Source organism: Oncorhynchus tshawytscha, linkage group LG01 (genome assembly GCF_018296145.1).
Source record: "Oncorhynchus tshawytscha isolate Ot180627B linkage group LG01, Otsh_v2.0, whole genome shotgun sequence".
NCBI lineage: Eukaryota > Metazoa > Chordata > Actinopteri > Salmoniformes > Salmonidae > Oncorhynchus > Oncorhynchus tshawytscha.
The window spans coordinates 21,010,581-21,154,759 of NC_056429.1; the positions used below are offsets into that span (position 1 = coordinate 21,010,581).

General features: G+C 44.1%; 2 protein-coding genes across 4 annotated transcripts; both read right to left on the bottom strand.

Moving 5' to 3' along the window:
* Nucleotides 1–18,172: 18,172 nt before the first annotated feature.
* LOC112240987 (metalloprotease TIKI2) lies at nucleotides 18,173–109,256 on the bottom strand. The gene is made up of 7 exons (XM_042309251.1): nucleotides 108,736–109,256; nucleotides 105,023–105,592; nucleotides 53,633–53,779; nucleotides 44,155–44,329; nucleotides 21,582–21,678; nucleotides 19,466–19,717; nucleotides 18,173–19,251 (listed from the first exon to the last, which is right to left on the bottom strand). The coding sequence occupies exons 1-7, from the start codon at nucleotides 108,841–108,843 to the stop codon at nucleotides 19,014–19,016; spliced, it is 1,587 nt and encodes a 528-aa protein (XP_042165185.1). The 5' UTR covers nucleotides 108,844–109,256; the 3' UTR covers nucleotides 18,173–19,013.
* Nucleotides 109,257–134,564: 25,308 nt separating this feature from the next.
* Nucleotides 134,565–142,413, bottom strand: LOC112241089 (leupaxin). Of its 3 annotated transcripts, none has more exons than XM_024409347.2 (9): nucleotides 138,086–138,192; nucleotides 137,618–137,709; nucleotides 137,444–137,514; nucleotides 137,177–137,279; nucleotides 136,465–136,746; nucleotides 136,148–136,321; nucleotides 135,930–136,011; nucleotides 135,646–135,794; nucleotides 134,565–135,446 (listed from the first exon to the last, which is right to left on the bottom strand). In XM_024409347.2, exons 4-9 carry the CDS (start codon nucleotides 137,261–137,263, stop codon nucleotides 135,180–135,182), a joined length of 1,041 nt encoding a protein of 346 aa, XP_024265115.1. In that variant the 5' UTR covers nucleotides 137,264–137,279; nucleotides 137,444–137,514; nucleotides 137,618–137,709; nucleotides 138,086–138,192; the 3' UTR covers nucleotides 134,565–135,179. The 3 variants fall into 3 exon arrangements, with proteins under 3 accessions (XP_024265115.1, XP_024265168.1, XP_024265061.1); XM_024409400.2 differs by having other exon boundaries at nucleotides 137,444–137,543; XM_024409293.2 differs by lacking the exon at nucleotides 138,086–138,192 and adding an exon at nucleotides 142,313–142,413 and having other exon boundaries at nucleotides 134,566–135,446.
* Between the last annotated feature and the right edge of the window lie 1,766 nt (nucleotides 142,414–144,179).

The following is a 144,179-nucleotide window of genomic DNA, read 5'->3' on the forward strand; positions in this document are numbered from 1 at the left end:
GGTCAAATGATGGTTCACGCTGCTTTGTAGGTCCCTAATAGAATAAAATATATATTTATGAAAAGGATAATTAATTACAGAGGGTATCTTTGGATAAAGTCATATTTGTTTTTATCCCTTTTTCCCCTGGTCTGTGTAGCATGGCTTTCATGTGTGTGTAATTACCATATTTCATTACTGTGTGGAGTGTCACTATTGGAGCATCAAAGCGATTGGCTCGCCTCATGTTCGGGCCACCGCTGCGAGAGAAGTACACTATTTTTTTTTGAAGAATAAATTGGCCCGCGCCTGTTTTTGAGTGCACTCTCCCCCTCAAGCTGCTGTCGATATCAAAGAGAAGCCATTCGGATGGTGAAGTGCCCCTTGTGCTGAATAATAAAGCAGTGCATCACCGCAAAAACCTGTGAAACACAACACTCTCACCTCCCTCTCTCTCTCTCTCTCTCTCTCTCTCTCTCTCTCTCTCTCTCTGTCTCTCGTACACACACTCTTCTTCACTCCCTCGCTCTCTCCTCCTCAAACACACACTCACCTCATGTCACAAAACACTGCCATGTTGTAGGGCCAACAGCCACTTTGATAGTACTCTGAGGTGTCATATTTATGCATAACATAAACGTATGGAAACAGTCAAAACAATAGGAACCACATATGATATATATGAGATATTATATATTTCTATTTTTCCCCAGTTTATTTCTCTATTTTGGCTTTAGGGTCTTTCATCTCACCTGTCTGACTCCATACACACAGAGCTCAGTCTTACTGCAACAGTAGCTTTTCAATCACAACAAGATCTCACAGTTTTACCAATTTGGCAACGGATTCTGACGTTTATCCATGTTTCTCCAAACATAAAGTTTTGATGTGTTTTTGACACCCTGGTTGCTCCAAAATTCAAATTTCGAAGTTAGGTTATGGTTTGGGATAGGGTTAAAACATTAAGTTTAGACATTCATTCAGAATGGCTAAGGATTATGGTTTGGGATAGGGTTAAAACATTAAGTTTAGACATTCATTCAGAATGACTAAGGATTATGGTTTGGGATAGGGTTAATAGAAAAACATTTAAAATGACTGTCTACAACTGGGATTGAACACACAACCTTCGGATCCTAACACTGGGATTAAACACGAGAACTTCGGATCCAGAGTCATGGGACACCCATTGGTCCGTTTCTCCAAATGTCAAATTTTGAAATAAAGGGTTAAGGTTTTGGATAGGGTTTAAACATTAAATCAGAAGAGTTAAATGAATAAATGACATTTTGGGATAGGGTTAAAACAAAAAAATAAAAAAGTACTGTCTACCACTGGGATTGAACACTCAACCTTTGGAGTCATGGGATTACACCCATCCACCACCCTGGGATTACATCCCTCACCACGCCCCTCACCACCCTCAACCACAGCCTACTTGATGGTAATAGCGCTCACTGTTGCACCTATTCGCTGGTTCTGAAGGCATTTCCCAATGACCTCAGGACATGGACAGACATCCAGTGTTCAATCAACCTAGTAGACTAGAGACAAGATGTCGAGTTTCTTATAATGTTCCAGTCACTAGAATAGAGCAGTCTTGTTTCCCCATCTGCAGCGTGCTTCAGCATTGTTTATCAAATGGATTACCAGTTAGAGGGCAGCGATCTATCTGAGAGAAAGTACACTTTGTTTTCCAAAGCTTTATTGCTGATGCCCGTTTGGTTTGGTGGACATTTCATTTGTCACTCACACAGTTTACAGCAGGTATAAAAGGTGTCGAGAAATGCTTATGCTCCCTCAACATTGTAGTACAATAATCAATATCCGTAATAAAGAGTCAGTTAATAAATAACAAGTAATAGAAGAAGTAGTAGCCAAAATGTACACAATGGGATATACAGTGTAGATAATGAATGTGTCAAGTATGACTCTATTTACAAATTGAAAGTGGGTAGTGTGTTGGTCGTGCAGTTGAACAAATTATATATAATAGAACAGAAGCATTGACTGTGTGTGTGTGAGTGTGTGTGTAATGTGTGTGTGAGTCTGTGTGCGTGTATGTGCTTGTGTGTGTTCTTCATGACTGGTTGTGTGGGTGTTCTTGTGTGTAAGGGTTGGATGTGTGGACAGTCAATGCAATTAGTCTCGAAAGATAAATTCACACACTATGGAGACAGAAGGTACGGAATGTAGCACAATGTTGCGATGTTGTCTTTTGTCACAAAAAAGGGCAGTTTTTTACTACCTGGAAATTGAAACCCCACCGTATAATTTCTTGCGAGGACTTGAGGGGCAGTATTGAGTGACATTTGCAACGGAAGTCCCGCCCTGTGTCTACATCACATCCCTTCAGGTAAAAACACAGAAGAGATGGACGTGCTGCTACATCCCTGCTCTTGCTGTTCTACCTTCAAGCATCTTTTTTTGTGTGTTTTTAATTCAACTTTTGCTATGCGCAATTATGTCTGTCCAGTTTTGAGGAGCGTCTGTGCAAGGAGGTGTGACCTCTACAATCCTTCGATGCAGTTGTAATCGGAGAAGACACAAAAGATTACAGCTGGAGGGAGATATCGCCAAAATTCGAACACCGATGCTGATATCAAAGAAAAATGGAGAACGATTCAGGAACGGTATGTTCGAAAAAGGTCAACGAAATGGTGTGCGGCTGCTGCCGATGCTCTGACAACCAGGTTGGCTTTGTGTTTACGTGAAACATCATCAGGCAGATACGCTGTACACTGAGAATACAAAACATTAAGAACCTCTGCTCTTTCCATGACATAGACTGACCAGGTGAATCCAGGTGAAAGCTATAATCCCCTATTGATATCACTTGTTAAATCCAGTGTAGATGATGGAGAGGAGACAGGTTAAAGAACGATTTTTAAGCCTTTGGATTAATTGAGACATGGATTGTGTATGTGTGCCACTCAGAGGGTGAATGGGCAAGACAAAATATTGAAGTGCCTTTGAACAGGGTATGGTAGTAGGTGCCAGGCGCACTGGTTTGTGTCAAGAACTGCAACGCTGCTGGGTTTTTCACACTCAACAGTTTCCTGTGTGTATCAAGAAGGGTCCACCACCCAAAGGACTTCCAGCCAACTTGATACAACTGTGGGAAGCATCGGAGTCAACATGGGCCAGCATCTCTGTGGAACACTTTCAATACTTTGTAGATTCCAAGCCCCGACGAATTGAGGCCGTTCTGAGGGCAACAGGGGGGGGGAAATAACTTAGGAAGTTATTTCTAATGTTTGGTATACTCAGTGTAGGTACTCTTGTCATGTAGCTGAATCCTTTTGTACAGTATCTGTGTGTGTTCATGATCTTATCTCAGCAGACCTAATTAGAACTTGTGAAATCAGCTCATTTCCAAATGGGAAAAATTGTAAGTGGGAAATATCCTGTGCCTGTGTTGTTATCTTAATGACCTGCCTAGTTAAATAAAGGTTAAATAAAAAGGGCTAGTTCAAACATCTGAAAACAGAGACAGAACTGAGCCCCGGCCTGGTTCATCGCGTCCCCGGCCTGGTTCATCGCGTCCCCAGCCTGGTTCATCGCGTCCCCAGCCTGGTTCATCGCGTCCCCAGCCTGGTTCATCGCGTCCCCGGCCTGGTTCATCGCGTCCCCAGCCTGGTTCATCGCGTCCCCGGCCTGGTTCATCGCGTCCCCGGAATGGTTCATCGCGTCCCCGGCCTGGTTCATCGCGTCCGGAATGGTTCATCGCGTCCCCGGCCCTGGTCCCCGGCCTGGTTCATCGCGTCCCCGGAATGGTTCATCGCGTCCCCGGCCTGGTTCATCGCGTCCCCGGCCTGGTTCATCGCGTCCCCGGCCCCTCTCACCAGTGGCCAACGCTCCGCCCAGATGCACCCTCGCTCTCTGCCCTGGCACTTCATCAACCTCCACTCCAACTCCCCGACCCAGCTCCAGTGTCTGGACGAGGAAGACAGCTGAGGATCCTTTGGACACTGACACTATACAGCGTATTGAGGAGATTAAGAAATATCGGCAGTGTCCAGCAGGGGCCATCTACAACATCCTCTAGGGATATTTCCTCTTGTGATCGTCACCTGGGAGAACATTTACATCTAGAAAATATTCTGCAAATATGACTCATTTCAGGAAACTAGATGTACTGTATGTCGCATGTCACTACTTCCCAGGAAGGGCATTTGAATGTAAACATGATTTTTAAAATTCAAAATGCGTTTTTTGGGCCGAAATGCCTTCTGGAACATGTGAACTTTCTTGTACCGTAATAACAAACTTGTTGACCATTTGTAAATACAAATACAATTGTTAAAATACAAGCCTAGTTGGTTTAGCCATGGAAAAAGACAGGAATCCTCCTGCTAACCATGATTGGAAGAGACAATGGATGGGGTGAACACGTTGAGAGATGAGTTCAGATTGGTCTGCCATGTAGTGTAGATAATGTAGTATGTGTAGATAATCCTTTCTACTGCAGCTTTTTTGAAAAATATCATGAACTGAAAAAGTGTTGCTACTGCTCTCCACATTCTGGAGGACGATCGTGCCATGCTGACTCTCTGAATCTGAAAATGAATCAGACGATGAGGAAACTCCTGATTTAGGTAAAAACATTTTCATTGAACCAGACATTGTAGCGTCTTCTGATGACAGTGATGGAGAAGAAACAGTGATCAACAGTGTTGTTGTCATGGAAGAAGTTGAAATCAGTGGAAGCGGAGTATGATAGTGTCGTGGAAATTACCACAAGGGACACTTGGAGTCAATCTTAAATGAATCTATCTTTATTAACAGCAAACTGGAGAGGTCACAGTCAAACTTGGATGCATAAAGTACCATTCTGAAGTGAGCTCCTCCGGGGCAGTCCTGTTAGTTCTCTTATATACTGCTTACACAGACAAGTTATATTTGCATGATTTAGTTTATTCATCATTCATAATTAATTAATCATTAACGTTTGGTTCATGCATGTAAATGACCAACACCTCACAAGGCTTCTTGTCTCCAAGCTGAGACCTTGAAACTGAGATATCCCTTTCGTTCTCCAAACAAGGTTCTGGGCATACTGCCAAATTGCCGATACTGATAGTGAGGATTCCTCCCAGGCACATTCAATCAGTTACTTGCATGAACACAGAAATTGGTTATTAGAACAGCAGAACAGCACAAACATTGAACACAGAAATGGTTATTAGAAAAGCACAAACATAACATTTTCCATCACAATAGCTAAGGAGATGGAGAAAATTCTGGCGTTTGATTGCAAATTGGCAGAGGGAGTTGAAAAGAGAACACAGAAGGTTATTGTATAAAACATCTGTTTCCAGATTACATCTTCAAACTAATGGCAACCATGGCATCTGTGACAGAGAGGGAGAAGCGTTCATCCATGTATTCGGATAAGAGTCTAGCTAGCTACATTTTCAGATATTATACATTTCTAATTTAGTCAGAAAGTTGTTTTCATTGCAAGTTAAAGCGTACTGTTAGCTGACTGGGTCGCTAGCTAACGTGACGTGTATGATCTGTTTAGTAATATTATTTGTAACTCAGAAAGCCATTTGTATTGCTAGTTATAGCGTAATGTTAGCTAGCAAGCTAACATTGAACCTATTTGGTTAGCTTTAGCTACCTGATTCAGGCATGGTGGCTAGCTATGAACATCGGTTGGGTATTTTCTATGGTGTTTTTCCATATTTCCAGTTGTTTTGAATGCACCGTTAGGTTAATTGTTTAGCTAGCTACGTGTTTAAACAAAAGACTGCACTTCACCAAATGATTACATTACCTGTCAAGTTAGCCAGATGTGTCTGGGGGTGGTTATCTTGTTATGGCTGCATTCCCACTAACGGGATCGATATGACAACTACCAGTGAAAATAGAGGGTGCCAAATTCAAACCACAGAAATCTCATAATTACAATTCCTAAAACATACATGTGTCTGGTATCATTTGAAAGGTAATCTTGTTGTTAATCCCACCAAAGTGTCCGATTTCAAATATGCTTTTCAGCAAAAGCACTACAAACGATTATGTTAGGTCTCCACCAAACCACAATAAGCACAGCCATTTTCCAGCGAAACATAGCATTCACAAAAAGCAGAAATAGAGATAAAATTAATCATTAACCTTGAATTATCTTCATCAGATGACACCCATCGGACTTCATGTTACACAATACATGCATGTTTTGTTTGATAAAGTTCATATTTACCTAAAAAATTTGAGTTTACATTGGCGTATTAGATTCACTAGTTCCAAAAACATCAAGTCGTTTCAACAGAAATACTCATCCTACATGTAGATGATAATATAAGTTATACACATGGAATTATAGATATACCTCTCCTTAATGCAACCGCTGTGTCAGATTTAAAAAAAAGTTTACGGTAAAAGCAACCCATGCAATAATCTGAGACAGAGCTCAGAACAGTAGCCAAATTAGCCGCCATATTGGAGTCAACAGAAACCAGAAAATACATGATAAATGTTTCCTTACCTTTGATGAACTTTATCAGAATGCAGTCCTAGGAATCCCAGGTGCACAATAAATGCTTGATTTGTTTGAAACTGTCCGTTATTTATGTCCAATTAGCTATTTTGATAAAAAAATCCAAAGTCACAAAGCGCGTCCACTATAACGTAACAAAATGTCCAAAAGTTCCGTAACAGTCAGTAGAAACATGTCAAACGATGTACTGAATCAATCTTTAGAATGTTGTTTACATATATCTTGAATGACATTCCAACCGGAGAATTAGAATGACTTCAGATGACCGGTGGAACGCAGGTCCTTCCCCTGTGAACACGCATGGTGAAAGCATGGTCAACTGGTGGCAGTGGTGACTATTTCCTGTCTCATTCGACCCCCCTTCACATTAGAGTCATCAGACAAAGTTCTATTGACTGTTGCCATCTAGTGGAAAGCGTAGGAAGTGAAAACTCACCCATATCTCCCTGTAATTTCAATGAGAGCTTGGTTGAAAATCTGCCACCCCCAGAAAAAATACAAACAGGAAGTGGAATTTCTCAGGTTTTTGCCTGCAGTATGAGTTCTGTTATACTCACAGACATAATTCAAACAGTTTTAGAAACTTCAGAGTGTTTTCTATCCAATACTAATAATAATATACATATATTAGCAACTGAGACTGAGGCGCTGGCCATTTACAATGGGCACCTTTTCATCCAAGCTACTCAAAACTGCCCCTGCAGCCATAAAAGGTATAGTTTTTCTTTCACATGACCCATCAATTTAGACTAATGTGTCTGGGTAATAATCATCTAATAATTATACAATATTTACCTGAACACTTTCTCTTTTGATATTGCTACTATGCAAATATGCAAGTAACCATTTCACTGTACTGTCTACACCTTCTGTATCCTGAGCATGTGACAAATAAACTTATTTGATATTTGAGTGTGTTTACCAGAGAAGATAATATGAAGAACAACATGATCTGCACCAAAGTCTAGGCTTAAGACAGTGTGAATGATGCTGAAACGGTGTAGACAAAGAAGAGCTCTCCAGTAGGTGTAACAAAATATCCAAAGGCCATTTTCTCAAAAGTGTGGTTACAAGTTAATCCACTTTCAAAGCAGAATTACTTTCCCATTGTTCCTCAACTGCAGTGTATGATATACCACTTTCTAGCTCCGAGTCTGTACTTTTAGTCAATGTAAAAAACACAATTTCAAATGTTGCTACACAGGACCGAATCTAGCCGGTCAGTCAAATATCTTTGTCTGGTTATTTGTACTTGTGGCAGAAAGTATTACTGTTCTGAAAGGTCCTGAACAGTGAAAATCATGTTTTCATCAAATTGGATGATATTTGGATGAAACCAGTTCAAAGTAGGGTGACTGTAGCTGGTACATTGATACAGTTGGATTATAAAGTTACTGGTGCCCGTGTCAAACACTTGGATTCAGGTGGTAGGCTTTAAGGCTTTAACCAAAGATTTACTTCTAGCTTTATGCAAAAAGATGGAAATGTTATACACCAATGGCAGTGTCTTATCATCTTATCATCCAGTGGTGACCCGTCATTCAGGCAGGGTCCCACCTGTTTTGAGCCAACACATTTTTATCTAGCCTGTTTTGAATGTTATTTTGGCATTAATACGTGTCACATATCAAATCGCAAACAATGTAAAAAAAAAAATATATAGTTGAGTTACTAAAGCCGCATACAAACATGGTCTCTTTTTTGTTTTCTTGAGTAAGGCAGCTCCAAAATGCAGGTGTTTCAGCCTAGCTCAGTGCTTTCTGTGGTGGTGCGGCAAGGCAGCAGAAAATACCGAGCGTCGAGCCATAATTGGCTCAGTGTTCTGCCAATCATGGGGACACTACGTCACCGTCGAGACTAAGGGTAGACTCAGAAAATTCTAGCCCCTTGGGTGCTGCCATAGAGTTACATTAGAAGTGCCCGTCCAAGAATGCTCAAGGCCTTTGGCCACAGATTAAATTATGTCAAATCACTTTATATCTACAGTAGCTTTGAATGGACAGTCAACATCATACTTTTGAAATTTTAGCGAGCAGTCATCATCATGAATCAAGTCGACAATCTGCTGGCAAATCATTTTTAATCCTTGTCATATGAAGAGAAATAATGAAGAGAAATTACAGATAAAACATTTCAGTGCTCATCGGCCATTGGACATTGTCACGTAGAGTAGGCCAGATGGCTAAACTGGATAACCTAACCTCTATAAAAATAAAAAGATGGCGGAACCGCAAAAGTTCTTCTGTGCAAAGGTGTTTATTTACAAGTGATTCCGGAACAGAAAATAACAGTACTGCCATCAACGTCTACCTTATGGGACAGCTTAACAACAATGCTGCCCCATCCACAGCTCAATCCAAAAAAAAATCCCCCTTAGAGACTGGAGAGAGGCTCCTTTTGTAGGGCTAGCCCCTCCCCTCAGAACAATTAACCCTAATTAATTAATCAATTAACAATACAAACCTACATTTTCCATGAACTAAACATACTAAAGGATATACATTGCAACACGGTTTTAAACAATATCACAACATAACATTTACAACATTACATCATTACTGACAATATCTTTCAATATGCCCATATGCATTAATGAGCCATTTGGGACAGGCACTATAAAGCCAACCCAATTCCCTTAGCTCGGGTCCTTTTCCAGCATACCCAGAAGCTACAGAGATGGAGAGAGAGGAACAGAACAAACAAACAATGCGCTCATCCACAACATTGATAAGTATAATAATTATTGTATCTCTCAAATATGAACATTGACAAGTGTGAAATGCATGCACCAAGACAGAAGTTAAATTGTGTGTCGACCCACATTGTTAACTTATGGTATAATGGCGCAGGGAGGAGTGATAAATATGTGTGTGCGTTAAAGAACCAAATGCTGCCCGCGGCCAGTGACGGACTTCTACGTCACAGACATAAACATTCCACAACATTGGAAATCCCAAATTCAACAATGAGTGGTTTGGAAGGAATCAGTGAAAGTCGCTATGTGGTCCCAAATCTGGGATTAAGTGGCTCTTTTCCAAGTTTAAAAAGATAAACATTCAACATTGGCCATAATGTCAATTAAGCATGGTTTGTGCCATGCTCAAAGCAACTGTTAACTCAGAACTGTGAAAACTTGACTCCAGTGATGTCATGACTTCTACCGAAGTTGAAGCCTCTCCTTGTTCGGGCGGTGCTTGGCGGTCGACGTCACCGGTCTTCTAGCCACCATTTAATCAATTTTTCATTTTCCATTGGTTTTGTCTTGTCTTCCTACACACCTGGTTTCAATCCCATTCATTACCTGTTGTGTATTTAACCCTCTGTTTCCCCTCATGTCTTTGTCAGAGATTGTTTGTTATTCAGTGTTGTGTTGGTTTTTTGTATTGGTGTGCGAGGGGTCCTCATACCCACTTTGTTTATTGTTACATTTAGTGTTTGGAGTATGTTTTGTTTATTTGTTATTAAATACTCCATTACACTCAGTTTGATTCTCCTGCTCCTGACTTCCCTGCCACATATACACACACGACTCTGACAAGTGAGTTCAAGACAACTGGGAAGTCGGGAATAAACGAGCTCTGACTGGGAAAATACATTTTGGACGGGCATCCAACTCGGAATTGTAAATCCGGCTTTCTAGAGCTACGACCTGAAGATCAATGACGTCATCATGAGTCTTGTTTTTTTTTCAGTGTTCCCAGTTGTTTTGAAAGCACAAATAAATCCAGACAATGCCAGACTTTGATGACAAAATTTGCACACGAAGGACCGCCGTGCCACCGTCCTTTTCAATTGAAAGCATCCTGTCGGGCTGTATCACCGCCTGGTACGGCACCTGCACCTCCCGCAACCGCAAGGCTCTCTAGAGGGTGGTGCGGTCTGCCCAACGCATTACCCGGGGCAAACTACCCACCCTCCAGAACACCTACAGCACCCGATGTCACAGGAAGGCCAAAAGAATCATCAAGGACATCAACTACCCGAGCCATTGCTTCTTCACCGCGCTATCATCCAGAAGGTGAGGTCAGTACAGGTGCATCAAAGCTGGGACCGAGAGACTGAAAAACAGCTTCTATCTCAAGGCCATCAGACTGTTAAACAGCCATCACTAGCACATTAGAGGCCTATAGGCATTGACTAGAATTCACTGGCCACTTTAATAAATGGAACACTAGTCCCTTTTATAATGTTGACATATCTGGCATTACTCATCGCATATGTATATACTGTTTTCTATACAATTCTACGGTATCTCACTTTGTATAGTTTTTTCAAGCATTCAGACGGGAAACAAGTGTTACAAATTGTACGAATCAATGGGTTTTGCACATTGTATTAGGCTCATGGCTCTAATTCTATATTTTTTATGTCAAATGATATCTCACCATTATTTCTCATCTTTATTTCTCTTGAGTGTTCATGTTGATCAATATGTCGGCTATGCTGGGCTATTGTAAAATATCAAATAAATGTATGATCAATATATACAATTCTGAACATATTGTCATTTACAGTGCATTCGGAAAGTATTCAGACCCCTTGACATTTTTTTATGGAACAGTCTTATTCTAGAATTTATTAAATCGTTTTTTCCCCCTACACCCAATACCCCATAATGACAAAGCAAAAACATGTTTTTAGAATTTTTTCAAATGTATAATAAAATGTAAAGTGAAATATCACATTTATCACAAGTATTCAGACCTTTTACTCAGTACTTTGTTGAAGCACCTTTGGCAGTGATTACAGCCTCTAGTGTTCTTGGGTATGAGACTACAAGCTTGCCACACCTGTATTTGGGGAGTTTCTCCAATTCTTCTCTGCAGATCCTCTCAAGCTCTGCCTGGTTGGACGGGGAGCATCGCTGCACAGCTATTTTCAGGTCTCTCCAGAAATGTTTGATCGAGTTCAAGCTCTGGTTGGGCCACTCAAGGACATTCAGAGCCTTCTCTTGAAGCCACTGCTGCATTGTCTTGGCTGTGTGCTTATGGTCGTTGTCCTGTTGGAAGGCGAACCTTCGCCCCAGTCTGAGGTCCTGAGCGCTCTGCAGCAGGTTTTCGTCAAGGATCTCTCTGTACTTTGCTCGGTTCATCTTTCCCTCGATCCTGACTAGTCTCCCAGTTCCTGCTGCTGAAAAACATCCCCCTCAGCATGATGCTGTCACCACCATGCTTCACTGTAGGATATGTGCCAGGTTTCCTCCAGACATGACACATGGCATTCAGGCCAAAGAGTTCAATCTTGGTTTCATCCAAGCAGGCTGTCATGTGCCTTTTACTGAGGAGTGGCTTCCATCTGGCCACTTTACCATAAAGGCCTGATTGGTGGAGTGCTGCAGAGGTGGTTGTCCTTCTGGAAGGAGTCTCCCATCTCCACAGAGGCACTCTTGAGCTCTTTCAGAGAGACAATCAGGTTCTTGGTCACCTCCCTGACCAAGGCCTTTCTCCCTTGACTGCTCAGTTTGGCCATGCGGCCAGCTCTAGGAAGAGTCTTGGTGGTTCCAAACTTCTTCCATTTAAGAATGATGGAGGCCACTGTGTTGTTGGGGACCTTCAATGTTGCTTAAAAATGTTGGTACCCTTTCCCAGATCTGTGCCTGGACACAATCCTGTCTCGGTGTGTGCCTTTCCAAATCATGTCCTCCAATGAATTGAATTTACCACAGGTGGACTCCAGGAAACATCTCAAAGATGATCAATGAAAACAGGATGCACCTGAGTTCGATTTCGAGTCTCATAGCAAAGGGTCTGAATACTTATATATAAGGTATCTCAATTTTTTTATAGATATTTCTAAACATTTCTAAACCTATTTTCGCTTTGTCACTATGGAGTATTTTGTGTAGATTGATGAGGGAAAATGTTTATTTAATACATTTCAGAATAAGACTATTACATACTGTAACAAAATGTGGAAAAAGTCAAGGGGCCTGAATACTTTCCGGATGCACTGTATAATGCAAATACAGAGGTACCAATAACTTGTCCATTACACTTATTGTATGCTGTTTTCATGTACATTTCCTTATGTCTAACCCTCTAAGGTGACTCTTTGGTGACGCTTTACTAATCATGATCTGCTGGATATCAGACAAACAGCAGCAACACACTATTGCATTTCTGTAGTTTTGTAACTATTGGACATCAGACAAACGGCAGCAACACACTTGCATTTCTGTAGTTTGTAACTAGTTACAAAATTATTCATGATGATGTCCAACAGTTCATGATTAGCTCTGTTGACCATGAGAGCATTTTGCACAGAAAAAACTAAACATTTTTCAAACGCAATTTTCTTGTCTGCTTGTTTTAGTCAATTACAAAACTACATTTAAGAAAAGTGACTTCAACTTTGCCTGCTCCCTAGCGTTCTCACTTGTGTAGCCAGTGTTGTAAAGTACTTAAAAGTACTACTTAAGTAGTTTTTTTTGAGTATCTGGACATTACTTTACTATTTATATTTTTGACAACTTTTTACTTTTAATTCACTACATTCCTGAAGAAAATGATGTACTTTTCACTCCATGCATTTTCCCTGACACCCAAAACTACTTTTTGAATGCTTTGCTTTGCTTTGCAGGACAGAAAAACAGTCATCCCTATAGTTTGTAAATGATGTCTGAGTGTTGGAGCGTGCCTATTGCTATCCATTAAAAATCAATAAAATTGTGCCATCTGGTTTGCTTATTATAGGAAATAATAAAGAGAAGAACCTACTTGGACACAGCGTCCCCACATTTCCCACTCTCCCACACCGAATTGCCTGAAGCCTCAGGGCTCTTCTCGCTGGCTCTATTTTCCCTATGTGGGAGAATTGTGAACCAATTCGGGTTTTTTGAACTGGCTACATGTACATTGAACAACACAGCAGCTTTTCGGCATGTTTTGTCATTTATGTACAACAAAAAATTGGCAATGAAGTTCCCTCTTTTACAATATGGTTCAATAGGAAAGAATGTTTTTTTTTTTATGGCCGTGGTCGAGGGGAATTTCTTATTATTTAGTGAATGTTGACTGGGACTATTGTTTACCTTGTTACCTGGCAATGACCACAAGGGCGTTTCAAAGAGCTGTCAATCAAGGTGAGCTCGGGAATATAAGCTCCCCGCCCACTCAGCCTGTTCTTTCAGTCTTCCTGATTGTTTGAGAAGAGAAAAGGTACAATTTCTTCAATTCTGAGCATTTCAATAGCGTAAAAAATGTTATGGGTTAGGTTTTGGTCATTAAAGGCTATTTTTACTTGGGAAATAGGATGAATGAGCGGGACCTTTAATCAGCCACTCTGTAAACCAATCTGGTCTCAGAGCATTTCGTATTATTCTGTACATAAATCCAAGACACTCCATGTAGTATATGTTACATTTCATATGGTTACATAAGACAGATGGTTACTTAAAGTGAAAGGAGGGTGGATTGGTTGGCGTATAACGTGACCGTCAGCAACCCGAATGTTGCGAGTTTGTATCTCATCAAAGATAAGTTTAACATGTTAGCTAATTAGCAACTTTTCAACTACTTACTACTTTTTAGCTACTTGGCAACTACTTAGCATGTTAGCTAACCCTTCCCCTAACCGTAAGCCTTTTAGCTATCCCTTCCCTTTAACCTAACTCCTAAACTTAACCCTGACCTTCACCCTAACCCCTAGCCTAGCTAACGCCAGCAAGCGAGAATTCGTAACATATATGTTTTGCAAATTCGTAACCATACGGTATTATAGGTTTCGTAAAAGGACAGACCCCCAAGACATTAACCTCACCTACATAGCTCATGTACAAAGCAATACAAGCTTACTCAACCTGCTCAGAGCATTTTGTATTGTTCTGCATGTAAATCTGAGACCATCCATTTGGTATGACATGTATTTATTTGTGGATGTCCATTCCCCATTTCGTATAATATGTTACATATTACAATGTATTATTTGTTCTGAATTTTTTAAATGTATATGTTATGAATTATAGCTAGGGGGCTAGGTGGCTAAAGTAAGCTAGACTAGGGGTTAGGGGTTAAGTTTAAGAGTTAGTCTAAAGGGTTATTGTCACGACTTCCGCCGAAGTTGGTGCCTCTCCTTGTTTGGGCGGCGTCACCGGCTTTCTAGCTGCCACCGATCTACGTTTCTTTTTCCATTTGTTTTGTCTTGATTGTACACACCTGGTTCGTTCCCATTATGATAATATTACTTCCCTATTTAACCCTCTGGTTCCCATGATGTTTTGTGTGTGATTGTTCCTTGTCTAGTGTTGTCAGTCTTCTGTGTTCTGGTGTGTTTTCCCTGCGTGGAATTTATGGTTGATTATTTTCTGAGTAAAGTACGTTATTTTACTCAGTTCTGTGTCCTGCACCTGACTCAGTACTCACCTCTGCATACTGATACATGACAGTTATTGTGTGGTGCGGCAAAACTGCACAATTTTTACAGTGGCCTTGTATTGTCCCCAGCACAAGGCGCACCTATGCAATGGCCATGCTGTTTAATCAGCTCCTTGATATGCCACAGCTGTCAGGTGGATATATTATCTTGGAAAAAGAGAAATGCTTCCTAACAGGGATATAAACAAATTTGTGCGCAAAATTTGAGAGAAATACACTTTTTCTGGGATTTTTTATTTCAGCTCATGAAACATGGGACCAACACTTTACATGTTGCTTTATATATTTGTTTGGTGTACAAGGGGATTCAATTTTAAATGAGAACATACAGTAATGGTTGTTTGTCTTTAATGTATTTCCCTTCCTTTCAATCCATATCCACAATTTACAAACCATAATGTTCATAGAAATCAATACCATTTTGCTTCTAAGGTCCTTGATGGAAGACCTTGGACTGGATAACAATCCCTTTCTTATCTCTCTTGTCCATCTTTCTGCTTTCAATGGTTTCCTAAGAGCACCTAAAGGCTCTCACAAGGCAAACATGCCACTAAGCTTTTCAGTTGTATTTTTTGAAATCCTTTTACAAGAGGTGATTTTTAACAACTTCCTTATCCCGCTCCAGTCAGGTCAACTCAGTCTGGTGCCTGATCCACTGCTGTCGACCTCGGCCCGGCACCGGCGAGCCTTAACCTTGGATCCCCCCCAACCCTCCAGGAGGCGTGTGGATAGGGGGAGTGGGGCTAAGGCCTGAGGTGTGTGGAGAAAGCAAGGACCTGCCACATTATATGCTTTAACATGACTGGCAAATCCACCGCGGTTAAACAAACTTAACCTTCATTTGTGAAACGGTGCAAATCAAAGGGCAAAAAAGGACTTGTGCTGGTAATTACCGCTGGGGGAGAGCAACAGGGGATTCAAGGATGGAGGAAGGAGAGAGGTGAGCGCCGGGAGATAGAGAGGGGAGAATACAAAAAGAAGGGGAATCATTTAAGGAGAAGACGCATTTGTAATGAGTTTGCCCAGAAATGGATTTTCCGCTGTAATCTTTTATTTATATGCAGGCTGGTCTCCCTCCCCGGCAGTGTGAGGGTCAGTCCTCTGTGAACCCTGTCAGGACCCCACTCCGTCAAACACCCAAAGACCAGGGAAAATGGTATTTTAGCAAAGGCAAACATTGTCCTGTCTTGGCTTAAGGGGCGAAATAGCTGTTTATTTTTAAAAACTTGTTCCCCTCTATCCATCATGCCAGAAATTCTGTCAGGAGGAAGGAAGACAGGAGCAAATTGAAATTGGAACTAAGTTTAGACAGTTATCATCATAATTATCCAATTAATATTAATGGAGTAGAGTGTCATTAGAGCATCTCAATTAGGCAGAGAGTATTTGGTTAGCAAGCAACCACCAGCAGAACAACTTGGAGGAATGGCTGTGTATGGTAGAATGCAGTACTACTTGTGAAGGAGTGGCTTTCACTAAACATTCACACTGTTTTACTTGATTTATATTATTACTATTGGCAATTGTAATTTAATGAGGGGGTTGTGATTGCGTTTTGTATATTTCATCTTCCGTAAAGTAATATCTTTTATAGGTGTCTCTGAGGAATGAGATGTTCAATCTTAAAGGGATTGTTTATATTAGGCTACATATTTTGATTGTCTCAGACGGAATGGAATAGATGGATCATACACAGGTCATAATTACTGAGCTCATTAAATGTGTTAGGTTTGTGTCCACCGTGGTGAGCCACTATTTCAGCCAGCCAATGTTCTTCTGTGCATTAAAATGATGAAATAGATTGCATACGCATATAAATAGATCACATATAGGTGATCCAATATCTAGCTATATTACTCAGTATCCTAACATAATAAACACATTCAACATCGAATGGCTTTTGTTGCTCTGACTTCTTCGGTTTATTTAGTGGGTCCATATTTCCAGTAGGTCTAAATACAGGACATGTAGGTCTGGCGTTTTTCTTCCATCCACTGCAAGGTTCTGTGTGTCCGGTTCATTAAACGCAGACAGTGTCCAGGACTAGAGGAACATCCAGCAACATGCATTAGTCATATCTGTCAATGTGGATTTTGGAAAGGAGTGAATGCGTGACAATAACTGAATGAAAATGAGAATTAACAAATGCATAAATAAATATTTTCCATATGAATATAAGATTTGCCTACATAAGGGTGTGTAACATTTTTACTATGCCATTAGAAGCAGAACTATCTTTGGTTCTGCTCACACAATTCACACAATTCATTCATCTCTCTTTAGGCTACTGTATGATGCTAGCTCACATTAGGCATCATTATTCAGAAACCTGTCAGATTTGATGTGAAGTGTTTACTTGAGAAATAATGACCCATTTTTATTATTCCGTGCATAAAAAGAAATGCAACGACTAAAGTCATTTAAATAGCTGTAGGCCTACTCTGATAGATTCATAATGGAATAGGCCTAGGATTACTAGGCTAAACACGGACAAGTTCTAGCCTTGTTTTGTCACCCGACCTGAAAACATTGCATTTCGTGATTTACATCAGGCCAACTGATGTATAGAGTAGACCTATATTTCGAATTTAGTACATATAAACTGTAGGCCAACATAAACCAAGTACATTTGACCACTGAAATTGTTTAGTTTTGTTTAACCAAATTACAGCAGTGTAAATATATAAAGCTATTGGTCTATAATTGGTATGAATTTAAGACACTGAATATGGGATTAAATACAATTATATGGCACAGGTGAAAATACCCCAATCATAGTTTCTAGTTTTCAAAGTAGATTATTCTATAAACTAAGCAGTCTATTTGAGTTCTTGGCATGGTAAAACCACTATCATCTCCCGCATGTTGTAGACTTGGCCTGCTGCAGAAAAGAAGCAACACATAGATGTTTGTGCTGAAAACTACGCTGGAGGAGATTATACATAACCAACCATTGTAGTATATGAAAGCCAACAAGAGCATTACTGAAAGAGATGGAAGTAGCAGAGGTGCCACAGTACCATGGGCTATTGTTTTGGTTTCATATTTGAGTTTGAGCTTTCATGTGATTTGTTTTCTTGTGTGAGCCACCATTGCCACCTGGTGGGGAAAGTAGCACCAGCGTAACTTGATGACCAAACCCCTGCATACCCATTGAAACCAGTAGAGGGCCGAGTGAATTCATTTAGAGAATTCCACCTCTAGATGTTCTGCACGTCTGACCTTTACATTATTGCACTCAATATGTTCGAAATAAAATACTAACTTGCATTCAAATGGATTAGTAGGCCGAGAGAAAAATGCAGCCCAAGAAATGTAAGGGAATTTCCAAAAGTTTATTTTTAAGTAATGATCAAATGCAATAAAATATACTCTTAGAGAAATAATAAATATACAATATTTTTTTTTATAAACAAAATGCACAATTTACAAAAACTTCCACTGTGTGCCTCGTCCTATGTCTATTAGATATTAGACCTTATTACAGTTATAGCTGTTAATATTGTCATTAGTATGTCTATCATCATTAATATCAATATTATTCATAATAATATTTAATTTAAGGTGGTTTGACACCTCTCTAGACTCCTCTGAGAGTTCCAGACCTTGTGCTATACTCATTATTCTATCATGTTTTTTTCTTGAGGTTTAAAGACTCAGCCTCTACAACTGACAACTTCATAATATAGATGCCATATAGTATCTTCCATTAGATGTCTGATAGACTGTTCATCCATTTTATCATGGGTAAAAGCTTATTCCACACAGTGTGAGTTTAAATAACTTTTCACAGACTGTTGCATCTCCCTTCACAGAAGCCTGAAGACGGACCGGTCTGTCTCAGAGGTCCCTGTCTGTCTGTCTGTCTGTCTGTCTGTCTGTCTGTCTGTCTGTCTGGGGTCGGGTCGGGTCGGGTCGGGTCGGGTCGGGTCTGGTGTCCCCAACCCTCATATCCATGTCCTGTGAATATGCAAATGTTCTAATGATCTGTGTAATGTATGTTCCATGCCCATAGCAGTTAATATCCACCTCCAGTTCCCGTTTGCAGAATCTTTATATGTAGATCTTTGTATGTTCTAGGATTATGGCACATAACAATGCTCACTCAGGTATGGAGACAGTCAGTGTGTGTGTGTAGAGAGAGCTCCACTGTGTGGTCAGGAGGTGAACAGCAGGTAAGTGATAAGCAATGTTAGCAGGTAGGTGAGAGAGTGGGTGGTGCCAGTGTTGGGCTGGGCTGAGCTTGGGGTGGGCAGGGCAGAGGGGGAAGCCTTGCTGGGGGCCTCCATGGAGGGGTAGAGGTCTGCCCTCCTGCGCTGCTCTTGGTGGGTGAGGGCGGGCTCCACTGTCACGTAGCCATTGGTTATCCTCACATTAGGCTGAGGAGGTGTGGTGCTGGAGGGTGAGAACCAGATCAGTCAGGTTAACTGGAACACTGCGGTAGTTTCTGACAGATCTTGTTACTGTCTCTCGCTGTGTGAGTGCTCATCCTGCCCTATGAGTGTGCAGTTGCACTGTCTGCTTCTCTTCATGTTATGATACTCTTTGTTGCCATTGGATTGTTTCAATACAGAGCTAGAGACAGTGTGTGTGTTTGTTCTCCTCTCACCTGTCACCAATGCGGACCCACAGGTCACTGAAGAGGCGGGGGCGGCTGTGACCACGGTGGGCCTTCCGGGGGCGCTTGTGTCTCCCAAACTCCTCCAGCTGGCTCAGGCTGTCTGGCAGCAGCATGTGGGGCAGCTCCTCATCCTCCAGCCCCTCCAGCCCATCATCCAGGTCTGAGGGACTGGTCACCCAGTCAGACGGAGAGACTGTACCCGCATCGGAGCCCCATTCGCTGGGGCTTTCTGTTGGTTCTCTGTGGGACAAAGAACTATGCTTATTAAATATTAGAACATTGTGATATAGACCTGGATGTATATTCTCTCGTCACTAGAATAGATGAAAGATAACAGAATAATGTTGGTGAGTAGTTTATTTATGTTATGTAATATATTTTAGGGAGGTTCTCCTTCGAGGTTGTGTGTGAATGTGAAATGGTGCGTGGTTTAAGGTGACCTGACCACCACGGTTCTCTCCAGCCTACCTATAGGCTCCAAAGGGCTTTGAACTTCCAACAGGGACACAATGTCCTCTGTGCTTGTAAAGAGTTTACTGAGTATCTAAATCTGCCACAAGGGAGGAAGCTGTAACCCCTCTGACCACCCTGACAACTCAATACCTTAGAAATGTATCCTTACCATATTCATTTGCTTGAAGTAGTCAAGGATGTAACACGGTCAGATAGGGCAAAGTAAGGTTTCCGTTACATTGCTTTGATCAACACCGTCATACGAGAGCAGGAAAGGAGGATACATTTCAAAAGCATTGGAACTTGGTCCTACACTAATCCACATTCCTTTCCTGTCATTTATGCCACTTCCTTTCCTATCTGATTACCGGTAGTTGCCTGTAGGCATAGACCTAGGATCAGAAAACACTCTAATTGACCTTAACGTTTAGGCGCAACTTCTGCCTACTATGCATATGAAGGGTCATATTGCTTTCCCGTCAGTAAACACCCTGGAGGTTTGACCTCCCAATGAGGCCCCAGATCCAGACCACACACTGTTCAGCTCTGTGTTAGCCAGTATTACACTGTCTACAGATGCCGGCTGCTGTGGGCTACAGCCACTCTACACTGAGTCACTTTGCTTTGGTTCCTTTTGTCATAATCTCTCTATTGAGCAGAAAACACATGATGCCTCTGGGTGCAGGCGCCCAGTTTTGAGGTTTACACGTCATAACCTCCGGAAAAGCTTCCTGCCACATTGTATTGTTGTCAGCTCATATCAGAGAGCACAAAGTGTTTGGAGCAGTTTTGTGTGTTTTTCGACCACAATCAGTCAGTCCACAATCAGTCAGCTTTTAAAGCAGAAGTGCTGTGGCCCGCAGCTCGGCTGAGGCTGGGCCTGGGCCTGCTCTGTGTATGAGCCAGGGAGGAATGGTTTTGTTACAGCTGTAATTCGCAGTGAAGGAAGTAAGTTTGTAAAAGCAGTGGATGGAGGAGATGTTTGACTGTAGCTCTGCTTTATGTGATTTCCCTTGTTGTTCCTCATTTGTCTGTTTTCACCCTGGATCCAGTGAGTGCTGCAACCATTAGCACTGCTATTTTAATGGGCCCAACCTGCACGGGCCTTAGATCAACCCCCCAGGTCCTGCTGCTGCTGCTGCTTGCAGGGTGATAGGGAGCCTGTCCCAGCATGTGGGGTGTTCAGGGGTGGGAAAGTTCACTGGGGAGACTGGGGACTGGTTTCCATGAGGAGATGCAGCACCCCTCTTTAGGAGGCAGATGGTTGAGGCTCTTTCTGTGAGGTGGCCATGCCAAGGGGCTGCTGGGAGCGGGATGGCCTACCTTTCACAGCTGGCGGGGGGAGGGAGAGATGGGGGAATCAAAGGATTCCTACATAGTTGAGATCTGGTTGTAAAGGTGTACTACATGTACTGAAGCATGTGTGCTACATTTAGCACATCTATGTGGTGTCAATTAGTACATGTCATGTGTTTCTGCTCTGGAGTGAATACGGTGGATGTGGTATCGTAAACTTCCATGGTAAATCTGAGACTGTGTGTTTGTGAATGTTCATATGAATTAGTGCCCAATGCCCATACACATGTCAATATGTGTGCATGTGTTTTGGTTGTGGCCCTATGGTGTGGGCGGGGAGTGTCTCTGTACTCACTCTGTGATTGGTTCCTGGTAGTGTGATGGTGCGTGCACCACCTTGTAGCCCTCCTGTCTCAGGATGTCCAACACACTGTGGTTCCCCAGGAAGTGACCTAACAGGAAACACAACAGGTCAGTTCACATCTCAAATAATGCTGTACATGATAGACAGGGCCAAGAGTTTTCCCTGATCAGGCCATGTGGTCCAAAAAATGTCTTCTCCTTAGTCATGATGACAGGCTACAAGATAGTCTCTAGTCTAAAACAGAGGTCTGAAGAGACAGGAATACAGGGGTTATCCTGCCGAGAGTACTTTGTGAACCGACTGCAAACCAATTTCACATGTAGAATATCACGAAAATGTCGGTAGTCAGACGCCAACAGCTCGCTGAATGATTGGTAGATGAATTGGAGATCCACATTTGGTCCGATGTGTTCAACCGTTTAAGGTGGCAGACGGGCCATCCTTAGTTCCTAACATATACTGACACTTGATCTTTCTCTGCACTTGATCCTATGTACTGACCCTTATTGACCCCATATTGTAGTGCACTCTGCTCCTGGCCCCCTTCCCCAAACCCCTTGTTTTTTTCTGATTCCTTCATTCTGACATCAAACAGACAGGTCCCAGCCACACACTGATGAAAGCAGTTTTATTCCTCCCTACCGTGAATAATCCCAGGTGTCACTCAACCCAGTAATACGGCCTAATGCTCTCTGACATCACCCCCCCAGCACGCTCCCCCAGCTTATTAACAGCACGCTGGCAATCTTCAAGGGCCCTAGCTCGCCTGCTTTCCCGAACCTCTATTTTATTATTATGATTTTTCTGATCATTCCTGAGGGGAGAAAAGGCGGCGCTACACTTTCTTGGCGGCGGAGTTCAAAGACTGCGTGGGGATTGGCAGGGGAGGGAGGAGAGGCTACCGCCGAGTGTCGGTCAGATCAGACGGCCAGATTACAGCACTCTTCCTCCACCACACCAAGCCCCTCCAGAGAAGAGAGAAGAGGAGGGGACAGACACCCTATTGAGGGGCCCAGACTACTCCTCTCCTCTTTTCTCCTCTTTTACTTATTTCTCCTCACCCCTCCTCTCCTCTCTTCACGTCTCTCCTCTTGCCTTCTCTCTTCCCTCTACTCTCCACTCCTCTTTTCTACTCCTTTCTTCCTCTCTCCTAGCCTCTCCTGCCCCCTCCACAGCTGAAGGCTGCTCCCAGAATGGCAGATTCAATGACCCCCATGTCTTTGTCAAGCAGATATTTCATTCATTTCAGCTATGAAGCCCTTTTACGGTCAGTGAAAAAAGTCCTGTGCATTCCGTCTGTTAGGTCAAGCTGTCTGTTTGACGTCTTGTTTATTTTCTCACTTTTAGATGTCATACACAAACAGTCTGAACAGAGAGCTTACAGAGACATACTGTTTCCACAGGCAGGCAGGGGAAGTAATTTAGTCGGTTCTGAGGGCTGTGTGGGATGAATTAGTAGTGTGTAAGTGTGTGTGAAGGGGCCTGCATATGTGTGTATGGTCATCTCCCTAACGAGACACCAAACAGCCACAGAGATCAGGACTGTAGCCAGGAACACACGCCTGCTACAGGGGGCCAAGTGCACCCTCCCGTCTGTCTGGTCTGACCTGTCGCTCAGAGTGAATATGTGTATTCACTGTCTGTGGTCAGACTGTTTCTGACTCAAGAGACCATTAGAGGAGGTTGAAAATACATTTCTGATATCTTGCGTTCCTCTCTCTTTCTTGATTTGTGAGGGCGCTGCAAACAAAGTGGTGCTAAGAAGCAGTAAAAGAGAGGCTGGCGGCTCATAGGGCAAACCCAAAACAAATCCATGATGGGCTTAATGAGAGAGAAGTCCTGCCTTCTTATGGATCTAATAGCTCTTTCCTGCCCTGCCCTGCCTGTTGTTGTGCCACTGGTCAGGGTAGACTGGAAAATCCTGGGCTACAAACACACTCCTACCAGGGAGTTCCTCCTCAATCCAGAGTTAATTACTTTTCTACAGTAGCTTCCCATCTCTCCCTTCCAAAATATGCCCCCTCCCTCATTCTTTCTTTCTATCTCTCTCCTAATCTCTCTGTATCTATTTTCCTCTATATTTTTCTTTCTTTCTCTCTCTCTCCCCATCCCTCTCTCCTCTATAGTAGCGTGTGTCTGGTTGCCACCCAGGCTGAGGGGTTTGTGGGGTCAGCACCTTATTACTCACACCGCCTGTCCTCACTTGCACCCCTCCTTCCCTCCACCCCTTTCTCCATTCCTTTACCCATCCCTGCTTCTACCCATCCCTGCACCCTGTCAATATAATCAAGCAATGCTGGATGAGGAGAGGATATAGAGGTAATCCCTATAACAGAGGTCGGCAACAGGCAACAAAACAAGTGTTTTTAAAATTTTAAAGATAAAGATAATGCTTTTGGGCTTATTTGTTGTCAATGTTCATTGTCCAAATTATAATAACCCCCCACCCCACCCCAGACCATCCACAGCTGAATCTAGTTTAGGCATTAACTCCAAATTTTAAAGTTAGGCATTAACTCTGAATGGTTAAGGTCAGGGCTCCTTCTAATTCCCTTTCCTCCCGGAGGAACTTGGCTCTAGGACCATGCCTAAGGACTACCTGACCTGATGACTCCTGGCTGTCCCCAGTCCACCTGGTCGTCCTGCTGCTCCAGTTTCAACTGTTCTGCGGTTATGGAATCCTGTGCTACCTTGTCCCAGACCTGCTGTTTTTGACTCACTCTCTAACTCTCTCATATCTGCTGTATGCTCAGCTATGAAAAGCCAACTGACATTTACTCCTGAAGTACTGACCTATTGCACCCACTACAACCACGGATTATTATTTAATTAATCCTGCTGGTCATTATGAACGTTTGAACATCTTGAAAACAATCTGGCCTTAATGGCCATGTACTGTTATAATCTCCACCTCGCACAGCCATCAGAGGACTGGCGACCCCTCAGAGCCTGGTTCTTCCTAGGTTCCTGCCTTTCTAGGGAGTTTTTCATTGCCACCAGGTTTCTGTATATAAATACATTTGACTTGATTTGATTTAAGGTTTGCTAGCAATGCCTTAGCAAAACCGAAACATTCTTGAAGGTAACAGCTCTCTCTGTTGTCCCTAGTGGCCGGTTTCCATGTCATCTCCTGACGTCCTAAAACATGAATTGACGTCGAATACTGACTTGTATCAGGGGTGACCTAGCTGGTACTATAATATAGAGCGTGATGAGTATAAGGACAGATTTAAGGAGAGAGGGAGACTGTATCAGCATCAGAAGGAGAGAGGGATCCATGCCCTCAGAGAATGGGCAGTCAGGATGGCTGGTGGACCCCTGTGGGGAAGGAAGAGGGTGGAAGTAGGACACTGATGTAGACCACAACACACAGAACCCACGCTGGGCACTGTTGCAATGCTGCAAACAAACACAAGCTGTTGCTTCACAGGCTGTGGAACAACAGACCATGAAAAAAGAGAGAAGAAGAGAGGGATGGGTAGGGAGAAAGGGGTGGAACCAAGCCCCTCAAAACTGGACTCCTAAAAAAAAAAGTTGTCCATGGAAAATAAGGATTCCTCTACCCTGATTGGAAATGTGAGTGCTATCTGATGTTTGTGTGTGTGTGTGTGTGTTCATGTGTGCGTTTGCGTGTGAGTGCATGCATTCACAAGGTGTGTGCGTGTATGCATGTGTACGTTCACATGCATGTGTGTGTGTGTGTGTGTGTGTGTTGAGATGCTCGGGGAGTCCCTGTCTGACTCACTCCCAGTACTGTAGTTCAGAGTACTATTCCACAACGTGAGAATGAGTAGGTTTAATAATGGAGGTTTAATAACTCCAGCATCCCTGCACCTTAACCCTGGGTGTACATTTGCACCTCTACAGTACAAGTACATCTATAAATCACCTCCCAGCCTCCCAGTCTGCAAACCGAGGGAGAGAAATCCTAGCCGCAGTGCATCTGAACCAGCTGAACCATGGCGTTGAACAGAGCACCTCTCGCTTGACGTGTAAATCTAAAGGAAGGAATCAGGAAATTACACCCTGAATCCCACTATTTTAGTAGAAGGGTTTCCCCTCCTCCTCCTCATTCCTCTCCTTGTCTCTCCCCTTCTTCTCTGTAATGATTTTATATCCTATGTATTAGGCTTAGGAGGTATACCATATATACCGTATACCGGGGTATTTAGAAATACTGACCGGATGATTTTCAGTGCCAGTTGGGTCACCCTTAAAGCTTAAACCCCCTCGGTTTCATCGCTACAGCTTATAACTAAAAGTTAAGTATCTAAGATTTGCCAAATAAATTATCACAGGGCTCCAGCTATGCATTTGGTTGGCTAACTTGCTAAGTAAGTAGCTAGCTTGCCAGCTCAAGCCACTCGGTTACAGCAGAGACAATCAATCCCCTTCTGGATCAAGATCCCTGCTGCCTAAATTTGTTCTGTGCATAAAAAAAACAAGTTTACCTTTGGAAAGAAATAGCGGCCCTTATTTCACCTTTATTTAACCAGGTAGGCTAGTTGAGAACAAGTTCTCATTTGCAACTGCGACCTGGCCAGATAAAGCATAGCAGTTCGACACAAACAACAACACAGAGTTACACATGGAATAAACAAACATACAATCAATAATACAGTAGAAAAATATACAGCATGTGCAAATGAGGAAGGATAAGAGAAGTAAGGCAATAAATAGGCCAGGGTGGCGAAGTAATTACAATATAGCAATTAAACACTGGAATGGCAGGGTTTGCAGAAGATGAATGTGCAAGTAGAGATACTGGGGTGCAAAGGAGCAAGATAAATAAATTAATACAGCATGGGGATGAGGTAGATTGGATTGGCTATCTACAGATGAGCTATGTACAGGTGCAGTGATCTGTGAGCTGCTCTGACAGCTGGTGCTTAAAGCTAGTGAGGGAGGTAAGAGTCTCCAGCTTCAGAGATTTTTGCAGTTCGTTCCAGTCATTGGCAGCAGAGAACTGGAAGGAGAGGTGGCCAAAGTAAGAAATTGGCTTTGGGGATGACCAGTGTGATATAAATGCTGGAGCGCGTGCTACAGGTGGGTGCTGCTATGTTGACCAGTGAGCTGAGATAAGGGGGGCTTTACCTAGCAGAGACTTGTAGATAACCTGGAGCCAGTGGGTTTGGCGACGAGTATGAAGCGAGGGCCAACAAACTAGAGTATACAGGTCGCAGTGGTGGGTAGTACACAGGGCTTTGGTGACAAAACGGATGGCACTGTGATAGACTGCATCCAATTTGCTGAGTAGAGTGTTGGAGGCTATTTTGTAAATGATATCGCCGAAGTCGAGGATCAGTAGGATGGTCGGTTTTACGAGGGAATGTTTGGCAGCATGAGTGAAGGATGCTTTGTTACAGGAACTGTATGAATGTATGAAAATCTGGACACCGGCCAACCCTACTATGCATGCAGCCCAATGAGTGCCTCCATCAGAGGGGGGTGATGACCGATGACCGGGATCGATTGTGTCCCAGTCCTGTTCCCCAAATGCACACTGAAAATAAAGAAGACTTCTGCAGCATTGCACACACTATCAAACTGTCGGGCCAAACGAGAGTTCACTCCAGAGAGCCGGAAGAGCTATCTTTATATCCTTTCTTACTTCTGATGAGCTCTTAAAGTGGCAGCGCACGGTGAAGGCTCCGTGCAGGATTTTGCGACTGGCCATTTTTTATATGTAATACATGGAATTATTCCTTGGGTAATAGCAACCTTTTACAGCTGTTTATGTAAGACATCCCACATTACACCCTCTTCTACCCCCTGTGGGTGAGACCCTCGGAGTGCCTTGACTGGTGGGGTGTGATGACCGACAATTGTGAATGGTCGTGTCCCGATCCTGGTCCCCTAATGAACCAAATCAGCAATAATAATTGTTATATTTATACTCATCTACCCCCTATAGGTCAACCAAGAGGTACCGATGCACCAAGTCCAGAACCAACAGGACATTGAACAGCTTATACTCCCAAGTCATAAGGCGGCTAAATAGACGGCTAAATAGTAAACCAAATAGCTACCCGGATGATCTACATTGACCCTTTACAAGGACTTTTATGGACTCATTACGTATTCTACTGCTACTGTTTACTATCTGTCTCATTATTCCTAGTTACATATCTACCTCAACTACCTCGTACCCCTGTACATCCACTCAGTACTGTAACACCTTGTATATAGCCAAGTTATTACCTCATACCCCTGTACATCCACTCAGTACTGTAACACCTTGTATATAGCCAAGTTATTACCTCATACTCCTGTACATCCACTCAGTACTGTAACACCTTGTATATAGCCAAGTTATTACCTCATACCCCTGTACATCCACTCAGTACTGTAACTCCTTGTATATAGCCAAGTTATTACCTCGTACCCCTGTACATCCACTCAGTACTGTAACACCTTGTATATAGCCAAGTTATTACCTCATACTCCTGTACATACACTCAGTACTGTAACACCTTGTATATAGCCAAGTTATTACCTCGTACCCCTGCACATCCACTCAGTACTGTAACTCCTTGTATATAGCCAAGTTATTACCTCATACCCCTGTACATCCACTCAGTACTGTAACACCTTGTATATACAAGTTATTACCTCATACTCCTGTACATCCACTCAGTACTGTAACACCTTGTATATAGCCAAGTTATTACCTCATACTCCTGTACATACACTCAGTACTGTAACTCCTTGTATATAGCCAAGTTATTACCTCATACTCCTGTACATCCACTCAGTACTGTAACACCTTGTATATAGCCAAGTTATTACCTCATACTCCTGTACATCCACTCAGTACTGTAACACCTTGTATATAGCCAAGTTATTACCTCGTACCCCTGTACATCCACTCAGTACTGTAACACCTTGTATATAGCCAAGTTATTACCTCATACTCCTGTACATACACTCAGTACTGTAACTCCTTGTATATAGCCAAGTTATTACCTCATACCCCTGTACATCCACTCAGTACTGTAACTCCTTGTATATAGCCAAGTTATTACCTCGTACCCCTGCACATCCACGCAGTACTGTAACACCTTGTATATAGCCAAGTTATTACCTCGTACCCCTGTACATCCACTCAGTACTGTAACTCCTTGTATATAGTCAAGTTATTACCTCGTACCCCTGTACATCCACTCAGTACTTTAACTCCTTGTATATAGCCAAGTTATTACCTCGTACCCCTGCACATCCACTCAGTACTGTAACACCTTGTATGTAGCCAAGTTATTACCTCGTACCCCTGTACATCCACTCAGTACTGTAACTCCTTGTATATAGTCAAGTTATTACCTCGTACCCCTGTACATCCACTCGGTACTTTAACTCCTTGTATATAGCCAAGTTATTACCTCGTACCCCTGCACATCCACTCAGTACTGTAACACCTTGTATATAGCCAAGTTATTACCTCGTACCCCTGTACATCCACTCAGTACTGTAACTCCTTGTATATAGTCAAGTTATTACCTCGTACCCCTGTACATCCACTCAGTACTTTAACTCCTTGTATATAGCCAAGTTATTACCTCGTACCCCTGCACATCCACTCAGTACTGTAACACCTTGTATATAGCCAAGTTATTACCTCGTACCCCTGTACATCCACTCAGTACTGTAACTCCTTGTATATAGTCAAGTTATTACCTCGTACCACTGTACATCCACTCAGTACTTTAACTCCTTGTATATAGCCAAGTTATTACCTCGTACCCCTGTACATCTACTCAGTACTGTAACACCTTGTATATAGTCAAGTTATTACCTCGTACCCCTGTACATCCACTCAGTACTGTAACACCTTGTATATAGTCAAGTTATTACCTCGTACCCCTGTACATCCACTCAGTACTTTAACTCCTTGTATATAGCCAAGTTATTACCTCGTACCCCTGCACATCCACTCAGTACTGTAACTCCTTGTATATAGCCAAGTTATTACCTCGTAAGTAAGCCCGTAAGTAAGCATTTCACTGTTAGTCCACACCTGTTGTTTATGAACCATGTGACAAATACAATTTGATTTAATTTGACTTTGTTGTGCACGCTCAGAGACCCACGGTCTCTTGAAAACATGGACCAAGTCAGGACCGCTGTAGGGGTCAGTGGATTTCTGTTGGAACATTTAAAGTGTTTCCCGTTGGCTTTAAATATTTAGACTGTCTGTGTGCTCTGTCTGTCTGCCAGACCCCACATGCTACTGTCACTGCTGCTAACCTGCAGGCAGAGAGAGACAGAGAGAGAGAAGGGGAAAAAGAGAGTGGGGAAAGAAAGAGAAAGTGTACAGGGAGAAAAAGAGGGAAAGAGAAATGGGGTAGACAGGGACTTGCAGGGGTTTGGCCTGTGGTGGGTGTAAAACATTTAGTGAAAATTGCCCCCTCCGTTTGTTTTTGTTGCTGACAGCTGAGGTCTTAACTCCTTGTCTGCTAGGACGGGAGGGGGGATGAGGGCAGCTGGCAGGCGTCTGGAGAAAGGTTCCCGATCTTGCACACACACACATACGCTGACTGTAGCTATGCGGTGTAGACACGTGATAGAAGCCATGGCATCTCGTAGACCCCCACAATGGTCTATTTATCTCTCTCATCTGATTCCTGCTCCACCTTTCATCATTTAATTTCCTGCCCTCCAACTTTCACCTCCTCATCCCCTCTTTATTGCAATAAGCCCCCTCTGCTACATGCTCGTCAGGTTTAGCTCTCAGATCAGCTGATACATAATAATTCATAACAGACTTTACGCAAATTGTGTCCATGCAAAACGTGTGTGTGTGTGCACGCGTGTGTGTGTGTGTGTGTGCACGCGTGTGTGTTTTTGTGTGCGTGCCAGAGAAAGTGTGTGTGCATGTGTATTTGTATTAGCCAGAGGAGAGTTATGGAGATGTAGTGAGAGCACATGTTTTAATGCAATGTGGCGTAGCAGCCATTAGTGCTGAATGAGCTGTGATATGTTTTCAAGAGACTAATGAAGCATGCAATCTACCCGCAGTCTAATGAGCCCTCCATCTAATTAGAGCTGCCTGGGAATCCCACCAGCACACCGGATAACGCTAAACTAACCCTCAGGGCTTGAGAGGGACAGAGTCTATGGGCCTGACAGAGAGAGAGGCTAGCACTATGGGCCCAAACTCCTAATTTTAGACTAGATTAGTTATCAGTAGTTATTTTAATGATAACGGGGGAAGGTGTCATACATAATATATTACGGGTCAGGAAAAATATTCACTACCGTTCAAAAGTTTGGGGTCACTTAGAAATGTTATTGTTTTTGAAAGAAAAGCACATTAGTTGTCCATTAAAATAACATAAAATTGATCAGAAATTCAGTGTAGACATTGTTAATGTTGTAAATGACTATTGTAGCTGGAAATAGCTGATTTTTAATGCAATATCTACATAGGCGTACAGAGGCCCATTATCAGCAACCATCACTCCTGTGTTCCAATAGCAATGTGTTAGCTAATCCAAGTCCATCATCAGACAAAAGTCTAATTGAGATCCTCTGTCCAGTGTCTGTGATATGAGATATGAGTCTGAGATATGGCTTTTTCTTTGCAACTCTGTCTAGAAGGCCAGCATCCCAGAGTCGCCTCTTCACTGTTGACGTTGAGACTGGTGTTTTGCAGGTAATATTTAATGATGCTGACAGTTGAGGACTTTCTCAAATTAGACACTCTAATGTACTTGTCCTCTTGCTTAGTTGTGCACCGGGGCCTCCCACTCCTCTTTCTATTCTGGTTAGAGCCCGTTTGCGCTGTTCTGTGAAGGGAGTAGTACGCAGCGTTGTACAAGATCTTCAGTTTCTTGACAATTTCTCACATGGAATCGCCTTCATTTCTCAGAAACAAGATTAGACTGACGAGTTTCAGAAGAAAGTTCTTTGTTTCTGGCTATTTTGAGCCTGTAACTGAACCCACAAATGCTGATGTTCCAGATACTCAACTAGTCTAAAGAAGGCCAGTTTTATTGCTTCTTTAATCAGAAAAACAGTTTTCAGCTGTGCTAATATAATTGCAAAAGGTTTTTCTAATGATCAATTAGCCTTTTAAAATGATTAACTTGGATTAGCTAACACAACGTGCCATTGGAACACAGGAGTGATGGTTGCTGATAATTGGCCTCTGTACGCCTATGTAGACATTCCATTAAAATAATCAGCCGTTTCCAGCTACAATAGTCATTTACAACATTAACAATGTCTACATTTGTAACGGCTGTCTTGGGAAGAAGGTGAGGACCAATGCGCAGCGTGGTAAGTGTTCATCTTTTTAATAAAGTAAACTGAACACTGAATAACAAAACAACAAAGAAACAACCGGAACAGTTCTGTCTGGTGTAGACACACAAAGACTGAAAACAACCGGAACAGTTCTGTCTGGTGTAGACACACAAAGACTGAAAACAACCGGAACAGTTCTGTCTGGTGTAGACACACAAAGACTGAAAACAACCGGAACAGTTCTGTCTGGTGTAGACACACAAAGACTGAAAACAACCGGAACAGTTCTGTCTGGTGTAGACACACAAAGACTGAAAACAACCACCCACAAAACACAATAGAAACCAGGCTCCCTAAATATGGTTCTCAATCAGGGACAATGATTGACAGCTGCCTCTGATTGAGAACCATACCAGGCCAAATACAGAAATGGCAAATCCTAGAAAACTAACATAGACAACCCACCCAACTCACGCCCTGACCATACTAAAACAAAAGACAAAACAAGGTCAGAACGTGACATTGCATTTCTGATCAATTTGATGTTATTTTAATGAACTAAAAATGTGTTTTTCTTTCAAAAACAAGGACATTTTTAAGTGACCCCAAACTTTTGAATGGTAGTGTATGTAAAATATGTAATAATGTCAATAAAATGTTTGTGGGAGATTTTCATGCTGCTGCCTTGCGCTGTATAGAGACTGTAAGGAGAGTTGGAGACAGGCAAGTGATGAGGCTCCACACTGGGTCTGCTGCTAATGGGGAGATGACTGATGCAAAGATTACGTTTTAATATCACACCTCTTCAGCTCTGACTTGTGGTGGATCTAATATCAGACAGACCTTGTATGTGGGCCTGTGTGTGTGTGCATCTGCCTGTCTTGTGTGTGTGTGTGCATGTCTGTGTGCGTGTGTGTATGTTTGAGTTAAAGACGTATGCGAGACAAAAAAGGCTGACCCCCGCCCCAGCCCAGTGACACGGGAGACGGGGCCTGTGCATCGTCAGTCTCACGCACGGGAGGGGGTGAGTAGGAGAGGGGGAGGCAGGGAGTGACACGTTAGCCCAACAGGGTGGACACTAAAACAGGACAGAGGCACCCCTGTCAAATAATACAGCCACACTGATACAGTAATACAGAAACACACATTCACAACACAACAAACACACACACTGACACACCTGTACAAATACAATACAGAGCTATCAGTGCAAGACCTCTAGTCATCTTTCACTGGTGTCCCTTTGTTTCTCCTCCTATCCTTCTGTACTCTTTTCTGTTTCCATAAAACGTTCCTACTGGGAGGAGGGGATGACATGGAAAGACAGAGTGAGACAGAGCAGATGGAGTTAAAGAAGAGAGAGAGATGGCGTCAGTGTGATATAGGGGGGATGGAGGCAGACAGGAAAGCAGACAGAGACAGACGAGGAAGAGAGAGAAGAGAAGAAAGAGAGAACGAGGGAGACGTTGTGACAAAGCAGGAGTTATCTAGAGTGGAACAATAGGACCATGGTTTCAACAGAATGGAAATACCTGCACTGAAATATTCTTTGTTTTAATATTATTTAAAAAAAATCTAAAGTCTGAACAAACAGACACGAATAATAACCTAGTATAGATAAACACACATACACAGTGCACACAAAAACTCTGTGCAACAGACAAAAGTAAATATAAATATTGATTATGTATTTTATTGCTGTAGTCATTAATAAACAACTATCTAGGTCATACAACTCACAACTCACAGTCCCCTTACAGACACACATGTATACACACACACACGACGAACACACACCAACAAACACACAAACACACACACACACACACACTGCAACACACTTTCTCAGTGAAGTGGTGGCTGGGCTGTGGTTGCTGGAGGAAATTCCAGGGGATGTTTTCAATAATAGAACGTAGGCAGCAGCAAGGAATTAGCAAATGAGAACCTTCTGAAACGCTGCTCCAACACACTGCCGCACCACCTCCTTATCAAACTGATCATGAATATTGGTGTTATGTAGAGGTGGTGTGTGTGTGTGTTGGCCAATGAAAGAGAAAGTGCTTGTGAGTGTACTCTTAACCAATTCCTATCAGCTGGTGCTGTGTCATTCTGTCCATGGAAAAGTGTACAACATTGTCTTGGCCAGATCACCAGTGTGGTATGCTGTACTGCCACAGTCCTTACAGTAGAAGGCTGCTGCCCAGGATTCTGGATGTTACACCACAGTAACAGTACAGTAACAGTCTGGCTCTTACAGTACAGTCACATGATGAGCTCCCTGAAGAACAAAGCACTGAAGATAAAAGGAGCAGAGGGGGGAGAGAGATGGATAGATAGAGAGAGGAAGGGTGGTGGATACATCTGTATATAAAGTCAGTTCCTGTGAGAACAAGTCCACCTGTCCCAACTAGAGGTCAACCGATTATGATTTTTTTCAACGCCGATACCGATTATTGGAGGACCCCCAAAAAAAGCAGATGCCGATTAATCAGCCGATTTAAAAAAAATAAAATGTATTTGTAATACTGAATGAACCTTTTTCTCCCCAATTTCATGGTATCCAATTGTTAGTAGCTACTATCTTGTCTCATCGCTACAACTCCCATACGGGCTCAGGAGAGACGAAGGTTGAAAGTCATGCGTCCTCCAATACACAACCCAACCAAGCCGCACTGCTTCTTAACACAGCGCGCATCCAACCCGGAAGCCAGCCGCACCAATGTGTTGGAGGAAACACTGTGCACCTGGCAACCTTGGTTAGGTGCGCACTGTGCCTGGCCCACCACAGGAGTCGCTGGTGCGCGATGAGACAAGAATATCCCTACTGGCCAAACCCTCCCTAACCCGGACGACGCTAGGCCAATTGTGCGTCGCCACACGTACCTCCCGGTCGCGGCCGGTTACGACAAAGCATGGGAGCGAACCCACCCGCTGGTGGCACAGCTGGCGCTGCAGTACAGCACCCTTAACCACTGCGCCACCCGGGAGGCCCATGAACACTTTTTCTAAACTTATTATAATACATTAATTAAATTTCAATTTGTTTTAAATAATGCAAAAACAAAGTGTTGGAGAAGTAAAAGTGCAATATGTGCCATGTAAAAAAGCTAACATTTGAGTTCCTTGCTCAGAACATGAGAACATATGAAAGTTAGTGGTTCCTTTTAACATGAGACTTCAATATTCCAAGGTAAGAGGTTTTAGGTTGTAGTTAATATAGTATTTATATGACTATTTTACACCAGCCATTAGGTTGATAGGCTTGAAGTCATAAACAGCGCTGTGCTTGCGAAGAGCTGCTAGCAAAACGCACGAAAGTGCTGTTTGAATGAATGCTTATGAGCCTGCTGCTGCCTACCATCGCTCAGTCAGACTGCTCTATCAAATCATAGACTTAATTATAACATAATAACACACAGAAATACGAGCCTTTGGTCATTAATATGTTCGAATCCGGAAACTATCATTTTGAATACAAAACGTTTATTATTTCAGTGAAATACGGAACCGTTCTGTATTTTATCTAACAGGTGGCATCCCTAAGTCTAAATATTCTTGTTACATTGCACAACCTTCAATGTTATGTCATAATTACGTAAAACTCTGGCAAATTAGTTCGCAATGAGCCAGGCGGGCCAAACTGTTGCACATACCCTGACTCTGCGTGCAATGAATGCAAAAGAAATGACACAATTTCACCTGGTTAATATTGCCTGCTAACCTGGATTTCTTTTAGCTAAATATGCAGGTTTAAAAATATATACTTCTGTGTATTGATTTTAAGAAAGGCATTGGTGTTTATGGTTAGGTACAATCATCCAACGATTGTGCTTTTTTCGCAAATGCGCTTTTGTTAAATCATCCCCCAGTGTTGCATCAAATATATGCAACGCAGGACACGCTAGATAAACTAGTAATATCAGCAACCATGTGTAGTTATAACTAGTGATTATGATTGATTGATTGTTTTTTATAAGATAAGTTTAAGGCTAGCTAGCAACTTACCTTGGCTTCTACTCCATTCGCGTAACAGGGAGGCTCCTCGTGGAGTGCAATAAGAGGCGGGTGGTTAGAGCATTGGAGTAGTTAACTGTAAGGTTGCAAAATCTGTCGTTCTGCCCCTGAACAAGGCGGTTAACCCACTGTTCCTAGGCCATCATTGAAAATAAGAATGTGTTCCTTAACGGACTTTCCTAGTTAAATAAAGGTAGAAAAAATAATAATAATAATAATTAAATTGGCCAAATCAGTGCCCAAAAATACCAATTTCCGATTGTTATGAAAACTTGAAATCGGCCCTAATTAATCGGTCATTCCGATTAATCGGTCGACCTCTAGCCGCCTCTCACTGTAACACCACTCATACTGTAACAACACTGTCCCTGTAACACCACTCTCACTGTAACACCACACTCACTGTAACACCACTCTCACTGTAACGCCTCTCTTACTGTAACACCACTCTCACTGTAACACCACTCTCACTGTAACAACACTGTCACTGTAACACCACTCTCACGGTAACAACACTGTCACTGTAACACCACTCTCACTGTAACACCACTCTCACTGTAACACCACTCATACTGTAACACCACTGTCACTGTAATGCCACTCTCCTGTAACACCACTCTCACTGTAACACCACTCTCACTGTAACAACACTGCCATTGTAGCACCCCTCTCACTGTAACAACACTGTCACTGTAACACCACTCTCAGTGTAACACAACTTTCACTGTAACACCACTCTCACTGTAACACCTCTCTTACTGTAACACCACTCTCACTGTAACACCACTCTCACTGTAACACCACTGTCACTGTAACAACACTGTCACTGTAACACCACTCTCACTGTAACACCACTGTCACTGTAACACCACTCATACTGTAACACCACTGTAACACTGTGTAACACCACTCATACTGTAAACACCACTGTCACTGTAATAACACTGTCACTGTAACACCACTCTCACTGTAACAACACTGTCACTGTGTAAACACCACTAACAACACTGTCACTGTAACACCACTGTCACTGTAACACCACTCTCACTGTAACAACACTGTCACTGTAACACCACGCTCACTGTAACACCACTGTCACTGTAACAACACTGTCACTGTAACACCACTCTCACTGTAACACCACTGTCACTGTAACACCACTCTCACTGTAACAACACTGTCACTGTATCACCACTCTCACTGTAACACCACTGTCACTGTAACACCACTCTCACTGTAACACCACTGTCACTGTAACAACACTGTCACTGTATCACCACACTCACTGTAACACCACTGTCACTGTAACACCACTCTCACAGTAACAACACTGTCACTGTAACACCACTCTCACTGTAACACCACTCATACTGTAACACCACTGTCACTGTAATGCCACTCTCACTGTAACAACACTGTCACTGTAACACCACTGTCACTGTAACACCACTCTCACTGTAACAACACTGTCACTGTAACACCACTCTCATTCTCACACCACTGTCACTGTAACACCACTCTCACTGTAACAACACTGTCACTGTAACACCACTCATACTGTAACACCACTGTCACTGTAACACCACTCTCACTGTAACACTGTCACTGTAACACCACTGTCACTGTAACACCACTCACTGTAACAACACTGTCACTGTAACACCACTCTCACAGTAACAACACTGTCACTGTAACACCACTCTCACTGTAACACCACTCATACTGTAACACCACTGTCACTGTAATGCCACTCTCACTGTAACAACACTGTCACTGTAACACCACTCTCACTCTCACACCACTGTCACTGTAACACCACTCTCACTGTAACAACACTGTCACTGTAACACCACTCATACTGTAACACCACTGTCACTGTAACACCACTCTCACTGTAACACTGTCACTGTAACACCACTGTCACTGTAACACCACTCTCACTGTAACAACACTGTCACTGTAACACCACTCTCACTGTAACACCACTCATACTGTAACACCACTCTCACTATAACACCACTCTCACTGTAACACTGTCACTGTAACACCACTCATACTGTAACACCACTGTCACTGTAACGACCACTCAGAATTTCTGTTGGATAGAGCATTTATTTTCTGCTTGTTATGTTATGACTCCATGATCCCCTCTTGATTTTCATAAATAAGCGGATGCTGTGGCAAGATGGAGGGGAGGGGGGGTGCTGTGGCAAGATGGAGGGGAGGGGGTGCTGTGGCAAGATGGAGGGGAGGGGGTGCTGTGGCAAGATGGAGGGGAGGGGGAGTGCTGTGGCAAAATGGGTGGCCTGCCCAAACCACTTTATACACATATCGTATGGTTTAATTACCCCCGGAAAAGTCATAAAACGGCACGGGTAACTCTAGAATGCCTTAACCTGGACGCCCGCTCTTTTCCTCCCGTTCTTGTTTTCTTTCTGTAGTCTGGACATGGTTCCTGTAGTACGGCGTCCAAGGCAAATGCAGCGGGGAACGTTAATAGTTATCAGCCATATGGAAGGAAGGAGCTTTATAAACACAATTTATCCTCCAGCTCTGCTTTGCTCTGAAGAGTCTGCAGCTGGGATGATGGAGAAGGTGTCAGAGAAGGCCCTGGACGGATGGGCCAAGACAGACACAGACAGAGAAATACAAACAGACAGTGATGATACAGAGACAGAAATACTATGATTAAGACAAAGACAGACGGACAGACAGATATGAAAGCAGAGACAGACAGAGCTGAGCCAATGAACTGACAGAAAGAAGACGATGGCAGAGTACAGTGTTCCCATAGGCCTCACCAGTACTATGCTCTATGGCTAAATCTATAAGGTGCTATGCATATTTATCAGCCAATTTAACACTTCATAAGTAAAGTGTTAGCAGAAGATGATGTCAGAAGGTGACTGTGGGATATTTTGATATCTGCTTCTCTGAGAGCTGCTTCAGGCGCCTGGGAGAGAACCTGGCGCTCGCGTCTGTACTCCTGGGTTACTGCCCGGTTACGGCCGCGCTGCTGTCATGTTTCTCATCAGCTCACACTACCTGTCAGCCCTCACACACACACAGACACAGACACATAGTCACACACACACACACCGGCCTGTCAGCTGAAGGAACGAAGACAGACAGACAGATGGCCAACAGGTGACTTGGCACTATCCTGTTCACCAGGCACCCAGGTGAGGTCATCACAGGCCATACACCAAATCTTATATACCAGTTCTATACCTCCAACTCCACCCTACACCAGCCCTACATCAGAGTCTATACTACCATCTCCACCTTACACCAGCCCTACATCAGAGTCTATACCTCCAAATCTACCATAAACCAGCCCTACATCAGTCTATACCTCCAACTCTACCCTACACCGGCCCTACATCAGAGTCTATACCTTCAATTCCACCCTACAACAGCCCTACATCACAGTCTATATCTCCAACTCCACCCTACACCAGCCCTACATCAGTCTATACCTCCAACTCCACCCTACACCAGCCCAACATCAGAGTCTGTACCTCCAACTCCACCCTACACCAGCCCTACATCAGAGTCTATACCTCCAACTCCACCCTACACCAACCCTACATCAGAGTCTATACCTCCATACCCCACCCTACACCAGCCCTACATCACAGTCTATACCTCCAACTCCACCCTACACCAGCCCTACATCAGTCTATACCTCCAACTCCACCCTACACCAGCCCTACATCAGAGTCTATTCCTCCAACTCCACCTTACACCAGCCCTAAATCAGAGTCTATACCTCCAACTCCACCCTACACCAGCCCTACATCAGAGTCTATACCTCCAACTCCACCTTACACCAGCCCTACATCAGAGTCTATACCTCCAACTCCACCTTACACCAGCCTTACATCAGAGTCTATACCTCCAACTCCACCCTACACCAGCCCTACATCACAGTCTATACCTCCAACTCCACCCTACACCAGCCCTAAATCAGTCTATACCTCCAACTCCACCCTACACCAGCCCAACATCAGAGTCTATACCTCCAACTCCACCCTACACCAGCCCTACATCAGAGTCTATTCCTCCAACTCCACCTTACACCAGCCCTAAATCAGAGTCTATACCTCCAACTCCACCCTACACCAGCCCTACATCAGAGTCTATACCTCCAACTCCACCTTACACCAGCCCTACATCAGAGTCTATACCTCCAACTCCACCTTACACCAGCCCTACATCAGAGTCTATACCTCCAACTCCACCCTACACCAGCCCTACATCAGAGTCTATACCTCCAACTCCACCTTACACCAGCCCTACATCAGAGTCTATTCCTCCAACTCCACCCTACACCAGCGCTACATCAGAGTCTATACCTCCAACTCCACCTTACACCAGCCCTACATCAGAGTCTATACCTCCAACTCCACCCTACACCAGCGCTACATCAGAGTCTATACCTCCAACTCCACCTTACACCAGCGCTACATCAGAGTCTATACCTCTAACTCCACCCTACACCAGCGCTACATCAGAGTCTATACCTCCAACTCCACCCTACACCAGCCCTACATCAGAGTCTATTCCTCCAACTCCACCCTACACCAGCCCTACATCAGAGTCTATACCTCCAACTCCACCTTACACCAGCCCTACATCAGAGTCTATACCTCCAACTCCACCTTACACCAGCCCTACATCAGAGTCTATACCTCCAACTCCACCCTACACCAGCCCTACATCAGAGTCTATACCTCCAACTCCACCTTACACCAGCCCTACATCAGAGTCTATTCCTCCAACTCCACCCTACACCAGCCCTACATCAGAGTCTATACCTCCAACTCCACCCTACACCAGCGCTACATCAGAGTCTATACCTCCAACTCCACCCTACACCAGCCCTACATCAGAGTCTATACCTCCAACTCCACCCTACACCAGCGCTACATCAGAGTCTATACCTCCAACTCCACCCTACACCAGCCCTACATCAGAGTCTATACCTCCAACTCCACCCTACACCAGCGCTACATCAGAGTCTATACCTCCAACTCCACCCTACACCAGCCCTACATCAGAGTCTATACCTCCAACTCCACCCTACACCAGCGCTACATCAGAGTCTATACCTCCAACTCCACCTTACACCAGCCCTACATCAGAGTCTATTCCTCCAACTCCACCCTACACCAGCCCTACATCAGAGTCTATACCTCCAACTCCACCCTACACCAGCGCTACATCAGAGTCTATACCTCCAACTCCACCCTACACCAGCGCTACATCAGAGTCTATACCTCCAACTCCACCCTACACCAGCCCTACATCAGAGTCTATACCTCCAACTCCACCTTACACCAGCCCTACATCAGAGTCTATACCTCCAACTCCACCTTACACCAGCCCTACATCAGAGTCTATACCTCCAACTCCACCCTACACCAGCCCTACATCAGAGTCTATACCTCCAACTCCACCTTACACCAGCCCTACATCAGAGTCTATTCCTCCAACTCCACCCTACACCAGCCCTACATCAGAGTCTATACCTCCAACTCCACCCTACACCAGCGCTACATCAGAGTCTATACCTCCAACTCCACCCTACACCAGCCCTACATCAGAGTCTATACCTCCAACTCCACCCTACACCAGCGCTACATCAGAGTCTATACCTCCAACTCCACCCTACACCAGCCCTACATCAGAGTCTATACCTCCAACTCCACCCTACACCAGCGCTACATCAGAGTCTATACCTCCAACTCCACCCTACACCAGCCCTACATCAGAGTCTATACCTCCAACTCCACCCTACACCAGCCCTACATCAGAGTCTATACCTCCAACTCCACCTTACACCAGCCCTACATCAGAGTCTATACCTCCAACTCCACCTTACACCAGCCCTACATCAGAGTCTATTCCTCCAACTCCACCCTACACCAGCCCTACATCAGAGTCTATACCTCCAACTCCACCCTACACCAGCGCTACATCAGAGTCTATACCTCCAACTCCACCCTACACCAGCCCTACATCAGAGTCTATACCTCCAACTCCACACTACACCAGCGCTACATCAGAGTCTATACCTCCAACTCCACCCTACACCAGCCCTACATCAGAGTCTATACCTCCAACTCCACCCTACACCAGCGCTACATCAGAGTCTATACCTCCAACTCCACCCTACACCAGCCCTAAATCAGAGTGATGTAGAATGGGAAAAAAAATACAATGAGCGATGTTATCGGACACATTTTTAGCAGTATCTCCTCAAAGTGTTCTATATAGTCCCATTGCCTACAAGCCCAGTAACAAATTCTTATTTTCAATGATGGCCTATGAACAGTGGGTAAACTGCCAGAACGACAGACTGGCTGGGAGGACTGGTTTGGTTCACTTGTATCTGTGGTTCACGTGGGTTTCAGGATCCCAATGAAAACACACAGTTTAATAATGGAAGGATGTATCTTCAGATTCATCAAGGGTTATTTCCTCCACCGGTTCACTGGAATGCTGGTCATAGATGTATTTATTACATGAAAATCAACTCATTACTTCTAATACACATACAGTGTGTACACTTGTGAACACACAGCTATAGTACACTTACAGTATAATCATGTACACACACACACACACACACACACACACACACACACATACTGTGCACACTCTATCTCTGCACAGCTGGTTATTGCTGCAGTGGCCTTGTCCAAACACTGGGTAGAAGGAGCGAGGGAGTGAAAAATGCTCAGAGGAAGGAACCAGGCGATCAGCATTAATCATGCAGTATGGTGCACAGCACTAAGCACACACCCAGGAGACTGCACCACCCATTTACACACATACACACACTCCCCTCTCCCCCAGGACACTGCAACATTCAGGAAACATTAGCAGCATTAGTGTGGAATGATAATTGAAACAAACATCTCATGGTTTCTTCATTTCTGGATTTGGGAGGGAACTGCTGTTGTGTGTGTGTGTGTGTGTGTGTGTTTGTGCATGTGTGTATTTTACATGTGTTTCTACATGCCAGAGATCTGGGAACAATTGAAGACTATTATTGTCCTGCACTTTCTCCAGTTTTCAAACACAAGATTGAGAGCATTTTGCTCAGCGTAAACACACATTAACATGGGTACAAACACTAACCAGACACAAACCTGATATCTCTTTCTCACTCGCTGTCCCCCCCATACACACAGACCCACACACAAACACACACAACCAGACATTCAGACACTGTGCAGATGTAGATGTAACTGTATCCGTGAGCATTCCTTGCCTCCACTGAGATGTTGGGTGTAAGCTCTCCTCTCCTCTCCTCTCCTCTCCTCTCCTCTCCTCTCCTCTCCTCTCCTCTCCTCTCCTCTCCTCTCAACGCCCCATTAGTCTTTACTGGTGGCTGAGGAGAGCTAACGGTAGGCTGAGGTGCAGGGCAGCACTGTGAACATGGCCTCCAGCCTTCATCTGTCTCCTGTCCTCTGGCTGCCAAAACCCACCTCTGACTGGGCCATAAAGACAGGTAATCTATAATTTACTACTGTCGCCGTCATCCACCCTGCAGCCACTTCCAGCTCCCTATGTCAAGTAACTAAGCTTCAGTGTTTGTGAAAGACGAACACACAGTTTCTGTGAGCACAACAGAGTACCATAGATGGGGTCCCATAGAGGTGCCCATAGGCACAGATCTAGGTTGAGCTTACCCTCCCTAAATCCTAACCTAACCCTTTCGTTCCAGTTCTCTGCTGCCTGTGACTGGAACGAATCGCAAAAATCGCTGAAGTTGGAGACTTTTATCTCCCTCACCAACTTCAAACATCTGCTATCTGAGCAGCTAACCGATCGCTGCAGCTGTACGTAGTCTATCGGTAAATAGCCCACCCAATTTTACCTACCTCATCCCCATACTGTTTATATTTATTTACTTTTCTTTTGCACACCAATATCTCTACCTGTACATGACCATCTGATCATTTATCACTCCAGTGTTAATCTGTAAAATTGTATTATTCGCCTACCTCCTCATGCCTTTTGCACACAATGTATGTAGACTCTCTTTTTTTTCTACTGTGTTATTGACTTGATAATTGTTTACTCCATGTGTAACTCTGTGTTGTCTGTTCACACTGCTATGCTTTATCTTGGCCAGGTCGCAGTTGTAAATGAGAACTTGTTCTCAACTAGCCTACCTGGTTAAATAAAGGTGAAATAAATAAAGAAAATAAAGTGGTAAAATGTGAAACTGACCTTAGATGAGTGTTATGTGGTTAACTGGACTCATAACCTTACAACCCTTCCCACTCACCTGCACCAAAAGCAAAGAAGAAGGTCTGTGAGGGGTTTCGCTGGATGAGGGCGGAGATGCGGCGTGCCATTCGCTCATTGCGTTTGTAGATGAGCTCCTGGCGGAAGTAGTTGTCAATCTGAAGTGCCGTGGTCTTCTCATGGGCCGGCAGGGAACTGTTGATGAAGTGAGGGAGCTGAGAGGGGGTGGGGGTAGAGAGAGGGGGGGGGAGAGAGAAGGAAGGGGAAAGAGAGAATGGAAGAGAGAGAGGGGAAAGAGAAGGACAGAGTGGGAGAACGAGGGAAGAGGAAAGAGAGGACAGAGTGAGAGAAGAGGAAAGAGAGAAGGACAGAGTGGGAGAACCAGGGAAGAGGAAAGAGACAAGGACAGAGTCGGAGAGGGAGGGTGTTAGTGACGTCCTGGCACACACAAGTGCCTGTGTGAGACCTGGCAGGAGAAAGTGTTCCTGACATTTGTGCCAGCGTGTGTTGCATGACAGCCTGATGGAAAATGACCACCAGAGATGGATGGATGGATGGATGGAGAGAGAGAGAGAGAGAGAGAGAGACAGAGAGACAGAGAGACAGAGAGACAGAGAGACAGACAGACAGACAGACAGACAGACAGACAGACAGACAGACAGACAGACAGACAGACAGACAGAGAGACAGAGAGACAGAGAGACAGAGAGACAGACAGACAGACAGACAGACAGACAGACAGACAGACAGACAGACAGACAGACAGAAAATGACACAGCTCTACTCTGCTGATGTGTGTGTGTTTGCATGCCTGCTTGCATGTGTGTGTGTGAATGTGTGTTTAATTGGGGTTTGATTGATTTACAGCAGACAGCTTCCTGGATGTAGTCAGCTCTTGGCCAGCTCAGAGGGATAGACAGACCATTAATCTGCAGAGATGATCAGGGGTCCAGGAGGAGCAAGAGGGGAGGGAGGTCTTGTGTTTAGAGGGGGGCCTCAAGGGCCACGGTTACAGAGGCCCTGCTCTATTATAAAGCTGCTCTGAAAGACACACACACACCGGGGGCCAGGAGGCAGCAGAGCAGACTGCATCTGAGCCCCATCCCTGTGCTGTTCTCTGGGAGTATCCTGTTCACTTCCTTCCAGCTCTGGGGTCAAAGCATTTGTTAGGAGCAAGTTCCTCTCCACTTCCTGACCAGGGCTACTCCCCCCAGTGGAGATGGAGGGAGGGTAATGACAGGAAGGGGTTATCAGGAGAGAGGTCATCAGGAGAGAGGAGAGAACAGGGCTGTGCGTGGGCTGAGAGAGAGAGAGAGAGAGAGAGAGAGAGAGAGAGAGAGAGAGAGAGAGAGAGAGAGAGAGAGAGAGAGAGAGAGAGAGAGAGAGAGAGAGAGAGAGAGAGAGAGAGAGAGAGAGAGAGAGAGAGAGAGAGAGAGAGAGAGAGAGAGAGAGAGAGAGAGAGAGAGAGAGAGAGAGAGAGAGAGAGAGAGAGAGAGAGAGAGAGAGAGAGAGAGAGAGAGAGAGAGAGAGAGAGAGAGAGAGAGAGAGAGAGTATATCATGTCTCTTGGGGCTTTAAAGACTGATTGCCCAGAGGGCCTTGAAAAGTACTGTATACTGTACTGTATGTTCTGGACACCTGTAGCTGCTGTGTCTTATTGAGCTGCAGCACTAAAAGTCATGAGGAGGACTGGAGAGCTGAAAGCCAAGGGAGCTTGGAAAGCTCCTAATCACGTACATGTGTGTGTGTCTGTGATGGGTTGCGCTGAGACATAGATGGGTCAGCTGTCGTACTCCTGTTAGCATGCAGTCTCTATCTCACACACTCCCCCAAAACACTCTCATCCCTCTCTCCCATCTCACACTCTCTTAATCTCCTCTCTCTGTCTCTCTCACCAATAATATCTCTGTCTGTCTCTCTCTGTCTCCTCTCTCTGTCTCTCTCGCACTCTCTTGTAGTGTATGCTGGGAGTTTTTTGGAGTTTGAGTGTTTGGTGTGGAGGGTTCTGTCCTAACTAACTTTTAAATTCTGTCCTTGGTCTTTTCTTTACATTTATTTTTCTATAGTGGAGGGTTAATGCACTATTTGTTTTAGCGGTATCCACAGATTTTTTCAAAGTTAGGGTGGAAGAGGACAGAGTTAGTTTCCTGGGGTTTGGAAGGTGTGGTGTGCGCGATGGCTTCTCAGCCTAGCGCGGAGGAGACGCTGTCGATACGGCATGGATTCAGGCGTGTTCCTTAGAATGGAGTTAAAGTGGAGGAGGTTCTGCTTGCAGTCGGTGAACAGGTAGGAGCTGAATTTATACATTCTGCTTCTAGGATGAACAAAGCTGTGGTTGTCTTCATGAAAAGAGCAAATTTGGTTGGTAGGCTAATTGCTTGTGGAATATTTGGAAGGGGTGTTGGTGCAAATTTCACCTCTTTGACCAGGGTGGTAGTTGCAAATTTGCCTCCGTTTATTACAGATGATCAAGTCAGGAAAGAGCTGAGTCGTTTCGGTAACTTTGCTAGCAGTTTTCGTGTACTGTCGGCAGGCTTTCAGACAGATGAGGCAAGTGTTTTTTTATTTTAATTTTATTTTTTACCTTTATTTAACTAGGCAAGTCAGTTAAGAACAAATTCTTATTTTCAATGACGGCCTAGGAACAGTGGGTTAACTGCCTGTTCAGGGGCAGAACGACAGATTGGTACCTTGTCAGCTCGGGGATTTGAACTTGCAACCTTCCGGTTACTAGTCCAACGCTCTAACCACTAGGCTACCCTGCGCCCCAAGTGTTTCTGTTTCTGAAAAACAATGAACAACAACTAAATGTGCATTTTAAAGTGAGGCTTGGTGAGGGGCTCTATGCAGGGTTTGCCAGCACAGATAGTCTACGGTGTTTTGAGTGTGGGGATTTGGGGAATAAAAGCTTTGCGTGCCCACATAAAGGCCGCAGACAAGGTGAGGGCACAAGCGCCAGTGGGGGAAATCGAGGTCAACGTGCCGGGGGCAATGAGATGCAGAGGCTGGGTCTAGTCATGCTATGGATGGTGGTGTAGATGAGGCTGGGTCTAGTCATGCTAGAGATGGTGGTGTAGATGAGGCTGGGTCTAGTCATGCTATGGATGGGGTGTAGATGAGGCTGGGTCTAGTCATCCTAGAGATGGTGGTGTAGATGAGGCTGGGTCTAGTCATGCTATGGATGGTGGTGTAGATGAGGCTGGGTCTAGTCATGCTATGGATGGTGGTGTAGATGAGGCTGGGTCTAGTCATGCTATGGATGGTGGTGTAGATGAGGCTGGGTCTAGTCATGCTATGGATGGTGGTGTAGATGAGGCTGGGTCTAGTCATGCTATGGATGGTGGTGTAGATAAGACTGGGTCTAGTCATGCTATGGATGGTGGTGTAGATGAGGCTGGGTCTAGTCATGCTATGGATGGTGGTGTAGATGAGACTGGGTTTAGTCAGGCTATAGAGGGTGGTGTAGATGAGGCTGGGTCTAGTCATGCTATGGATGGTGGTGTAGATGAGACTGGGTCTAGTCATGCTAGAGATGGTGGTGTAGATGAGACTGGGTCTAGTCAGGTTATGGATGGTGGTGTAGATGAGGCTGGGTCTAGTCATGCTATGGATGGTGGTGTAGATGAGGCTGGGTCTAGTCAGGTTATGCTAGTGGATGAGGAGAGTATAGTGGGGAAGTGTAAGAGACTAGGGGGGGGGGTCAAGCAGAAAAGGAAAAAGGGTGTGGTCAAAAGCACCATGGAACCTTTTCCTGGTGCTGGGGTGGAGGCCCTGACCAGAGAGGAAGGGGCAGGTGGTCAGGATGGGAGATGGAGAGGAGGAAAGTGAATCTGAGGAAGAGGACGATGAGGAGTTATTTATCCAAGAAAGTTTGTAAGATCCGTACAACATGCTATAAAAATGAGGGGCATGGTGTCCTCTCACCCATGAAACGGTTTAGGTTGAGGAAGTGGGTCACAACTGTGCGTAAGGGTCTACCTTCAGACACTTTAGATGTATAGTTTCTTTCTGGCACTGAGGCTTTTTGAGCTTTGCTATTAGTCTCTTTCTTTGCTGGCTTTTCTCACACTTCTTATGGAGACTTCGGTAGGCTTGCTCAATATAAATGGCGCCAGAGATGCAGGAAAGAGGTGTGTGTTGGGTGAATATGTAAAACAAAAAAAGGTACGGTGTTGTTTCTGCAGGAGACGCATAGTGATGTGTTGAATGAAGTCAATTGGGGGCTCTGGTGGAAAGGGGCAAGTGTGTTGAGCCATGGGACAAATGTTAGTGCAGGGGTGCAGTCCTTTTTGTACCGGGTCTGTCTGTAAAAATGTTCTCCTCAAAGGAGGTGTGTAGGGGTAGGATGCTTGTTGTAAAAGCAGAAATTAACAACATGGGTTTTGTCATTATAAATGTGTATACGCCTAACACAGGGAGAGAGAGTGGGGTTCTATTTGGGAGTTTTAGACAGGAACTCTCACAGGTAGCGCCTGAAGAGACGCTGGTGGTCAGAGGGGACTGGAACTGTACAATGGATTTTAACGAAAGACAGAAATGGGGAAAAGCCTCATTCAGTGTCAGTGGGAATGTTAAGGGACATCATTAATCAGTTCGACTGGGTGGATGTTTGGAGAACTAAACATCCCAACACCAGACAGTATACATGGGTGAAGGTCTTTGGGGCTAGGGTGAGTGCAGCCCGACTTGATCGTTTTTACATGTCCAGGAATCAGTGCAATAGGCTGTTGGGCGCTTCCATTCTCCCGGTGGGGTTTTCGGATCACCACATAACCATGGCTTGGCTGTCCATTTCACCAGGGCCTCGGCAGGAATCCTATTGGAAGTTTAATGTAAAGCTCTTACAAGATGTCACTTTTTGCTCAGGTTTCCAGACCTTTTGGGAAAGGTGGGAGCAGTGAAGAGAGGAGTATGAGTCTCTGAGTCAATGGTGGGATGTGGGGAAAGTCCAAATTCTGCTTTTCTGTCAACAATATACAGCTCTCTCATCCTCAGAGGCTAGGAGAGTATTGGGGGAACTAGAGCGTTGATTTAGTGAGATGGAGGTAGAGATGGTGGGGCAAGGCAATGTAGGCCTCGAGGCTAATTTAGCTGAATTACGTAGGGACCTGGGCAGTATTTTCCAGGTTAAAGCAAAGGGAGCACTTGTAAGAGCTAGGTTCTCCATGCTCAAGGAGATGGAGGCTCTCAGCTCCTTCTTCTTTGGTTTGGAAAGACGGTGAAGTGGTGAAGCCAAGGGTATGCATTGTCTACGGCTGTCTGATGGGCGGGTGACCTCTGTGGTGGGGGAGATGCAGGAAGGGACTGTGGTGTTTTATACTGAGTTGTATAGGGCAGAAATGTGTGATCCTATGTGTGCTCAGGTCTTGTTTGCAAGATTCCCTAAGCTATATCTGGCACAGAGGGATGAAATGGACATTCCTCTGTTGTCCCATGAACTGGCAGAGTCTGTAACCCAGATGTCCCCCGGTCGTGCACCGGGGGTCGATGGACTCCCAGTGGAGTTTTATAAAAAATTCTGGGGAATAAAAGGACAGGACTTCTGTTGCGTGTTACGTGAATGCGTCGGGGTAGGAGAGTTGCTGATGAGCTGCCGTCGGGCGGCTCTGACTCTCCTGCCCAAAAAAGGGGACTTGTATGAACTTAAGAACTGGAGGCCTGTGGCATTACTCTGTACGGACTACAAGATATTTGCCAAAGTCCTCTCTAACAGACTGAAGCCCCATTTAGACTCGATAGTACATAAGAACCTATGCAAGAGACTGCAGGGAGTGTGCTGGACAGGCATGGATGTGGTGACAGGCATAGCAGTGTCAGTATATGCAGATGACGTTTCTGTGATGGTCAGGATATGCAGGCACTAGAGACCAGTCTGAAGGTGTAGGGGCAAGAGCAAAGCTCTGTTATGTGGGGCATGGGGGGATAAAGCCCGTCCTCTGCTTCCAGGGGGTTTGTAGTGGGGTTGTGAAGGGCTTAAAGTGTTGGGGGTGTACCTGGGCTGGGAGAAGTGGGTCAGGAAGAACTGGGAGGGTCTGTTACAGGCAGTGGTGTCAAGACTGGCCAGGTGGAAGTGGCTCCTGTCCCAAGTGTCATATAGGGGGAGGGTGCTGATAATCAACAACCTGGTGGCATCTTCCCTGTGGCATAAACTGGCTGTCCTCAACCCCCCCGCCGGTCTGCTCGCAGAACTGCAACGCAAGCTGGTGGACTTTTTCTGATCGGGCCATCACTGGCTGAGGGTGGCAGTGTTGTACATGACCGTCCACGAAGGAGGACAAGGCTTGGTGGAACTGGAGAGCAGGGTGGCTGCTTTCCAGCTAAAGGCGGTGCAGAGACTGCTGAACCACACTGATGTCGGCTGGAGGGAACCAGCATGCGCACTGCTGAGGAGAGCTGGCAGATTAGGGTTGGACCGGCAGCTGTGCCTCATGTAGCTGGAGAGTATAGCAGGTCTCTCAGATTTTTACTCTGCAATGCTGAGGGCCTGGCAGCTGCTAAGGCCCACACGAGAAGGGGGTGTGGAGCCTGGTGCTGTGGTTGTGGGAGGAGCCTATTTTCCACAACCCAGCCATCCCTTTGAGATCGGTTCAGTCGGCCACCCTGCAGAGGCAACTGATGTCAGTGGGTTTACAAAGGCTGGGAGACCTGCGACTGCTGGGAGAGGAGGGGTGGAAAACCCCGGAAGTCCTGGCACAACAAACAGGAATAACGTCTCTTAGGCTGCTGGAGAGAATCCTGGAGGAGGTCCAGGAGGCACTGTCTGAGCCGGTAAGGGGGTTGTTTGAGCGGCCAAAGGGGGAGGGGCCACCAATGTTCCCGCGACTGCAGGTGACTGCAGAGACTGGAGACTGGCAAGGGGTCTGGAGGACTTGTTAGATTTTAACACTCCGAGCCTGGGGGAGTTTGAAGGGGTGGGAGGTAAAGCCCTCTACAACCTCTGTGTTAAGGTTAGGAACATTAGGAGCCAAACAGGAGTGAATGTATGGTGGGTTTTAAATGGAGGGGGCTCTACAAACCCCTAGTACCAAAGAGGTCAGGGGACCTCTGGTGGAGGGTTCTTCATGGAACCCTGGCCTCTAACAGCTGGTTGGCACGGGTTGAACCGGGAATCGGGCAGGGTTGTCCTTTCTGTGTAATAAAATAAACTGTGATTTGTGTGTTTTCTGTGTGCGCCAGGTTAATGCCATTAATGTCTCTGTTGGAATGACTGTGTGAGAGGTTGGGGGTGTTTTAATACTGTTGGGATGTTTATAATGGGGTACAAGTACTTTAATAAGTAGAAGGCCAAATGTGTTTTGTTGCATTTTCTGTTTGATCAGGCGAAGTTGTCTATTTGGCTAACAAGGAGGAACAGAGTCAAAGGTGGGTGAGATAACAGACCCTTTACTATTGTTTAATGGGATGGTCTCTGCGCGCCTTAGGGTTGAGTTTGACTTCTATAGAATGATAAAAAGTGTGGAGATGTTTCAGGAGATATGGTGTGTTGGGGGGGCTGTCTGTATAGCTGGGGAAGATGTTTCAGGAGATGTGGTGTGTTGGGGGGCTGTCTGTATAGCTGGGGGAAGATGTTTCAGGAGATGTGGTGTGTTGGGGGGCTGTCTGTATAGCTGGGGGAAGATGTTTCAGGAGATGTGGTGTGTTGGGGGGCTGTCTGTATAGCTGGGGGAAGATGTTTCAGGAGATGTGGTGTGTTGGGGGCTGTCTGTATAGCTGGGGGAAGATGTTTCAGGAGATGTGGTGTGTTGGGGGGCTGTCTGTATAGCTGGGGGAAGATGTTTCAGGAGATGTGGTGTGTTGGGGGGCTGTCTGTATAGCTGGGGGAAGATGTTTTGGATATACGGTTGTAGAAGTGGTGTGTTTTTTGGAGAATTGTGATGTATCATGTGGTATCATGTGGTAGATGGAAAGGTGAGTATGGTACATGTATGCAGTACAGGATATATTTAGGTGTTTTATTTTTAAGGGGGTGGTGAGTTTTAAATGAAATTAGAAAGTTTCATTAAAGAAAGACAAAGTCAAAGTCTCTCTCTCTATCAATCTGTCTACTCTCTCTCAAGATCTGGTTTTCATGGCACGTAGTAATGTGGTTAAACACTTGATTATTGGTGTATATGACATTGTGTGTAACCAAGGACATGAACCATATTTACTTTTTGATACAGCTCTGATCTCTCCTATATCATGTATCTTTACAACTCTCCTTCCTCTTTCTAAATATCTTTTCCCCTCATACCCCCCCTCTCTTGTGACTCTCTTCTTTCTCAATTTTGCTCTCTCTCTCTTTCCTCTTTCAATCTCTCTCTTTCTTGTTATATTCTCTCTGTCTCGCTCTCTGTCTCTCTCTCTCTTTCTCTCGGTCTCTCTCTCTCTGTTTCTCTCTCTAGGACTGGTGGGTCCTGTGGGACTGGAGTGTGAGTGTCTAGGCTAGAGAAGGAGAAGCAGAGAGGATGGGGGCGGGGGACCGGGGGGGTAAAGAAAAGGGAGGGAGCCCCATCGGTTCTCTGATGAATGAGCACCGCTAGAGCGTTTAATGAAAACAGAGAAGAAAGAGGTGGCCAGTTGGAGGGGGGGTGAATCACATGCAGATAACTTATCACAGGAAAGCCCATTAGCTGCAGTCTATCCTGACCGCTCAGGAAATGTGAAATGACAGGGAAACATTTCCTCCCTTCCTCACTCCTGGTTGCAGCCCTGACCAGGGCCTCCGTCTGCATTCTCTCTTTGAACGTCCTAATTGCTCTACACCCTCTGGTGGATTGGCCTGCTCTGCTACGGCGGAGGAATGAGTAGGGCCCTCCGTGTTGAAATCCATTAACCTCTCCCGCCTGCGGCCCATCGGGCCCCCAGTAGATGAAGACTGAGTTGGGAGAGCATGGGGCTGGGGATTACTGTCCATTTATCAGGGAACACCTGCTACTCCGGTAGAAAGTTCATAAGGCCTGCCATAGATCAGCACAGCCAGGCACCGCCATCAACCATTAGATGGTTATAGCATGTGGTATGGAATGTTAATGTGTTATTATTAGATAAAGACCCCAGGCTCACTAGTCTGATTTAGCGGAAGGACTCAGGAGACAACTGTAGGAGACATGGTCTTTAGGGGCCAAGGATACAGAAGAGAATGTCTTATTCTATCATTTGTCTGGCCGTAATAATATACCTGTGAAGGTAAAGTGATGTAATATTCTGAAATGATCCTAATTATACGTTGCTGATGTCGTGATCACAGATGATCATGTGTGTGCCATCAGTCTGACAACATACATAATGGTACAGTGTTCATGAATGTTGAAATATGACCATACCATAATTGGTATGTCAATACAGGATATATAGTACATGGTGTGTGACGACTATAGTGTGTGTGGTCATAGTAAGTCACTCCTCTAAGTCTGGGCTTGATTGTTAGTTCAATCGGGTGTGTTAGTGCTGGGTAGAAACAAAAGCCTGCATCTTCAGGACCAGGATGGAATAACATGGCTTTAGCCCCTTTCCGTCTTCCAGCAATGGTGGATGTACCTGTGAGGTGTCGTGGTTGAAGATGATGGAGCTGAGGTCTCCACAGTTGTAGTGTGTGATGAGGTCCTCAGTGGTGTAGGAGCCCTGCAGACTGCCTGCTCTTACACTCTCATGCTGCAGCAGGGTCTGGTTCAGGGCAAACAGCACCTGCAGAGGGAGGAACTGTTAGGGACTTGGCAGTGTGAACAATGACAGCATAACAGAACACTGTTAAAGTCTCATTTTGTTGTGGCTCACACTAACACAGGCATACTGTAGTGGAATTGTATGATGGATAGTTTATAGAAGTTTCTTTCCATTCGTTTCCTAACGTTGCCCATCATGTGCAGACTGGCTAAAACAGACCACAAGAGGCATGGCAGAGCTCCATTTTCTCCACTTCTCCTCTCTCAGGGAAAAATAAGGGAGAATGGAAATGAGGAAGACTGTCCCTTTAAAAATAGCTCTCTCAGGGCCTCAGCACCATAAATTTACAGCCCCCATTAAAATAAAAAGTAAACCCTCTTTAGAGAGAATTTATGGCGTGCAGCAGCCAGCGGGAGCTGCGACACTGCAGCTGTCCCAGACACCAGTGGTTAACAGTCCCAGCTCCTGCCCCCTCAATCCCACGGCTGCCTCTGACTGGCCTGGCAGGCCCCAGCCAGCTGTCAATCAGGGCTAAGTGTTCTGACAGGAGCGCTAGGTGGAGGGCGTGGGGAACAGAGTGGTTTACTCAGAGTACAGTAGATTGAGTTTCACACCGTCTCACATTCCGCCCACTAACACATTCATGTCCTATGGTGGTGCGGTCAGTTGATTTGCACCCTTGATTACGTACGTATGACTGCATGTTACATCACCGCTGGTAACTCCTAAACCTAATTGCCTCCACCAGGGTTAGTAAAGGAAAGTGATGGCTATACCGTAAATACTGAAGGTCGACATCCCGACCGCATGATTTGTGTGTAAGCTTAAGGCCTACAGCTGCACAACTGATCTAAGTCAACACACTGGTTATATGTAATAATTCACAAAATGATGTTATGTTTTTGCAATCACTTATTGAACTCATAAATGCCTTATTGTATTGTCTTTTTGAATGTTGCTTAAACTTGTTGTTACCTTAACAATGAGCTGAGCACAACCTAGTTCTAAGCTAAATCTTGTGACTCTCTTCTTCCTCAATTTTGCTTGAGAATTTGTTTTCTTCTCTCTTTCTCTCTCTCTCTCTCTCTCTCTCTCTCTCTCTCTCTTGTGTAGTCTGAGGTCATTGTATTTGCTAACCAGTCTTCCAGGCGGTGCCTTAGTAGTGTGCCTCTGTTCTAATGAGGGGAGACAACACTAGAGAGCTGACAACAGGGATCTTTCCCTCTTGCTCCCTCCCTTCTTCCCTCCCTCAGTCCACTCTTCAACCTCTTCTCATATTTCCCATTGCATGCAAGCAACCCCAGGACCTCACCCAGCCTTTCTCACTGCACAGAGAGCGGTGAGCAATCTTATTTATTTTATTAGACGTGTTTCACAGTCTATTTTCAGCCAAGGGCCCAGCGCCGTGCTGTCATCCTGCCAAAGCGGTAATCCCAAAATGGGCCTTGATCAAACCTGCAGCCTTAACGGTTAGTGCTGAGTAATTTCGTTTTTTTTAAAACATTGAAAGCATTGGTGAAATAATGACATTAAAATGATTTTAGAGCTTTTTAATGGAAGTTCCAAAGCCCAAACTAGTGAACATTCAATTGCCAAAACATTGAAAATATTCACAGTCACAGTGTTTTCCAGTACATTGAGTAGCCAGCCAAATAGAAATAGTAGCCAGCCAGCCAGGCCCAAGGAGCTCTATTGTGGTGGTATATACTAATGCTTAGATTCCATCTGAAATACACTGCAAAATGTACCACCCAGATTGAAAACATTTGTTGTGGTATCGTGTAGAAAGACATTACTTTACAATTTAAATGACTGAAAATGTAAGAATTCAGTAAATATTTTTAGCTGTTTTGGATATTGTCTTGGTTTCCATTTTTTTCAAAATTATCAGGTTTTTGCTCTCAAAATCAAACTTTTTTAAATAGAAAAATGTAGTTGATTCCCTACTAAGGACAACACGTTTTTGAATATTGTTGAATTCCATTTTAATGCCTCTATTCCGTGAGGGCCCTAATGATCATATTTGGACCAGAATGAGGCCCTCTACTCTTTTCCATTTTTACCAGTGACCTGCCACTGGCATTAAACAAAGCATGTGTGTCCATGTATGCTGATGATTCAACCATATACGCATCAGCAACCACAGCTAATGAAGTCAGTGAAACCCTTAACAAAGAGTTTCAGTCTGTTTTGGAATGGGTGGCCAGTAATAAACTGGTCCTGAACATCTCTAAAACTATGAGCATTGTATTTGGTGAAAATCATTCCTTAAGTGCTAGACCTCAGCTGAATCTGGTAATGAATGGTGTGCCTGTTGAACAAGTTGAGGAGACTGAATTACTTGGTGTTACCTTAGATTGTAAACTGTCATGGTCAAAACATATAGATTCAATGGTTGTAAAGATGGCGAGAGGTCTGTCCGTAATAAAGAGATGCTCTGCTTTTTTGACACCACACTAAAAAAAGCTAATTCTGCAGGCTCTAGTTTGTCTAATCTTGATTATTGTCCAGTCGTGTGTCCAGTGCTGCAAGGAAAGACCTAGTTAAGCTGCAGCTGGTCCAGAAGAGTGCGGCACGTCTTGCTCTTCATTGTAATCAGATGGCTGATATAAATACTATGCTGCCAGTCTCTCTTGGCTAAGAGTTGAGGAGAGACTGACTGCATCACTTCTTATTTTTATACGAAACATCAATGTGTTGAAAATCCCAAATTGTTTGCATAGTCAACCTACACACAGCTCTGACACACACACTTATCCCACCAGACATGCCACCAGGGGTCTTTTTACAGTCCCCAAATCCAGAACAAATTCAAGAAAATGTTCAGTATTATATAGAGCCTGTATTGCATGAAACTTCCTTCCATCTCATATTGCTCAAATAAACAGCAAACCTGGTTTCAAAAAACAGATAAAGCAACACCTCACGACACAACACCTCTCCCCTATTTGATCTAGATAGTTTGTGTGTATGCATTGATATGTAGGCTACGTGTGCCTTTAAATAAAATGTATGTAGTTCTGTCCTTGACCTGTTCTTGTCTAATGATGTTCTGTATTATGTCATTCTGTATTATGTTTTATGTGTTGTGTGGACCCCAGGAAGAGTAGCTGCTGCTTTTGCAACAGCTAATGGGGATCCTAATAAAATACCAAATATAGAAATACCAAATATTGTTCCTGCTGTGATGATTCACCATCTTCATCAAATGTTTTTATAATTTATCTTCCGATAATCACCAATAAGCTTAGGCCTCCCATGCAAATTATGCAAATTATGCAAATTAGGGAGCCAAATTAAGGACTCTCTCATCGATACGATTTGGTAGGCTATACTTACTGACTGACAATGCAATTACAATGGACATATAACGGAAGTTACTAATGTAACTATGGCTATACTAATTCCTGAAGACTGTCAATATGGTTGAAAGCATGGATAACAAGAAAGTAACAAGAAAGTCATGCTAGTGACGTGACAGCATCGGAGGATGTGCCCCCACGGTTCATATAAAACAATACATCAGACCACGCACTCAGAGAATTTTCTCGCCCAAAGATTCCGAGTGACAGGAAAGTACTGACGCTCTACCAGGTATTCGTAGAACCATAGTTACATTCGTAACTTCCGCTCTACTTCATACCTTTCAGAACGTCAGTACGGTGAAAGTATGGATGAGTCATACCAACAAGGTCGCAAGGAATTGCACTACTAACCTCTGATTATTGCACCTGTGCCACTGGAAGAATGGCAGACCCCATGGTGTGGCAGGATGTGACGTTGACCCTTTAAAATCTTGAGAATATGCAGGGCGACGACCAGGTAGCAGTTGCTCATATCTCATTCAGGGGGATGCCTCTAGGTGCAGTCAAGGATGTGTCTACACTTCTGATCGAGTGACATATCACACCTTCTAGGACAGGGAGCCCTACACCCTTGTAGGTCTGAGTGATGATATCCACAACCCAGTGTGAAAGCCACTGCTTGGACAATGCAAGGCCTTTTGATTTACCATTGAAGCACAGAAACAACTGGTCTGTCTTCCTGTACTGCTCCGAGGCTTGCATGTAGCCTTTGAGAGAACGGACTGGACACAGGAGAGTTGCTCGCTCGTCCTCCTCCGCATTCTGGAGAGGAGGGGGGCAGTAGGCCAGCTCGATGGCTTGATTGATGTGAAGGGGTGATAAAACCTTAGGCAAAAAGGCTGGATTGGGCTATAAGGTCACAGCTAGGTCATCTACCTTCCATCGTAGGCAGACAGGACTCACAGAGAGCGTGTGGAGCTCACTCACACGTTTCGCTGATGAAATAGCTAAGAGGAAAGCTGTTTCCAGAGAGAACCATTTTATGTCCTGCTCCTCCGTATGCTCGGTAGGGAGGGTTTGTCAAAGCCTTCGAAGCTAGTGTCAGATCCCAGGATGACGCGAGGACACCTCTGAGGGGATGCAGACGGTGGACATCATCTTGCCGATTTTCCATCGCTGCCTAAATGGTTAGCCGATATGGCTGAGGCATACACCTTCAAGGTAGAGGCAGAGCCAGAGTCCAATGGGTACAGAGCAGGACACTGGTTCCTCAGCCCGTGTAGAGCATAATTCGATAAACAGCTTACAGCAACCAGCTTACATCATCCTGGATGATGGGGGTCTGGCATTCTGTAACATCTCGATAATAGCAGGATTGCAGCAGAGAGGGTCGGGCTCTTCAGGGGCCACACCCATAGCTGTAGTTGGTCTGGGCTGGGATGCCATATCCTGCAGTGAGAGCAGGTCCTGTCTGTGAGGGAGCTGCCATCTGGGCCATCTGGGGGCTACAAGCAGCAGCCTGTGCTAAGCCTGAGAGACCCTGTGTAGCGTTGCTAAGATCAGGGGGGTCAGAGGGAAGGCATACAGTAGGTCCTCGGGCCACGTGTGGGCTAAGTCATACATGCCCAGGAGGGCTCTTGGACTCTGCCAGCAAGAACCAGAGGGGGCAGTGGAATGTTTGCTCTGTGGACCAAAACTTGTAAGATTCCCATTGTTAGGGCAGAGACATGAGCATCTCTTCATTATATACAGATCTCTAGTTGCAGTCAAATGTCTTTACACGGAGGAGGGAGAGAGAGCATGATGTGGTAACGATGAGTTAAAATCCAATAGCCTAATTATTGTTTACTGACTCATTTTGTTTGCGTATCCCTTTGCCATTCATAAATCATGCAACGTGGTTCTACGTCATACCTTCCAGGTCGTCAGTACAGTTGAAAGTATGGATTATATCCCTCGCGCTTCGCGCAGGTCCAGTAATAGAACAGTCCAGTAGTTAAACAGCCATCACTAGCACATTAGAGGCTGCTGCCAATAGGCATTGACTAGAATTCACTGGCCACTTTAATAAATGGAACACTAGTCCCTTTTATAATGTTTAAATGTCTGGCATTACTCATCTTATATGTATATACTGTATTCTATACTTTCTATGTTATCTTAGTCACTTAATAATGTTTACATATCTGACATTACTCATCTCATATGTATATACTATATTCTATACTATTCTAAGGTATTAGTGACTTAATAATGTTGACATATCTGGCATTACTCATCTCATATGTATATACTATATTCTATACTATTCTACTGTATCTTAGTCCGTTCCGCTCTGACATCACTCATCCATATATGTATATAGTCTTAATTCATTCCTACTTAGATTTGTGTGTATTGGGTATATGTTGTGTCATTTGTTAGATATTACTGCACTGTCGGAACTAGAACCTGCAATAACATCTACTAATCAAGTGTACATGACCAATAACATTTGATTTGATTTTAATCAACTCCCACAATTCTGTGCTGAACTAGGTTCAGCCCAGCGTCCCTCATAGTTCTTGACTTGATTTCTATCCTGAATGATTTGATTTCTCCCTAGAGAAACGTTGCGTGGAGTTCACAAAAAAATAACTAACTAAATGGAATTCAAGTAATTGAACCATCGTTGGTCAATTAGTTGTTTAATAATCGAAACCCCCCTGAAATGTTGGTTAATCGCTCAGCACTAATAACTGCAAATATGCTTTCATTCCCCCGCACACCTCATACCTCACCAGGAAATTCCAGGACCCCCTGCCTGCTCCATAATGACAATCCCTCACATATTTATTTCTATATCGCGTGCTTGCTTTATTGTTTTCATTTTTCCTCTGGCTGGTGGGCTGGGGCACAGATGTGCATTGGCGTTGCCCAAGACCTTGACCCACATGGCTCTGTGCCCGCCCAGGGCTTTCTACGGCTGCCAAGAGCAACACCAGACCAGGCCCTGGGCAGAGAGAGGGCTGGGGCTGGGTGCGGGGCGGGGCGGGGTAGGGGCAGAGAGAGGGCTGGGGCTGGGGCTGGGTGCGGGGCGGGGTATGGGCTGGCACAACTCAACCTGCCAGCCCCTTTGGACTGCTGGGAGTTTCCTTAAACACAGCTAACTGCACCAGACACTCTGGACCTGATATATATATATATATATATATATATATATATATATATATATATATATATATAGAGAGAGAGAGAGAGAGAGAGAGAGAGAGAGAGGGATGTGAGTGGTCTGGTAAGTCAATATTGTTCTCACACTGTGGAGACTGCACATCTCTGTGCTCTTGCCATAGCGCCTGCACTTTGATGTGTTGAATGTGTGTGCGTGTGCGAGTGTGTATGTTGACGGACAGAGTGGCTGTCCTTCAGATGAAGTGTCTCTCTCTGCCTAAGGGAAAGGCTGAAACAGGCTAGACCACAGAGGCCTGACATAGGCCATCACAGCACTTCACAAAGGTGGAGGGTGATTACGTGATGATCTCATGGAATTTAATACCACACTTTACTTCACACAGGTTACTCATCACAACACCTTCATGAGATCCTAATTAAGTACAGATTGCATAAAGAACAAAGCTGGAAAGAGCACCACGCTGACAGTGTTGGAACGCCAGTGAAGCATTCCAACATTTAATATGTGATCAGTGGAAAGAAAGAGCAAGAGAAAAAAACGAGAGAAGGTGCAGAAAAACAGCCATCAACAAGTGTACATAGAAGCAATTGACCTTGAAGTGTATTAAACCCTGTCTGTTTGTTAGAATTTGTGTTACTTGGTTTTACGCCTAAGACTTTTATGCTGTTATAACATGTAATGAGTAGGTGCTGGTGACAAGGTGTTGGACAGCTCGCTCATGTCATCTACCTCACTTCCTTTCCTACCTCACTCCATTTCCTCCCTCACTTCCTTTCCTACCTAACTCTTTTTTTCTCTTTCTCTCTCTTTCACTTAAAAAACAATTGGTTTGTTAACTCTTTATTCTCTCTCTCTCTCAAAATGTAATTCAAGGGCTTTATTGGCATGAGAAACATATGTTAACATTGCCAAAGCAAGGTGAAGTAGATAAAAAACAAAAGTGAAATAAACAATAAAAATGTACAGTAAACATTACACTCACAGAAGTTCCAAAAGAATAAATACATTTCAAATGTCATATTATGTCTATATAACAGTGTTGTAACGATGCGAATAAAGTACAAAAGCTAAAATAAATAAACAAATATGGGTTGTAATTACAATCTCTCTTCCCCTCTCTCTCTCTATATATACACACACACAGTATATACCTATTTTTTTCTACACTGAGGCTGAGGAATGAGGCACCCTTCTACCCTCTCAAAGTACATAGACGGAACAAAATAAATGAGAGAGGGAGATAATATAAAACAAATAAGGGCAGGTCATAATGGAAGCATGTGTTAGGCAGACGTAGGTTTCTCCTCTGTGGGCAGGGTAAGGGGCATCGTTAGTGGAAGTGGGCCGTGGGTCTAAGGAGGTATGACAAGCATGGAGAGACCTACCAGCATCAGGCAAGAGATCTGAGAAGGATCTGAGAAGTCTGCTCTCAGATATTTAATCACCACTGATCAAGGATGCATAGAGAAACAGCTTCAGGCATTGTTCCTCTCCACTGCCTGCCTCGCTCTGGGAGCTCATAGAGGTGGTTGTGTTTCACCAGCAGACCCAGCACCCTGACCCAGGAACATGCACGGCTGGGCTCCTCTGGGAAGGAATGGGGCTTAGCCCAAAGGGGATTGGGTTCAGAATGTCCTGAGACTCTGGGGGTGAGTGTGGCTGTAATAACATCCAGGGTTAGCTAGGGTTGGGAAACCAGGATCCAGACATCTCATCATACACACATCCTCCTGAGTGGTTCAACTACGGCAGATACTATAGGACTTGTGCGTGTGGGTGTGTGTGGGTGCGTGTGGGTGTGTGCGTGTGCGTGCGTGTCTGGATGTGGAAGAAAACCTGTGCATCGCTGCCTTTGAAAAGACAATCCCCTAAACTCCCACAGACTCCTAGCTGATCACAAGACAAACACAGTAAAACAAAGTCTGAAAAGTCTACATTTCCTCTTTTCACTTCCTGTCTTTATCATCTCTGCTTGATGCCTGTTTGTCATACTGAGCAAGTTATTTTGGCTCTTTCAAAACCACTGTCGTCTGATCTTTTACGTTTAGTCGGAAACACCTTGAATACATTACAGTAGGAAATGGAGATTGTGACACACAAGACCACTTCAAAGTTGTCTGTACATTCTCTGGTAGCTTTACCGTTGTCTTCAACAGTAGCCCTCATACCTGATCATCTTTTAGGTAACCCTGTAACCTGTCAGTGCTATAAAACCAACATGAAAACAAAAAAATGTCTTCAAATGTGATTTTCCAACTTCCAAGAATTGGCTAAATATTTTGACAACCCCTTGGCACCTCTTTTGTGTTACTTTTACTTATTTGAAGGTAAGCAATGCTTTCAACTGATACCATCTGACAATAGCAACCGCCGGGTCCCTTACACAGTCTTTACCCTGGTTAGTACCCTATCTAGACACACACACACACACACACACACACACACACACACACAGACATACCATACATACCAGCTAAAACTTTTGTCCCTTCTATACATTTTTCGACAATATTTCCGGTCAGCCATCCTTTCCGGATTTGACTTTCTATCTCTCTTCTTCCCACTCTCTTCTTCCCACTCTCTCTTTCTCTCTCTCTCTCTCTCTCTCTCTCTCTCTCTCTCTCTCAGCCCAGGAAATCTGGGGATTACCAGGGGACAATCCCAGTGGCAGCAACTTGGTGCTCCCAGCATCTACAGAAAGCCTCCCTTTCTTCCCTCTCCTCCCCCTCTCCCTCCTGAACCAGGGTCTCGGTGCTGAACACTGCAGGACCCTTTCAGCCTGGCGGGGGACAAATCTCATCATCCTTCTCTGTTATCCCTCTTTCTGACCTCCTCCCTCAGGCAAACTCTCCGTCTCCTAGCCTCCGTTCCTTCCCCTCCTTCAGTCCCCCTCTTTCTCCCAGTCCAAACTCAGGCCTAGGCTTCACAGCCCCTCTCCCCGGCCCCCCTAGTCCAGTTAATAAGAACCTGTGGGGGGATCGGCCCTGCTCTCTTTACACTTGTCCACAAACAAACCCCGCTGTTTGACTTGGCAGCCCCAATACAACGCCATTCATCTGTACTTTCCTGCCAGCCTGAAAATTCAGAAAATAATAAAGTATCGTTTGAGCTGCTGAGCAGCTGCCTCTTCACCATGAATACCCAGGAATGGTGTGAGAAAAGAGAAAGAGAGATTGGAATGAAAGAAGAAAGAGAGAAAGGGGTGAAATAGTGCTCAATCTTACTCCCTTTCAGTACTGCTGGTGGCTGAAGTAAGCGGAGGTGTAGAGAAAGGAGCAGAGGAAGAGAGCGGTACTGTGGTTAGGTCACAGAAACACTTGACCTGTCTAAGCTACTAGCCCACAGCTTACATGCAATGCTGTACTGGGAGCACACTGATCCATACACATTCTGAAGATAGCTCCTCTTATCCTAGGGAAAGATCTTATTGAATCGGATTTATCTGCCCCAATTAAGATGTGTGATTCTATCCGAACCATATGAGTGGGTTTCATTCCATAGTCAGCAAGACCAGGGAGACTCCTGCATGTATAAAACATACAGCTCCAACCCACAGACCACTTCCCTCTTATCTCGCAGCCTGCTTTGGTTCATTTAATAGCTTTAGACAGTGTAATTCCCTAAGAATGATTTGTATTTCTGAAAAGTCCCATGCTAAGGTCCTGATGAAACATGAGAGTAGCACCTAATCCTCTGTATGAAGATAAATTGTGTCGTGGACCCTGAATCCTGGGAGTTGCAAGGCAGGCCTGCTAGAGCAGCAGTGTGGGAGTAGGACCAGTCCCTTTACAGGCTGAATTCCTCTGAGGTTTTCCTGAGTGGTTCCTGTCACCAGGGCTGTGTGTGTGTGTCTGGAGCCAGTGCCAGGTACAGCTCATCTCTCACACACAGCTCAGATGAAGTGTTAAGTGAGGTCATCATGCCTCATACATCTGATCTTGGGCCTGTGTCAGTTCAGATTGGCGTTACTGGACCCTGGTCTGACTGATAAGCAGCTCTCTCAATGTGCTCCATACTGCCTGGGTAGTGTACAGGACTATGGCATGGCGTAGCATTGAAATAACTGCAGCATTTCCATATAAAAAGAATATGATTGAAAGGCTATTAGGTATGAGTTAATGTCTGTGTGCAGTGCATGTGTGTCCATTTGTAAGAGAGACCATGAGAGAGGAGGTGGGGGAGTCCTGGAGAAAGGGAATGTAAGAGTGAAAAGAGAGAGAGATAAAGAGAGAGAGAGAGAAAGCCATGTGTTTATAGTTAGCAGGAAAGCAGGATCTGACTTCCAGTGAAATCCCCCCCATCCCTCCATCCCCCTCTCTGATCCAGTCTGGAGCACAGCTGGCCCTGCACTGCCCTCCACCAGCCCACCTCTCCACTCCTCACCCCTCCATCCAGACAGACCTGGATCCTCCACACAGTTATTAACAACATCACTCACCCTCTCTCTTCATCCCCCATTCCTCTCTTTCTTCTTCTTTTGACTGGTTGCCTTCTCCCTCCCACCACTGTCTGTCTGAACTCTGTTTACATTGCTTTCATCTACTCGTCATCCTTCCTGCTTTCTGCCCCCACTCTGTTGTGTTAATACTGTGTGTGTGTGTGTGTGTGTGTGTGTGTGTGTGTGTGCGTGCGTGTTATAGATTGTGTATGTGCATATGTGTGTGTGCGTGCGTGCATCAGAATGTTTGTGTGCGTGCGTAAGAATGTGTATTTGTGTGTGTGTGTGTGTTATGGTGCGGTCAGTGTGAGTACAGTGTACAGTGCTGTGTCTGTCTGACCGTAGCAGTAGCAAAACGGAAGAGGGCAGGCTCTGCTCCCCTCAGTCACGGCTTCCCCCAACACTAAACACTAAAGCAGCGTAATCCCAGACAAACACACCATTTCACGGCAAATCAACGGGAGAAATGTCAAATTTCACGGAGTACAGGCAATCTGGAGAGAGGCCGTGCCTTAAAGGCGGTGAGAAAAACACATTGAGACAGTATGTGAGTGTGTGTACTTGTGTGCACTTGTGTCAGTGCACGTGTGCAATAACGAGCACATGTACAGTATGTTCCCTGGGACGGTGTGTGTGTGTGCCTGCCGGCCGGCCTGTGTGTGCTTGTGTATGCGTGTAAGCTCATCTGTGTGTGTGTGTGTGTGTGTGTGTGTGTGTGTGTGTGTGTGTGTGTGTGTAAGAGAGTTTCAGGGGGAATCACACGATGCCTGAGGGTCACGTTGCCCCGTCATTTTCAATGTATTATATTATATTTTGAAAAACTTCTGTCAGCACATCCGTGAAGAGAGAGAAGAAATCATCTCCCCAATGAGAACAAGCTGTCTGAGACAGAGCGTGGAAGAGGGAACACACAAATCCCAATACACACAAACCCCAATACCTTCAATAGACACTGAATTTTCCCTGACGGAAAATATTTGTGGGTTTTCTTGTCTGCCTCTTACTGCTGTGGCCCCCTACCATGCATAGCCCCCCACCCACCTAGACACACACACATGGCAGATCTGATGAAGATGTGTGTGTGTGGTGTTTAGCTACACAGGAATGAGGAGCCTATCAGGTCAGAGAACCCTGCTGTTCAGCCGTGTCCTCCTCACTGGGCCTGGGCCTAGGATACACACACACACAGGTTCCACTGATCAGAGGAATAAATCATGTCACCTCCTGCCATATCTCTGTCCCCCTCTCTTTCTCTGTGTCTCTCTATCCCCCCACTCTCTCAGTCTCTCCAGAGGTCCGTCCAAAAGTAGCTTGGAAGTGGAGTGTGAATTGAAAGCAGATGAAGGCGTGAATAACAGCCAGTATGAAGCATTTTATTCGTTAATCTACAGTAACAACGGTACACTTGAGCCTTCTCTTTCCACTTCCTGTCTACCCCTTTCCCGCCCAACAACCCCACCTTCACCACTCTCGTCGATCCAAGACAGGAAGCCAAGCCAAGCCAACCTGCATGATGGACAGAAAAACTAAAAAATACTGAGAGACAGATGGAGAATGATCAGAGGGAGAGAGAAACAGCAGGAAGAGAGAACCAGACAGACAGAAATGACAGGAAGAAAGAGGAGAGAGAGGTAGAGCAAGGGGAGAGAAGAAAAAAGAGAATGAGAAAAAGGGGGGAGAAGGAAATGAGAGTTGAGAAAGAAGGGAATTGTAGGGAGGAGAGAGTGAGAAAGAGAGATACAGAGATGAAGAGATACCGAGTTGTCCAGCCAGAGAAAGAGAGATGAAGAGATACAGAGAGTTGTATATCATGTGAGTTATCCAGCCAGAGAAAGAGAGAGAGAGTCTCCCTGGCTCCCTATATAATTATTCCACAACTCGTCCCTCATGCCTAACACCCTGAACCTACTGTAGCATCAACAGCTCTATTACACCTAGCCTAAATACAATGTTTACCATAACCTGTATTCACCTTAGCTAGTGCCTAGGCAGAGCCCAAGCCCCTTAGACTGTCCTCTCCAACACCCAGCCAGAATAGTACTCTCCCCCCATACTCTCCATACCCAACCTACACAGAAGTCTGAGCCAGGATCCACTATAAGAGAGACACTTGGAGTGTTCTCCAGACTCTTTAGGCCTGTTTGAAATGGCAACAACGGGAGTAGAGTAAATCACATTGGGCAGTGACCACTGATGGCTCTCCCATTCAGGATAATAACACAGTCATAACTCTGTGGGTCTGACTGGTGTATTAAAACGTATTTGGACAGAAGGGGTCCTATGGACATACTGTAAGAGAGGATTATGAATAATAGAGATTTGCCGTAGGGGGTTGCTGTACTGTATGTTAGTGGTGGTAATGGTGTCTGGTCAGAAGGTAAAATGGGTCGTGGACACCCTTGCAGCGCAGTGCTGGTTGTTGGCGAGAACAGAGCTGGATGTCAGATCAGAGCTGAGGCATTTTACTGCTCTCATAAGCTTCTAATTATTTCATAAATCTTTAGTTAGGCTCTGAGTTGTGTTGCTTGAGCTTTGTCCAAGAAGATTTAGAATGTTTATGTAATCTCTCTGTCATTTATTTAGGAGAAGTTTGATTTCTTCCCCTGTTTGGTGGTACGTGTGGATATGGGGAGAGGGTGAGTGAACCTCATGTTCTGTTTGTTGTTTTATCGGTCTGGCCTGCTGTGTCAGTGTACAGTATGAGGGTATACATCTGGGTGAGGTGGTGCATACAGGCTTTGGAAAAGTGATGATCACAGAAGGGCATAAACATTTCCCAACCATGCTCTACCTTGTTCTACCCTGGTCTACCCTGTTTTACCCTGCTCTACCCCATCTATTCTGCTCTACCCTGCTCTACCCTGTTCAACCCTGTTTTACCCAGCTCTACCGTGTTTTACCCTGTTTTAACCTGCTCTACCCTGTTCTACCCTGTCTACCCTGCTCTACCTTGTTCTACCCTGCTCTACCTTGTTCTACCCTGTTTTACCCAGCTCTACCCTGCTCTACCCCATCTATTCTGCTCTACCGTGTTCAACCCTGTTTTACCCAGCGCTACCCTGTTTTACCCTGTTTTAACCTGCTCTACCCTGTTCTACCCTGTCTACCCTGCTCTACCCCATCTATCCCGCTCTACCCTGTTTTACTCTGCTCTACCCTGCTTTACACTGATATACCTTGCTCTACCCTGTTTTGCCCTGTTCTACCCTGCTCTACTCCTTCTACCCTGCTCTACCCCTTCTACCCTGCTCTCCCCTGTTTAACCCTGCTATACCCTGTCTACCCTGTGCTTACCCAGCTCTAACCTGTTTTACTCTGTGTTACCCTGCTCCACCCTGTTGTACCCTGCTCTACCCTGTTCTGCCCTGCTCTACCCCATCTATCCCGCTCTACCCTGTTCTACCCAGCTCTACCCTGTTTTACTCTGCTCTACCCTGCTTTACACTGATATACCTTGCTCTACCCTGTTTTACCCTGTTCTACCCTGCTCTACTCCTTCTACCCTGCTCTACCCCTCTACCCTGCTCTCCCCTGTTTAACCCTGCTATACCCTGTCTACCCTGTGCTTACCCAGCTCTAACCTGTTTTACTCTGTGTTACCCTGCTCCACCCTGTTGCACCCTGCTCTACCCTGTTCTACCCTGCTCTACCCCTTCTACCCTGCTCTACCCTGTTTAACCCTGTTCTATCCTGTTTTACCCTGCTTTACCCTGTCTACCCGGTTCTACCCCGCCCTACCCTGTTCCACCCAGCTCTAGCCTGTTTTTCTCTGCTCTACCCTGCTTTGCACTGATCACCCTTGCTCTACCCTGTTTTACCCAACTCTAACCTAACTAAAAACAACAGCCTTGTTACGGTGCCTATATTACATTATCAATCTCTCTCTACTATTCAAACAAGAGTAGTTGTATAATAAAGAGGAGCCGTTTGAACCGTTTTATAGAAACATTTGAATCTCTACCCTGTTCTACCCTGTTTTACCCTGCTCTACCCTGTCTACCCTGTTCTGCCCTGTTTTACCCTGTCTATCCTGTTCTACCCTGTTTTACCCAGCTCTACCCTATTCTACCCTGTTTTACCCTGCTCTACCCTGCTCTACCCTGTCTACCCTGCTATACCCTGTTCTACCCTGTCTACCCTGCTCTATCCTGTTCTCCCCTGTCTACCCTGCTCTACCCTGTCTACCATGCTCTACCCCATCTATCCTGCTCTACCCTGTTGTACCCTGATCACCCTTGCTCTACCCTGTTTTACCCTGCTATACCCTGTTTTTCCCTGCTCTACCCTGTTTTACCCAACTCTACCCTGTTTTACCCTGCTCTGCCCTGTTTTACCCTGCTCTGCCCTGTTTTACCCTGCTCTACCCTGTTTTACCCAGCTCTACCCTGTTTTACCCTGTTCTACCCTGGTCTACCATGTTTTACCCTGTTCTACCCTGGTCTACCATGTTTTACCCTGCTCTACCCTGTTCTACCCTGGTCTACCATGTTTTACCCTGCTCTACCCTGTTCTACCCTGGTCTACCATGTTTTACCCTGCTCCACCCTGTTCTACACTGTTCTACCCTGCTCTTCTTCTGTTCTGCTCCTGAGACATGAGCTACATCAGCTCTGATGTCTGCCTGGCTCCCCACAACAAAACCACAGTTTGGTAAATAGCGACGCCCCTGCCCAAGCCAAACACCCCCTCCCTCTCCGCATTCATAACCTCCCACAGCCTGGAAGCGAACCCCTCTGGCCCGGAGAAGAAACTGCTCACTATGCAAAAATACGATGATGATAGGATTGCGATTATCACCCCTTTCTATTTGGAAAAGCATTTTGTTTGGACCAAAGCTGAGAAAAGCTCTTGACAGGAAGAATTGGTGCAGTGTAAACACAAAGCTTACTGAGGCGCAAGGGCAGACGCGGTCTAGCGCTGAGGAGCTGTGGTCGGGAGGCCAACAAAATCACAGGTTTGTGGCTTTAAATGGGCCGCTAATCATCCCCCACGTCTACAGTCCAAACAAACCGGGGGGAAAGCACAGAAAGACAGGCGATGTAAGCAAGATTGGGACTCCTCTGTAGTAGGACAGAGTTCTCTGTTCTAAAACCATTCATTGAAGAGTACAGTACAGTGAGGATGAATGGACAAACAGCAGAGGTTGGACTAGTATTTGGGTACTACAGAATGCAGCCACGTCCATTGCTGTTGTTGGTAAAGTCTCACAGCTGTTCTCCTCAGGGTAGTTTTCTGGGATTCTGGGGTAGGGTTACCTGGTATGGACCCTTCTGTGTGTACAATAGTACACCTACAGTAAGAGTAAAGTTGGGCTGCCAAGTTTCTGCTGATTGCATTCAATGAGTCGTTCCCTTCCTGCTCTGGAAAGGAGGGTTCTGTTCCCTACAGCAGAGCAGCCAGGCCAGTCAGAGTCAATCACCCAGTCACAGATTCTGCACTGTGCAGCATCATACATACATTAGGCCTCTCAATGTGGGAGCTATAAGGGAGGCTGGGTGGAGATAGTGTAAGGAAACATATAGTCAATTACTAACGGTAACGAGGGAGGTGTCCTTTAGGTATTGAGTTACACAACTCAGCGGTCAGAGGAAAATTGGTATTGTGTTTCTGCACCACACAGGGTTGTACCGATGGAGTAGGGACACACAGGCTTTCAAGTGTGCCTACATATGAGTAGGTTTGATCATGCACATATGTAGTGTGGTTTCCTATTGGACCATACAGAATCGCTGAAGCTACAGTAGACCTGTAGCTATATAGCTGTACTATATAGAAGCAATGAACCCTAGCTGCTAGGATCATGTGAATCAGTGTGTACTACCACAGTATGTCCTATTCTTCACTGTTGCATTCTGGGTCCTGAGAAGGGCTGATAGGCAACTCCATCTGGCTCCCATGGTGCCTCTGGCTCCTGTGTCACCTCTGGGTACACACATCCTCCCTCCTCTCACTCTCACCTCCCGGACCCCACTCTGACCCTGTCTAGACCCTGATGCTATCTCTCCTCAGTTATGGGTCCTATTGTCTGCCTGGGCTGGCCTCGGGGCCTGATTGTCTGCCTGGGCCAGGCCCGGGGCCTGATCTCTCCAGCCACCACCCCTCCAGCCAGCTCTCTCTTACACTGCTCCAACTAATAGTCCAGGGTCTCACCACAGAGGAAGTCATTTCCCATCAAAGCCGCTCGCCATTTCTAAAACACTTTATTTCAGTGTTGTTGTCAGGGAACATGACTGTTCTGGGGTATAGAATACACGGCTGTGTGTGTGATGTATGTAATGTACTCTGTACTGCTGATGTGGTGTGTTTTTACCAACCCTCTTCCTCGTCTCCATTTCAGCACATTCCCTGCTGGGCCCAAGCCCCTCTTTATGAACATGGGCTTTTATTAGGTGGTTGTTGTTTAAATACCGGGAACATTTTTTTTTTCAAAACAATTAAGCCTTGAAGTTGATTTAACAAACTGTAGTCCAGGCTTCTGTATTACATCAGAGAGAGGGAGGTTTCAGAGTGGAATCAGGAATCAGCCATCTGTACTATGTACAGGGTCCAGCACACATGGCCACATGGTCACGGGGAAACAAAATCTGTCACAGAGCTCCATTCCGATGTTGTTTGTGACCAGCTCCAGAGTCTGTGAGTCTATGAATGTGTGTGACTGTCTTTACTGTGAGTAAAGACAGTCACACTGCGAGTGCATGCATGTGTGAGTGTCATCAACATGCTTTTGTGAATGTGTGTGTGTGTCCCAGGCTGAGAGTGGTCACGGGTGTGTGGCGGTGGTTGTCGTGGCTCCACGCCGGCCGTCTGTAGAGCATTAATGACACAGCCGTGCCCCGTACACACAGGCATGTTGACCACAGCTGTTAAACAACCATGTTTGCTGGAGCTCACATTAAATGCTGGGGCCTTTTACAATGCCGGAACGGGAGGGGCGGAGGGGAGAGGAGGGGAAGGGGGTGGATGGGGGAATCAGCGCTCCAACACTGCTGCATCCTCCCACAAATAAGTACCCTAATCACCACAACCATGCGAGTTAACAAAACACAGAGACACAACACACAACTTCATACATAAAACACATACCCAAACACACACACACACACACACACACAATGATGTTTGTGGTAAAGGCAAAGCAGAGTTTTCTGACTGAACAACAGTAACACACATCAGAATGTTTAGGAGACAATAACTCACCTCCAAAGGTTGAGAGAGAACTGCCCCCCTCTCCCTCCTTCTCCTGCCTCTCTTGATCCCCCCTCTCTCCCTCTCTATCTCCTCTCCTTCTCCCTTCTGTATCCTGGTTCATTTCAGGCCAGCCTGTTGCCCATGGAGAGGGGCCAGGAACAGCCATGAGTCAACAGACTACCATAGAGCCCCACTCTAAACCACCGTCTCCAGGGGGAACCTCATGTGTACAGCCCTCGCTCTCCTTCAACCAGAGATCCTCATTTTACAGTTACCGACACAGGGCTGCAGAGAGAGAACCCTGTTATTCTGCATGACACCATGCATGTGAGTAGTAAACAGTGGAGGAGAGATGGAGATGGAGGAGAGGAGGAGATGGAGATGGAGGAGAGGAGGAGATGGAGGAGAGGAGGAGATGGAGGAGAGGAGGAGATGGGTCTGGAGGAGATGAGGAGATGGAGATGGAGGAGAGGAGGAGATGGGGATGGAGGAGAGGATGAGATGGAGGAGATGGGGATGAAGGAGAGGAGGAGATGGAGATGGAGGAGAGAGAGGAGGAGGTGGGGATGGATGAGAGGATGAGATGGAGGAGAGAAGGAGATGGAGATGGAGGAGAGGAGGAGATGGAGGAGATGGGGATGGAGAGAGGAGGAGATGGAGATGGAGATGGAGGAGATGGAGGATAGGAGATGGAGGATAGGGGGAGATGGGGATGGGGAGATGGGGATGGAGGAGATGGAGGAGATGGGGATGGAGGAGAGGAGGATGGGGATGGGGATGGAGGAGATGGAGGAGATGGGGATGGAGGATGGGGATGGAGAGATGGAGGAGATGGGGATGGAGGGATGGAGATGGGGATGGAGGATGGGGAGGAGATGGGAGATGGGATGGAAGAGGAGGAGATGGGGATGGAGAGAGGAGGAGATGGGGATGGAGGAGCAGATGGAGGAGACGAGGAGATGGGGATGGATGAGAGGAGGAGATGGGGATGGAGGAGGAGGATGGGGAGATGAGGATGGAGGAGATGGGGATGGAGGAGATGGGGATGGATGGGAGATGGAGGAGAGGAGGAGATGGAGATGGAGAAGAGGAGGAGATGGGAATGGAGGAGAGGAGGAGATGGGGATGGAGGAGAGGAGGAGATGGACGAGAGGAGAGAAGGAGATGGGGATGGAGGAGAGGAGGAGATGGGGATGGAGGAGAGGAGGAGATGGGGATGGAGGAGAGGAGGAGATGGAGTACAGGAGGCCTGGCATCTGGTCGTGGGATGGGTATGGGTCGTGCTGTTAGATGCCTTGTTTAGCGCTGTCATGACTGTCCTGATCAGGTCAGGTTACAGGATACTACAACCCTACAGATTATCTCTCAACCCCAACAGAGGAGGAGAGATCTAGGGGTCTGAAGATGTGGGGGTTTTATGACCCCTCACACCCATGGTAAATCGTAGGCCACAGACAAATTCCTTTTGTCCTGTTACTATGGAGAACCAGCCTCAGAACATTAAACATGAAATAAAGGGACTTTGGAACAATGGTTTCCGTCAGCCACAATGGTGGTCATGACGATAGATGGAATATGAAAATGTATGTCCTTTTTGTTTTGTTATTAAACGTTAATATATGACATTATTACAAAAACATTGTAATGTCAACAGTTTACCTAGTATATGTTTGATGTTTATACATTGTACGTTGTATGGAAAATGTCCAAATCAAAGAGAATGTTTTGGTAAAGATGAACTGTGAAGTTAGTTGTCTAAAATTGGATTTGAGTAAAATCTAGACCTTGCCTCTTAACTAGGTACGCCCAGAGAATTGCCCTAAAGGCGGTTACGCCCACTTCTGACCCGAGGGTATAAAACCTGTGCGTGAAGAATTTACAGATGAGACTACGTGACCCAAGCTGCAGCCGAGGTCTAAAGCAGTCTACAAACCCAAAACGCAACACAAGTTTGAAGACAAAGAAATCTTTTTCTACCCAAGCTACGGATGAGTAGCTGTGTCTAAGCGGGTGAATTCAAGTCAAACCACTTAGCCTCCACTCCTCATCGAATCGGGGTATCTACACTGTTTCATTCCTACACTGTGAGCTCTGAGCTACAGAGCTGTCTGTCCTCAGAAGAGCCCTTCCAGAGCAAGGGCGAGGGAACAGACTCCTAAGCCAAAAAGGACACTGACATTGTGAGGACAACCAAAGAGTTGCGCCGGAGAAGTGCGTCATTGAGCAGCCTGAACGGTCCACGCGGAGAACCCACAGAGCCCTTCCCCACGTAATTATATCATTATATTCTGACCCATAAGAGTGGCAGTTTGGGGCAAGGCTAGGGTTAGAATAAGCATAGCTGACAAATTCACCCAAATGTATATTTCTCTCGTGTACTTCTCTTTTCTCTCTCTTTTAAATCCCCATTTTGGGTAACACTCGCCATAGTGTGTTGGCCCGTTATACTAAGTTCTAATCAATAGCCTAGAATGTGTTTTTGTGTATGTATATCTTTTATCATCAATTTCAGCTTTCTAGTAAATAAATACTCAACTAAGATTGGTGTGGTACGAACTCATTGGTGAAACCCGATGATGCGACGTTCAGAACGAGACTGTAGAGGGAACTGGTTAATTAGTAGTAAAGTCGATATTCTGATATTCTTTGAGTTAATTTGGGAAATAGAAACTCAATAAAACTAATTTTCCCATGGTGCCCCAGATTAATGAGTTAATAATAGCTTGATTCAGTTAATCACGCCATTAGAAACCTTTAATCATTCGATGAGCAACAGTCATCACATTAACTAATACAACGTCACGACAGCGCTGTGGTGGCTAGCTGCCGGGACCAAGTGGATAAAGAGAGGTGTTGATGTGTCATCGTCAGCAGGAGCGTCAGGGTATGGGTCACACAGCGTCAGTAAGGAGCACATCATCAGACTGGAGGACGGATGGTGACGCAGACACATGTTTATCATTGAGGGAATGGGGCGGATTCCTTTCATCTGAGACTGTCTGACTGTTCCCTCGCTCCCTGCCTGACCTCTATGACTTTATCACTCTCTCTCCCTCCCTCTCTCTCACTTTCTCTCCCCCTACCGTTCCACTCTCACCCATCTGCTTTTCATCTCTGGGTAGACTGGGTGGGATGGGATGGCGTGATGGTTGTAGTAATGGTTGAATTGGGATTGTGTGGAGGTTGGCTATTTAACCCTTTGGATTTGTGATTAAGTTGATATATATCATTCCTGACTTACTTGATTTAAGCAGTATGTGTCTGTACGTGTGTATGAATGTGTGTGTGTGTACTGTACTATACATGTGTGTCAAAATAAGTGAGTAATTAAAGTGAACCACGGCTGTTTGCCTTCCCAAAGAAATGCACAGACATTTGGCTGAACACCATCCCCCGAACCCCGACACCCCCACCCAGCCACCCCTCCCAAACACACACACTTATACACAAGCACGCACATATTTCTCACTCACAAGAGCTGTCAGTCCCTGTTAGGCTTGGCATTCTCATTAGCACACGGTTTGGATCGCCTTTCAGAGGAGCTGAACCCAGGACCTTTTCCCCTGAGCACTTCCAGAGAGAGATAGAGGCCAAAGGAGGGAGGGAAGGAAGGAGGGAGGGACATATAGAAGAGACAAACAGACAGACAGATAAACAGAGGAGGGAGGCAGAGGAGATGGAGAGAGAAAGGCATTAACTATTGAGCGATACTCCTCCTAATATCATCAGCCTCTCATCGGTGCTTTACTGGCTAGGTTCAGAGTCTCTCTGTTCTCTCATCCAACACAGACAACTTGTCTGAGACAAAGCACAGTGCACGCTCACTCAAGCCCAGAAATCATGGGTGGCACATCCAGTAGCCTACCTCAGTATATTACGTAGTTTCAAAAAGGCAAATTAGTTTCCTTTAACAGATAATCTATTCTGTACCAAAGAAGACAGTCGGAAAATGTGTCTTCATTAAAACTCTGCCTAGATTACTCCAGTCTATGTCAACTTTTGAATGATGTTACTTTAAGTTTCAATTACATTCCTTCCAATTGAGCCCCAAAGGAACCCGTGGCTGATTAAAAGGAATTTATTTGTGTTTCACTTTCGAGGAGAAAATGGAATCTTGAAACTAGCATCAGATTGCCTTTCAACCGTCAGTTCAGCAGGCCCTGGGTGGGCACTGCCCTCTAACACTGATCCTGGGTCAGTTGCCATAATGAAGGAGAACTAATGGCTGAAACTGATCCCAGATCAATGGTTTCGACCCACCCAAGAGAACATAGAGAAGTAAGCCTCACTTACAAGAACACACCACGAAAGAGATGAGAAGGGGATCCGTACGTTAGTATCCCAAACCTTGTGCCCCTACTTTTGAACAGCCTTCCTCAGCAACCCCAAGCTCGCCACCACAGTGAGGACTGATGGAATTCCTGAAATATCTAAGAGACTTAAACGAGACTTTGCACTTTTTACTTCTAAGTGTTTTCCCTTTCTTTTAAACTGCTGAGGTTTTAAATAATCAGGATGTCCCAGATGAGTGTGGTTGGAGTTCTAGCGGAGGAGGAGGAGTAGGAGAAATGTTAAAGCTTAAACGATACAGAACAAAGTTGAGCTCAGCAGCTCAGCTCCTTCATGTTTCCTGTGTAACCATGTAACACCGTACTGCCCCAACAACACACCGTACTGCCCCAACAACACACTGCATTGCACACACACACAAGTCTCCCACTGACAGGACACACACTGAGGTCCAGTCCAGCACAGCCATGAGAGCCTGAATATGTTTTACTCTTACACTGCTGATCCAGGTCACACATGATCTCCACAGACTGGGGTCAACGGAACTCTGAGAGTCTTTGTTTCCTGTGAGGGTAAGGATCTGGTTGGGACTGGCCCGAAAAACACATTAGGGAAGGTAGACGCAAGTACACACACACACACAGCAAATAATAGATCACTCAGCTCTCACACCTGTCCCACAATGATAATGTCAGAGGTGTAAGAGTGTGTTAATAGTGTGAAATAAAGGAGCTATTAGGGTACAGAGAGTGGAGGCAGTGTGTTAATTGTGTGTAATAAAGGTGCTACAAGGGTACATAGAGGGAGACAGTGTGTTAATAGTGTGTAATAAAGGCGAAAAAAGGGTAAAGACAGTGGAGACAGTGTGTTAATAGTGTGTAATATAGGTGCTGTAAAAGTTAGAGAGTGGAGACAGTGTGTTAATAGTGTGTAATATAGGTGCTATTGGGGTACAGAGAGTGGAGACAGTGTGTTAATAATGTGTAATAAAGGTGCAACAAAAGCACAGAGATGGAGACAGTGTGTTAATAGCGTGTAATAAAAGTGCTATAAAGGTACAGAGAGTGGAGACAGTGTGTTAAAAGTGTGTAATAAAGGTGTTATAAAGGTACAGAGAGTGGAGACAGTGTGTTAATAGTGTGTAATAAAGGTGCTAAAAGGTTACAGAGAGTGAAGTAAATGTTTTAATAGTGTGTAACAAAGGTGCTACAAGGGTACAGAGAGTGGAGACAGTGTGTTAATAGTGTGTAATATAGGTGCTATCAGGGTACAGAGAGTGGAGACAGTGGTTTAATAGTGTGCAATACATGCGTGCAATGAACGCAAGAGAAGTGACACAATTTCACCTGGTTAATATTGCCTGCTAACCTGGATTTCTTTTAGCTAAATATGCAGGTTTAAAAATATATACTTGTGTATTGATTTTAAGAAAGGCATTGATGTTTATGGTTAAGTACACATTGGAGCAACGACAGTCGCTGATTGATTGTTTTTTATAAGATAAGTTAATGCTAGCTAGCAACTTACCTTGGCTTACTGCATTTGCGTAACAGGCAGGCTCCTCATGAGGCAGGTGGCTAGAGCGTTGGACTAGTTAACTGTAAGGTTGCAAGATAACTGACTTGCCTAGTTAAATAAAGATTAAATAAAAGGTGTATTTAAAAATAAAATAAAAAATCGGCGCCCAAAAAGACCGATTTCCGATTGTTATGAAAACTTGAAATCAGCTCTAATTATAATCGGCCGTTCCGATTAATCGGTCGACCTCTAGTTAATAGTGTTTAATAAAGGTGCTATAAAAGTAAAGAGAGTGGAGACAGTGTGTTAATAGTGTGTACTAAAGGTGCTATAAAGGTACATAGAGTAGAGACAGTGTGATAATGGTGTGTAATAAAGGTGCAAGAAAAGCACAGAGATGGAAAAAGTGTGTTAAAAGTGTGTAATAAAGGTGCTATAAGGGTGCAGAGAGTGGAAACAGTGTGTTAATAGTGTGTAGTAAAGGTGCTACAAAGGTACAGATAGGGAGACAGTGTGTTAATAGTGTATTGTAAAGGTGCAAAAAAAGTACAGAGATGGAGACAGTATGTTAATAGCATGTTATAAAGTTGCAATAAATGTACTGAGAGGGAAACAGCATGTTAATAGTGTGAAATAAAGGTGCTATATGGGTAAAGACAGTGGAGACAGTGTGTTAATAGTTCATAATAAAGGTGCTATAAAAGTACAGAGAGTGGAGAGAGTGTGTTACTATTGTGTAACAAAGGTGCTAAAAAGGTACAGAGAGTGGAGACAGTGTGTTAAAAGTGTGTAATAAAGGTGCTATAAAGGTACAGAGAGTGGAGAGAGTGTGTTACTATTGTGTAACAAAGGTGCTAAAAAGGTACAGAGAGTGGAGACAGTGTGTTAATATTGTGTAACAAAGGTGCTAAAAAGGTACAGAGAGTGGAGACAGTGTGTTAATAGTGTGTAATAAAGGTGCTACAAAGGTACAGATAGGGAGACAGTTTGTTAATAGTGTGAAAAAATGGTTTTATAAAGGTACAGAGAGTGGAGACAGTGTGTCAATAGTATGTAACAAAGGTGCTATATTGGTACAGAAAGTGTAGAAAGTGTGTTAATAGCGTGTAAAAAAGGTGCTATAAAAGCACAGAGAGTGGAGACAGTGTATAAATAGCATTTTAAAAAGTGCCAAATGGGTACAGAGAGTGGAGAGAGTTTGTTATAGTGTGTAATGAAGTTGCTACAAGAGACAGAGAGTGGAGACAGAGTGCTAATAGTTTGTAATAAAGGTGCTATAAGGGTACATGGAATGGAGACTGTGTGTTAATCGCGTGTAATATATGTGCTATAAAAGTACAGAGAGTGGAGAGAGTGTGTTACTATTGTGTAACAAAGGTGCTAAAAAGGTACAGAGAGTGTAGACAGTGTGTTAAAAGTGTGTAATAAAGGTGCTATAAAGGGACAGAGAGTGGAGACAGTGTGTTAATATTGTGTAACAAAGGTGCTATAAAGGTACAGAGAGTGGAGACAGTGTGTTAATTGCATGTAATATATGTGCTATAAAAGTACAGAGAGTGGAGAGAGTGTGTTACCATTGTGTAACAAAGGTGCTAAAAAGGTACAGAGAGTGGAGACAGTGTGTTAATAGTGTGTAATAAAGGTGCTACAAATGTACAGATAGGGAGACAGTGTGTTAATAGTGTGAATTAAAGGTTCAATAAAAGTACAGAGAGGGAGACAGTGTGTTAATAGTGTGTAATAAAGGTGCTACAAAGGTACAGATAGGGAGACACAGTATGTTAATAGCGTGAAATAAAGGTTCATTAAAAGTACATAGAGGGAGACAGTGTGTCAATAGTATATAACAAAGGTGCTATATTGGTACAGAAAGTGTAGAAAGTGTGTTAATAGCGTGTAAAAAAGGTGCTATAAAAGCACAGAGAGTGGAGACTATAAATAGCATTTTAAAAAGTGCCAAATGGGTACAGAGTGGAGACAGTTTGTTAATAGTGTGTAATAAAGTTGCTACAAGAGACAGAGAGTGGAGACAGAGTGCTAATAGTTTGTAATAAAGGTGCTATAAGGGTACATGGAATGGAGACTGTGTGTTAATCGCATGTAATAAAGGTGCTATAAGGGTAGAGAGTGGAGACAACTTCTTAGGGTTGCAATCCCGTTAACGGGATCGATATGACAGCAGCCAGTGGAAGTGCAGGGCGCCAAATTCAAAACAACAGAAATCTCATAATTAAAATTCCTCAAACATACATGTATTTTATACTGTTTTAAAGTTAATCTTGTTGTTAATCCCACCACAGTGTCCGATTTCAAATATGCTTTTCAGCGAAAGCAGCACAAACGATTATGTTAGGTCACCACCAAGCCAAAGAAAAACTCAGCCATTTTTCCAGCCAAAGAGAGGAGTCACAAAAAGCACAAATGGAGATCAAATTAATCCCTAACCTTTGATGGTCTTCATCAGATGACACTCATAGGACTTCATGTTACACAATACATGTATGTTTTGTTTGATAAAGTTCATATATATATATAAAAAAAACTGAGTTTATATTGGCGCGTTACGTTCACTAGTTCCAAAAACATCCGGTGATGTTGCAGTGAGCCACATCATTTTACAGAAATACTCATTATAAATGTCGATGAAAATTCAAGTGTTCGACATGGAAATATAGATATACCTCTCCTTAATGCAACCGCTGTGTCAGATTTCAAAAAGACTTTACGGAAAAAGCAAACCATGCAATAATCTGAGACGGCGCACAGAAAACAAATAACATTTTCCGCCATGTTGGCGTCAACAGAAATCAGAAATTACATTATAAATATTCCCTTGCCTATATGATCTTCATCAGAATGCACTCCCAGGAATCGCAGTTCAACAATAAATGCTTGATTTGTTCAATAATGTTCATTATTTATGTCCAAGTAGCTTTTTTGTTAGGGCGTTAGGTACACATATCCAAACGCTTATGCAGGACAGGCATAACTTCGGACAAAAACTTCAAAAATTATATTACAGTCATCAAAAAGAGGAGGACCAAGGCACTCTTCATATAATTCATTTAAATGCCTTTATTAGTATGGCATGTTCAATAGAAACAACATTTTTTTTTAAAGATGCGTTTCGGCAGCATGGCCTTCGTCAGGGAGTACAAAAAAAGGAATACAATGTCCTCTTTTGAACAGCTTTTCCAATTAGCCCTAATTGGAAGAGGGAGTGGTTACAAAATTGATTGGACACACCTAGTAAGCAATACTATACACATTAAAAGGTGAAATACTGTAGCTAAGTTCATTCAAGTACAGAGTGGAGATTATGTTAAAAGTGTGTAAGAAAGGTGATCTATGGGTAAAGAGAGTGGAGACAGTGAGCTAATTGTGTGTAACAAAGGTGCTATCCGTGTGCAGAGAGTGGAGACATTGTGTTACTAGTGTGTAATAAAGGTGCAATAAAAGTACAAAGAGGGAGACAGTGAGTCAATTGTGTGTAATAAAGGTGCTATAAGGGGAAAGACAATGGAGACATTGTGTTAAAAGCGTGTAATCAAGGTGCTATAAGGGTACAGAGAGTGGAGACATTGTGTTAATAGTGTGTAATAAAGGTGCTATAAAGGAACAAAGAATGGATACAGTGCGTTAATAGTGTGTATCAAAGGTGCGATAAAAGTACAGAGAGTGGAGACAGTGTGTTAATAGTGTGTAACGAATGTGCAATAAAAGTACAGAGAGTGGAGACAGTGTGTTAATACTGTGTAATAAAGGTGCTATAAGACACAGAGAGTGGAGACAGTGGGTATAATAAGGGAGTTATAATGTAGTAGTTATGTGTCAGTGTGTAATAGGGAAGCTGCAGATGAAGAGGGTCCAGGGGCCCTTGGGGTCAGCAGAGCAGGGAGCCCCCTCTGTCCACATGCTGTCTGTCGTCACCCACATCCTAACTCTATCCTGCTAAATACCCAGGCTGTTAGCAGGCATTAAATAGCCATTCACACCATTGGCTCAAGTGCTTGAGTTGGCCACCATCACAGCTGAGCATAGGCTTTGGGGAGAGATGGGGAGGGGGGTTCTGCTCCACTCAACCTCTCTTCCTCTTTCTTCCTCGGCTTTTGGCAAGTATGTGCATATAGAGTATCTACAGTATGTACATATAGAGTATCTACAGTATGTACATATATCAAAAAGAGGGGATTTGCTAATGCTCTCCATAAAATAACAGGTCTTCAGCTACATAAGCGATTCTGTTATTCTCGGTTTAGGCCCCATATTTTTCATATGAAGAGATCTGTAAAGTTGCTTTGTGACATATGAGCTTGTGGCCACATCCGCTGGCATCCAGCAACGAGGACAGATCTCCACGGGCCCTCCCATTGGCTGGTTGACCATCTCAATAAAACCTGAGCCAATCAGGGACACCGGCCACATAGTGTAAAGCCTGCTACAGCTCTGAGCCATGGGCGCACAGCCAGGGCTACGGTGAGGGGTGGATATGGGTTAGGTAGCTTGGGGTGAGCTGAGTTGGCCATTCGCCTTGGGTGGCAAATAGAGAGAGAAGCTGTTACTCACCCTCTTCCTCCCCCTGCCCCTGCCCCTCCCGCTCCCCCACTTCTCTTGCCTTCCCACTCCCCCTCTCACCCGAGACAGGTGGTCTGGCACAGGGCTGACAGGGGCATCAGAAACCAATTACCCCGGCTGCTTACACACTGACTTTTCTGAGCCAAGCTAAACTCACATATCTGAACGGGCCTGCATGTTCAGACACTTTCTTACTTACTCTGCCTCACTACTTCTCTGTCCCTGTCTCTGTCTCTGTCCCTGTCTCTGTCCCTCTCTCTGTCTCTGTCCATGTGTCTGTCTCTGTACCCGTCCCTGTCCTTCTCTCTGTCTCTGTCTCTGTCCCTTTCTCTCTCCCTATCTCTGACTCTGTCTCTGTCTCTGTCCCTTACTCTGTCCCTGTCTCTGTCTCTGTCCCTGTCTCTGTCTCTGTCTCTGTCACTGTCTCTCTCCCTATCTCTGTCCCTGTCTCTATCCCTGTCTATGTCTCCTTACTGCAGCTTTGCTGCAGGAATGCTGATGGCGTAAAGCCTGCTCACTAAACTCAGTTCAATCTCCTCTCGAAAAGTTTCTGTCTGTTCACAGCATAGTCATATAGACTTAGTTACTATGGTACAAGGATGACTGGATGAGTAACACGATACTAGGGTATCTGCTGTTTGCATGCACTGTGTGTGTGCCTACGTGCGTAAGTATGTGTACTGGAGTGGGAATGCATGTATAAGGCAATTGCCCCACCTGATGCCCATTAATCCATTAGTCCATCAAAGTCCTACACAGGCCCACATCTGTGATTCACACAGTACAGAACACATATTCACCTTGGAGAGAGCCGTGCGAGCCGACACGTTTCCCTTGCTAACCTGTTTGCACAACTCTGGTGGAACCACAGGCCAATTACCCATCACATGATTCACGCCAGAGGCAGCTTCAGAGAGGAAGGCCTGACAGACAGAGGTGAGAGAGCCATGGACCCATCTTAACAGTATCTTAGCAAGGATATCATACAAACCCTCTCTCATGTATATAGTCTTAATTCATTCATACTTAGATTCGTGTGTATTGGGTATGTGTTCTGTAATTTGTTAGATATTACTTGTTAGATATTGCAGCACTGTCGGAGTTAGAAGCACGAGCATTTCGCTACACCTGCAATAATATCTGCTAATCACGTGTTCGTGACCAATACAATTTGATTTGATGTTCTCTACTGATCTTTCCTGCTCTCTCCTTCTTTCCTCTTCTCGCTCTCCTTCATGTTATCTCCCTGCTCCAGCCTGCACTCTCCTTCATGTTATCTCCCTGCTCCGGCCTGCACTCTCCTTCATGTTATCTCCCTGCTCCGGCCTGCACTCTCCTTCATGTTATCTCCCTGCTCCAGCCTGCACTCTCCTTCATGTTATCTCCCTGCTCCGGCCTGCACTCTCCTTCATGTTATCTCCCTGCTCCGGCCTGCACTCTCCTTCATGTTATCTCCCGGCTCCAGCCTGCACTCTCCTTCATGTTATCTCCCTGCTCCGGTCTGCACTCTCCTTCATGTTATCTCCCTGCTCCGGCCTGCACTCTCCTTCATGTTATCTCCCTGCTCCGGCCTGCACTCTCCTTCATGTTATCTCCCTGCTCCGGCCTGCACTCTCCTTCATGTTATTTCCCTGCTCCGGTCTGCACTCTCCTTCATGTTATCTCCCTGCTCCGGTCTGCACTCTCCAGCTCTCTCCTTCTCTACCTTCCTATGTCCTGCTCATCCCCAGCTCTCACCATCTCTCTCCCCTTCAGCTCTCACCACTGCTCTCTCCCTATCCCTCCCCCAACTATCTCCTCCTCTCTCTGTTTGAGGATGTAATTAAAACTGCCCATCAGTCTCTACCTCAACAATCAGTCTTCTCAGGGAATACGGTTGCAGGAATCTTTAAGTAAATTTGATTTCTAAACTAATTTGCCTTCTATAAACGCTGCCATATGTTTGATATTATATTTAAACTGTTCCAGTGAGCGCAAAAGAGATGTAGAGAACATTTGCCTTGGGAGAGGTAGAGAAACACGGGGCACAACTCCACTTGGTGAATGACAGGTGAAATTGAGCGAGATCTGTGAGGGGGGGAAACAAACTCCTGAACCATGAGAGGAGAAAGAGGAGAGAGGGGAGAGAAATCTCACAGCAGAGCAGCGCAGCATCTCCTCTTTTGTTTTGGCAAAACCTGCCCAGTGGAGAAAGTGAAAGGTTTCCTGTGTTTTTTTGGCCTTTCTCTCCCTCTCTTTTCCACATCCAAATGTATTTTCCTCTCTTTTTCCTCTTGCTCTGACTGAATGGTGTCAGTCTCCTGAATATCCCTCTTTTTCTCCTCCTCTTCTCTCCTTCCCCTCCACTATTATGTTCCTATCTCTCTTAGGAATGCAGTATATACCGGTGAACTTATCGGAATTGGCCGATATTAGCTTAAAATGCCAACATCGGTATCGGCCCGATGTCTAGTTTAACGCCGATATGCAACACAGATGTCAAAGCAGACATGCATACCTATATAACGTAGGTAGATGACGTGCATACCTATATAACGTAGGTAGATGATGTGCATACCTATATAACGTAGGTAGATGACGTGCATACCTATATAACGTAGGTAGATGACGTGCATACCTATATAACGTAGGTAGATGACGTGCATACCTATATAACGTAGGTAGATGACATGCATACCTATATAATGTAGGTAGATGACATGCATACCTATATAACGTAGGTAGATGACGTGCATACCTATATAACGTAGGTAGATGACATGCATACCTATATAACGTAGGTAGATGACGTGCATACCTATATAACGTAGGTAGATGACATGCATACCTATATAACGTAGGTAGATGACATGCATACCTATATAACGTAGGTAGATGACGTGCATACCTATATAACGTAGGTAGATGACATGCATACCTATATAATGTAGGTAGATGACATGCATACCTATATAACGTAGGTAGATGACATGCATACCTATATAACATAGGTAGATGACGTGCATACCTATATAACGTAGGTAGATGACATGCATACCTATATAACGTAGGTAGATGACATGCATACCTATATAACGTAGGTAGATGACATGCATACCTATATAACGTAGGTAGATGACGTGCATACCTATATAACGTAGGTAGATGACGTGCATACCTATATAACGTAGGTAGATGACATGCATACCTATATAACGTAGGTAGATGCGATGCATACCGATATAACGTAGGTAGATGACATGCATACCTATATAACGTAGGTAGATGACGTGCATACCTATATAACATAGGTAGATGACATGCATACCTATATAACGTAGGTAGATGACGTGCATACCTATATAACGTAGGTAGATGACATGTATACCTATATAACGTAGGTAGATGACATGCATACCTATATAACGTAGGTAGATGACATGCATACCTATATAACGTAGGTAGATGACATGCATACCTATATAACGTAGGTAGATGACGTGCATACCTATATAACATGGGTGATGTTGGCTTTCGCCGACTGGTCGAGCACCGGTACACACTACCAGGTGCACTATTTTTCAGATATTACCCTACAGGAGTTACACATTTGGACATTTGGACCAGCGATATCTGCCCCATGACCATGCTGAGTCTGACAGCACAGTGGGTCGTTGAGGATTTCGTACTGAGGAAAGTCGTATTGCGTTGCTCATGAATGTGCTGGTTGTCATACCGCTGCTGCCATTTCAGTGGCATTTGAGAACATGTTTGAAACTTGGAAACATGAACACGCTAGCCAGCTCCATTCGAACAACTGACTGGAGAAATAAGCTCATCAACTGCGCGTGCAGCAAGCAGACGTGATACCCTCTGTCATGGCATTAAAATGTCTGCTCAACAAAACTGTCAACACAGGCTGTGAATAAGCGATTCGGTTGCATTCTCTCTTTACTGTCGCCATCATGCTTGATGCTATGTACAAGGACCGCTACTTCGATGTAGACAAGAAACAGGGTTTACGCGAAATGCTACATACACAGCTGAACAAGATGGAAACAGACACAGTAACAGTACGCACGGAGGAAGAGAGGCCATGGACAGACAGAGCTGGACAAGATGGAAACGGACACAGTGACAGTGGGCACGGAGGAAGAGAGGCCACGGACAGACAGAGCTGGACAAGATGGAAACGGACACAGTGACAGTGGGCACGGAGGAAGAGAGGCCATGGACAGACAGAGCTGGACAAGATGGAAACGGACACAGTGACAGTGGGCACGGAGGAAGAGAGGCCATGGACAGACAGAGCTGGACAAGATGGAAACGGACACAGTGACAGTGGGCACGGAGGAAGAGAGGCCATGGACAGACAGAGCTGAAACTTCACTGCTTGACATGTATGATGAAATCCTGGTTAAGAATGAAACGACTGAACAAATGAACAACGAAACAGCACAGCAAGTAAATGAAAGAAATAGGTTTTGATTATGTTTTACTGGGAATGGGGAAATACGTAAATGCCCCAAAAATAACTTTTTGGTCAGTGTGTGTGTGTGTGTGTGTGTGTGAACTTAATTTAACTAGGCAAGCCAGTAAAGAACAAATTCTTATTTACAATGACGGCCTACCCTGGCCAAACCCGGATGCCGCCCTATGGGATTCCCAATCACGGCCGAATGTGATACAGCCTGGATTCGAACCAGGGACTGAAGTGATGCCTCTTGCACTGAAATGCAGTGCCTTAGACCGCTGCGTCCGTGTGTGTGTGTTAACTATTTAACTGTACTAGAATGCTTTAAAGGCAGCTACAATTTAAAATATTGGTTATCGGTATCAGGTTTTTTTTTTGGCAAGGAAAATATTGGATATTGGTATCGGCCAAAACTGTCATATCAGTGCATCACTAATCTCTCTTTCTGTATATCCTTCTCTCTCTGTTATTTTCCCTCTCCTTTTCTCCTTTTCTCTCTCTGTACTCTCCCTCCTCTCGTCCTGGTTCCCAGGTCTCAGGTCTGTCGAGGTCACACGTCAAAAGAAGGGGAGCGGAATTCTAGAATTCCAATTCCCGGCACAACAACTGGCCTGAACAATAGAGCACAACCACTAGCCTGCTCTCCACCATTCAGCCAGTCACAGGGAATCAGCCAGAGTCATGTAGCAGCACAGAAGGGAGGAGTAAGTATGGGGGATTGGGGGATGTGGGTAATTTAAGGGGCAACCTACTCCCTCAGTCAATTCAATTTCTGCTCTAAGCAAGTCCTGGGAATGAAACCTTCGTATGCAGCAAATTCCTGAACTCTCCTGGCCAACAGTGGAGGGAACATGGAGGTCGAATGTGTTTATCGCCCAGAGATTAGCAGTTGGGATTTTAACAAAGTGAAACACTTTCATAGTCGTAGCGTTTTTTCTGTGGTATTAAGTCTTCCCATTGAAGGCCTGAGTTGCTGTTGTTTTGGGATCGGGTTTCTAAACGCTACCTCCATGCTGAACTGTGTACTTCTAAAAAAACCTGGCCTGATATTTCAAATGCAGCCAAACACACAGGAACGCACACAGACATGTACTGAACATGTACTGAATATGAATGCGTTCCTGCAATGGTGTGTGTACACATTCCCACAGGGTACACCTTATAATATAAGTGTGTTCTAGTTACACCCTTGCCAATCCATTACAGAAACAGGATGGGGAGTGCAACATGACCTTCCTCAAATCACTGTGAGGGATCTCCTACCTACTGATAACAATGATGTTGACAATGGTGAGCAGTGCAGCTATCCCATCCAGCCCTGACCTCACCACTCCATTACTGGGTCAACCCAGAGCCAAGATGGACCCAGGGATCAGTGTGTTCTCATAAAACACTCAATGAAGACATCTGAACATAGTGCTGCTTTTAAACAGGGATACATGGGCTTTGGGCTAACTGCTGTGCTGTCACTTCTCCCCACAGACCTCAGTGAGTTAGTACCAGTGCCTGTGTGTTTGAGGCCTTGTTAATGTCAGTGTAGCCTGTCTCCTAACCTCCCCGCCTCCCATCCTGCTAGCCTGGGGAGAGACAGGGGGATAGGGGGGACGGGCGTTGATCCATGTGGTTGCGCGGGGGTACAGCGGGAATCAGAGGATTTATGTGCACCCCAGTAAATGTTTACAAGAGAAGCTCAGTTTCAAGAGCTCCAACTGGCGGTTTGCACATCAGTCTGGGGGTTGGGGAGGACGGACGACCCGAGTCATGAACACTCTGACTCTGTCAGTGGCAGTAGAGGAATAGTCTAGGCTGAGACCTCAATCAGTACTGATGGAACAAAAAAAAGGGTCAGTCTAAGAGCATCCCTGCTAAATACCCCTCAAACAGTTATGGACCCCTATCTTCCGGATAGGAAAAGACTCAGAGCTGAGGCAGTTTGAGTTCCTCTTTAATAATACACGACTTGTACAGAGGTGCAGAGTCAGGCCTGAAACGCTTTCAGAGTGTTGAGGGGGAAGGAGTTGATAGTGGGTGTGAGGTGGGGGTGAGCGAAGCTGAAGTGCCTCTGGGTGTGTATACCTGGGGACAGGGCACAGAGGGAAGAGACGCATGGAACATATTAAAGCAGGGTTCAGTGAGAGGCCTCCACTTACGCTCCTGTAAGCCCTGACAAGCCTCCCTATGACACACACACACGTGCACACACACACATGCACACACACACACACACTTCATTTCATGAGTCTCAGATAGACATACAAATGTAAGCATTTGTGCACAGACAACAACACACCAACACCCAGTTATAGAGAGCAATGTGAGGTGGTTACAGATAATTGTATGTGTGGGGTACAGAGATGAGGTAGTCATTCTAAAATCATGTTAAACACTATTATTACACACAGAGTGAGTCCATGCAACTTAGTATGTGGCCTTACTCTAACTTATTTAGGCCATAACAAAAGGGTTGAATACGTATTGACTCATAACATTTCAACTTTTCATTTTGAATTAATTTGCTAAAATGTCTATAAAAATAATTTCCCTTTGACATTATGGGTTATTGTGTGTAGGCCAGTGACACAACATCTCATTTGAATCTGTTTTAAATTCAGGCTGTAACAACAAAATGTGGAAAAAGTCAAGGGGTGTGAATACTTTCTGAAGGCACTGTATGTGATTTGGATCTGAGATGTTTACTTATCACGCTTTGACAGACAACATGGTTCCAGGCAGGGAAACTTTGGATGCTCAGGAAATCACTGAGTCACATTCCTGTCTGCAATCAATCAGCCGCTACCTCATATAACCAGTGGTGGAGGTAGAAATTGCTGTGTGGCTGGGCATACATTTGCCAGCAGAAATACAGCAAAAATACCCAGACATATTTAAGTAAAAATGAGTGCAATCACATTGCATCATTTAACACATAACACAGAATAAATTTGACCAAAAAAATACAACAATTTCCCTTGACAAACAAGCCCTAGACTATTACCAAGTAGGCAGCGCAAATGTGCAACTACACAACCGCTTACAACACTGCTAACAAAACAGGCCGACTGTCTGAGTCCATGTCCGACAGTAAACAAACATAATGAAATGCAAAACATGTCTATCAACAACATATTGAGAGAGAGAGAGAGAGAGAGAGAGAGAGAGAGAGAGAGAGAGAGAGAGAGAGAGAGAGAGAGAGAGGGAGAGAGAGAGAGAGAGAGAGAGAGAGAGAGAGAGAGAGAGAGAGAAGAGAGAGAAGAGAGAGAGAGAGAGAGAGAGAGAGAGAGAGAGAGAGAGAGAGAGAGAGATTATACAGCAGCAGACAAGTGCAGTGATAAAATGGGAAAAATGATACTGTCACAAAATACAGATAATGGATGAAGTGTTCAGTCCAAACTCATGAAATAATCAACATATTATCAGATCAGATCTGCCACTCCCACTCAAAGGAGCAGTCTACAGTACAGGCACCACAGGTGGATTCCAGGACCATGGTCAGCGCATCCGCCAGACACCAGCTCGGCACTGGATTGGAATATGCGCAAACAGTTTATTGCACAAAAAAGCAAGCAGGAATAGAAAGCCGCGAAAGTGTTTTCATTAAGCCCAAAATGCACACTTTTTGCCACATAAAAACAGACACACATGTTACAATACAAACACTTTCGGGCTATCTTGAACTGTACTACATATGAAGTGAATAGCTCACTTTGAATAATAAAATGCTACTCTACAGACATTCAGGCATGAAAAATGAAATCATGAAACATAATACCACGGCGGGTGGAATACACTAACTAGCTCACTTGAATCAGCAAACATAAACCTGGCCTACCAAAGTAGGCGTGAAAACATGAACACATCATACATAGCCTCATATCATGCAGGGTATGAATACAGTAGCTCATTTTTTAAATAAAACACAAATAGGCCTGGCCTACCAAGGAAGGCATGAAAACATTATGCTAAATCATAAATAAACACTACTCAGACTTACCATTCTTGTGTTTCACGTTTTACAGCACAATGTATAGCTTGGTGTTGACAATTATTTAATTATAGTCCAGAGTCACTGAGTTCCCTTTCAAAGGACAACAGGGCTAGATTGTTGATATGTGCAGTCAGCATTCAAGATCTGCTGGATGTTTTGATATGGCCTGTAGGGGAGAATAGTCTCTTAACAGTCATGCAGTCATAGGAGGGTGATGATGGCACTTAGTAGTCTATTGATGTTAGGGAAAATGTCAGGACTGCAGCTGTCCAAAACGTCAATAAGGGATGGGAATTCCTGACCTCCCCTGACTTTTCGAAGCAGTTGCTGAATAAACATGGTTAATTCTGCATCCTCAAAAGAGATATTATAGTGATAGGTGCTTGGCGATTCCCAGAGCTCTGCTTTGATCTTGTGCAATAGTAGGGAGGCTGCCGTCCCAAGCAGCTTGTGTTGAATGTCTGGACTCATTAATCTATCGTCACTCCAATACCTAGACTGTGTTGTCCTTTAGCCATTTTGCCACAATCCAGCTTGGGGTCATTGTCCATTTGGAAGACCCATTTGCGACCAAGCTTTAACTTCCTGACTGATGTCTTGAAATGTTTCTTCAATATATCCACATAATTTTCCTTTCTCGTGATGCCATCTATTTTGTGAAGTGCACTAGTCCCTCCTGCAGCAAAGTACCCCCACAACATGATGCTGCCACCCCCATGCTTCATGGTTGGGATGGTGTTCTTCGGCTTGCAGGCCTCCCCCTTTTTCCTCCAAACATAACAATCGTCAATATGGCCAAACAGTTCTATTTTTGTTTCATCAGACCAGAGGACATTTCTCCAAAAAGTACCATATTTGTCCCCATGTGCAGTTGCAAACCATAGTCTGGCTTTTTTTATGGTGGTTTTTGAGTAGTGGCTTCTTCCTTGCTGAGCGGCCTTACAGGTTATGTCAATATAGGACTCATTTTACTGTGGATATAGATACTTTTGTACCTGTTTCCTCCAGCATCTTCACAAGGTCCTTTGCTGTTGTTCTGGGATTGAGTTGCACTTTTCGCACCAATGTACATTCATCTCTAGGAGACAGAATGTGTCTCCTTCCTGAGCGGTATGACGGCTGCGTGGTCCCATGGTGTTTATACTTGCGTACTATTGTTTGTACAGATGAACGTGGTACCTTCAGGCATTTTGGAAATTGCTCCCAAGGATGAACCAGACTTGTGGAGGTCTACAGTTTGTTTTCTGAGGTCTTGGCTGATTTCTTTTGATTTTCCCATGATGTCAAGCAAAGAGGCACTGAGATTGGAGGTAGGCCTTGAAATACATCCACAGGTACACCTCCAATTGACTCAAATGATGTCAATTTGCCTATCAGACGCTTCTAAAGCCATGACATCATTTTCTGGAATTTTACAAGCTGTGTCACTTGTGTCGTGCACAAAGTAGATGTCCTAACCAACTTGCCAAAACTATAGTTTGTTAACAAGAAATGTGTGGAGTGGTTGAAAAACAAGTTTTAATGACTCCAACCTAAGTGTATGTAAACTTCTGACTCCAACTGTATGTCCTGTTTAGCGCATAACATAACAATGTCCAGAACCCCGTTGACATGATCACAATTCTTCTCTACAAATGAATAGATTGATTTAAAACATGACCCAGGCTTTGATAGCGATGGCTTGAACTGTAGCCTTCAAATGTATCCAGTACAAAAGAGTGAGGTTTGCTAGCCTGGTGCTTGAAGCATGTATTGGCCTTCCATAGTGGCATTGGGGAAATGTCTACACATTTTACAGAAAACAGCATCCCTAGTCGAACTGTATTCCAGCCAATAAAATTGAAAATGAGGCAGGCCGGGGGATGGTGAGCTAGCTGTGCTGTGGAAGTCGATGCAGTAGCCATACAAACCTCCTCATGGGACCACAAGCTAGCCTACTAAAGGGCCGACGACGGCTGAAGGATTGGGCTCGGCCGATGGAGGTAGTGGAGCAGGTGTTGTGTCTTCATCCTCCATCAGTGGCTATTTGAAAAAGCGCATGAGTGAACTTTGTTTTGCCATAACTTGTGACTAGCTAGAGTTTATATATTTTAAGCCAGCCTGATTGGGTGGGCTAGTGTTCAATCTGGCAGGGCCTCTGCTTAGCCTGGCCCTGCCGTGGCTTCGCCTCTACAGACCAACCAACCCACCCTGACTGGAAAAAACATGCCTCTTCCCAGAGGTACAGTGAGAACACCAACAGGAAATACATCATACATCTGTATGTGAGTGTGTTTCAACTGCATTGGTCACTGTGGTGTGTGTGAGAGAGAGAGAACGAGAGAGGAGAGAGAGAGAGAGAGAGAGAGAGAGAGAGAGAGAGAGAGAGAGAGGGAGGGAGAGAGAGAGAGAGAGAGAGAGAGAGAGAGAGAGAGAGAGAGAGGGAGGGAGAGAGAGGGAGGGAGAGAGAGAGAGAGAGAGAGCGAGAGAGAGAGAGAGAGAGAGAGAGAGAGAGGGAGAGAGAGTGAGTGAGAGAAGAGAGAGAGGGGGAGAGAGAGAGGAGACAGAGAGAGGAGACAGAAAGAGGAGACAGAGAGAGGAGACAGATAGAGGAGAGACAGAGAGAGGAGAGAGAGAGAGGAGACAGAGAGAGGAGAGGTTAGTGTGACACCCTTTAATACATCACAGACCTGGGCTGGCTGGAGGAGACGAGACCCACAAAAGAGAGAGAAAGAGGAGAGAGTGTCAGCTCTGAGAGAAAGAGCAGGCGTAGGAGGATGACCCATAGCGTGACATCAGGCCATTAAAGTAAAGGTAGGAACCAGTGCTCTGTTTAAAACAGGAATGTGGGATACAAAAAAATGATGATTTTGGCACTGGGAACCCAACGGTATGGGATAGCACTCTATCTAGCCCACTCTGTCTCATTATAGTGGCTACCTCAACAGCACTTTGCTCAGTGACAATGTGCTGAATTCATTACTGATCGAGGTCCTCTCCTCTGGCCAGGTATTCAGAAATGCTAGAGGGGACATGGTGTTTCTCCAGACGACAGGGATACAGATCTATCATGAAGCTAACTTTAGAATAGACATACAGTCTCATACAGTGCCTTCACAAAGTATTCACACCCCTTGACTTTTTCCACATTTTGTTGTTACAGACTTGGATTAAATTGTGATTTTGTGTCACTGGCCTACACACAATATCCCATAATGTCAAAGTGGATTTACACTTTAGGACATTTTTACAAATGAATTAAAAATGAAAAGCTGAAATGTCTTGAATCAATAAGTATTTAACCCCTTTGTAATGGCAAGGCTAATTATGTTCAGGAGTAAAAATGTGCACAATAATAGTGTTTAACATGATTTTTGTATACCTCATCTCTGCACCCCACACATACAATTATCTACAAGGTCCCTCCGTCAAGCATTGAAGTTGAAACAGATTCAACCACAAAGACCAGGGAGGTTTTCCAATGCCTCGCAAAGAAGAGCACCTATTGGTAGATGGGTATAAAAAAAGCAGACATTGAATATCCCTTTGAGCATGGTTAAGTTATTAATTACACTTTGAATGGTGTATCAATACACCCAGTCACTACAAAGATACAGGCTTCCTTCCTAGTTCAGTTGCCGGAGAGGAAGTAAACCGGTCAGGGATTTCACCATGAGGCCAATGGGGACTTTAAAATAGTTACAGAGTTTAATGGCTGTGATAGGAGAAAAGTGAGGATGGATTAACAACATTGTAGTTGCTCCACAATGATAATCTAAATGACCGTGAAAAGAAGGAAGCGTGGACAGAATAAAATACTCCAAAACATGCCTCGCGTTTGCAATAAGACACGCCTCCCGTTTGCAATAAGACACGCCTCCCGTTTGCAATAAGACACGCCTCCCATTTGCAATAAGACACGCCTCCCGTTTGCAAAGAAATTAACTATATCAAATCAAATCGTATTTTTCACATGCGCCGGTCTACACCGGTCGATCTTTCACTGTAAGTGAATGCTTACTTACAAGCCCTTAACCTTTTAAGAAAAATAAGTGTTAAGAAAGTATTTACTAAAATAAACTGAAGCAAAAAATAAAGAAATAAAAAAATGTAATAAGAAAATCCAACAATAAAATAACAGTAGTGAGGCTATATAGAGGGGGTACCGGTTAGTCAAGGTAATTGAGGTAATATGTACATGTAGGTAGAGGTAAAGTGACTATGCATAGATAATAAACAGAGAATAGCAGCAGCGTAAAAATGGGGGGGGACAATGCAAATAGTCTGGGTAACCATTTGATTAGCTGTTCAGGAGTCTTATGGCTTGGGGTAGAAGCTATTAGGAAGCATTTTGGACCTAGACCTGGCGCTCCGGTACCGCTTGCCGTGCGGTAGCAGAGAGAACAGTCTGTGGCTTGGGTGGCTGGAGTCTTCCTCTGACACGGCTTTGTATAGAGGTCCTGAATGACAGTAAGCTTGGCCCCAGTGACGTACTGGGCCATACACACTACCCTCTGTACTGCCTTGCGGTCGGAGGGTGAGCAGTTGCCATTCGCGGCGGTGATACAACCAGTCAGGATTCTCTCGATGGTGCAGCTGTAGAACTTTTTGAGGATCTGAGGATCCATGCCAAATCTGTTCAGTCTCCTGAGGAGAAATAGGCGTTGTCGTGCCCTCTTCACGACTGTCTTGGTGTGTTTGGACCATGATAGTTCGTTGGTGATGTGGACACCAAGGAACTTGAATTTGAAGCTCTCAACCTGCTCTACTGCAGCCCTGTCAATGAGAATGGGGTCCTCCTTTTCCTGTAGTTCACAATCATCTCCTTTGTCTTGATCACGTTGAGGGAGAGGTTGTGGTCCTGGCACCACACCGCCAGGTCTCTGACCTCCTCCCTATAGGGAGGGAGATTTTATACAGTGCCTTGCGAAAGTATTCGGCCCCCTTGAACTTTGCGACCTTTTGCCACATTTCAGGCTTCAAACATAAAGATATAAAACTGTCTTTTTTTTGTGAAGAATCAACAACAAGTGGGACACAATCATGAAGTGGAACGACATTTATTGGATATTTCAAACTTTTTTAACAAATCAAAAACTGAAAAACTGGGCGTGCAAAATTATTCAGCCCCCTTAAGTTAATACTTTGTAGCGCCACCTTTTGCTGCGATTACAGCTGTAAGTCGCTTGGGGTATGTCTCTATCAGTTTTGCACATCGAGAGACTGACATTTTTTCCCATTCCTCCTTGCAAAACAGCTCGAGCTCAGTGAGGTTGGATGGAGAGCATTTGTGAACAGCAGTTTTCAGTTCTTTCCACAGATTCTCGATTGGATTCAGGTCTGGACTTTGACTTGGCCATTCTAACACCTGGATATGTTTATTTTTGAACCATTCCATTGTAGATTTTGCTTTATGTTTTGGATCATTGTCTTGTTGGAAGACAAATCTCCGTCCCAGTCTCAGGTCTTTTGCAGACTCCATCAGGTTTTCTTCCAGAATGGTCCTTGTATTTGGCTCCATCCATCTTCCCATCAATTTTAAGCATCTTCCCTGTCCCTGCTGAAGAAAAGCAGGCCCAAACCATGATGCTGCCACCACCATGTTTGACAGTGGGGATGGTGTGTTCAGGGTGATGAGCTGTGTTGCTTTTACGCCAAACATAACGTTTTGCATTGTTGCCAAAAAGTTCCATTTTGGTTTCATCTGACCAGAGCACCTTCTTCCACATGTTTGGTGTGTCTCCCAGGTGGCTTGTGGCAAACTTTAAACAACACTTTTTATGGATATCTTTAAGAAATGGCTTTCTTCTTGCCACTCTTCCATAAAGGCCAGATTTGTGCAATATACGACTGATTGTTGTTCTATGGACAGAGTCTCCCACCTCAGCTGTAGATCTCTGCAGTTCATCCAGAGTGATCATGGGCCTCTTGGCTGCATCTCTGATCAGTCTTCTCCTTGTATGAGCTGAAAGTTTAGAGGGACGGCCAGGTCTTGGTAGATTTGCAGTGGTCTGATACTCCTTCCATTTCAATATTATCGCTTGCACAGTGCTCCTTGGGATGTTTAAAGCTTGGGAAATCTTTTTGTATCCAAATCCGGCTTTAAACTTCTTCACAACAGTATCTCGGACCTGCCTGGTGTGTTCCTTGTTCTTCATGATGCTCTCTGCGCTTTTAACGGACCTCTGAGACTATCACAGTGCAGGTGCATTTATACGGAGACTTGATTACACACAGGTGGATTGTATTTATCATCATTAGTCATTTAGGTCAACATTGGATCATTCAGAGATCCTCACTGAACTTCTGGAGAGAGTTTGCTGCACTGAAAGTAAAGGGGCTGAATAATTTTGCACGCCCAATTTTTCAGTTTTTGATTTGTTAAAAAAGTTTGAAATATCCAATAAATGTCGTTCCACTTCATGATTGTGTCCCACTTGTTGTTGATTCTTCACAAAAAAATACAGTTTTATATCTTTATGTTTGAAGCCTGAAATGTGGCAAATGGTCGCAAAGTTCAAGGGGGCCGAATACTTTTGCAAGGCACTGTATATGAATGCTTCCGCTCAGTGTTTGAGATCAATTGACACTCTTTACCATGGCACTTTGAGATTTATTTTAAACTGCAAAACCCTTACACACCACTGCACTTTGTATACCAGGGTTGGCTGGCCTTCTCTAGTCACTCGTAGGCTCAGTCACTGGTAAACTTTTATTTACAAAGCCATTTTGCGTTTACTACCTTTTTATTTGTGCATTTTTATTGTTCAGAAATGTGGTGGGTACTCTCTTCATTCGCTGGACTTTATCCTGCTAACTGTTCCAAATGTCCAAACTGAATTTGGTAAAAGGGCTTTATGTACTCTGCGCCATCATCTTGGAACACCTTACAAAATACTTTTAAACTGGAAGATCTTGTCCCGATTGGTGTTTTCAAATCACTGATGAAGGATTTTGAGGCTGATTCCCTTACCTGTCATTGTTTTGGCCTGGCCATGCTGTCATGGGTGAACAGGGAGTACAGGAGGGGACTGAGCACGCATCTCTGACGGGCCCCTGTGTTAAGGATCAGCGTGGCAGATGTGCTGTTGCCTACCCTTACCACCTGGGGGCAGCCCGTCAGGAAGTCCAGGATTGCAGAGGGGGGTGTATAGACCCAGGGTCCTTAGCTTAGTGATTAGCTTTGAGGGCACTATGTTGTTGAATGCTGAGCTATAGTCAATGAATAGCGTTCTCACGTAGGTTTTCCTTTTGTCCAGGTGGGAATTTGTGGATCTGTTGGGGAGGTATGCAAATTGTAGTGGGTCTAGGGTTTCTGGGATAATGATGTTAATGGCCCTAAATACAAAATGTTATGTTTGGGGCAAATACAACACATCACCGAGTAACACTCTTCATATTTTACAGCATGGTGATGACTACATCATGTTATGGGTATGCTTGTCATCGACAAGGAAGGGAGTGTTTTCGGATGAAAAGAAACAGAATAGAGCTATGCACAGGAAAAATCCTAGAGGAAAACTTGGTTCAGTCTGCTTTCCAACAGACAAATTCATCTTTCAACAGGACAATAACTTCAAACACAAGGCCAAGGCCACTGGAGTTCAGTGGAGGCTGCTGACGGGAGGATGGCTCATAATAATGACTGGAAAGCAGCGAATGCAATGGCATCAAACACCTGGAAACCATGAAAGAAACCATGTGTTTATGTATTTGATACCATTCCACATATTCTGCTCCAGCCATTACCATGAGCCCGTCCTCCCCACTTAAGGTACCACCAACTTCCTGTGCAGGAGTTCCTTACCAAGACAACTGTCGTGTCTTTGGCATCATTAAACTGAAGATGAATCTTTATAAAAAATTATCTGTAATTATTATTACGTGAATAACCTACTTAATAATTTACTGTAACTGTAATTAACTAGGAAGACAGGGCACCAAGGTAAATATTCAGATTACAAAGTTATAATTTTCCTAATATAACTTTCAGATATTTTAATCTGATCACTTAGTCTTCTGATTAATTAATTATTCTTTACCTCACGTTAGTCTCATTCCAAACGTCATAAATTGTTGGTTATCTGCACGAACCCAGTCTTCACTATGAGTCATCAATACATCAATTGTCTTAAATCATTTATTTACTAACTATGTACTCACAGAAAGGCATAAACAAACAGTAGATATGGTTACAAGGAAATGATAGGGGAATGTGCACTAGTGGGCTAAACTGGCATCGCGGCTTGGTGGACAAAAGGGAAGTGGGGGTCGACTGAGATAAGACACCAAAGTTGATAATTATAACAATTGAAATGCTAAACCTTTGCACATGAACGCTCACTCATTCGGGAATAATTGCAATCAATATATATATTTACGCTCAGTGTATAGTCCTGATCTTGAAAAGTTAGTTTCTGTTGTTTCTGTTTGAGCTGTTCTTGCCATCATATGGACTTGGTCTTTTACCAAATAGGGCTATCTTCTGTATACCACACCTACCTTGTCACAACACAACTGATTAGCTCAAACGCATTAAGAAGGAAAGACATTTCACAAATGAACTTTTAACAAGGCACACATGTCAAATGAAATGCATTCCAGGTGACTACCTCATGAAGCTGGTTGAGAGAATGCCAAGAGTGTGCAAAGCTGTCATCAAGGCAAAGGGTGGCTACTTTGAAGAATCTAAAATCTAAAATATATTTTGATTTGTTTACCACTTTTTTGTTTACTACATGATTCCATATGTGTTATTTCATAGTTTTGATGTCTTCACTATTATTCTTCAATGTAGAAAATACTATAAATAAAGAAAAATCCTGAGTAGGTGTGTCCAACTTTTGACTGGTACTTTTGACTGATGTAACACAACAACATGTGGAACAAGGGGTATGAATACTGAAGGCACTGTAGGCTTCCACAGACTTGAAAATGGACCCAGATGACCCAAAAATATATCCAGTAGCCACAGTCATCACTAGCTACTCACGCCTCACTCCACATCTACGTTTGGCCTTTCTCTCCGCCTCACTGGGTTCTGCCCTCAGCCTCTGTTCTGGACAGTGTATAATAGTCTAAGTGGTTCTGGATAGCAGAGGGCAATTTAGTCATTAAGCAGCCAATTAAGTCATTAGAGCAGTGGTTGGTTGGTTAGCCTTCTGCCCGCCCTCCCCTCCTCTCTGCCCGCCTGCCAACAGATATCCTGTCTGATACCTGTTGCCAGTTTTCCACATATTTGTACTAGGAGTCGTACAAGGCTTGACGTCGTTCTCTAACTTCACTCGAAAAGAGGATGGATGTTGTACGTCTACCAGTGTTTCCTTTGTAGAGTTTTTTTCTGAACATTATAACAACATTGTAGCAGTGTAGTAGCAGCGTCTTAGTACCAACCATAGAAGCAATAGTGTAGGAGAGGCCCTGTGTTTGCACTACAGTATATTTTCCTAGTCTCCTCTTCTATTCTGTGTGTGCAGATACAGGTGTGTACAGTTCAGCAGTGGGACAAGGAGAGCCCCAGGACATGGAGAGAAAAAGAGCGAGGGAGACAAAGGGAGGGAACATGGAGCCAGAAGAAGCCAGGAGGTTAGGGAGCAGAGCAGAGCAGAGCAGAGCAGAGGAGATGACTGTTTTTTCCATCACTCGTCATCAGGCCCTGCGGCCAGAGGAGCGCTCCAGACCCATCCTTACTCATCAGCCATGGAATGTAAATATTTGAATATAGACTGGTAAGATACCTAATTCCTCCCTTTAAATATGCATTATTTATATGACAGAGTCCAATGAACACAATGAGAAGTGTTCTGTCATGATTTGACATGACACCCGGGTGATGTGTTTTGAACACAGCTCGTCTTCGTCGGCGATCTCCCTGACCCTGTCGAGACAAGTGAGCTCCTCATTTCCCTGGTCACACAGGGTACCATCTCAGAGTATAATCTTCACCCCATACCATTAAACCAGAGAAACAAAACTCTGATTGAAATAGACGTCTCTGTCACAGTGCACCACCGGGCACCTCCTTGCCACCATGACTCCTGCTGAGGAGAAACTAGATTTGGCCCTGCTAAGGTGACAATACAACTGCGGAGACTTGGGAGTGTGTGTGTGTGTGTGTGTGCGTGCGCGCACGTGCGTGCGTGCGTGCGTGCGTGTGTGGGTGTGTGTTGCACTTCTGCGTGTTCATGAATGTGTGTGTGGGTGGAGCCAACTATATTGCCCTCCCTCTTCAGATCACAGTGAAAATAGCCCAGTAACCCAGCCTGTTCTGTTCTGGGGCCCCTGAGAGTTCAGCTTCTCACCCACAGACTGCAGTCTCCTCACGGATTCTGCTCACGGCTCACTCCCCCCGCCAACACCCACCTCTAACCCTCGCTCAGGGTTAGAGGTGGGTCACAGCTGTGATGTCATCTCCCCCCGACAAGGGCCTGTGCCTCGGCTGCAATGTGACCCAGAGTAAATAAATACGGGTATTTATACACCAGGCCAGACGCTGAAAGGCAGAGAGAGTAGCAGGCAGCAGAAGGTCTGGTCTAGATGTAGATATAGAAGTACGCACTGAGCCGAGGGAGTGGGAGGGAGACGGTTGTGTGGTTGTTGTTGACACTCTCACAAAGGTCGGTGACCAGCTTGCACCCCTCTAGACGGCCTGGCTTTCCACAGGTTCCCCCTCGGTACAGATAGCATGCCTTTGGAGAGAGTTTGGTGCTGGCTGGCCCACCCAGCTGTAGGCCTGCATCGCCCTCCATAGCTCTGGAGATTAAACATGCTCTCCCTCTGCCTTTGTTTCCACAGCCTCACTGCTGCCTCAGTGCTGCTGCACACAGAAACCAAAGTGTTATCAGGTCTGTGAGAGCTCCAAAGCTCTGTCTGTAGGGCCCAGCGCCAACTTCTCAGGGCCCAGCAGCCCAGCTTCCACACTGGACTTGCCCCTGTACCACTACCTCCATCACTGAGCTGCCACAGGATGCACTACTCAACGAGGGGGGTGGACTTTTTGTCAGTTCCACCGCTCATCCGGACAGATGACTTTCTGTGAGGTCGGGGGACCCAGAGCGATGGCTGAGCCAGTGACGCCACTCTGTCCCCATGCTGAGAAGCCGAAGGACAGGGAGGGGAGAGGAGGCTGACTAGGGCTAGCCCATGCCCCAGGTCAAGCTACACAGTTCTAGGTCACTGACTGTGCAGGGGCCAGGTGCCTATGAAAAGCTTATGGCAGATGATGAATCACCAGCCTTTATGTTTCGGAGACCCTCTTGGCGATGCGGGAGCAGCAAGTTACAGGATATTGTAAGCAGCTACTTTTATTGGGAAAAAATAATAATGTGGGCCGGCAGGGTTTGGAACTGTTCCCAAGTCAGATCTCCCACCAGAGAAGTTGGAGCTCATGTTTCAGATTAGGGTTCGCACTGACATGATGCACATCACTCTTTCCCTCCTCTCCCTCCCTCGTTTTCATTCACTCTCTCTTGTACTTTTCTTCTCTCTCTCTCTCACTCTCTCTCACTTTTTTCAGTCTATCTGACCTCATCTTTGTTCCAATCAACCATATAGAGAGATTCAATCAACCATAGTGTTCAAATTATATCTCAAATTATAATAATTGACTATAATTGTTTCCATGTCACTTTCATTTAAGGCTTTGAACTTATTTCATACCATTTGGAAAGGGGGGGGTTTGAGCTCAAAAGTCCAAAAGTCCATTCTACTACACAGTTTAACTTAAGTTATTCATTATCCAGATTTTATGAAAATAACCTCCAACAACACAAATGGTATCCAACAATACACCTGCCTCATAAAATGGTCTGTTCCCAGGAACAACAGAAAGGCAGGCAGTCCTCCAACACTTTGTATTGTTGATTTACTCAAGTCTTCATTGGATATAAGTCAAAATTGGCTATATCGTAAAAATGTATTAAAACAAAAATGAGCTTTTTGGTCTTAATTTAAGGTCAGGGTTAGGCATAAGTTTAGCACTGTGGTTAAGGTTAGGGTTAAGGTTAGCGTTAGGTTTCAAATCAGATTTTAAGAAGAGAAATTGTAGAAATAGGCAAGGTTTACAACTTTGTGGCGGTGGTAACTAGTGACGACCAAATAACAGGAATGACACTTAGAGTTGTACTGGTATAGTATTAGCTCCAGGTATGGTCATTAGAAACTACCCCTTAAATTATCACTGTATTCTGTATACTACTACATTGAGAAGCAGTGCATGCCTTGACTTTGCAAAATTGCTCTGATGTAGGGCAGTTGTGTTCCAGGTTCCCACGAATGTGCAAGGCAACTGTGTGTGCGTTTTTGGTTTTACTATCCTTGTGGGGACCAGAAGTGAGGCCATTTCATCGGTACCCACAAGGAAAAAGGCTTAGGCTTACGGCTTAGTTTTAGGGTTAGGTTTAGAATTAGGGTTAGAATTAGGGTTAGAAGTTAGGTTTAGGGTTAGGAATTAGGGTTAGGAGTTAGGTTTAGGGTTAGGGTTAGGAGTTAGGGTAAGGTTTAGGTTTAGGAGTTAGGTTTAGGGTTAGGGTTAGGAGTTAGAGTTAGGGTTAGGGTTCGGGGTTACGGATACAGTTAGGTTGGAGGGTTAGGTTAACTGTTAGGGTTAGGGTTAGGGGTTAGGTTAACTGTTAGGGTTAGGGGTTAGGTTAACTGTTAGGGTTAGGGGTTAGGGTTAGGTTAACTGTTAGGGTTAGGGGTTAGGTTAACTGTTAGGGTTAGGGGTTAGGGTTAGGTTAACTGTTAGGATTAGGGGTTAGGGTTAGGGGTTAGGTTAACTGTTAGGGTTAGGGTTATGGGTTAGGGTTAGGAGTTAGGTGTAGGGTTAGCGTTAGGGGTTAGGTTAACTGTTAGGGTTAGGGTTTATGGGTTAGGGTTAGGGGTTAGGTTAACTGTTAGGGTTAGGGTTAAGGGTTAGGAGTTAGGGTTAGGGGTTAGGTTAACTGTTAGGGTTAGGGTTTATGGGTTGGGTTAGGGGTTAGGTTAACTGTTAGGGTTAGAGTTTATGGGTTAGGATTAGGGTTAGGGGTTAGGTTAACTGTTAGGTTAGGGTTAAGGGTTAGGGGTTAGGGTTAGGGGTTAGGTTAACTGTTAGGGTTAGGGTTTATGGGTTAGGGTTAGGGGTTAGGTTAACTGTTAGGGTTAGGGTTAAGGGTTAGGGGTTAGGGTTAAGGGTTAGGAGTTAGGGTTAGGGGTTAGGTTAACTGTTAGGGTTAGGGTTAAGGGTTAGGGGTTAGGGTTAGGGGTTAGGTTAACTGTTAGGGTTAGGGTTAAGGGTTAGGGGTTAGGGTTAAGGGTTAGGTTAACCGTAAGGGTTAGGGGTTAGGGAAAGTAGGATGTGTGCGTGTGCGTGTGTGTTTGCTCTTTGACAGCGTAGTTAGGAGGTCCTGATGAAAGAGGAGAAGCTGTGTGGGGCCAGTGCCTCTCAAATTAGCGCAGGAACCTCGTAGCCTGTCACATGGAGGCCCAGGCACTCCGAGATTCTGTTACACTGTGTGTGTGTGTGTGTGTGTGTGTGTGTGTGTGTGTGTGTGTGTGTGTGTGTGTGTGTGTGTGTGTGTGTGTGTGTGTGTGTGTGTGTGTGTGTGTGTGTGTGTGTGTGCTCGTGTATGTGTGCTTGTGTATGTGTGTGTATGTATCCATGAATGTGTGTGTGTGTGTGTGTGTGCGTATGTCACTCTCTGAGGACCAGAGAGCACACGGATGAGCATAAATTACAGGGGAACATCCTCCCAGTCCTAGCTCATCAAAGACATACCTGGACCTCCCAGAGTTTGGAAAAATATACTCGAGTTGACCTCTGCCTAACCCTTCCTGGGCCATCATTTATTTAGACCTCCATGTTGCCTGTCCTCTACAGCCCTTCCAAGGAGATATAAAACAAGGATACTCCCTATGTTTATGTCATCAAGTAATTAGGCTATTCTGTCCATCTTTCAGTGTTAAGTTACAGAGCAAGATACTAGCAGTGGTAGTATCATGAGGACACAGACAAGCATTCAGCCCAGGAAAAAGAGAGCTACCCCTCCCACACTCCCACCTTCACTAACTTATGACTTACATCTATCATCCTGACACCTAGTCAGCTGATTCAGCTCTCATGTCTGTTTGTTTTGTAAGGCTCAGGAACATTCATAACTTTAAAACATCTACAAAGCTTTGAAGCATACCATCTCTAGTACTATTTTTCTCCTCCCATTGTCATCTACATTCTCCACCATCTCCTCCCAAGACGTCTCCCTTCCCCTAAATCCACAAACCTCCAGCCCCCAGCCACCAACAAAATGAATCCAGCAATCATATATCCCCCATTCCAATGATCATGTCCAACCCCCTCCCCCTCCATGTAGTCCCATCTCTTACCTGGGAGAAGTTGAGTCCGTTGAGGGGGTGACACTGCTCCTCCACCCGCTCCACCGCTCCTGTCCTCTTCCCCATGCGGTCGGCCTCCTGGGCCAGGAACAGGTCCAGTACGGGGGTTCCCCGCGACCTCACGTCTGATTCCGTCAGAGAGTTGACCATCAGCATCACCCACACAGGCCTCTTCCTCTCCCAATTCCCTGCGATGGCATTGAAGAGGTAGTCAGCGTACAGCCCCCGGCCCCGCTGGTCTGCCGTCATCCAGTAGGGCATCATGTGCTTAACGTAGTCCAGGTGGCGTTTGAGGCGGCGATATAGGTCCCGGGGCAGCAGGGTCTGCAGGTTCTCCCCGTGGGGCAGCAGTTGGCAGCTGGTCAGCTTGGAGATAGTTAGGGGGTCGGTCAGGTCCAGCTCGAAGAATACGTTGGCGCTGGTTTGGAAGGCCCGTTTGGAGACGTCTGGGATAAAGTCCCATACACGGGTGTAGGGAACATGGATGGTCCCAAAAAGATAGGATGGAGGGTAGGGAGCTGGGTGCTTCACTGTCCAGAGGAATGAGTTCATGTCACTTTGCTATGGGAGTGGAGGGAGGTTGAGGGGGAGAAGGACGAGAAGAGGGAGAGATTATGACTATCAGCATTAGGAATACAGTAACATAACCTTCTGAGTTAAGGCTATCTGCAATAGTACATTTTAAACTACATTTTGTGATTAAGAGATTCAAAACAGCCTTTTTAGTACATCTGGCTGAGATACAGGTCAATGCAATAGAATCTGATGAACTGTAATCTCCAGATAAAGACAGGGGCACAATGAAACCATGTTAACTAGCTTCCACTATGCTGTACTATGCTGCTCTCTGTCTGTCTGCTGTTCTGAGGCAGCGAGTTTATAGTGAAGCTTTCTCCTTGTAAACAGACCACAGTGTATTGCCGAGGTGCATAGCTGTGCTGCCAATGCCTCTGTGGAACTGGAAAGCTTTTCAACGCTTGTTACAGCAGTATAAACATAATGAACCATATGAAACTGCTGCAATCCACCTATCTGGTATATTCTTTACTTGAGGATTGTTTTGTTGTTGTTGCAACATTCATTGGAACAGATAGCCTACACAAACATCAAAATGCACACACATAGGCCTTTGATTAGAATTTGGTCAGACGTGGCTAATGTATCTGGTTTACTAAACACTATACAATTGTGATCAAATGGAAAAAGGACTGTGCATGTGTCTATTACTTGCAGTTCATTAACATTCCAGAGATTTCATAGGGGTCAATTATGCCCTGTTTCCAAAAACACTCATAGACCATAGCTCTGCAAAACATCATGCAAATCATTGAGATGCTGTTGTGATGGGAATGAGGACAAATGTAAACAAGCAACATAACTATGAAATGATCAAAGTGACTATCAAAGTAGTTCTTAGATAGATGTATGCATTGCACAACAAACTCTAACTATGGACAAACTATTATTTTGTGAAATGCTTGATTCTGTTCAAATTGATCTATTTTCATTGGAGTTAACAGTATAGTACACTAACATTGGACCGAAGAGAAACCCACTTTAGTGTTATTAAACCAAATGGAAAGCCTGGTCAAAATGGGAGAGGAATAAATTAAATAGAAGCATTTGGTAGGCTTAGAAGTGCATATAATGTTATTAACTTCACATGCTCCTAATGTATTTCAATTAACATTTCCCCAGTTGAAATAGCAATTGTAATGTCATGCTGCCAGTGTACATTTGTCATATTAGAAAATATTTTCTAAAGGATTTCAAAACCCTGCCAAAAGACATTAAATCTTTGGAAATATTATTACTTTTGCAAGGGTTTGTTATTTTCATAAATTAAATTAGAATTATTTTCTCACACAATCTTTGTATTGAGCATTGTCTTTTACTGAAATGTTTACACATCATCTCAGACGTGTAAATAAAACATTTATTTGGAAATTAATTCCACATTGGACATTCACATAGCCTAAGTACACAAAATAAATCCACAGATGATGACCGCTCTCTAAACATCATACTTTGATTCTATTTTGACAAATGTGTAGCCTACATATAATTTGTTAATCATTAACTTGTCTAAGAATGTTCGTCAAGTTCACGGAGTCTACTGTCTGATCGAACGAGGACAGTTGTCCATACAGTCCATACAGACGTTGATGAGAAAAGGCCCTCTCCTTTCCTCGCGCGGTGTTTTCTATGAGTTCTCGCGCTGGAGCACTGACGTGAGCACCTCCATTTTATTGGCTAATTAATTACTTTTGACACAAAACAGAGAGCTTTGTACTGGCGTATTAGAAATCACACTTAAGGGGGGACACTTCTACAGTTAATATCTGACAATAATGCCATTATCACAGATGATGAAACAGATTGACAACACTACAAATAAAATAATGTTGTGGACTATGTTGTTGCAATACTGTCAAGTCATCCCTGATAAATATTTTCAATAATGTATTATAACATTTGTATTTTATTAATAGATAACATCATGCCCGGTTAAAATTATATGTTATTAACGTTCGTGCTGGAGTCATGTAATTTCAGTTCAGACTTATTGCGTTAATATCTGGGAAATTGTAGCATACCCAAGCCAGCGATGTGCGCGTGTGGCACGCACTGTGTCCAGTCATGATTCTAATTAAGTTCCCTCTGATTCATCTCTTGTGCTGATGATAAATTCACACTGCGATAAAGACAGACGAGAGCGAGTGCAACACGGTCCCGACCAGATAAGAGAACACTGAAATGAATTCCCTTTGGCTATTGAGCCCATTCCATAATATTGCAAATATGGCCGATAGCTGTTTTAATAGGTCGTGTTTAATTGAAACTTGATCAGTTTTGAAAAGTCACTGAAACTTTTACAAATAAATGTTAAATCAACAGTGGGTCAACGGTGGGTGTTCCCCACGTTATTTTGCCACATAAACAGGCATAGGGTTGGCGGACGATATTTCGCTTGGCAACTGCTTCCATATTTTCAAGCCCATGTTTCTGTGAGGAAACACCGGAATATGTCAAGTGCCATTGGAAGCAATTTTGCTGATTGGAAAATCTTTCAATTCTAGGAATCTTTGAAATAATGGATTATCCTAATAAAATATGATGACATAAAAATAACCTAATAATAATCATATTAATAACCTACTACTACTACTAATAATACATGTGCTATAATAGAAAATAATAGGGTAGCCTAATAAAGTAGCTATGAACATAATTATTGTTCTTGTTACACGTGTAAGAACATAATTATTGTTCTTGTTACACGTGTAAGTAGTTATTATAGCATGTTAATATTTCCATGACAATAAAACGCAGTTGCTATTTTCATTGTTAATTTGGTTGTTACTCAAAACCCAATAACAACACAATATCTCACTTTTTTTGTTGTTGCTGTAGGCCTACCGTTGCACATAGAAACAACTAATTCAGGAACACTGTCTAAGCAAAGTGCATTTATTTGACTCAGAAATAGGACATCCTTTTATTTTTATTTTGTCTTATCATTTGCTATAGCCTTTTGGGGCTGTTATATGCAAGGCTAGACACATAGGCCGACATTTGCAATTAACTTTAACTATTTCGCTAGAAGGCTATCCATTCAAGGACATCTTTATGTTTGACATTGCCTTAAGACATTACTGAAACAGGTAAAGACCATGTAGCCGTAACGATCGGGCACAACTCACCGACTTCGGTGGGTCACATTGCCTTGGTCTCTCGCGGATGTCCAGGGGTGCAACAGCGTGCAAGAGAGCGGTAAGTAGGAACCATCGATGTCCTGGCGCGCAGACCATCTCGAGATGAGAGGAGAGTGGTGTCGACAGGCTGTCTTAGATACGTCAATCGTCTCTTTCTCGCTCTTTACTGTCCTTTGCCTCCTAATACGTAACAAAATCGACCCGCAGGAGACGGGGTTCGGTTCACATGTGCGGTTCGGAAGGAGGGAATGGACCATTCCGACTATCCGCCATTCCCGAACCCCAGGCAGCTAGTAACCGGCTATGCGTTCCGCTTTCACTGTCTCTTCCCACTCGGCGCTGTCCTGTCGCAGGCACTAACCTATTCAGCAGTTGCAGGGGAAAGTTTTCACAGTGCGCTCTAGAAGTGTGTGTGTGTGTGTGTGTGGTTGAGAGGAGGTGGAAGGCTTTGAATATTTTCCCCCACTGCTTATTTTAAGAGGGCAGCGCAGGTTCTGGGGGGATAGGGAGAGCACAGGTTTGCGTGTGAGTGAGAGATGATATGGGAGATTGAGTTGTATAAAACTGTCATCTGTATTTCCAGTGCGTAAAACCCGGCACGAATAAAAAAAAATGCTATGCCCAACCACTGGAGGGCAGGTGGCAGGCACAATGTTGCCAGTCTGGTGCCTTTCATGCGAGGAATAATTAAAACGTCTAAATTAGTTATATTAACATGTTGTCATCTGTTTCCTTTTCATTTGGTTCACATTTATCACTGTCATCGATTGTTTGACACTTTTTGTGCAAAACTTGAATATGGGTCCTTAGACCCAGTGTCTTAATCATGATTGATTAATGCTTACAAATAAACATCTCAGTAAAGACAACTGTGAAGAGTGTTTTATTTATTTATCCTATAATAGCCCTTTTAAGATATAGTCATCTTGTATAATTCTGAATGGTTCAGATGAATGACCATGTTGAGAGCCCTAGCTGTCCCTCTCTTCAGGCCACAGTGTCAAACCTCTGCCATGACCCGTGTTATTCTCCAAGTGGCAGACATTGTGACAGAATCAGGTAGTGGGCTATTTATCATGAGAGCCCCTCAAACAAGTGCCCCCCGGACCTACCCTCTGGGCTGATGGCAGACAGGCCCTGGACAAGCCATTCTTTGTCCTCTGTCTTGTTTTAACTCGCTCTCCTGTCTCCTCTCCATTCTCCACTTGTCTCTGGACGCCTGGTTTGTGTTTGACTTTGACTGTCCTCATAGTTCTACAACTGGAGCCTACACATGTAACAAATTCTCTGTTTGTTCTGGGGTTGTTGGTTAAATGTCTTTCATCTCCTTCTATGTTCACATTGTGGACTCGTGATTGTTTCATCTAAGAACTGGTCCCACATCAGTATACTATGCGTTTGATTTATGGTTCTGTTTACCCGACAGTATTGGTATGAAAACATTTTCAAAGTACCTAATTTCGTGAATCATTGCCTGTACATTGTATATATACAGTGGGCTCCAAATGTATTGGGACAGTGACAATTTTTGTTTAGTTTTGGCTCTGTACTCCAGCACTTTGAAGTTGAAATGATACAATGACTATGAGGTTATTAAAGTGCAGACTGACAGCTTTAATTTGAGGGTATTTTCATCTATATCAGGTGAACCATCTAGAAATTGCAGCACCTTTGTACATAGTCCCTAGTACCAAAAGTATTGGGACAAATTCAGATGTGTATGAAAGTAGTCAAAGTGGAATTTTTGGTCCCATGTTCCTAGCACGCAATGATTACACAGTGGTGTAAAGTACTAAGTAAAAATACTTTAAAGTACTACTTAAGTAATTTTTGGGGGTATCTGAACTTTACTATTTATATTTTTGATGACTTTTACTTTTACCTCATTACTTTCCGAATGAAACTAATACACTTTTTACTCCATACATTTTCCCTGACACCCAAAAGTTCTCGTTACATTTTGAATGCTTAGCAGGATAAGAAAATGGTCCAATTCATGCACTTACTGTATCAAGAGAACATCCTTGGTTATCCCTACTGCCTCTGACCTGGCAGACTCACTAAACACACATGCTTAATTTGTAATTGATGTTTAAGTGTTGGAGTGTGCCCCTGTCTATCCATAAAAAAAGATTTGATGGTGCCTTCTGGTTTGCTTAATGTAAGGAATAAAAAAATAGGATAATTACGTATATTTGAGCAATTACATTTACTTTTGATACTTAAGTATATTAAAAACCAAATACTTTTAGACTTTTACTCAAGTAGTATTTTACTGTATTTTTACTTGAGTCATTTTCTATTGAGGTATCTTTACTTTTACTCAAGTATGACAATTGGATACTTATTCAGCCACTGTGATTAGATCAGGTTTGTGACTCTTTTACGCCCTAAAATTATTTTATTTTGTCAAAAAAATATATACGTTTGTGACTCTACAAACTTGATGGATGCATTTGCTGTTTGTTTTGGATGGGTTTCAGGTTGTTCTGTGCCCAATAGAAATGAATGGTAAATGATGTATTGTGTCATTTTGGAGTCACCTTTACTGTAAATAGGAGTAGAATTTGTTTCTAAACACTTCTACATTCATGTGGATTCTACCATGACTACAGACTAGTCCTGAATGAATTGTGAATAATGATGAGTAAGAAAGTTACAGCCATAAATATCATACCCCCCTCCCCCCCAAAAAAAACACACAAGACATGCTGTCCTCTCACCATTTCAATAACAGGAGGAGTTAGCATTTTTGGGGGGGTATGATATTTATGCCTGTAACTTTCTCACTCATCATTATTCAAGATTTATTCAGGATTTACTGTAATCATGGTAGCATCCACATTACTGTGGAAGTGTTTAAAACATATGATATTCCTATTTACAATAAAAGTTACTCCAAAATGACACAGTATATTATTAAACAGTCATTTCTATATGGCACAAAATAATCTGAAACACAACCAAAACAAAAAGCAAATGCCTCCACCAAATTTGTAAAGTCAAAATGGGACCAAATACTAAACTTTTTAATACTTTAGTACACATACTGTACATTATACATGAATTTGTCCCAATATTATGTTGTAATGCAGACCCAGTTACCTGCTTTAACCACACTTGTGAAAGGCTTCTCTTTGAATGAGGCTGGTTGACATCCGTGGCTGGTTAGAGAAGGCGTATGAGCGGCTGCATGCAGGAGATTCCTGGACAGGGACCAGGTGGACTTACAGCATATATAGACCAGATACAGGCAGCATAAGAAAATACTTAAAAGTTAATGTTCTGTTTGAAAACCACAGAAAGTGCTCACTGCTGAAAATAGATGTCTGGGGACATGTTAGTAAGACACAGGCACAGAGAGAGGGAGGGAGGGAAGGAAGGTGAAGGAGAGAGCACAGGGTGGCAGCGGGCATAGAGAGAAAAGTAAGTGAGACTGAACTCTTGTTCTGTTCATGTACATATTGTTTCCATTCCATTCATAAGATATCTTTGTAGTTTGGAAACTTATACAATAAATCCATGATTGGACCTGTCATTGGTGAAATGTGCTTTCAATGTCAATTTTCTGACATTGATCACTTACTGCAGCATAATATATTTCTATAACAAAAGGCCATGGCCACAGAAGGCCATGGCCACAAAGCTGAGGTATTAGCTCTCAGTCTCTCACTATGCCCGCACCTCTCTTTTGAATTGGTGAGTCATGAGAGAGTTACAGCCCCACCATATAAAATAGGACACTTTCATGTCCATTGTAACTGTTTTACAGTGTATGTTGGTGTTCATCATGTGAAGAGGGACCCCTAGTGGCAGGACATAGAAGTAAGGTGATACCATCACACTATATTTACATTTTAGTCATTTAACAGATGCTAATATCCAGAGTAAATTATAGTAGTGAGTTCATTCATTTTCACTACAAGGTGTCTCCCCTCTTCTCTCTACGTTCAGCCTGCTGCAATAACTTCCTGCTTTGTGGACTTTGAATAATATTGACTCTTGAGTCACTGCTAAAAACATTTTTATTGTGGTTTCGCTTTCTTGATGTCCTGGGGTAGCAGGGGGCTTTGTTGTGGGGAAGTGGGGGATTGTCCCATTGTCATATGGGAGGTCAGTTGATCCAGAGGAACTCTCCATCATACACTACCGTTAAAAAGTTTGGGGTCACATAGAAATGTCATTGTTTTTGAAAGAAAAGGACATTTTTATATCCATTAAAATAATGTCACATTTTTACATCCATTAAAATAACATCAAATTAAAATGCAGTGTAGACGTTGTCAATGTTGTAAATGACTATTGTAGCTGGAAATGGCTGATTTTTAATGGAATATCTGCTTAGGCGTACATAGACCCATTATCAGCATCCATCACTCCTGTGTTCCAATGGCACGTTGTGTTAGCTAATCCAAGTGTATAATTTTAAAAGGATGATTGATCATTAGAAAACCCTTTTGCAATTATGTTAGCACAGCTGAAAACAGTTGTTCTGATTAAAGAAGCAATACAACTGGTCTTCTTTAGACGAGTTGAGTATCTGGAGCATCAGCATTTGTGGGTTCGATTACAGGCTCCAAATGGCCAGAAACAAAGAACTTTCTTCCGAAACTCGTCAATCTATTCTTGTTCTGAAAAATGAAGGCTATTCTATGAGAGGAATTGCCAAGAAACTGAAGATCTCGTGCAATGCTGTGTGCTACTCCCTTCACAGAACAGCGCAAACTGTCTCTAACCAGAATAGAAAGAGGAGTGGGAGGCCCCGGTGCACAACTGAGCAAGAGGATAAGTCAATTAGAGTGTCTAGTTTGAGAAACAGATGCCTCACAAGACCTCAACTGGCAGCTTCATTAAATAGTACCCGCAAAACATCAGTCTCAACGTCAACAGTGAAGAGGCAACTCCGGGATGCTGGCCTTCTAGGCAGAGTTGCAAAGAAAAAGCTATATCTCAGATTGGCCAATAAAACGAAAAGATTAAGATGGGCAAAAGAACACAGACACTGGACAGAAAAACTCTGCCTAGAAGGAGTCATCTCTTCACTGTTGATGTTGAGACTGGTGTTTTGTGGGTACTATTTGATGAAGCTGCCATCTGATGACATGTGAAGTGTCTGTTTCTCAAACTAGACACTCTAATGTACTTGTCCTCTTGCTTAGTTGTGCACCGGGGCCTCCCACTCCTCTTTGTAACGCACTTCTATGCGTAGTGGGTGCGGAGTCAGGCACAGGAAGCAGAGGGTAAAGGACAATGTTTCATTCCAGCACAGGACAATGGTCACGCCAAAACACCAGGCGCAATAAGAAGACCGGCCCAAAACCAGGACCCAACAAGTCCGGAGAAAAAACAAGAAAACGCACAACCACAAACATGAACAGAGGAAAATAAGCCCGCACAAAGAGCAGGCGGGCATTACCGGCTTAAATAGCCCAACTAAAACCTAAACAAGAAACAGGTGTAACCAATAAGACAAAACCAACAGAAAAGGGAAAAGGGATCGGTGGCAGCTAGTAGACCGGTGACGACGAACAGGAAGAGGAGACACCTTCGGTGGGAGTCATGACACTCTTTCTATTCTGGTTAGAGACAGTTTGCGCTGTTCTGTGAAGGGAGTAGTACACAGTGTTGTACAAGATCTTCAGTTTCTTGACAATTTCTCGCATGGAATAGTCTTCATTTCTCAGAACAAGAATAGACTGATGAGTTTCAGAAGAAAGTTATTTGTTTCTGGCCATTTTGAGCCTGTAATCGAACCCACAAATGCTGATGCTCCAGATACTCAACTAGTCTAAAGGAGGCCAGCTGTATTGCTTCTTTAATCAGGACAACTGTTTTCAGCTGTGCTAATTTAATTGCAAAAGGGTTTTCTAATGATCAATTAGCCTTTTAAAATGATAAACTTGGATTAGCTAACACAACGTGCCATTGGAACACAGGAGCGGATGGGGCCACAGTGTCTCCTGACCCCTCCTGTCTCAGCCTCCAGTATTTATGCTGCAGTAGTTTATGTGTCGGGGGGCTAGGGTCAGTTTGTTATATCTGGAGTACTTCTCATGTCCTATTCGGTGTCCTGTGTGAATCTAAGTGTGCGTTCTCTAATTCTCTCCTTCTCTCTTTCTTTCTCTCTCTCGGAGGACCTGAGCCCTAGGACCTGAGCTCCAGGACTACCTGACATGATGACTCCTTGCTGTCCCCAGTCCACCTGGCCATGCTGCTGCTCCAGTTTCAACTTCCACCTGACTGTGCTGCTGCTCCAGTTTCAACTGTTCTGCCTTATTATTATTCGACCATGCTGGTCATTTATGAACATTTGAACATCTTGGCCATGTTCTGTTATAATCTCCACCCGGCACAGCCAGAAGAGGACTGGCCACCCCACATAGCCTGGTTCCTCTCTAGGTTTCTTCCTAGGTTTTGGCCTTTCTAGGGAGTTTTTCCTAGCCACCGTGCTTCTACACCTGCATTGCTTGCTGTTTGGGGTTTTAGGCTGGGTTTCTGTACAGCACTTTGAGATATCAGCTGATGTACGAAGGGCTATATAAATAAATTTGATTTGATTTGATTTGAGCGATGGTTGCTGATAATGAGCTTCTGTACGCCTACGTAGATATTCCATAAAAATCTGCCGTTTCCAGCTACAATAGTCATTTACAACATTAACAATGTCTACACTGTATTTTTGATCAATTTGATGTTATTTTAATGGACAAAACATGTGCTTTTCTTTCAAAAACAAGGACATTTCTACATGACCCCAAACTTTTGAAAGGTAGTGTATATAATGGTCTCCAGGCAGTGGTGGATGATAGGGAGGAGCGATACAGTACTGTATAGAAACCGACTGTTATCATATCTACCGCTAGATCTGTGTTCAATGTCTGTGTTCTTCCTGTCCCTATGCCTGGTTCTGTGTTTGTGGAGCACAGCGAGACTGAAACAGGGTTTTGGACAACATAGTCAAGAGGAGGAGGTTAACTACTGTACATCAAGATGCTCAGGGGTTGTGTGTGTGTGTTTTCCATTGTTTCTGCTGCAGGGTCATCCCTGGCATGTAAACACATGCAGTAATGGCCGCAGCTATCTCTCAGAGATCAGAAGGAGTGAGAGGACAGAAGAGATTGGAGAGAGAGATAGAGGGATAGGGGTGACAGTCAGCGGTTGTTTTGCTGCTTGGAATCTGTTCTCTCCTCGTTTTGGATTATACAGATAGAGTTGAAAATGTGAATAATGTAAGTTTCTGTGGAAAATAAATCATGTTTATCTTACTTTCTCTCTGTCTTTCCCTCTCATGCACTCTCTCTCTCTCTCTCTCTCTCTCTCTCTCTCTCTCTCTCTCTCTCTCTCTCTCTCTCTCTCTCTCACACACACACAGGCACACACATATTAATATTCTCTTTACCGGGGCTCATGTATGGACCCCTGTGTTTGTCTTCTGAAGCACATTGAGCACTGACATCAAAGGACTGACTGGCTGGCATACTCACTCATTCTCTGATCCAATGATGTATTGTGTCTTCCCATTGATTCAAGGCCATGTGAGTTACTGTATGATGTATTTTCGGAGCTCCCTGCTAGCCTTCCCCTCCATACTCTGTACCCCTGAGAGGGCATGAGAGGAGGAGACAGGAATGACTGGAGTTTATCCCGCTGATAAGTAAATCTATCTGCATTTGAATTTTAAAAGAATCAGAGAAGGAGAATGTAGGATTACAGCAGCCGTTGTGACAGGACTGTAGAGATCAGAGACAGACAAAGGATGCTGTGGATATCATAATATTATGGAAATAAAAAGTATTACATTGTTGCCAGTCAACAATCCATTCACATTTGCAATTCTAGTCCATCAGACAGTTTATCCTGGTTGGAGTGACTGTGAAACCAACCTGCCAAACCACTGCTTCAAGGTCATGGCTAGAAGGGATCCAGCTTTTGTCAAATTAAGTTGAAATATTTTAGCTAACCCTAACCCTAACTCTTTTCATAACCTTAACCTAATTATCCTAACCTGCTATGTAAATGTTCCTAATCTGCTGCTTGAATTCTCCTAACCTGCTACGAAAAGTCAAATCTGATGTTAATTTGACAAAAGCTGGATCCCGTCTAACCCTGACCCTGCTTCCGGGCTCATAGAGAAACACACAAACACCCTGCACTATGATGTCATACAGGGTGGGTAATTCTTAAATTGCAGTGGTAAATGCTTTCCTTTGACTTTGTTGCCATGCTAAAACCCTTTAAAATAAAATAAACCCATGAAAAACAATATTTGTTTTTATTTTATCTGTTATTTTATAAGAAATCATGTTAAGTCCTTTAAACAGCAAAACACATATTTGTCAGCATTATGAAAACTACTGGGGGCCAGCAAATTGCGTTGTACCTCTGGTGATTTGAAGAGGTGTAGTGACATGTTATGGGGATGTAGAGATATATATGTATTATTTTGAATGCTAGACAGGGCCATTAAATGTACACAGGGAGCCAACATTAATGATACGCATGTCCATCTCTCATGCAAATACAAATGCAAAAGTGTCCAACTGTTATCCGGGGAGGGGTGTACAGTATATTAAGGACAATTCTTAGCTAATCAGGCCCTTTTAATATGTCATAAATTTGAGGATTCCATTGATACAGTAATTTGGGGTGTCTCAATCCAAAGTGTCACTGGGTGTTAGTCAATTTAAATGAAGGGAGATAACATTGTGAGCAAAATTATTTATCATACTGTATCACTTTAGTAACTTATTTTGAAAGGATTCATGACCTTAGATTTGAGCATTTGTGGCCTCCATATCAGAAAATGTACCTAGAATTGGGCATACCTACTGGAGGCACAATGTTATTATAATGGTAAAAAATGATTTAAAGTCATTAAGCTAGCATATTGATTTAGAATGGGGGGGATGTACCCAAATAGATTTAAATATAGATTTTCTTATAGGAACATGAAGTACGTTTTTATCCAAATGCCATGCCAAAATGCCATCATAATTGAAGAACAACCCGGTTTCTACTGTTCCCCAGACACCACTGCATGCTGGTTTTAGGATCAGTCTTTCTTTAGACTCAGTCTTCTTTAGACTGTATTGAATAGAGATCTGGACATGAACTTACTTTCAAGATTGCCATTTCATTTAGTTATTTTGAAGAAGATTAAATTGCAAGCAGCTTGTATTTTGTACTGTTGTACAACATATGGATCGAAGTTGAATGCAGTAAGCATATCAACCAATAAGGATATTATCTTAATCAAAGAAATGGATTCTGTGGGCTCAAATGTGGGCTTGTTTCTTGGAGACGATACTCAGATATAGCTGGCCGTCCCATGTTGTACGGTGTTGTTTTTGTGCTCTACCTTTTCCTTCTGTCTGTAGTGTGAGCTGACCAGGGACAGGAACCATGAGTCCAGTGCTCAGCCCAGAGAAACAAAGCCAGTCCTGTGTTGGAGCCGCAGCAAGCTGTGTGTGGCTGCTAGTGTTTTCATCAGGGGTGAAACCTTAACCGTGTTTATCCTGCGTTCATCCACAGTTTATTTAGTATTTTGTCTAGAACGTCTCAGACTGACTCACCGACTCTGGGGTGGTACTGTGGCTGTGCCTTATAACATTGTTCAGAATATGACTTTATTCGTTGGGTGGTTGTGTGTCAGTTCTGAATACTCGTTGTTCATTATTATTGAATTAACATCAATCAATTATATCAATCATAGTTGTCTGTCAACCTTGACCAGGACCAACTCTTTGTTGTCAGTTGCTGAACACCTCCTAGTTGAGGCTTTCAGTAGTTCATAGTCTGGACAAGTCAGTCTGTCATTACATTACAAGATGTTGGAGGAGGTCTGGTAATCGTCAGATCCCATCAAGACATCTATCCTTGAGTGCTGCCTGTCCAACATGACCGACACTGTATGCCGCTTGGTCTTCCTGGACTGCAGTCCTGGGAGCAACATGCAGCCTGTAGCCTTATACCCAACTAACTCTCACAACCCACCCAGATACAGGCAGAAGAGGGCAAACCTTTCAACTCTGCCACCTTGACTGATAGCGAGCGCAGTATGGAGGCTTCACAGATAATGCTCCTCAGTGATTAATAAGGTCTAGAGAAATGCAAGGATGGAGCGTGAGGCCGTGGGAGAGAGATTGACTAAGAAGTTTTTAGGGAAATTAATTTGAAAGACCCTTGTCTATGTAGCTCATGTTGTTGCGGTAATGCAGAGCGACTTCTCTGTTTCCTTTCCATCATTATTTTTATGGTCTTCCCTCTTTTATTTTTCCAAATCCCTCTCGTCTTGTTTCCGTTCCTTGATCAAAGTGAGGGACTCAGAGTGGCACAGACTCTGTGTCTGTCTCCCACAACCCAGAGGACCCTGGTCCATTTGTCATGGTAGTAAATCCCCCGAATGACATAACTTAAACCACTGATGGACTGAAAGAGAGGAGATGATGGATGGAGGAAAGTAGGAGAGAACGAAAGGTGGAGGAAAGGAGGAAAGGTCTGCTCAGTGAAGCTGAGCCTGGCCCAGTCTCCCCAACCCCTCCTCATGTATGTAGTCAGCCTGCTTCCTTGTCCAGACTGCACGCCTCTCTGGTCGTCTCTACAGCCTCTCTTCACTCACACTTGACTTGTTCTCCTGCTTGACTTAGAGCAGAAGTACTGTCAACGGGGCCTGTCAGGAAGCCGCCTCAGAGCAAACAGAGCAGAAACACATGAAACAGCCAGGCCTTTATGAGTGAACTGTAACATACACACGCACAGAACAGAGAGGTCTTCCAGGAAAAGAGTAAAAGTCATTTTCTGCTTCTTCAGCTGATCCCAAACATGTGTCAAGGTTTATACTGTAATCTACTGTGCCACTAAGAAAAGAAAATACACCTCGCTCTCCTTTAATTTTTAATTTATTTATTGTCCTGCCAGGATCCATGTTTGTGCTGCTGGATGTTGTGACTGTCTCTCTTTGGCCGTGTGTGTGTGTGTGTGTGTGTGTGTGTGTGTGTGTGTGTGTGTGTGTATGTTTATATATACAGTATGCCTCTCATCTACTGGCACTGCACTGTATCTACAAGACTCACCAGGTGTACTCTAATACTGTATGTGTTGGGTAAGGACACTATATACTTCCTCAACCCGGTAGAGAGCTGAGTTCGGCTCTATAGCTCAGTCCCTTGTGGCTCCAGCCTAGCACATCAATAATACTAATGCTGACAGCCCCTAGTCCCCACCAGGCCTCTTGCCCTCCTCATAGAAGATTAATTGTTGCTGATCTCGCAGGTATGTTCAACCTCGCCCCAAGCGGAGTCAGAGTCAGACCCAGACCAAACCCAGACCAGACCCAGACAGCAGGCATGGTGTGACGGTTAATGCCCCACCAGGGAAACCTATTAGTAGGAATGTGGCTCCTGTGGGTAGCAAAGCCAAGCTCCATCCATTACCTGACACCTGATGGACACATCACCTCAATGCAATGCTGTAGCGAGGTAGAGAGGGCCGAGCCAGCAGGCCAGCTGTGAGGTTCAGGTCCGGACCACTGTGAGTGGAGTGGAGTTTGTTGGAGTCTGGACCGCCTGTTGAGGTATACACAGGGTTTGTTTTAGTGGGTGAGAGGGAAGGACCACGGAGGGTTAAAACACATATTACACGCCGGGAGGTTAAAAACTCAGCAGCAGCACGCACAGCAGGTCGCCGACTTGATTTATGAGTAAGGGCTGTTCCTACTGCGGCGAGGAACGGGACCATGATTGAAAATCACATCGGCTCCAATATTACAGCCACTCACTCACTGGAAACGCTTGGCGATGATTGTCACATTTTTAAATTTCAGTTTTCATATCGAAGCTGCCAAAATATTATTTCATGAGCAATTTCGGCACACGCCGCGATACAGAGCGCGCTGTCCAGCTGAATTGAATTTCTGCCGTCAGTGAGTGGCTGGCATGTCGAGTCCATAAAAGGTCCTTCACAAGGCCTACTACTCCCACTCTCACTGCTCTAACTCACTCTCCTATCATGAAGAAGTGCAGCCATTTCAATTCACCTGGGTTATATTGCAAAACCTCTGAGGATTGTGTTAGATGTGTTGTGGGCAACTGGGCATGTCAGAACTGGTATCAGTGGTTAGTTTGCAGTTGATCATGTATCTCCAGGGTCTAAATGAGGCATGGCTGGTTGACAGGCATGTGGATACAGAGAGATAGACAGTAGGCAGATAACACTGTGGTGATGCAGGCTGTGCTTTGACACCCACTCATAGTGTTCACAGACCATGTCATACCACCAACCTGCTCCAGATGTGTAAAACATGATCCCTGCTCAATTAGTGGTTAAAGAGCATTATCATTTAGTTGGCGATGTAACGGTTCTCCTCTTCGTCTGATGATGAGGAATAGGAATCATCGGACCAACACGCAGCATGGTAAGTGTTCATAGTAAATGTAATTAAATAAACTGAACACTGAATGACCAAAAAAACAAAACAACAAACAGTGTGAACGAAACAGTCCTGTAAGGTGAAAAAAAACAGGAAACAACTACCCACAAACACAGGTGGGAAAACAGGCTACCTAAGTATGGTTCTCAATCAGAGACAACGATTGACAGCTGCCTCTGATTGGGAACCATACCAGGCCAAACACATAGAAATACAACACACAGAACAAAACAGAATGAAAAACATAGAATGCCCACCCCAACTCACGCCCTGACCAAACCAAAATAGAGACATAAAAAAGTAACTAAGGTCAGGACGTGACAGCCGAGACATTACTGTAACTTTAATGGTAGATGGCTTATCTAAATGATAACAATGGCACACTTTGTTTACATCAAGGCCCTCCAGATACCAACATCATGTGTAAAAGCAACGAAACACAAATTAGTAAGAGAAGTTGAAGGGGAGGCAAGAGATAGCAGAACAAATATATTGTACACAGAGAGATTATACTTAAATTAGATTGCCATAGTTACAGGTCGCTCTTGATTGAAGACACAGAGACAGTCGCGTGTCTCTGGTTTTCTCAGTACTATGCAAGTCTCTATATGTTTGATAATGTCACAATGTTTCCATACAGACAGACATAAATTCAAGATGTCTGCATTATTGCAGGAGATCTTCTTTACAAATGTGGTTCTTATTTTCTGCTATTATCATTGGACATGTCCACACCACATGTCCACATTTTGTTTTGAAGATGCTGGATTCTGAGACTAAATGAGCCGCAGAGTCCGTCATTTGAGATTTAATCCACTTTAAGCCCCGACAGAGACTTCTCTGTTTGGTGGAAACATTGCAGAGCCCAACCACCAGTTACCATCCAGGGAGAGAGGGAAAAAGATGGAGTGATGGTATCATGTTTCAGGAGAAGACCCAAATGCAGACAGTGTCGAAGTAACAAAAGTTTATTACTAGAACAGGGGGCAGGCTGAAGGACAGGCAGAGGTCAGTAATCCATATCAGAGTCCATAAGGTACAGAATGGCAGGTAGTCTCGGGGTCAGGGTAGGCAGAATGGTCAAAACCGGGAAAACTAGAAAACATGAACTAGAAAAAGACAGGAGCAAGGGGAAAAATGTTGGTAGGCTTGACGAATAAAACTAACTGGCAACCAACAAATAGAGAACATAGGTATAAATACACTTGGGATAACGGGGAAGATGGGGTGGAGAGGGGTGGAGACAAGCACAAAGACAGGTGAAACAGATCAGGGTGTGAGAAGATGGAGCTGACAGAGATGGTTGCCTCGCTTCGAATTCTTAGGAAACTATGCAATATTGAGTTTTTTAATGTATTATTTCTTACAATGTTACCCCAGGAAATCTTAAGCGTTATTACATACAGCTGGGAAGAACTATTGGATATAAGAGCCACGTCAACTGACCAACATTACGACCAGGAATATGATTTTCTTTTTATTTATTTATTTTCTTTTTATTTTACCCCTTTTTCTCCCCAATTTCGTGGTATCCAATTTTTTTTTTTTTTTAGTAGCTACTCTCTTGTCTCATCGCTACAACTTCCGTACAGGCTCAGGAGACGAAGGTTGAAAGTCATATCGAAAGTCATACGTCCTCCGATACACAACCCAACCAAGCCGCACTGCTTCTAAAGCGCCATCCAACCCGGAAGCCAGCCGCACCAATGTGTCGGAGGAAACACAGTGCACCTGGCAACCTTGGTTAGCGTGCACTGCGCCCGGCCCGCCACAGGAGTCGCTGGTGCGCAATGAGACAAGGATTTCCCTACCAGCCAAGCCCTCCCTAACCCAGACGACGCTAGGCCAATTGTGCGTCGCCCCACGGACCTCCTGGTCGCGGCCGGTTACGACAGAGCCTGGGCGCAAACCCAGGGTCTCTGGTGGCGCAGCTGGCGCTGCAGTACAGCGCCCTTAACCACTGTGCCACCCGGGAGGCCCGGTCGAATGACTTTCTTGAAGTGGATCCTCATTTCTGACCACCACCCAGGACAATGGATCTAATCCCAGTAGCCGACCCAAAACAACGGCGCCGCAGAAGGGGCAGACGGAGCGGCCTCCTGGTCGGGCTCCATAGACATGCATATCGCCCAACTCTCCCGAGTATACTACTTGCCAATGTCCAGTCTCATGACAACAAGATAGACGAAATTTGAGCAAGAGTTGCCTTCCAGAGATATCAGAGATTGTAACATTCTCTGTTTCACGGAAACATGGCTCTCTCGGATATGTTGTCGGAATAGGTTCAGCCACCGGGCTTCTCCATGCATCGCCCTGACAGAGCTAAACACCTATCTGGGAAGAGGAAGGGTGAGGGTGTATGCTTTATGATTAACGACTCATGGTGTAATCAAAACAACATACAGAAACTCAAGTCCTTCTGTTTACCTGACCTAGAATTCCTTACAATCAAATGCCGGCCATTTTACCGACCAAGAGAATTCTCGTCAGTTATAGTCACAGCTGTGTACATTCCCCCTCAAACAGACACCAAAACGGCCCTCAAGGAACATCACTGGACTCTATGTAAACTGGAAACCATATATCCTGAGGCTGACTTTTTTGTAGCTGGGGATTTTAACAAAGCACATTTTAGAATAAGGCTACCTAAATTCTATCAGCATATTAATTGCACGACACATAGGGGTAATACTCTCGACCACTGCTACTCTAAATTCCACTATGCATACAAAGCTCTCACCCGCCCTCCCTTTGGCAAATCTGACCACAACGCCATCTTGCTCCTACCGTCTTATAGGCAGAAACTCAAACAGGAAGTACCAGTGACGAGAACCATTCAACACTGGTATGACCAATCGGAAGCCACGCTTCAAGATTGATTTGATCACTCGGACTGGAATATGTTCCGATCAGCCTCAGAGAACAACATCGAGCTATACTCTGGCTTGGTGAGTGAGTTTATAAAGAAGTGCATTGGAGATGTTGTATCCACTGTGACTATTAAAACCTACCCTAACCAGAAACCGTGGAAGGATGGCGGCATTCGCTCAAAACTGAAAGAGCGAACCATCACATTTAACCATGGAAAGAGGTCTGGAAATATGGCTGAATATAAACAGTGTAGTTATTCCCTCCGCAAGGCAATCAAACAAGCGACATGCCGGTACAGGTACAAGGTGGAGTCGCATTTCAATGGCTTAGACACAAGACGTATGTGGCAGGGTGTGACAGATGGAGATTTTTTTTTAAATTACAGCAATCCAAGAGCTCCTGCTTGTCTTGGTTTTGTCTGTTGCTATGTTTCTGTCTGTCTGTCTGTCTGTCTGTCTGTCTGTCTGTCTGTCTGTCTGTCTGTCTGTCTGTCTGTCTGTCTGTCTGTCTGTCTGTCTGTCTGTCTGTCTGTCCTTCTGTATGTCTGTCTGTCTGAAAGGATAGAACTGGATCTGGTGTCAGGCAAACAGTGTGTGAAGTTGAACTTAAGGTTGTGAAGCGCAATGTGTGACTGCTTCGGTCTTTGGCAGTCTGCCGCAATTGTAGCTTTGGGGAAAAACAAGTAGATATGAAAGTATCTTATTTCGTTATGAAAGCCTTGAAATAGCTGATCAAATTATCCAAGATTTATACCATTATTTTTATATAGCCATGTCTCTTCATCGGATCTTGGCTCTGGAAAAGTCTATGGGTCTATAGAAGAAGCACCATATATGAGCATGTTACATAAACATTACACAAATGTCTCTAATCTGTATAATTATAGTAATCAAAGAGGTCATCCTTGTGATGAAAGCTATACATGGAGTTTTGAAATACAGTCCAGTAAAATCATTATTATCCTTTAAAAAAATAAATACCTTGTCCTTCACCAGGTACAGTTTTTCCCACAGACAGACAGACAGACAGGGCTATCTGTTTATAGTGTGATGGTTCCATGGCCCTGACAGAGTGTCACTGTAAGGAATATGAGGATTAGTGATTAGGAAAATCACTTCCCAATCATTTTGTTTGGAAACATAGCTGAAGTGTCTTTCAGCACATTACTGTAAACCTGGATTGTCTCAGTGAAATCTAATGGACGTTGGGTCAAACATAAGCTGAGGTGCTGGAAACGGGATGTCTGCTAATGAAATTACTGTAAGTATGTGGCGGGATGTGTGTGTGTCTGTGTGTGTGTGCGTGCGTGCGTGTGTGTGTGGTATAGCCTAGTGTTTTCTATGGCGGGCCTACTAAAGGAAGGCTAACCCTGTGGTCTCCTCCTGCAGTGTCTGTGATTTATCACCCAGCCGCCCCTGTGCCTCGTTTGGCCTCCCCAAACCCAGGAGGCCATTCAACTCTCTGTCAGCAGGGTCGTTATGTGGTTAACCATCCCTCTTTAAAACAAATCTCATAATGATCTCGTCTCAACCCACTGCAGGGTCTATACCCTCCCTTAGCAGCCGGCCCCAACCCTGGCTTCAACCCTAGCCCCAGCCCGAAGCCCCAACCCTGGCCCAGCCCCAGCCTGAAGCCCCAACCCTGGCCCAGCCGCAGCCCCAACTCCAGACCCAGTCCGAAGCCCCAACCCTGGCCCAGCCCCAGCCCGAAGCCCCAACCCTGGCTCTGGTCCATCCCCAGCCCGAAGCACCAACCCTGGCCCAGCCGCAGCCTTACACTACAGTAGCCTAACCCTATAGTAGCCTAGGTTATGGCTAGAGCTGAGGTTGAGTCGGGGAGGGAACATGAAGCTAAGGTTAGAGTTAGGGTAAGGGTTAGGGTTGAGCCGGGGTGTTAATCCTAGCTTCATTTACACATATCCCTAACCCTAGCCATGAACCTGACCTTAACCCTAACCTCAGCCTTATCTCCAACCCTATTTAAACCCTAACCCTAGCCATGAACCTGACTTTAACCCTAACCTTAGCCCTAGCCTTATCTCCAACCCTATCTAAACCCTAACCCTAGACATGAACCTGACCTTAACCCTAACCTTAGCCCTAGCCTTATCTCCAACCCTATTTAAACCCTAACCCTCGTCCCATCCTCATCTTTACTCGAGCCATAGCTTCAGCCTTTTCCTCAGTCATGATCCAAAACATACACAAGTATAGTAACACATACGTAGCAATATTCTCAGAGACCTCAAACACACTCACATAAATGGTAAAAATAACTATTTATCTTCTTGACATTGAAAGCCATCAAACAGAAGTGGTAAATTGTTCTATAAGCCTTGTCTCAGGATGGCAAGTTGGTGGTTGAAGATATCCCTCTAGTGGTGTGGAGGCTGTGCTTTGGCAAAGTGGGTGGGGTTATATCCTTCCTGTTTGGCCCTGTCCGGGGGTGTCCTCGGATGGGGCCACCGTGTCTCCTGACCCCTCCTGTCTCAGCCTCCAGTATTTATGCTGCAGTAGTTTATGTGTCGGGGGGCTAGGGTCAGTTTGTTATATCTGGAGTACTTCTCCTGTCCTATTCGGTGTCCTGTGTGAATTTAAGTGTGCTCTCTCTAATTCTCTCTTTCTTTCTCTCTCTCGGAGGACCTGAGCCTTAGGACCATGCCTCAGGACTACCTGACATGATGACTCCTTGCTGTCCCCAGTCCACCTGGCCGTGCTGCTGCTCCAGTTCTGCCTTATTATTATTATTGGACCATGCTGGTCATTTATGAACATTTGAACATCTTGGCCATGTTCTGTTATAATCTCCACCCGGCACAGCCAGAAGAGGACTGGCCACCCCACATAGCCTGGTTCCTCTCTAGGTTTCTTCCTAGGTTTTGGCCTTTCTAGGGAGTTTTCCTAGCCACCGTGCTTCTACACCTACATTGCTTGCTGTTTGGGGTTTTAGGCTGGGTTTCTGTACAGCACTTTGAGATATCAGCTGATGTACGAAGGGCTTTATAAATAAATTTGATTTGATTTGATAAATCTTTCTCATATCCCCTGATTTTAGTCAGTGTCTGTTCAATGTGGTCAGTCCTTGTTGGGCCTGGCAGCAGACTCGGCAGCTCTCTCTTTCTCTCTCGCTCTCTCTCTCTCGCTCGCTCTCTCTCGCTCGCTCTCTCTCGCTCGCTCTCGTCATTTGGTCTCTCACACTGTCGCTCTCTCACTCACTCACTCTCATTGGGAGAGTCTGGGTGAGGGGGAACATGTTGAGTGAGACTTTCGGCAACAGATGTGAGAGAGATGAGACAGTGGTGGGAAAAGTATCCAATTGTCATGCTTGAGTAAATGTAAAGATGCCTTAATTAATAGAAAATGACTCAAGTAAAAGTGAGTCACCCAGAAAAATACTACTTGAGTAAAAGTCTAAAAATATTTGGATTTAAATATACTTAAGTATAGGAAGTAAATGTAATTGCCAAAATATATTAGCCAACATACAATCATTGGATAACAAAATAGACGAGCTACGATCACGAATATCCTACCAACGGGACATTAAACTGTAATATCTTATGTTTGACAGAGTCATGACAAAACAACGACACGGATAACATACAGCTGGCGGGGTTTACGCTGCATCAACAAGATAGAACAGCTGCCTCTGGTAAGACAAGGGGTGGCGGACTATTTGTAAACAACAGCTGGTGCACGAAATCTAATTGTAAGGAAGTCTCGAGGTTTTGCTCGCCTAAGGTAGAATATCTCATGATATGCTGTAGACCACACTATTTACCAACTGTTATATTTTTTGTAGCTGTCTATTTATCACCACAAACCGATGCTGGCACTAAGACCGCACTCAATGAGCTGTATAAGGCCATAAGCAAACAGGAAAACGCTCATCCAGAGGCGGCGCTCCTAGTGGCCAGGGACTTTAATGCAGGGAAACTTAAATCCGTTTTACCTAATATCTACCAGCATGTTAAATGTGCAACCAGAGGAAAATAAACTTTAAACCACCTCTACCCCACACACAGAGACGCGTACAAAGCTCTCCCTCGCCCCCCATTTGGCAAATCTGTCCATAATTCTATCCTCCTGATTCCCGCTTACAAGCAAAAACTGAAGCAGGAAGCACCAGTGACTCGGTCAATAAAAAAAGTGGTCAGATGACAAGCTACAGGACTGTTTTCCTAGCGCAGACTGGAATATGTTCCGGGATTCTTCCTATGGCATTGAGGAGTGCACCACATCAGTCACCGTCTTCATCAATAAGTGCATCAAGGACGTCGTCCCCACAGTGACCATACGTACATGCCCCAACCAGAAGCCATGGATTAGAGGCAACATCCATACTGAGCTAAAGGCTAGAACTGCCACTTTCAAGGAGAGGGACGCTAACCCGGACGCTTATAAGAAATCCCGCTATGCCCTCTGACGAACCATCAAACAGAAAAAGCGTCAATACAGGACTAAGATCGAATCGTAATAGACCGGGTCCGGTGATCATCGGATGTGGCAGGGCTTGCAAACTATTACAGACTACAAAAGGAAGCACAGCATTGAGCTGCCCAGTGATTCGAGCCTACCATGCGAGCTAAGTTACTTCTATGCTTGCTTTGAAGCAAACAACACTGAAGCAGGCATGAGAGCATCAGCTGTTCCAGATGATTGTGTGATCACACTCTCCATAGCCAATGTGAGTAAGAGATTGAAACAGGTCAACATTCACAAGGCCGCAGGGCCAGACGGATTATCGGGACATGTACTCTGAGCATGCGCTGAACAACTGGCAAGTGTCTTCCCTGACATTTTCAACCTCTCCCTGACTGTGTCAGGACCCGGTTACGAACTTGGGTCTCCGGTGTGAGAAACAGTCACTTAGCAAACTGAGCCACTAATAGTCGGCAGAACCCAGAAGATGAGGCAGAGGCAGCAGTACTTGAGATGGTGTTTTAATAAAGTAAAAAGGTAAGTACTTCAGGCAAAAAGATAAATCCACAATGTCAAAAGTAATTCCAAGTGAAAAAGGTAATCCTCCAAGTGAAAAGGTAAATCCACAAGGTGGTAGGTACAGCAGGGAAAAAGCCTCAAAAGATAATCAAAAATAAATAAACGAGAACAAAAACAGAGTACCGCAAGAGAGTCCAACTGGAGTAACAAATGTTCACAGCATCGCTGGGGCTGGGTGCTAACATTCAAAAACAGTGCAAAGAACTAAGGAAAACTAAGAGTTAAAATACATTCAAGGGAAACGAGGCACAGGTGCAAATAATAATCTGGAAACAAGGGAAAACAAAAGGGTCAAAAAAGCACAATGGGGGCATCTAGTGGCCAAAACCGGAACAATCCTGGCCAAATCCTGACAGACTGAGTCTGTAATTCCAACATGTTTCAAGCAGACCACCATATCCTAAATGACTACCGACCCGTAGCACTCACGTCTGTAGCTGTGAAGTACTTTGAAAAGCTGGTCATGGCTCACATCAACACCATTTTCCCAGAAACCCTAGACCCACTCCAATTTGCATACCATCCCAACAGATCCACAGAGGATGCAATCTCTAGTTCACTCCACACTGCACTTTCCCACCTGGACAAAAGGAACACCTACGTGAGAATGCTATTCATTGACTACAGCTCAGCATTCACCACCATGTTGCCCTCAAAGCTCATCACTAAGCTAAGGACCCTGGGACCAAACACCTCCCTTTGCAACTGGATCCTGGACTTCCTGATGGGCCGCCCCCAGGTGGTAAGGGTAGGTAACAACACATCAGCCACGCTGATCCTCAACACGGAGGCCCTTCAGGGGTGCATGCTCAGTCCCCTCCTGTACTCCCTGTTCACCCATGACTGCATGGCCAGGCACGACTCCAACACCATCATTAAGTTTGCCGATGACACAATAGTGGTAGGCCTGATCACTGACAACAATGAGACAGCCTATAGAGAGGAGGTTAGAGACCTGGTCGTGTGGTGCCAGGATAACAACCTCTCCCTCAACGTGATCAAGACAAAGGAGATGATTGTGGACTACAGGAAAAGGAGGACAGAGCACGCCCCCATTCTCATCGACGTGGCTGTAGTGGAGCAGGTTGAGAGCTTCAAGTTCCTTGGTGTCCACATCACCAACAAACTATCATGGTCCAAACACACCAAGACAGTCGTGAAGAGGGCATGACAATGCCTATTCCCCCTCAGGAGACTGAACAGATTTGGCATGGATCCTCAGACCCTCAAAAAGGTATACAGGTGCACCATCGAGAGCATGCTGACTGGTTGTATCACTGCTTGGTATGGCAACTGCTTGGCCTCCGACCGCAAAGTACTACAGAGGGTAGTGCGTACGGCCAAGTGCCTAGCTGGGGCCAAGCTTCCTGCCATCCAGGACCTCTATACCAGGTGGTGTCAGAGGAAGAACCTAAAAGTTGTCAAAGACTCCAGCAACCCTATTCATAGACTGTTCTCTCTGCTACCACACGGCAAGCTGTACCGGAGCTCCAAGTCTGAGTCCAAAAGGCTTCTTAACAGCGTCTACCCCCAAGCCATAAGACTCCTGAACAGCTAGCCTAGGTAGCCTAGTGGTTAGAGCATTGGACTAGTAACCGTAAAGGTTACAAGATTGAATCCCTGAGCCGCCAAGGCAAAAATCTGTTGTTCTACTCCTGAACAAGACAGTTAACCCACTGTTCCTAGGCCAGTTAACCCACTGTTCCTAGGCCATCATTGAAAATAAGAACTTGTTCTTAACTGACTTGCCTATTTAAATAAAGATTAAAAAATTCAATGGCTACGCAGACTATTTGCATTGTCCCCACCCCCTCTTTTACACCACTCTCTGTTTATTATCTATGCATAGTCACTTTAACTCTACCTACATGTACATATTACTTCAGTCACCTCGACTAACCTGTGTTCCCCTGCATATTGACTCTGTACCAGTACCTCCTGTATCTAGCCTCGCTACTGTTATATAGCCTCGCTACTGTAAGGTGTTGTACTCCTGTTGTACTCGGCACACATGAGAACTACTTTTTTGGGGGGGTGTCAGGGAAAATGTATGGAGTAACAAGTACATTATTTTCTGTAGGAAAGTATTAGAGTAAAAGTAAAAGTAGTCAAAAATATAAATAGTAAATGACAGATTCCCCAAAAAACTACTGTGTATAACTCATTAACGAATGTTCAAAAAGTGTCTGTTCGTATTTATTTGTGTGTATGCATGTGTGCACATGTGCTAGTGTGTGTGTATGCGTCAGTGTTTATGAGTGTGTCAGCCTGCGTTTACTATTGGTGTTAGACAGTAAGAGCGTGGAGCAGGTCGAGGAGGCTCAGCCAAGGACAACAGGAAGTTCCTGAGGACAGAGGAGCCAGTCATTAATCAGGTGTGATACCTGCACCCTCCGCCAGCCTAGCCAGGGCAGCAGGACTGGGCCAAGTCAAAGACAGCCAGCCCACAGCCCAGAGGGACCAGGACTGGACCGGCACCAGTGTGAATACACTGGCCTAATTAACTTTTCTGCTCCTAAGGCACTGTCTGTGTTACTATGGAAGTTATTAGAGGGGTGTTAAAATTGTCAGTTTTCTCTCCACTTAAAAAACAAATCCATTCACACCTTCAGGAACACTGACCCCTCATATATGGACATATGGAGTCTGACGTATATATAGTATCAAGGAAGGACCACCTTGGAAACCAATATCCTCATTCCCTCACCTGGCTGTAGTCAAATTAAAATATTTTCGCAGTGTAAGATAATGTGAGGTAATGTTTTAACAGTTAGGGACTTTGAAACAGACATGAACCATTGCGTCTCGTTAAAACGGCCCACGTTTGTTGAACTGAATATCTTTACAGGCTTTTTTCTCTGTTTGGTCAGTTAGAATAACAGATTACTCTGCATTGCCAGCGCCTAGTTTCAAGCTGAGCACTGAAGCTGTGCTAATTCGGTTATTTATGAAAGTCAGTGATGCTGACCAGTGAAACCATGGATACGGGACTATTTGTGGTGGAAAAGTGCACCAGGGTCATTATTGTAGTTGGCAACATATTTGATATTTTTTTGCTCCCCAATTAATCATGACTGTCTCTCACTGCAGGCTACTAATTCCATAACAATGATGCTCACACAGACACACACAGAGGATCAATTGTGGAGAAAAAGCCTTAGTACACTGAGGACTCGTCACTCGTCTTTATGAGCCTGTCTTCCACCATTTTGTCGGGTTTCAAATTTGCCTGCGTCCACAACCCTCATATGTTCATCAATACTTTGGGGCCTGGCAGAAGGGCATTTCTTCTGAATGTTTTCAATATTTCAGGTCTATAATGTGTTAATGAATGACCCTTGTATCTGTTTGGGTTCAGAGAGTTTTGTTTTCGCTTGTTTTCTCAAGTGTGTTAATGTCTGTTGTGTCTGTCTCTCCACTCAGCTAAGCTCTCATCTCCATAATGGATCCCTCTTTAATAAACAGAACGAAGCTGTCATCTACATGTGTGAATATCGGTCTGCTGGCTGTCAACTGAGATGTATTAGACAGTTATTGGCTGAAATGTTGATTGAGGGTAGATGTCAACTCTGGGTTTACAAGGTAGAAGGCCATCCTCACCTGGTTGTGACCCACAGTGGGACTGTGCTTCTCTCCGTACCCCCAGTGGGGTGACACAGGGGCCACAGGCAGTTTGGGGAGAGGGTAGGGTTTCAGTGTCACACTGGGGTAACTCTCCATATTGCCCTCCTCCTCACCCTCTAGCCTTTTCCAGCCTCCAGCCCCGAGCTCATAGGCCTTTCCATGCCCCAGTGCACTCCACAGGTCTCTGTTACCCCGTTACACAGCAGTAAATGTCATCTGAGTTACATCCCCCCCCAGCACCCACAGACAGCCCTTTATTCATCGCCTTTTAGAAGAGCCACAACTCACATTTCTTGTTCGCTAGGTTTATTATGTGCCAAGAACCTTTTCCTCCCCTCAGTTGGATCACTCCCCTTGAAGTAGGTAAAGTGCTTGTGTATTTGGAGCCTGTTTCGTTTTATATCTTGATTTGTTTTCTGTTTTAATGTGGTTTGAGACTGTCTTCATTGCTGTATGGTCAAGAGGACCTTACACACCACAGCCAGGATTAATGTCAGTGTGTATGTCGCTGGTATGTCGAAGGTACTTCACATTTACCAATGTGAGTTTACAGCTACGAAAAGCTTTTATACAGGAAACGGTGTGTTAAACAAGGCTTAGAAATCATATGAGAGAGAGGTGCATTAACGAACAGAGCAGAGGGCTTGGCCTGGCAGAGTAGTATGTTGTGACACCAACCCACATTAGTCCAGGATAGGAGACCAGGAGACTTGATCTAATGTGCTGATGACAACATGATTTATCCCCTCCTCAATGTCCAGTTACACACTGCCTGCACACAGCCAGTAGTCCTATACATCAACAGAAAAGTGGCTCCTTTGTAGGACCCCAGTATTACATCACATTACAACCTGGCTGTGTGCCTACAGTTACCGTAAGTGGTATGGGTTGGTGCTCACTTCTGTTGTTAAAGCTTCTCCTGGAACCTTCACTATTTGTTTCAACACCCTACTCGATCTCTCATGGACTGCAATAGGTGGGTCAATGTTGAGAATTCTTCTAAACCTGACACGTACAGTAACTTGGTTCCAGAGAGAATATGCCAATGTAAACTGTCAGAGCCATAGAGAAGTCTCTTGATGAACTACAGTTGGAAAGCAGCCTCGGCTCTGCCAGCATGGATCACCCCTCTGCCAACCCATGGCACTGAGGACATCTTTATGGAACCCATGGATTTTACTCCAGGAAAAACTCAACTGGATTTGGTTGATTTCTGTTATTCTTTCTTCGACTTTAAATGCTTTGTGATCATGATTAATTCATTTAAACACAATTTAGGCGATATTGATACACCTTAAAGCGATCCAAAGTTCACAAATGTATAATTTGATTTCATGTTTCAGACATTAGAAATAATATTTTCATGATCAGCTCTATTATGTGATTACATTTCAATGAGGCATTCAGATGGTAACTCTTTTCCTTGGTAAGCCTATTCTAAACAAACACTCCTGTTCATTTCCATGAATACGTGGTTGTATACTGAGTGTACAAAACATTATATTGAGTTGCACGCCCTTTTCCCCACAGAACAGCCTCAATTTGTCAGGGGATGGACTCTACAAGGTGTCGAAAGCGTTCCTCAGGGATGCTGGCCCATGTTGACTCCAATGCTTCCCACAGTTGTTGGATGTCCTTTGGTGGAAGACCATTCTTGATACACACGGGAAACTGTTGAGCATGAACAACCCAGCAGCATTGCAGTTATTGACACAAACCTGTGCGCCTGGCACCTACTACAATACCCTGTTCAAAGGCCCTTCAACCTTTTGTCTTGCCCATTCACCCTCTGAATGGCACACATACACAATCCATGTCTCAAAAATATTCTTCTTTAACCTGTCTCCTCCCCATCATCTACACTGATTGAAGTGGATTTAACAAGTTACTTCAATAAGGATCTTAGCTTTCACCTGGATTCACCTGGTCAGTCTGTCATGGAAAGAGCAGGTGTTCTTAAGGTTTTGTACACTCAGTCTATGTCCACATGCAACACATGACACAAAATAATTTTTCAATTCTTATGCGGATATTGCCTTAATGATCCGTGTGGGATTTTCCACATACTTTGTAAGTATGACTTTTTTCAGGTTAATTGATTACCGTATATATAAACTGGGCACTAATTAGGAGATTTGTATAAACCTTGTTGTCTGTCTCTCCTACATTTGCAACACTGTTTCAATATTCAAATTCTATCTCCAGCTGTCCTTTAGTAATGAACATGTCGGGAGTCAGGACGAGACAGACAGACAGGCATCATTTCTCAGCCAGTCGAAATCATTAATCAGCTTTGTGTCGGGACTATGTTTTGTGGAAGGATGAAATAGTATGAATAAATTCATCAAAATAACGTTTTTAATTAAAATATGTCAATCATTATTTGAATATGTTGGTAACCCATTGTATAAAAGTGATAATGCCCTCGAAGCCCGGTTTGCCGGCACTCGAACCGGTGCCAATATATCCTCCAAACCATGGCATCTCGGGCATTATCAGTTAAATAAGTCTCACACAAACAGTTTGGTGTGGCAGGCTGAGCAGTAGGGTTTCCCTGCCTGCTCCTTGAACACCCCCTGGCTGAGTTTACGCAGACAGAAGGCACACACAAAGTGCTCAGGGTGGAACTTGCGCTCCAAAGCAGAGATGCAGCGGCCAGAGATGGGCTCTCCACAGCCCCCACACAGTGTACCCTGTCGGGAGTGGAAGTGCAGAGAGCACAGGGGACGACCATCCAGCTCCAGGAAACAACCATCGTTGAAGGGCTTCAGACAGTCCTGGAGGGATGGAGAGAAGGAGAAAGAGAGCACTTCTTCTATCTAATTGATACAGTAGGCCTACTCTTTATTGGAGGTTGAGTAGGATTCTGATAATATCAGCACAATGTTGTATTGTGGCTGTTGGCTGTTCAAAGTTTATTGTCTGAGAAATGGTAGAAGTTTCGATTTTGTGCGTGATCTGTGGTGAGCGACTCACTGAGCAGACGAAGCAGTTGGGATGCCAGGTGCCGTTGGCTGCAGTCAGGTAGTTCTCTCTCACAGGGTCTCCACAACCAGAGCACTTTGGAGCAAAAAGATGGTAAAAGTCTCTGTGGCAGTACGGCTTCCCGTCCTTCTCCAGAAAACCTATGACACATCAAAGGACACACACGCAAAGAGAGGAGTGTTCTCAGTCACACTGTGGTCTAGATCATATGTTACCCTATAGGGAACAGTAGTAGTTGTGGTGCCATCTGTCAGGCAGATAGTGTGCTCCTTCACCTTCAGCCCCAAAGAGCTCCCCACAATGGGAACAGAAGAAGTGCTCAGGGTGCCAGGTGCGGTCCATCGCTGTCAGGATGTTCTGTGAGAGAGGACAAAGAGCCCAGCATGCGGTGAGGTAAACCCAACGACAACAGATCTAGAGAGGTGGTGAGTTGGTTTTGTGCAGTGTTAAATAATGGTGATAATATAGTCCAATCCAAAGAGAAGGAGTTTACCTGCAGAATGGGACCCTTGCAGTAACCACAGCGAGGTGAAAAGAGATGCTGGTAGTCTTTCTCACAGTACGCCTTCCCCTCCCTCTCAAAGAAGCCACTAGTCCCCAGCTCAGCCTGACACTCCACACAAACAAAGTGTTCTGGGTGCCACACCTGGCCCAGGGCTGTGATCATCTGCCGAATAAAATAAAGCGGTAAGAAGAAAAATATACTTTGTTTCATGTACTGACCATGGTACTTTTGATTGATCATCTTCGCCTACACTGTTATTTTGAAATCAAGCTTTTGTCTGGTTTTTGACAGCTCAAGCTGTTTACCTTTCCCACAATGACCTTGCCACAGGAAGCACAGTGGCCCTTCGCCACCGTTCGTACACCCATCTTCTCCATATCACAGCTCAAGCCTCCCAGAAGGTCATCTATGGCGTCCGTTTTTCTCTGTGTTGATGCCTTGCGCTCCAGATCAGAAGACTTAGGACTGTTGGTGCTCTCCTGTTTCGCTTGGGTGTCCTCCTTTTCTTTCTTTTCTCCAACATGGTTCTTTTTGACTGACTTCTGGACAAGTGGTGGTGGGGTTGAGGGAGGAGGAGGGTCTGGGAGCTAAAGATGAGAAAAAGTGTCCTCAAAACAGAATTGCATCCGTTCATATGCATCTAAAATGTGTTTTTAAAAGTTGTATATCTCAAAATTCTATTCATTTTGGAGGCACTAGTGGTACTAAAGCTTCCAATATTTATTTAGTTTGCTTATACTGCCCTCTGCTGTCAGATCAAGTCAACTTCATTGAAAGACAGAGAATTGTATTTGCTTGATTCAACCCATCCTCTCTCCTTGCCTCCTTCTCAAAACCCATTTGATGAGAAGCCGTTGGATGGGAAGCTCAGAGGTCCCTCCCCTCTCATACAATGGGTTTTGAGGGGGCGAGGAGAGAGGACACAAGGAATCAAGGAAATGCATTTGAGATTCTCCTACAGTCATCCTCTGCTCATGCTCTGACCGACAGCGTATTTCATGATAGATGCTTCCTCACCCTCATCTCCAGGCCAAACAGCAAATCCTCCATTATGGAGTCCAGCTCTCTGGTAGCAGAGCAAGGACTCAGCAGACCGGCTTCCATTGGAGCTGGTAACTCACTGACAAACACACAGAGAAAACCACAGATGAGCACTGCTATAGAATGGACACTGGACAGATGCTTGAATCTGAGGTGATACATCTCAGTCTCAGCTCTATCTGTATGGTCTGACCCAGGGTCATAACGTATGGCTATCTGTGAGCAGACCTACTAGTGGCTCACCTGTATGCATTGGTGCTATCTGTCTCAATTTCGTTCTTTGGAAGGAGACCAACAGGACACACCTTTGAGACCTATGGGAAATTTCACATAAAGCCTAGAGCTAAAAGACACGTCCAGTTGTAGTAGTTAGAAAAAAGACTAAACAACAACTGCTAGGGGTGATTTTGTCATTACCTGTCCATTTGTGTTGGCTGTATCACTTTCTTTCTTCTGAGTAGCTGACTCTGGACCAGCTAAGTTGAAAGCCAGCTCTTCTAGGATAAGATCTATAAAACACATATTTGCTGTGGTATGGTATGGTACGACAGTATCAATCAGAATAAGCACTTCTAACAGACTTCCTCTGAGATGAGTTACAATGCCTCACTACGTTCTCCTTTTGCCTATTGCGAGACACACCCATTGATCTGATGTGGTTGTTTCCAGTGGTGTAAAGTACTTACTTAAAAATACTTTAAAGTATCTCTTAAGTATTTTTTGGGGTATCTGTAATTTACGTTACTATTTCTGATTACTTTTACTTTTACACCACGACATTGCTAAAGAAAACAATGTACTTTTACTCCATACATTTTCCCTGACACCTAAAAGTACTAGTTACATTTTGAATGCTTAGCAGGAGAGGAAAATGGTCCCACTCACACACTTATCAAGAGAACATCCCAGGTCATCTCTACTGCCTCTGATCTGGTGGAGTCACTAAACACACAGGCTTTGCTTGTAAATTATGTCTGAGTGTTTGAGTGGCTATCTGTAAATTAAAAGAACATAAAAAATGTGCCGCCTGATTTGCTTAACCAAATAGACTTTTACTCAAGTAGTATTTTACTAGGTCACTTTCCTTGAGTCATTTTCTATTAACGTATCTTTACTTTTACTCAAGTATGACAATTGGGGACATTTTCCACTACTGATTGTTTCATACAGTGCTGCTTCCTGAGGATATGATATAAGAGATGTTACAGACAAGAACCTCAAAGCAGAAGTGAAACTTTTTAAACTGATGCACTCTATGACTAACAAACAGTCTTATTCTGACTTTTAACTCACATGCTGACAGTGGCCTATGAAAGGGAACATTACATAAAACTATTGTATTGTGCTCATTTTAAGAGGAAGTTGAACACAAGTAAGTCATAACTACGCTGGTGGAGATTTAGCACAAATCCATGATTTGTTTCTTTTTTCAAAGTAAAAATACAACGTATATTAAGTACCTTCAGAAAGTATTCATACATGGAATTGCCGCCAAAGGTGCTTCTACAAAGTATTGACTCAGGAGTGTGAATACCTATATAAATAAGTATTCAAGAGCATTGCACACCTGGATTGTACAATATTTGTCCATTATTGTTTTTTAAGTTGATTGTTGATCATTGCTAGACAGCCATTTTCTAGCATTGCCTTAGATTTTCAAGTCGATTTAATTCAAAACTGTAACTAGGTCACTCAGGATCATTCTATGTCATCTTGGTAAGCAATTCCAGTGTAGATTTGGCCTTGCGTTATGATACACCATCCAAAGCCTAATTAGTAACTTCACTATGCTCATAAGGATATTCAGTGTCTGCTTTTTTCTATTTTTACACATCTACCAAACGGTGTCCTTCTTTGCTAGGCATTGACAAAACCTCCCTGGTCTTTGTGGTTGAATCTGTGCTTGAAATTCACTACTCAATTGAGGGACCTTACAGATAATTGTATGTGTGGGGTACAGAGATGGGGTAGTCATTCAAAACTCATGTTAACCCATAAGAGTCTAAGCCCTGTCAACGCTATATGGAATTGTTTTAAGAAGGTCATACCAAGGATCATTTTGCTATTTGGTTTTGAATTTTAAGACCCATTGAAATATGAAAAAAGGTTTTGGGGGATAAATGTTTTTGGGGCCTTACTGCTATTAGCCCATACAAACGCAATGAACAACATATTCACAGCATGGAATGCAAACTAAGTTTGTTCTGAAGTGCCCTGTATCTGAGCGATCGGGACTGTTTTGGCACTAAACACTCTCCATATATACTTTCATTCATTGTTTCAACTGGTAATGGGGGACCTTTAGACGAGTCTTGTGAACATATGTACAGTTGAAGTCGGAAGTTTACATACACCTTAGCCAAATACATTTAAACTCAGTTTTTCACAATTCCTGACATTTAATCCCAGTAAAAATTCTCTGTCTTAGGTCAGTTAGGATCACCACTTTATTTTAAGAATGTGAAATGTCAGAATAATAGTAGAGATAATGATTATTTCAGCTTTTCTTTCTTTCATCACATTCCCAGTTGGTCAGAAGTTTATATACACTCAATTAGTATTTGGTAGTATTGCCTTTAAATTGTTTAACTTGGGTAGAACATTTCAGGTAGCCTTCCACAAGCTTCCCACAATAAGTTGGGTGAATTTTGGCCCATTCCTCCTGACAGAGCTGGTGTATCTGAGTCAGGTTTGTAGGCCTCCTTGCTCGCACATGCTTTTTCAGTTCTGCCCACAAATGTTCTATAGGATTGAGGTCAGGACTATGTGATGGCCACTCCAATACCTTGACTTTGTTGTCTTTAAGCCATTTTGCCACAACCTTGGAAGTATGCTTAGGGTCATTGTCCATTTGGAAGACCCGTTTGCGACCAAGCTTTAACTTCCTGACTGATGTCTTGAGATGTTGCTTCAATATATCCACATAATTTTCACTCCTTATGATGCCATCTACTTTGTGAAGTGCACCAGTCCCTCCTGCAGCAAAGCACCCCCGCAACATGATGCTGCCACCCCCGTGCTACACGGTTGGGATGGGGTTCTTTGGCTTGCAAGACACCCCCTTTTTCCTCCAAATATAACAATGGTCATTATGGACAAATAGTTCTATTTTTGTTTCATCAAACCAGAGGATATTTCTCCAAAAAGTACGAGCTTTGTCCCCATGTGCAATTGCAAACCATAGTCTGGCTTTTTTATGGCGGTTTTGGAGCAGCGGCTTCTTCCTTGCTGTGCGGCCTTTCAGGTTATGTCAATATAGGACTCGTTTTACTGTGGATATAGATACTTTGGAACCTGTTTCCTCTATCATCTTCACAAGGTCCTTTGCTGTTGTTCTGGGATTGATTTGCACTTTTAGCACTGAAGTACGTTCATCTCTAGGAGACAGAACGCGTCTCCTTCCTGAGTGGTATGACGACTGCGTGGTCCCATGGTGTTTATACTTGCGTACTATTGTTTGTACAGATGAACGTGGTACCTTCAGGCATTTTGGAAATTGCTCCCAAGGATGAACCAGACTTGTGGAGGGCTACAATTTTTTTTTGAGGTCTTGGCTGATTTCTTTTTATTTTCCCATTATGTCAAGCAAAGAGGCACTGAGTTTGAAGGTAGGCCTTGAAATACATCCACAGGTACACCTCCAATTGACTCAAATCATGTTAATTATCAGAAGCTTCTAAAGTCATGACATAATTTTCTGGAATTTTCCAAGCTGTTTAAAGGCACAGTCAACTTAGTGTATGTAAACTTCTGACCCACTGGAATTGTGATACAGTGAATTAGAAGTGAAATAATCTGTCTGTAAACAATTGTTGGAAAAATTTGTGTCATGCACAAAGTAGATGTCCTAACCGACTTGCCAAAACTATAGTTTGTTAACAAGAAATTTGTGGAGTGGTTGAAAAATGAGTTTAAATGACTCCAACCTAAGTGTATGTAAACTTCCGACTTCAACTGTACATGTTTGTGAGAGCCTGACCTTTCCACAGAGGGGTCATATTAGTGTGTAGCTCAAACTGTTCGGACGCTACAAACAGAAGTTGGCAGATCATCTGTACTGACTTCAGACGAGTTCCAAGATGCTTGTGGGGGGGCCATAGAGTGAAACGGTGAACACCATCGTGTTTTTCACAGTCTCATCTTTACATAGAGGGATCATAGTTTGCAAGCCAAACCGTTTGGACGCTACAGACAATTATGTGAGAAGACCTATTTTCGGGGTGTCTCATGTTTTGACAAACACCGCTCTAGCTCTGTCACCTTTCACAACAGATGCGGAAGTGTGACATAGGCGTGGGATTGAGACACATCCACTGCAAAACCAGAAATATATATTTTTTAAACTGATCGATTGACATGGGGAGTTTTGTATTGTGCTAATTAGATTTCCCAGGAAGCGCAGACGTCAACTTTAGGGTTAACCACTATTATTGTACACAGATTGAGTCTATGGAACTTATTATGCGATTTGTTAAGCACATGTTTACTCCTGAACTAATTTAGGCTCGCCATAACAAAGGGGTTGACTATTTATTGACTCAAGACAATGCAGCTTTACATTTTTGATTAATTTCTAAAATGCTCAACAACCAAAATTCCACGTTGACATTATGGGGTATGGTGTGTCGACCAGTGACACGAAATCTCAATTGAATCCACTTTTAATTCAAGCTGTAAAACAACAACATGTGGAAAAAGTAAAGGGGTGTGGATACTTGGTGAAGCCACTGTATATCCCTATCCACTGGATTTCTCACTAATTGAATGTGGTTGGTACTAGGTGACTTCAGTCAACAGCCTTAACAATCCATCTGCCTATCAACAGAGAACCTTCTTTGTGATTCCCCGTGAATTTACATCAACAGTCATGTCTACAACAATACATTTGATTCAGATACGATATGAACCATATGATGTGATTAGCATGCCCAATGTAATACACGCTTCATTCACCACACACAACAAAACTTCTACATGTACGTTTTCATAAGTATATCATTTTTATATTTTATTAGTGCTCAAATCTATTGATGTGTGTATTTTGTTTATAGTTTGATCTATTGTATCTTGTTTTATAACACAACAGCAGCAGAGGAAAAAAAGTATACTCACCCAGCTCATCCATGCTTGCTCAATGCACTTATCAATGTGTATGAGCTTACATGTTCAGTTGTACGTGTGTGTGTGTGTGTGTGTGTGTGTGTGTGTGTGTGTTGGGTTACTGGCAGTTACTGTGGTAAACAGCCCACTTTAATCAGGTCGAAACTGTCATTTCCTTTTGTCAGTTTTTTTTTGCAAATTTGAATTTCTCTTGGTGCACTGCTACCTTCCTGACACAGATTACATTCTAAGTCATTTTCTACTTATATTCTTGAAACATATGATCTGGTGAATAGTTTAACACGTTTCATTTGGTTTATTTGATGAGTTAAAAACATAATACAACCACACAAGGGAATACAATGCACAGGTTGTATGTACACAAATGTTTAATCAATAGCTACAGTGGGGCAAAAAGGTATTTAGTCAGCCACCAATTGTGCAAGTTCTCCCACTTAAAAAGATGAGAGAGGCCTGTAATTTTCATCATAGGTACCCTTCAACTATAACAGACAAAATGAGAAAGAAAATCCAGAAAATCACATTGTAGGATTTTTTATGAATTTATTTGCAAATTATGGTGGAAAATAAGTATTTGGTCACCTACAAACAAGCAAGATTTCTGGCTCTCACAGACCTGTAACTTCTTCTTTAAGAGGCTCCTCTGTCCTCCACTCGTTACCTGTATTAATGGCACCTGTTTGAACTTGTTATCAGTATAAAAGACACCTGTCCACAACCTCAAACAGTCACACTCCAAACTCCACTATGGCCAAGACCAAAGAGCTGTCAAAGGACACCAGAAACAAAATTGTAGACCTGCACCAGACTGGGAAGACTGAATCTGCAATAGGTAAGCAGCTTGGTTTGAAGAAATCAACTGTGGGAGCAATTATTAGGAAATGGAAGACATACAAGACCACTGATAATCTCCCTCGATCTGGGGCTCCACGCAAAATCTCACCCCGTGGGGTCAAAATGATCACAAGAATCTTAGAACCACACGGGGGGAGCCTAGTGAATGACCTGCAGAGAGCTGGGACCAAAGTAACAAAGCCTACCATCAGTAACACACTACGCCGCCAGGGATTCAAATCCTGCAGTGCCAGACGTGTCCCCCTGCTTAAGCCAGTACATGTCCAGGCCCGTCTGAAGTTTGCTAGAGAGCATTTGACTGATCCAGAAGAAGATTGGGAGAATGTCATATGGTCAGATGAAACCACAATATAACTTTTTGGTAAAAACTCAACTCGTCGTGTTTGGAGGACAAAGAATGCTGAGTTGCATCCAAAGAACACCATACCTACTGTGAAGCATGGGGGTGGAAACATCATGCTTTGGGGCTGTTTTTCTGCAAAGGGACCAGGACGACTGATCCGTGTAAAGGAAAGAATGAATGTGGCCAAGTATCGTGAGATTTTGAGTGAAAACCTCCTTCCATCAGCAAGGGCATTGAAGATGAAACGTGGCTGGTTCTTTCAGCATGACAATGATCCCAAACACACCGCCCGGGCAATGAAGGAGTGGCTTCGTAAGAAGCATTTCAAGGTCCTGGAGTGGCCTAGCCAGTCTCCAGATCTCAACCCCATAGAAAATCTTTGGAGGGAGTTGAAAGTCCATATTGCCTAGCAACAGCCCCAAAACATCACTGCTCTAGAGGAGATCTGCATGGAGGAATGGGCCAAAATACCAGCAACAGTGTGTGCAAACCTTGTGAAGACTTACAGAAAATGTTTGACCTCTGTCATTGCCAACAAAGGGTATATAACAAAGTATTGAGATAAACTTTTGTTATTGACCAAATACTTATTTTCCACCATAATTTGAAAATAAATTAATTAAAAATCCTACAATGTGATTTCCTGGATTTTTTTTCTCA

Bases quoted from the DNA above. Each gene is read 5' to 3' on its own strand.
- LOC112240987 (XM_042309251.1), bottom strand. From the start codon at position 108,843: ATGGTCTGCGCGCCAGGACATCGATGGTTCCTACTTACCGCTCTCTTG. The intron at 44,330-53,632 runs GTACATCCACCA...ACCCCCTCTCAG, and splicing joins TCAACCACGACACCTCACAG to CTCCCTCACTTCATCAACAG. The intron at 21,679-44,154 runs GTGAGTGGGAAG...GTTTCCTGTTAG, and splicing joins CTTCTTTGCTTTTGGTGCAG to GTCACTTCCTGGGGAACCAC.
- LOC112241089 (XM_024409293.2), bottom strand. The intron at 137,515-137,617 runs GTAATGACAAAA...AATTTCCCATAG, and splicing joins CAGCCAACACAAATGGACAG to GTCTCAAAGGTGTGTCCTGT. The intron at 137,280-137,443 runs GTGAGCCACTAG...TGTGTTTGTCAG, and splicing joins GATAGCACCAATGCATACAG to TGAGTTACCAGCTCCAATGG.